The 142328-nt window shown below is 31.7% G+C and overlaps 8 protein-coding genes across 9 annotated transcripts; all 8 read right to left on the bottom strand.

The window, feature by feature from the left end:
- Positions 1-12112: 12112 nt before the first annotated feature.
- Osi5 (Osiris 5) lies at positions 12113-13516 on the bottom strand. Its single transcript, XM_077431569.1, has 3 exons — positions 13075-13516; positions 12878-12990; positions 12113-12316 (listed from the first exon to the last, which is right to left on the bottom strand). Exons 1-3 carry the CDS (start codon positions 13514-13516, stop codon positions 12113-12115), a joined length of 759 nt encoding a protein of 252 aa, XP_077287695.1.
- An 18925-nt stretch (positions 13517-32441) lies between these two features.
- On the bottom strand, positions 32442-35082 carry Osi3 (Osiris 3). The gene is made up of 5 exons (XM_077431568.1): positions 34990-35082; positions 34231-34406; positions 33033-33226; positions 32742-32956; positions 32442-32669 (listed from the first exon to the last, which is right to left on the bottom strand). The coding sequence occupies exons 1-5, from the start codon at positions 35080-35082 to the stop codon at positions 32442-32444; spliced, it is 906 nt and encodes a 301-aa protein (XP_077287694.1).
- A 4649-nt stretch (positions 35083-39731) lies between these two features.
- On the bottom strand, positions 39732-41477 carry Osi2 (DUF1676 domain-containing protein Osi2). Its single transcript, XM_077431567.1, has 6 exons — positions 41328-41477; positions 41072-41241; positions 40845-40991; positions 40327-40460; positions 40104-40247; positions 39732-40030 (listed from the first exon to the last, which is right to left on the bottom strand). Exons 1-6 carry the CDS (start codon positions 41475-41477, stop codon positions 39732-39734), a joined length of 1044 nt encoding a protein of 347 aa, XP_077287693.1.
- Positions 41478-48476: 6999 nt separating this feature from the next.
- Osi24 (Protein) lies at positions 48477-53594 on the bottom strand. The gene is made up of 6 exons (XM_077431566.1): positions 52964-53594; positions 50545-50715; positions 50244-50457; positions 50061-50151; positions 48768-48976; positions 48477-48690 (listed from the first exon to the last, which is right to left on the bottom strand). Exons 1-6 carry the CDS (start codon positions 53592-53594, stop codon positions 48477-48479), a joined length of 1530 nt encoding a protein of 509 aa, XP_077287692.1.
- Positions 53595-79292: 25698 nt separating this feature from the next.
- Positions 79293-83141, bottom strand: Osi1 (Osiris 1). Its single transcript, XM_077431565.1, has 2 exons — positions 82661-83141; positions 79293-79765 (listed from the first exon to the last, which is right to left on the bottom strand). Exons 1-2 carry the CDS (start codon positions 83139-83141, stop codon positions 79293-79295), a joined length of 954 nt encoding a protein of 317 aa, XP_077287691.1.
- A 2831-nt stretch (positions 83142-85972) lies between these two features.
- Positions 85973-87632, bottom strand: LOC143911882 (protein SHQ1 homolog). The gene has a single exon (XM_077430970.1). It carries the CDS (start codon positions 87515-87517, stop codon positions 86078-86080), a length of 1440 nt encoding a protein of 479 aa, XP_077287096.1. The 5' UTR covers positions 87518-87632; the 3' UTR covers positions 85973-86077.
- Positions 87633-89305: 1673 nt separating this feature from the next.
- LOC143912233 (uncharacterized) lies at positions 89306-121738 on the bottom strand. 2 transcript variants are annotated; one of them, XM_077431501.1, is made up of 17 exons: positions 121523-121738; positions 98707-98816; positions 98457-98612; positions 98241-98373; positions 98027-98166; positions 97773-97949; positions 97523-97692; positions 97300-97448; positions 97063-97213; positions 96339-96516; positions 96117-96257; positions 95920-96035; positions 95579-95837; positions 94708-94828; positions 94544-94636; positions 94284-94416; positions 89306-92442 (listed from the first exon to the last, which is right to left on the bottom strand). In XM_077431501.1, exons 1-17 carry the CDS (start codon positions 121626-121628, stop codon positions 89460-89462), a joined length of 5316 nt encoding a protein of 1771 aa, XP_077287627.1. In that variant the 5' UTR covers positions 121629-121738; the 3' UTR covers positions 89306-89459. The 2 variants fall into 2 exon arrangements, with proteins under 2 accessions (XP_077287627.1, XP_077287628.1); XM_077431502.1 differs by having other exon boundaries at positions 98027-98154; positions 121523-121728.
- Positions 121739-124925: 3187 nt separating this feature from the next.
- Positions 124926-140549, bottom strand: osy (ABC transporter oskyddad). The gene is made up of 16 exons (XM_077431460.1): positions 140488-140549; positions 128632-128850; positions 128394-128553; positions 128178-128314; positions 127971-128096; positions 127694-127787; positions 127396-127581; positions 127189-127298; positions 126981-127115; positions 126681-126897; positions 126301-126478; positions 126079-126194; positions 125910-125980; positions 125731-125828; positions 125461-125628; positions 124926-125374 (listed from the first exon to the last, which is right to left on the bottom strand). Exons 2-16 carry the CDS (start codon positions 128820-128822, stop codon positions 125073-125075), a joined length of 2289 nt encoding a protein of 762 aa, XP_077287586.1. The 5' UTR covers positions 128823-128850; positions 140488-140549; the 3' UTR covers positions 124926-125072.
- Positions 140550-142328: the final 1779 nt, after the last annotated feature.

The following is a 142328-nucleotide window of genomic DNA, read 5'->3' as shown; positions in this document are numbered from 1 at the left end:
GAATCCGGTTTTTGAACTGTCTAACAAACCGAAGCATTTTATACGTACCACACATGTTCATTTACAGCTACAACTTTTAATGTGCTTTATTTGCATACACTCACTTCTTTCTAACGTAATTGAAAAACATTCGATATCTATTGAAGGAATTCGACGTGTATTTAATTTCAATAGTGCCAAAAGTCTACTCAAAAAACGTTTACACGAATACAATAATATGAATACTAATGAATAGTAAATAAGGGGACTTCATATCCAATTCTATAATATGTAACTATAGGTATAATGTATCCGGATCAGAAATCGATATGTTGTTTGCTAGACAGATGATGATGAAACTTATATATGTAGGTAATTCATATATTTATAAACCACTTCGTACGTATTTATGTATGTGTATAAATGCATTTAAAAAATGAAATAAACTTTTTTTTTATTTTCAACGACGACATTCGACTACTTTTACTTTTGAGTAATTAAAATAATTTACGATGATTTTCAATTTTAATTTCTATTCTACGGTATTTATAGATTTTATTGGGAGTATTCATTCATTCATACATACATCAGTATTAAAATCGACTTGCCAATATTTACATGTCATCAAATTTTAGTATTTTTTATAGCAATAATTAATTGTCTGCAATTAACCGTACCGTTTCTGAACCGGAATTGGTCTGTTGCCAAGCAAAATTAATTAGAATTTTTATTCTTATATGTACAAGAAGTCTTGAAAACGATACGAATAGTCAAACCTGAAATGAAAACACGAAGAATAATTTTTCAACATATAAATTGACAATTTGATTAACTGATACAACTTTTTTTTAATATACTTTAATTTCCTTTCATACTTAAGTAAGCTATAGATTGAATTTCCTCAATTGATGATGGAAAACGGCATCTATTATTACGTCCCAAACTTATAACGGAAGAGAGTAAAATTCAATTTATAATTACATACATGCCGCTTTTTAAATAAAAAAAAATGAAAATAACTTACTATATAATTAATGTTTGCAGAAAAATTTATCAAGAAAGGGAATAAAAAATTTAATACAAACTAATTTTCTTATTTTTTCATTTAATGTACATATTGTTTTGTTTTTTGGCCACAATTGATTTGTTCGATGTTTAAGAAAATAGGATAAGACCACGTGGGAAGTTAGCCAAATCTCTACAGCGAAAGCTATCGGCAAATTGTGATAGTTATATTGCACTAGTATAATACCTACTATTATACAAATATACTATTTCTACAAATGTATACTATTTCTACAAATATTTTACATACAAAATCTTTGTAGAAATAGTATACATAGTCATAACAAAATTGAAACAAATATCATCAAAACATTATATTATATTATATTGACATATAACCTTTAAATTTAGTTCGTAGTTGGAACTAGTCCAACTCAAAGTTATACTTGATCAATGATAATTAATGCGCTCAAAGTATTGAAACCAACGACATGTAGAAGTGGAGCTCTAATTCGAAAGGTTTTTTCCATGAAAAATACGCTTCCTTTTACATTATTCTGAACACATTATTACCTTCGACAAGTTTCTAAAAGTTAAAATAATTTATTACAGGCCTATTTATAACAATCCCAAAATAACAATTAGTTAGTCGTACTGACAAACTAACCAGGAGATACTTCGACTAGGGGTTCCATTACAATAATCAAATATTCGATATTCGAAAATATTCGCCACCTTTGCATTATTCATAATTTAGAATATTTATACTAATTTGAGAATATTATAATATTGTATTAAAAGTCAAACTTTCAAATCATAAACATTTATCTGTCACTACTAATTATAAAATGAGAACGTGGATCTGTTACATTAAATCAAACGATCTACTTTTCAATTACTTTTTGAAAACAAGACTACAGGATAAAAAAAAAACAATTTTAAGGATAACTACAGTAATCTTTCACAGTAAAGCCAATGTTAATACGTGCTTTACTGTGCTAAAAAAAATCCGCTAGTCACTGTGCTGGACTCCAAGCGTCCGGTTAACCTTTGAACGACGGAGCGTCGAGATTAAACGAGTGTTCCGAACCGGGGTCGAGTAAGACCCAGTATTTTTTAATCAAAATACCGCTTTTCTAAATACAAAAGGGTTCAATATACATATATCTTATTAATCATTTCATACATCAACATAAAAAAGTTTTAGTCATATAGCATGTTTTTGACTATTTTTGTTTTAAAAAATAACAACAAGCATCAACATGCAAACGCACATAGTTAGGTAAGGCCAACAGGCAACTGCATGACTCAATAGCCACAGGCCAAAAGCGACGAAAACAATAACTTAACAGCTTTTCTCAATATATTTTATATATAAACATAAAAAGTTTTAGTCCTATAGCATGTTTTTGACTATACATATTTGCATAAAAAAATAACGACAAGCATCAAAATGCAAACGCACACAGGTAAGGCCAATAGGCGACTGCATGAATCAATAGTCACTCGCCAAAAGCGACGAAAATAGAGCTGTCTCTTTATCTCGCATTGATTCATCGATCATCAAAAATATGCAAACGAACAGTCAAAAACATGTCTTATCGCTACCGCCTTTAAATCATACTTTGGAACGTAGAAATGTGTAAATGTATTTTTTACGATGTACCCCTTTTCTAATTCATACAAAATATATTGATATAAATTTATTTTAGTTCATTCTAGGAATACAAGAAATATAGGGTGTATAGCTTTGAAAACCACATAGTAAATACGAAAAACGTAAAAATTGGGGCATTTGCATACCCCACTTCGGTGAGGGAGGGTTAAATGTGTTTTAAGTGAAAATAATGCAATATTCTACCAAATTCATATTCGATATTAAAATATTTTTTTAAACGAATATTTGGAACCCCCTCTCCGTCTATGACACTTACATACATATAACCTTACTAATAAACTTGTATAGTCTTGATAATTACAACAAGATACCCGTGTCCTTTAGGCATAAATACTATTTGCTTTAGATTTAAATAATATTTAGACTATTAAATATTTAGACCCCTAAATTACTATTACTTGTCGAGTTTTATAGGCTTTTGATCTCTTTTTCTAATGCTTTAAGAACTAATATTAATATTAAGAACTAATGATGTGTAAAATGGATAATAATTACTCGATCAGCGGCCATTAAAACATACTTAAAAATTTATTGTAAATATGTGAACGATCAAAAGATTATTAAAATCACAGTTCATGTTTGTACATATGTTTTCCCTTCTCGAATACGTATTTTAAAATACAACTAGGCAGATTTTCAACGCATATTGGAACTTTATTAGTAGCCAATAATTGTAAATATCCTATATTATAATCGAACCGATCTAGCATGAGACGTACATAAAATGCACACTCGATCCGCGATGGCCAATTACATTTCGTTTCAGTTTTGCAATGCATTTTAGTCAAGAAATACAACATTGTTCGTGCGTATAGCGGTCGGTAGAATTTGCCTTTTATTTTTTGTAAGTTTTGAGTTCGTATTTCGTATTTTGAAATATTCACATTAATAAAATTTTAATATAAAGTCCATGAATTGTTAATATTATTAATCTATTTATGGAATACGTATACATATGTTATATTAATAGTTATTTATATTTTTCAGACGATAAAAGTAATTGTCAACGTCATGTTATGGACAGCAAAACTTACAGTAGTATTATCAAATATGCATTGAATTATAATGTAATAATATTATATAGATAAGAAATAATTAAAACAAAATAAATAAATAATATTACGTCCTTACAATGCACGAATGCGACAGCAGCTTTGTTCTCGTATGTGAAATCATAACCAGTTACAGTGAAATCATAACCAGTTACATTTTAAGGGTTGGTTTTATTAATTTAAGATTAGATTGTTAGGGTTGGTATTATTTAAGGGTTAAGATAGGTTAGGTTAAGTAAGGGTTGGCCCTATTCATTAAAAACGGGGTTGTTAGGGTTAAATTTGTAGAGTTAAACGTTGTAAATTCATTATTTGACATATTTTCACTGCTTGAATTATATTTTCACCAGTAAAGATATATTTTCACTTGAAATATGCTTACACAAGCAACATTTATATATATTGCATACATTTATCACGACTTTTCTAATACGAATTGAGGTATAAAATAAGATAATTTTATTTTTTATTACATTTTATACCAGGTAGGCCTTACAGGTAAACCCCAATCTGCCTTCCTGGCCAATTACAAACAATGCAGCATTTTATATTACACAAATCGCTGAATTACGAGACACTGAAAACTTGCAAACCATCGAGACATCTATGAATTGTACATAAATTTTATTGTACATTAATCATATTCAAACAGTGGTGACCTAGCAGGTAGAAAGGTTTTTAGCCAATTTTAATCGGGAACCATTTCAACAATAAAACCAAAGAAAATTGGCAAATTTTGATAGGAAACGATCGACCTAGAGTCACAAATATCCAGGTCTACACTACAGATATATTTATTTCAATCGAGGTCAACTCATGGGATCGAACCCGGCGCCTCTCGGTGTTAGGCAGAAGCTTAACGACCGAGCTATGCTACTGGCTATATATTATTTTTTTTATTATTATTATTTTTATTTTCATTTTATTTTACAAATATACCAGGAAGGCTTAACAGGTAAACCCCAAATGCGCCTTCCTGGTCCACATAATTATTACATAGATACATGTAAATCTAAATAATATCTGACATCTGTGGTCATTATACATATATTACAAACATCGTATTAATACGATAAATAACGATGAATAACTTTCATGTAACAATACAATTTTATATTCGATAAACAACCACAGAGACATCTATGGTGAGCAATATGGCGAAACCTAAGATATAACAATAACTTAAGTTTCGCAACTGTAAATTGGGAAGGAAACGCCAATTTTACAGGAATCGTTTCAATGAAAATCAAAAAAAATGGCAAATTCTGATAAGAAACGATCGACCTAGACAAATCAAGGTCTGGCCAACAGCGAGACTTAGCGGGGAATCGAACTCGTAACATCAAGTACGAAATATTATTTTGGAACTTTATAAATTCTAAACATAATAACAATTCGAATTTGACAATGATGTTCAATGGTGATGAGTCGTTCTCAGGTTCGAAAGATATCGCTAAGGGTTTTGCTGAGCATTTTAAATCTGCATTTGTAGACTCATTCACTCAATCTTCAAATAATAAGTTTCAAATAAGTCATTCCTTCATTCTGTCAGTATTTGAATTTAATATCAGTGATATGGAGTATGGGTTCCAGAAGCTGAAACCTAATAGATCTTTTGGTCCTGACTTTATTCCCGATTTTGTTTTAAAGGGATGCAAGTCCAGTTTGTTATATCCTTTGCTTCATATCTATAATTTATCACTGAAATCTTCTCTGTTCCCTGACTCTTGGAAATGCACCAAAGTCACTCCAATTCACAAAAATGACGATAAATCTTTTATTAATAATTACAGACCAATAGCCATTGTTTCGGCTCCAGCCAAATTATTCGAAATAATTTTGCAGAGATTACTTTATAACCATTGCAGTCGGTTTATCATAGACCAACAGCATGGTTTTCGTTCAGCACGCTCTACGACTACTAATCTTTTGTCTTTCTCAAACTTCATTACTAAATCGCTAGATGCAGGGCATCAAGTTGATGTGATCTATACCGATTTTGCTAAAGCTTTTGATAAGGTTGATCATTCAATACTTATTAAGAAATTGGCCAATTTTGGTCTATCGGATAATCTTACTGATTTTTTTACTTCTTATTTAAGTAATCGTCGTCAGTTTGTTTGTTTTGATGGCCATTTCTCTGAAGTATACCTCACATCTTCTGGCGTGCCCCAAGGCTCTAATTTGGGACCTTTACTGTTTCTAATATATGTGAATGATATTGGCTCGGTACTTTCAGATTCAAATTTTTTACTATATGCTGATGACCTCAAGTTATTCATGAAAATTGATAGTGTTTCTGACTGTGAGGTCCTTCAGAGTAATTTGAACTCTTTATGGTGCTGGGCGACTAATAATCATTTACCTCTTAGCGTAAGTAAATGCAATATTATGTCTTTTTCTCGGTCTTCTAACCCCACCTTATATCAGTATAATCTTGGTGGAACTCCACTGTGTAGAACATTATCCAAAAAAGACCTTGGCGTTACGTTTGAGAGCAGATGGAAGTTTGGTATCCATATTTCCAATATGTGCAATAAAGCTTCAAAGATGCTGGGTTTCGTTTTACGCAATGCTCACATTTTCAATAATTTAAGAGTTTTGCGTCTTCTTTATAACGCATTGGTCCGAAGCATTTTGGAATCTGATGCCATTATATGGAGTCCCAGTGAATTAACTTACTCTCTAAAAATTGAAAGAGTTCAAAGGAAGTTCCTCCGCTATCTATATATGAGGGAGTTTGGATACTACCCTCAACTGTTTCCTAGTGCTTTTGTACAAGGTTCTGTTGGCTATAGTTCCCTATCTCATCGGCGGGATATGCATCTTGTGTGTCATTTCTTCAAATTATTAAGAGGTGATATTTACAACCCAACTATATTGGAAGAAATGAAATTTTGGGTTCCATCTCGCCTCATTGATTATCGATTGCGTCCATTGTTCCAAACTATTAAAGCAAGAACTAATGTTCTTGCTTTTTCACCAATCGCTCGAGTCTTACGCTGCTTGAATTTGGTCAGCAATCACATTGATATTTTCAATATTTCACCGGATAATCTATCCGTATTTTTACTGTTTTTTACTTTTAATTCAATTTAAACTATTTATATATGTGTTTTTTTTTGTGTATTATTTTCAATTTGTAATTTTTCATTTTTTTATTTTTTTTTAATTTTTGATTTTTCAATTTATTAATTCTCAATTTTTCAATTTTTAATTTTTATGTACAATTTTTTAAATGTTTTATTTTATTTGTTTTTTTATTATTGTTGTTTTATTTTTTCTTATGTATTTGATCTTTTATGTATTGTCTGGCCACAGTGTCATATTGGGGTGACCTGTAAAGACTCTGTGGTATACTTGTATATTAAAATAAATAAATAAATAAATAAATATATATATATATATATATATATATATATATATATATATATATATATATATATATATATATATATATATATATATATATATATATATATATATATATATATATATATATATATATATATATATATATATATATATATATATAGGTACATAAGGCGACTAATACTTTAATTTTTTTTCAAAAATACCCGTTTTAAGATCAACGGGCATTACACTAGTATTAAATATCAAAATAAATTTGATATCGATGAAACATTCACATTCTGATAGGAAACAATCGACTTGGAGTCACAAACATCCAGATCTACACTACAGATATACTCAGAAAAACTCTTTTCAATCGAGGTCAACTCATGGGATCGAACCCGGCGCCTCTCAATGTTAGGCAGAAGCTTAACGACCGAACTATACTGCTGGCTAAAGATAAAAACAATATGAAAATCCACACTTTTCAACTTATACCACCAAATTCAGCATTTTAGTATATTATTTTGAATCGTAGACAGGTTTTTAGAATGGGTGTTTTCTATAGCCCAGTTGGTGAGCAGTTTTCCCAATATTTAAAATACTCTACATGCCAATTACAAACCGCACTTATGTATGTACATACCTACACACATAGTACATACGACAATTCGAATTTAATTCTGGAATGTCGAGTGGGCACACACGTACCGGATGAATTTCGTCGAAAGTCATAAAAATTGGCGCGAATGTTTGTTCGTATGTATGTATGTATGCAGACATGTATGTGTTTGTGTGAATGTGTACCTACATACATAGATTGGTTGTTAACGTTTCACGGTCGTTAACAGTCGGGCATTTTTAACATTTCATTGGCGATTTCGCATCGGAGCCGTTGGAAAGTGACCGTCACCTTGGACTTGAACGGACGCGGAGGGAGCAAGTGGGTTAGTGGGTTCCTCAACAACCCCACTCCTCACTCATCTCACTCCTCACTTCTCACTCACCTCGTTGCCTCTCTCACAACACTCTCGATTGCAACCACATCGCAACAGCTATATAAGTCCGCGGTGGGGTTACGCTCGCGCCGTGTTCAATGTTTTCCAACATCACCTATGTACATGCACTCAATCGGCCGCCATTACTTCCGCCATTTTGACTAAATTTTCAATTTTCACATTCCAAATTTTCAATTTTGATCTGCTGTATTAATTTCCACAGCGTACTAATCAGTTGAGAGGTTATCGGTTCAAATTCCGATCGAAATAAAAAAATCGTCATACGTATCATATGTAAAAAATCGAACAAGAGTAAACTGTCACTTCTGGCTGACAGATGCTCACCAAATTTTATACATAACTTGGTATTAAGCTTAAGCTTCTAGATATGAAATTACAGTTCAATAAGCTAAAAGAATCGTGGTCACAACATTTTTGACTTTTCTAAGAGGAAAAAATCCCACTTCCGGTTTGTTAAATTTAGTGATTTTTTTATTTTTATCATATTAATACAAGAATTATACTTTATTATTTATTTTAAATTTTTTTATTACTCAAAATCACTATAACTATTACACAAATTAAATATCAAGAAAATAAAAATAATTTACAAGGTCAAAATAAAATAATTAAATATTGTTTTAAAAAAAAATACTATTTTTGGTTTACGAATTGTGACTAAAACCTTATCAGCTCTAAGTTAGTACATAAAGAATACAAATATAAATTTTCAGCTTGATATGTTCAGGGGTGTGGAAAGAATCGTGGTCACAACATTTTTGAATTTTCTAAGAGGAAAAAATCCCACTTCCGGTTTGTTAAATTTAGTGATTTTTTTATTTTTATCATATTAATACAAGAATTATACTTGAATGTTTTCGTCAACAGCACACATGTTTAAAGGGTCGAAAAAAATAATGAAAAAAATGGAACAAGAGTAAATTACCACTTCCGGTTGACGGATGCTTACCAAATTTCATACATAACTAAGCATAAGCATAAGCTTCTAGATATGAAATTACAGTTCAATAAGCTAAACGTTTTCTGAGAAAACATAAAAAATCTCGATTCTCTATAGTAAAAGTACTACTTCCGGTTGAGGTAAAAATATTTAAAAAATATTAGGGTATAAAATTTATAATTTATATTACATGTAAACAAATTTCAGTCTGATTCGATTAGCGGTTTGGGAGCTAATTCAATTCAAAAACCTAAAAAAGGGGATACCTATAATGGGAGGTACTATTTCATAGTACTACATTCTGATTAATATAAATGTTTAATATGTTGAAAAAACCACTTCGCCAAAAATAAATAAATAATCAATGTAAATAGTAAATCTATACAGAATCAAACCATTCATTCAAAGTACTATTAAAAATGCTGCGATCGTTTCTTTTTTTTAATTATGTTTGCATCAAATTTATGTTTTATGAATGGGTCGGTTGTGAGTATTGATTGTATGTCATTAACATTTTTCATTTATGGGATTACATTAAAGCCTATTACAAGAGTACGTACTAGATAGTCTTAATGACGATCAAATGTGTTTTATTTTATTCTACATTTAATGTACAACTATTTTAATCGGTGTAATTAAAAAAATATACTGATGATTTGATATGAAAACTAGTTTAAATTGAAATTGAAGCAAATCTAGGTAACTCGACGGTAATCAAAATAAATATTTTATTTGAATTTGAATTTTAAATCAATTGCATGACTGCACGATTTATAAAAGATTTAAGCATTAAACTTTCAGGCATCATCTAGTTTTTATCATTGAAATTTAAAAAGGCTTTAAGCTTTTCATAATAAGAAATGAAAAGAGATAATTTTTTTATTAAACTTATGAATTATTTTCAAAGAAAAAAAAACAAAAGGCTATAATTATTTCATACAAAATAAAAAAAGAATATCAACAATGAGATTTTTTAACAGATTGAATACACTTTTATAATATATACCGAATTGTTATTCTAAATGACATTTGCCAGTCTTGGGTATTGAATTTTGCACTTGGAGAAGTATCATAAAACGTTTTATGCTTGGTATAACGAAGAGAGACAAGCTCTTAAATGGTAAGAGCTAGGAATAAATTAGATGAAATAGTGGAACAAATGAAGAGTTGATAGAGTATATATGTAGTAAAGGGTAGGACATGTGGTTAGAAGATGGAATCAAATTTGGATCAGAGAAGTGTTCAAAGGCATCCGTAAGCAAAGTGTATGAACAAAATAAGACAAATGCGTAATGTTAGATGAATTTCGTTCAGAACGGAGATGAATGGAAGGCTGCAAATGATGATGATGATGTTGATTTAAATAACCATTCATACCGAATAATCGAATTGAACCTGCATCAATGGAACGAGACCACCCAAGAGGCGATTCGAGAGACGCGACGACGCCCACGCCTCTCGCATCTGTTCGAGACACCATTCCAATGCATTCCCACGATATTTTCGAGAACAACCCCCACGGAAAGGGGGATAATTTGAAATGATTTAAAATGATTAAGATGCGTAGGCATTGTCGGTCACAGTGCAAGACGGCGAGCAGCTATGCTCGCCTCTCTCCCTTTTACCGTTCCGAGTTCCGGTTCCGTCACGGCCTCTCGAGTGCCGCTCTCCACTCGCCCGCCCTCATTTCGGACCAATTAACCTGACCCACCTATAACAAAAACACCTCTTCTTGCTCTCCACTTGTGACTGCTTTCCGTTTCGAAATCCTCGCATGAGTTCGCCCCCGTCTGCCTAAGTGCGAACCGTCGCGGCTTATGCAACAGGGCGCTTAGACCAATTCAGAACGCGCCCTCGTAAAATCAATATTTTAACCTTTTGCAAATTGATTTCCAGATATTTTTAAGCATTTAATACAATTTGATGATATATTCATTCAGTTGGATAAAAAATATCACACATTGATCCTTCAAATTGTAGAAGTAAAACGTTCCCGAAAAGTTGCCTTTTACATCAACGCAAGAACGATCAATCCCTATATCGAATTTTTGGTCTAGATTATTAAATATTTATTTAATAAAAGTCAAAACTGAAATAGTATATTGTATAGCATATTTATACGATAATTACAAAAGAAACTTTCCAAATAAGGTGGAAATGACCATCGTTTTTCTGACACGTATCAAATACTATTGGTTTGAAACCGTTTATAAAATATTAGTTACACGTAATATATAAGGAAAAGATAAGTTTTTAAACTAATTTGTAAATCAATACAAATATCAGTTTTTGTATTAAATGCTACAAATATTAAATGCGTCATTGAAAAAAAAAATCATTGCAGAATAGAATTGTAATATGTAATTGTTTCAAAAAAATATTTTTTTTAAAGAATTTCAGTGTATGTATGTGTGTGTGTGTATGTGTTTTAGGAACTTTCAGTATGTATGTATGTATGTACGTATGTAGCAAATATTAACGGGGTTAAATGTCTTTCGAGGGTGAAAGTAATTTTTGAAATATTAAATGAAGCATTAGAAAAAAATCGGCTTAGCTTATAACTTTCATGCTTTTCAATAATAAAGAAAGTAACATTTTTTCCAACACAAAGGAGATCGATATTGTGTTGTCATTGAAGAACTTTTACCATGAATTCACAAATTTACAAAGCAATGTGAAAATTATTGAAAAAAATAGCTCTTGTAAAATAATAACCGTTTTTCAATCGTAAATTTGGGCCAAAGCTTTTGAAATTAGTAGCATTATTTAATTAATAAAATTAACCCCGTCTATATCCATCTATTATTACAATGTATAAGAATTAAAATATAATTAGTAAGAATAAAAAAAGCGGTAAAATGGATTTCTATATATGTATGTAATAAAATAATAAAACATGCATTTCAATGTTAAAATCTATTTAATGTCACGTAATAAATAACATGATAAATAATTTGGCGTTTGTAACAATGCGAAAATGGTAAAATTAGTTGATCAGTCATTAGGTAGGTAGTAAGTTTTGGCAATAATATCAAAAACGCAATAAATAGCTTAATAAATATACTTGAAATGCGTCTGAGCATTTTTATGAGGTGGTGTAGTGGGTCCATCCGCTGTACGGCATTTCAGAATTGTTGGGATCTGCAATCATTCTCCTCCTTCTGTGGTGGTCATGAGCCTGCACATAATGGACCTGATGACCACCATCATGATCTCCACCAGACGAAGCCAATTTCTTCACTCCGATTATAGCCGACAACATCAAAGCTAGAGCTGACACCATCAAAGCCTGAAATATATTCAATTTCATACATGGAAAATTCGCATAAAAATAAATGAATTCATATTTAAAATAACGGTTTAAATTTAATGATGAATTTTTACGACATCTATGACTTAGATCGCGTATTTATTTCTGGAAAAATCTTCACGAGAGTTTTACCATCTTGTCGAAAGAAATCCGTTACAGCAACAATTGCCTCGCCGTTATAACGGCCACAACATGTTATTGCCATTTAATTTTGTATGATAGGTGTAAAACGTGCGCACATTAACAATATGCAAAAAAAATAATCAAAAAATATATGTATTTAAAAAATGATTTAGAATTTTCAGAAAATTTTTCAACCATATATGTATTTTTTTTATTAAATAATAACTAAAATTAAATACTAGGTCTTTAAATTTTGTTTCTAATGTCATTTATAACAGTCGAATATTTATTAAATAATATTTTTAATTAAAAAACCAATCTATACGACAAAAAAAAAATTAAAAAATCATAATGTCATATCTTAATAAAATTCTTAAAAATATTTAGTATTAAAATTCATAGTTCCCAAGTACTTACCTTCATTGTTAAAAGACCAAGACCTCCAAAACCGATGGCGGCTAAAGTTTTAGCCATCATCAAACCCATCAGCATAACACCTCCATCGCCTTTATTCTTCTTCCTTCCAGTTTCTAAAATTAAAAATATATTTATATTACATTGTGATATAAAATCATATAAAAATTGTTGAAGTAAATATAAAAGTTTGAACTCACCCACAAGTGCAGATTGCTTATCGAACGACCTTAGAGTTTCTGAAAAAGCTCCATTAATATCAGCCTTTCCGACTAGATCGGGCAACTTGACGCGAATTTCATGACTCTGAAGATAACCAGCCATCTTTCCAAGAACGGTTCCATCGTTCAAACTCCTGCCGCCTTCAGCCAAGTTTTGGGTTTTGACTAATTCGACTCCATCGATGATCTTCAGGTTTCCTATTCCGTCCGAACTCTTAGCCTTCATCAGTTGTTGGAATACGTTCCTGGCGATTCTGATGCTCTGACAGGATAGGGAAGTGTCCTTATCTTCGCAGTGAGAAAACGAGAAGTTATCGAAACCGGCCTCGTTATCGATAGCATTGGCGCTTCTCTCTTGATCGGCAATACAAGATTGCACTACTACGAGGAGGACACAGAAAATCGCACTCCGCCTTTCCATGATTTGACGATTTTTGATATTAGTAACAAGTGTACGTTGTAATTGTTGCCGTATAACTGAAGCTCTGATTCTGCTCACCGGCACTTTATATACCGAATAAAATAGATGAATCGCAAAAAGCGACGAAAATGTACAAAACGAACTAAGTAGGTGGAGCGACCATGGTCCAATAACCCAGCGACCAAACTAAGAACGTTCCTTTTTGTTTGTTCGCATTTTTATTCTTTTATTTCCCTTCTTGGCTTGCTCTCAAGCTGACTGCACTCTACTTTACTTTAAATTTTGTGTGAAAGTCGGTGAGCACAATCACAATTAACGGACTCGGTGAAGCTGAGGCTTTCAATGTCGCCTCTGAATTCGACTCAATAGTTCACTTTCGTTCTCTGGCCGAAAGTTGTCATTGTTGCCAATGAAATTGCTTACCCAACATTACAAGAAACCTTCCTTTTAAGGTATGTATAGCCAAACCGCATAGTATAGTCCCGGTGACCAAAATTCGAGCTAATCACTATTCATCACAACATACATATGTATATTAAAAAAAAAACTTATTCAGGTTTACAGTGAACGCTCCGATTGTCGTCATCATTAATCTCCGAAATGAGCTCTCACTTCCACGCTTATTACCTTGCTCTTACGTGATTATTATTAGATTAAGTGTCTTAGACATTTATGTACAGCAGTACTTCCAATTATTTGTATCTGAAAAATAAGATATTTCATTGAAGGATTCCTACTAGGGATCCCAAATATTCGTCGACTCCAACTATTCGAATATCGAATAGTAAATCAAGAGCCATTCGAATATTCGAATATATTTGAAAATTTAAAAAAAAATAGTAATTACATATATACTACGCATAAATTACATTATGTTTATATATGTAATATATTACAATTAAAAAAAGCATATAAAACTAAAATACACACACATAAAATATAAGATAGTTTGTAAAATTTGGAAAATTGCAATTAAAAATAAATTTACAAAATATAATACGGAAAAATCTTAATTTAATTTCAGAAAATGATATTTTAGAAATAGCAATGCGTTGAATGTTTCATGGTCGAATCTATTTCTAATTTTTGTTTTCGTCCACCCTGCAGTCGAAAATACTCGTTCACACGCTGTTGATGTCGGCTTTATTGTGAATTTGTAATAATTCCTGTATTTAGGTAAATTAATCATATATATAAAGACGGTAATCTGTGTGTGTGTGTGGGTGTGTGTGTAGGTGTGTGTGTGTGGGTGTGTGTGTGTGGGTGTGTGTGGGTGTGTGTGTGTGTGTGTGTGTGTGTGTCCTAACTCTCGCCGAACATAATGAACGAATCGATAAAAATCGATTAATTCATTTTTCGACGAGACGACTTTGTCGGGACTCGAACTGATCACCCCAAATAGCCTGAATATGGGTCTAAATTGAGCTAATGGTCTCGGACATCACGCCAAATCCAATTTATCATTTCGCCTTTTTTTTTAAACATTAATTGAAATATTCCTTCTCGCCATATAAAAATACGTAATTTTAATAATTTCATTTAGCGAGGTTTTGAACCATTTTTTATGTATTTATTTTCAATTAAATTATAATTATAATTTAAATTATTTATATTTTGACGATATTCGAGAAAAAATTGATTTAATTCACCGCGGGCGCCGGGAATCGAACCTCGGACCCTCCGATCCAAACGCAATGTCCTCATGAGCTCGCGTCGCACGCCATATCATATGTATATGCACGTAATTTGTTATGTGTAATAATAATATTCAACGTTACGAGGTCAATGACCGTTTGTGTATAATCGGAAAATATTACATTTTGTTAACGTTAACTTTAAGAATTGAAAATTATTACAAATAAAGAATTGAAAACTATCTATGAGAGTCTACGAAAATAACGGTTCCGGTTCCGGATTTTTTTTTAGTTTTATACGGGTATATAATAATTTTATACCCATGCGATGATATTTCATCGGGCTATTCACTAGTAATGTTATAACCGTCTTTCATTCATTCTGTTTTCTAAAATTTGTGAAAACTTTTTGGTTGTTTGTGAGAACTTCTTAAATAAAAATTTATAAACTCCTTCTGCCGATATTAAAGATGTAGAGACTATTATTGATTTTCTTCAAACATTTCTGTATTTAATGAATAAAAATTTCTGTTTCCGTTTCTTCAAATGTAGACATTTCTTCTTCTTCATTATCTTCATTTTCATCATAATTATCCCCATTACATATTTCATTTTCTTCATAATCGTCGACTTCTTTGTCATCATTCTTTTCATGTTGATTTTGTGTATTTATTTTATAAAAAAATATATACACGAATAATATTCGAATAGTTGATGAAATATTCGAATAATGAATGGCTGAAAAATCAGACGAATAATTCGAATACTCGAATATTCGAATATTCGATTGGGATCCCTAATCCCTACGTTTGTTCAACAAATCGATCGCACTTGTACTTTTGTTGCATTTCGAGCAATTGACCTACGTTATTCTTACGTTCACGTTTTTTTTTCTCCTTTTACTCTTCACGCTGTATCAAAAAATCTCTCACAGCCTAGCTCAAAGTATGCCAGGTTGTTTGTTATTTCGCCGATAAATAATAATTGGAGCCACTTTCTTACAGGTAAAATATTATGAATGATACTACGTATTATTGTATACTAAAATACTGCTATTTCACCTGCTTAGCGCTTTTTAAAATTAACCTAAAAACTTTATGATTTATTGCGTCAGTTCAATAATAAGTAATGTAATACATATATAATAAATCAGTGTATATATGTATATGTGTGTACACATAATTATACATATGTTTAATTTTAATTGATTAGTAATATATCGTGAATAACATCATTATATGGTAAATAAATAAAAAGTTAGTTCACAAGGCATCTTGTAGTGCTAATTCATGCATATAATCGTTTTGTTCGATGATTGTTCAGATGTTCTCATGTATGTATGTATATTTTTTTTTTTCAAATATTCTAACAGCGATCAATGTATTGACTTTTAATTTATCTTTATTTAAAAATCATCAAAAAATAAATCGCGCATTGGTAAACATTATTAATACACCTGTGATTTTCTGATGAAACTTCTCCATTTTTAAGCCTTTTTTTTTGGTCGTATTATATTTTTCAACGTGGAAGACTTTTGATGTGGGGTCGTTTATTGAATTACTATCAATGGAATGATGAACTTGACCATCACTTCAAACTTGAGCGAGTGAGTAAGTTTCTCTCATAAAAATGTATGCCAGTGTTACGACCAAAGAAAACTATAACGATCTCCAGGTGACCCACAAAATTGGAGCAAAAAAACTTAATCGAAAGCTGGATTGTATTACCTTAGAAGAATTTCTAGGACTGTTCAGCTTAAACGTAATCCAAATCCAATAGGAAGAAATGACTATGCATAATATTTCCCAGTAGACTAACTTCTTAATAAATTATTAATTTTAATTGAAAACCAATTAGTCAGAGTTGTTCACTACTAAATAAAGAGTGCGTTGCTGTAAATCGTTTTTTTTATTGTAATTTTATATAAAATTATTCATTTTTCAAAGTAATAATTAAAAATTTTAGCAGAGGAAATGTAATATATTTCAATAAATTTTAATTTATTGTATAAAACGCATGATTTATTTCAAATCGATAATGCAATTACGAATGATTTTGGGGAGCATATAATTCAATTATGCAAAAACAAATAAAAAATAGCACTCTTTTGGCTTTAATTATAATAGTTATCCCGAAGTATAATATAATCTATTTTAAATTGAACGGAACAGTCCAAATATTTTTTACTTCCTGTTCAAATACTTATCCTATTTACCATTATATCATAAATACCTACATATGTAATGCTCCAAGCCTGATTTTGCAGGTTTATACAAATATATAAATTTAATTTCAGAAGTATATTAAGCTTTAATATTAAAATAAAACACATTATATATGTAAAAACACAATCAGGTCAAAATATGATTTGCTTTTATACATATTAAAATGCAAAAAATCGTTACGGACTGAGTCGCAAATAATATGTGCATAAATACAAATGTGTAATGATGGTGCGTTATTTAAAATTAAAATACATTTAATAATTCGCAATATTGTTTATTAACTGTACTATTAAATAATATTTACAATATTATTAAATAAATAAATAATTTCTATTCTATTTGTACTACAAAATTATCAACATCTAAAGATATATAAATTAACACTATGAAGTATGATTAACTACTGTTTTTGTAATTTTTACCCCAACCCTTCTATTGGGGCTGATTGCAGACTGTTTTTCCAACAAGGAATTTGCTTTAGCAGCCATATCAGCAGCTGCTAAAATCTTCAGTCGATCGTCATTGAGTTTGGTATTGAAATAGAAAACCACATCGTTTCCATTATCAGAGTCTTGAATAACATGCGGGCCAGCTACAATGTTATCGTTAATAGGTTGGTTATTGACGACATCTCCCGAAAAACCGTTTTGGACGGGTACCGGAAGAAAATATCGATTAGCATAATACAAATTTTCCTCCGGATATTGCATATATTTTCCGCTGAAACCTATATTTGGCTGAATCGCATAATTCACAGGGTCGTAGTTATGTCTATTGGGATACATTGTTTGTTCGTTTTTTGTTGTCAGTGCTGCGTATTTCATGGCCAATTGTTGTATATCGTTCAAATCATCTTCGTCCATCATTTTTGGGCCTTTCTTGTGTGATGGAAGCAACGATAGTAACGTTTTTACTCCTAATATTAGCGATATTAAAAGGGAAATTTTGCTTCCGATCAACGATACGGTTCCAATCAATATTGCTGCAATTAGTATCACTGGAATCATCGCAAGTAATTTCAAAAGTCCTCCGATCAACATTGGAACCAATTTAATTGCTTTTATTTTGAACCATCCTGAAAAATAAAAATTCAATGATTAGAAATCAAAAACATAAATTACAAAATAAAAGACATTTTTTTTCTAACTTTTATGAAAATTCAAAATAAATTTAATTATTGTATGTCATATCCAAATAACAACTCTTCAAATCTCGAGATTTCATACTAAATAATTAGAATTTTCGGAATTGAAAAGTCACCGACCAATGTATGTACTAGCAGTAAAATAAACGAAAATCATAAAAAATGAGTGGGTATTTTCAAGAAGCTGTGCGTATTCTACACTTATGAAACATATGGTAGGACAAAAGTAAATTCAATTGTTAGTATCGAGCCTGGTGCATCAACGATCTATTTCGTGTGTGCGTTTTTCATTACGCTCCCATATAAAAATTCTCCAAAGAGAACACCAAAGTATTCTTGACACGGAACAGATATATTTCCATTAAAAAAAGTCTAATATGGATCAGGGCTCGAAAGTTACATTTTTTTGAGATCGAGAACTAGTGAACTCCCAATGTATAATGATATAATTAATTGTTCACTGGCCGCCACTGGCCATCGATATATTTGAAATCATCATCTTATTATATGAGATTATAAATCAATCTTAATTTATTGTTATCAATTATTATATCAATTGTGAAGTATTTTATTATTTAAAAATAATAACTATACTCAAACAAGATTTTTTTTATTTTCCGATAAATCAAAATTTAAAATATAATTGAAAAATACATATGTATGTATGTATGTATGAACTCTATGTGCTCGGCACATATAAGTATAGAACGCTTTATGCTCGGCATAACGAGGAGAGATATGAAACGGAATACGTGGGTGAGAAGTCTGACAAGGGTAGTTAGTGTACATGATGGAGAGAGTAAAGAGATTGAAATGGCAATGAATGGGTAACGCAGCTAAAAGAATAGACGAAATATGGACAAAAGAAGTGTTAGAATGGTACCCGAGGGAATTTAAAAGGGTGAAAAGAAGGCCGCAAAGAAGACAGGTAGACAAAATTTAGAAAATGTGTGAGGTGAAATGGATGAGAATTGCGCAAAACAGAATCGAATGGATGTTAGAGAAGTCTTCATGCAGCAGTGTATGGTGAATGGCTTTAAGTGATGATGATGATGATGATACACTAGTGTTGTGCACTTTGATATTTTAAGCGGGTGGTTTTAGAAAGGAACTATATTCTCTAACCGGAATTAAAATTATTAATACAAAATAAACATTAAGATCGAATAGCAGTATTCTTATGTATTCTTTCTTGGATTTAATTTCAACGAAGTTTTATTATTTATATGGTATTTAATACATATGTACATATATACATATGTAAATATGTGAGTGATAAGCATGCCAAGAATATAGTGGAGATAGTGAAGAGATTGAAATAGCAATGGGGGGGGGTCACGTAGCTATGTAGAAGAATGGACGAAAGGTTGACAAAATAAGTGCTACAATACTACCCGAGAGAATGTAAAGGGGTGAAAAGAAGGTCGCAAGGAAGATGCGTGGACGAAATAGAGTTGGAGAAGCCTTCATCGAGCAGTGGATGGTGAATGGCTGTAAATGATGATACATAGTGGTTTTGGAAAGGAACCACACTCAAAGGCTATTGTCACTAGCGGTTTCAACATGCACAACCCTATCGGTCAATTTAATTACATTAAATTAATTCTAGTTTCTAAAAATCGAGACGGCAAGAGTATTAGAAATTTTAGAAAAGAAAATACTTCAGAATTAATAATTGGTTTTATCGTTCTATCACAGTTAAGCTACTATTATTATTAAAATAAGTTATGTAGTTAATGAAGTTTTACAATTTTTAGTTACAGAAGTTACTTTATCAGTTTATTTATTGAGTTAAAGGGAAACCCGAGAGGGCGAAAAATCTGGATATCTTAGAAAGCTTAGTTAATATCGGTTTAATCACTTTTTTTTATTTCGATGTAAAATGTTCATACATTTCAATGTCATAATTAGCATGAACTGATTATTTTTTAGTTCTTTTGATACGCGTAAACCTAAACTAATTTATTTAATTGCAATGGAAATTGCTACAAATAAAAATGTTTAAAATTAACGCACGTGTAGCTTAGCTAATTTTCACTTGTGCGAATTTAAATAGTTTCCAATTTGGCACAGAAAGAAAGTCACGTGAAAGATTCTATGTAACTCAATAGAAGAAAAAAAATATTGCTTATATTTACTTGCGTCATTTTGTTGTAAATTTTTCGACGAAATCTCATTTATGGTCTGTGTCGTTTTAAATGCAATATTATTGTTATTTTCACTCAACTGCTTCCCATAGCCGAAAGTGAAAAATAGCAATATAGCAACGAGTAAAAGTGTAATTCTTAGCATGTTCACTGCCGTAAGTTTAACAACAGGAGAGACGAGTGATTTGTGGTATTTTAATTTTCACAAATTATAAACACGAAATAAAATTCCCACTTGGATGTGGAATAACGCGTAGATACTTTATCTTCAGCATGCGATGTTCGACTGATTTATTTTCGCGAACTGTGACAATTTTTATCTGAACCTACACAATAACAATGGTACTTAAAGAAGGCTCATCTAATTACTAGAATTAGATATGAGTATTGGAGCATGACTTTAACTCATCTTCAATACGACCTCTTAACCGAAAATCCATAGTTTAATCTAGACGACTAAACCGACGTCAATATATTTATGCACAAAATAATTGGTTATTTCGAGATAAAATACGATTGATAAAATACGATTGAAGTAAAAACGCATTTATATTGTTTAATGTTCTTTTTTATTCTTCTAATTTGTTCCAGTTTTCTTGCGTAGTTATTTACAATACAATTTACACGAGCTGATCAGTGATCACACATCATCGCATGAAATGCTATATCGTGCCGCATGAAAGATTTATTTGATAACCACCATTATTTTCATTTTAAACTTTCTTCCAATTTTTTCCAATTATTTTTCTTGTAATTTCTTTAGAAAAACAATTAAATATTCAATTCGTGCTCCTTTCCTTGTTTAAAAATTAATCATGAGTTCTTTGTTTATGTACATAACTATGGATATACAAAATATGTATGTAGATAATTCTCATTCTACAAATTACAAACAAACATATACATTTTGAAGCAAGTTTACTTGCATATTTTATTTTAGGGGTGGCCAGAATAAATATATAAAATAAAAAAAGTACATCTCAACTCAAAATATATTATATAATTTTTATGCCCAAAAATCCGTCGAAATCTTGAAATCTAATTTTCTCACATTCACTAAACTTCATAAATTGTTACTTTAGATATAAACAATATAAATAAATTATACAATTTTTTTTATAATTATAATGACACTTTCGGTTTAATAACGTAATATTAAAATAAAACAACTACCAGCAAACTGACGGTTATTCTGATATACATACATATCATTGGCGTGTCGTGACTTTAAAACAGAGGATTAGTTATGAACAAAAAAATATATAAGCTCTCAATCAGATTTCTGTTAACTTATGTATATGTAATTGTTCAATCTAAAATATGCTGATCAGCGATAAATATTTACGATCTCAAACTAAAGTTTGAGGTCGCAAATATTTTTTTTTAATTTCCGATATATTTAGTCTGTTATTTGAAAAAAATTAAGTAATTTTTTTTTTAATACTTCTTTTCGGTTTGATTTTGGATCAATTACCCAGTGGCAATGTCAAATTTCGGCTTTTTTAGTTTGATATCGTAAATATTTTCTCACATTTAATTGTTCGTATTTTATTTTATTTTTATTCATTCCTTTACATTATTTTCATGCTTTATTTTAGTTCACATTTTGATATTTAATTATTTTTGTATTTTTTTATTGGCTTTTCATGTATGTACATACATATATGTATATCTACATACATATATATAGCTATAGTGACGTCCTGGAGTATATCTGTAATCTCACTATACATGGATTAACTGTAATAAATATATAAAAAAATATATTTTTATTTTTTGAATCATAATAATCCGTCTTCAAGCGTTGAGTAAAATTTTTCATTTTTGTACTAACAGAAAAGTCGGGGGAAATTAGGGGACTAACCTATGTAGTCCTTCTAATCAAATGGCACGCCACTGGTACGGACGTCACATACGTACATACATATGGTAAATTTAAATTGAAAATATTTATAAATGCAAGCAAACGGAAGGGATATTTTTATTACAAGTATGAAAATTTCAAAAAAAAAAATTTACAATTATCATAAGTTTATATGAATGCAAAAAATCGGTACTTGGATGACTGTACAAGTCGCGAGGATGGAATTAGGGGGCAGTGCATAGATTAAAATAAGGGGTGGATACAAATTTACCACAAGGGTTGTGCATGTTGAAACCGCTAGCGACAATAGCCTCTGAGTGTGGTTCCTTTCAGAAAACACCCACTTAAAATACCAACGTGCAAAATACTAGTGTATCATCACCATCATTTACAGCCATTCAGCATCTACACCTGGATGAAAGCCTCTCCAACGCGCTTCCATTAGTCTCTATTTTGGGAGAATCTATTCATTTTCTAACTTCGTCTCCCCATTTTCCTCGTGGCCTTCCTTTCACCCTTTTACATTCTCTCAGGTAACATTCTAGCACATATTTTGTCCACATTTCGTCCATTCGTCCGCCCGTTACCTTTTCAATATCTTCACTCTCTCCACTATATCCACTACCTTTGTCATACTTCTCACCCACAAATATATGTAAATAATAAAACTTCATTGAAATTAAATTTAAGAAAGAATACATAATAATATTGCTATTGGATCTTTATATGTAATTTGTAATTAAAATTTATATTACGGTTAGAAATTGTGTCCTTATATTGTTCAGGGTATTTGTAGGTAGTTTTTTTTATAGTACCTGACTTTTTAGCCGCATCAATAATCAATTATATAAGTCAGCTTCAATATACATATGTACATATGTACATTTATAATTATGTATACAGAAGCGTATTGACGTGTTGATTTAATCTTTCAAGCCATCATGGTGTAATATGAAACATAAACAAATTCAAATTCATCATACCTACCTTTAAATCCTCTTACTAAGTTGCATATATTTTCAAATTAGCCTACATAACTTACTTAACTTATGAGTAGGAACTTAACATAAAAAGTGCTTGTTTATATGATACTGATACAAACTCGTACATGTCGATTAATTTAAACAATTAGAATTAGAATAATATAATACTATGATTACTAACCAAATTAAATTAAATTGTAAAATAGAAAATGATCAGTAGATCAGTAGCTATTAAAATAGACATAATATGTATTGTGAACATAATTTCGTAATAATAAAAAGCATTTAAAAATCAAAAAAAAAAAAAACAATTGAATAAACATATGTATGTATGTATAAACGACTCGCACATTAAAATTTCTATTTGTTTATAAATATTTTATAGAAATACGCTTCATAATATGTTTTTGTTATGGTTGTCGTTTTAATTGTTTGCATATTTCATACACTTTCGTTTTACGTCAATAATTCAATGCAAAGCACGCTGGAAAAAATAATTATTTAATAGCAATAACATTCAGCGAGCGTTTTCGCATACATACATACATATGTATTAGATCCGTGCAAGTGAAAAAAGATATGTTCGCGTTTAATTCATTATAAAATCGATTATTATTTTCATTATTCAAGCGAATGGTAATAAAAATTTGTAGCCTGAAATTATGCAAAATTATTTATCATTAAAGTTATTAATCGCTCAGCTATGTGCACGTGTGATACGAAATTTGTTGATCAAATCGCATATCAGAGCTTATCAACTCGTTTCATACTTTCATTATATTTTAAGTCACACTTTCTTTGTATATTCTCGATTAGATTTTGAAAAATATTATATATACCTATTAAAGTCAACAGACTTATGTAGTTCAAAGTGTAGGCTTGAATTGACACCTTTTCAAACTGTGAAATAATTCTTGAATGCAATAATTCATTTTTTAAGAGTTCCTGCAAGTCGGAAAACCCTCATTTATTAAGTTTTTTTTAAAAAAAGTTTTGTTAAAATTTTTTTAAAAAATTCTGTCTTAAATTTTTCGATTAAGACAGAATAAAAAGGTTTCGTTTTTGATAAATGAAAAAATTATTAAAAAATATATGTAAATATGATACCACTGCAATTTATAATCAAATGTATATTGATCAGTTCTAATCCAAGATCAAAAGATTGAGGAATTTCGAAAAAAATCTTGTGAAAAAAAAACAAAAATTTAAAGAAATCAAAAACTTTCAAATTGCGTATTTCAAAAATTTTGATTTATTTTAATAAAAAGAATTATTTAGCATATGATATTTTTATATGTACTTCTTCATCTTCTTAAATATATACAAAACCATAATATCTGTATATCGTTTCTGTCTGTATATCGTTTCTGATTGGCTGTATATCGTTTCTTATTGGCTGTCTTCAAAGTCGTTTCTGATTGGCTGGATTTGTCAAATACGTTTGTGATTCGTCAGTCGTTAGATATATATTTTTTCGATTTAAATATCTTATATAAAACCGAAACGGCGTCTGTAATTCGTTTCCGATTGGCTGTCTTCAAAATCGTTTCTGATTGGCTGGCTGAATTGGTCAAAGACGTTTGTGATTCGTCAGTCGATAAATATTTTTTTTTTTTCGATTCAAATATCTTATATATAAAACCGAATGGGCGTCTGTAATTCGTTTCTGATTGGCTGTTTTCAAAGTCGTTTCTTATTGGCTGGATTGGTCAAAGACGTTTGCGATTGGTCGCTCGTCAAATAATATATATTTTTTTTCGATTAAAAAATTTAGTTAAAATACAAATGAAGAGTTTTTCGTGGTTTTCATTTAATTTCCATTTACCTAGCGAAGCCGGGTAGTACCACTAGTATCAAACAAATAGCATATAAATATTAAATATATATTTATATGCTATTTGTTTGATACTTGTTGATACATAAATAAACACCATTGTAAACCAATGTTTGTTTTATTGAATAGAAAGAAGATATATAATTCGACTATCTGTCGTTGTTATAATATAAATTTTCGAATTGAATATCCCTGGTGTACGTGTTTATACACACTACACAATAGCTTGGTCAGGGTTGGTTACCAATGTGTGACAGAGCATAAAAATGCTCTGCATTTTCCTCTAAATCTTCATTCATAATCCATACCCTAAGCAAAGAAGTAGTTGCGATAGCGCGATTGTGACTTGTGATAGATACGATAGTTAAATCAGTGCCACCCACAGCGTATGTTCTCCGAAGAGGACATCATAGCTCTAATAATACTAGAATTGGACTCTACTTTTTCGTTCGTCAACAAACTGTTGAACCTGTTGGTTTGAGATAATCCCACCGTTGAAATGTTCATCACGTGCAAGGGGCTGGTGTTCGGAATTTTGGCGTTTCAAGTGTTGCATCTATCGAGATGCCGATATGTGGAACCACGCAATGTAAACGAGGTGTACCAATTGTCCTGCAGTGATAATGCAACTTGCATCAACGACATGACAGAGGAGCTGATTAGGGGTGTTCGAGAGAATAGGACTGTGAAGGTCTTCGATATGTTCACCGTTGAACCTATGAAGTCTGTTAATGTTGAAGGCAGGTCTAATGAAGGTGGACTTGCCAGATTCTTCAACACCCATTCTTTCAAGTTCGACTTTGGTCGATTTGGAATCAGGGTTGCTAAAGCTGCATCCAAGGATGCATCGCTTGCATTGGAAGTCGTGCATAATTCGCCTCATCAAGAAGAAGGTGAGAGTTTTTTTTTATATGTAAACCTGTAATAACTTTCTACATACATATATCTATAATATATAATTCAAGATTCGTTTTTACATTATGTGCTCAACAATACTATCACATTTTATTGAACTTAATTATTTATTTATCATTTCAAATTGTTTATTCATCATCTCACTCCACATTTTTTATTTTATTTTATCCACTCATATTCTTTGCTGCTTTTCTTTAACCCTTTTACAATATCTCGGGTACCATTTCAGCACATATTCGTCCATTCTTCTAACCACATGACCCATCCATTGCCATTCCAATATTTTCACTCTCCACATATCAACTACTCTTGTTATATTTCTCACCCACATATTCAACTTCCTATCTCTCTTCGTTACGCCAATCATACAGCATTTCATACTTCTTTAAGTACATTAGACTTTGTGTAACTTTTTTAACAAAATACATGATCTCAAAAGTTCCATCTTTAATAATTTTGTGTTTTATGTAGCCAAAAAGAAGGTGTAGATATCTTAAAGACACTGATATAAATTAGTTCTACATATCATATTATATATATTATATATCTTATTAGATGTACAAAACCACAAATAGCAATCCATGATTATTCCAAATGTTTACATTGTCTTTGACCTACCAAATTTCCATACTGTTTCAAATGTACTGTATTTATTTTTTAATTTTACCAAATATATAGGCAAACTGTTCAAAATTGGCTGTTGAATGATCGTATCTATGAGTAATTTAATATCCAATAAAACTCACCAAATCATTATTAAATCATATCTTTACGTAAATGTGCACTTTGAATAAATTATTAACATGCAAGTAGTCATAAACAGAATCTGTTTATGCATAATAAAAATTATAGTACCGTAAAAAGTTTTTTTTTATGAGAGATACAATCGTTTTTCAGCTTGACTTCTTATAAACGTGAATATTTTACTCACCACAAAGAATACATTTAATTACGTAGGGTTTATATATTATTACGTATGCAAATAAAAAAAATCATATAGATCTGACATACACTTGGAAAGTGTAGGTACTGTTTTACCACTCTAAAAAAAATATGATAATTCAAAAATATAATCTGATACGGTAATTAAATATTCTCCTTTGTGAAGATTTCTTCTTAACGTAAACAACCAAATATTTTGCTAGAAAGTATTCACTGTAGTCACTTTAATTCAATTTATATTTTCATTGCATTTACATACATTAAATCAAAGTTCGTTTTGTTTCAACCACGATACATGCACGTACTTGCATACATTAACATCGAAGATCGTAAGCAATTTCTCGTTTATTTATTTCGCTTTTAATTACAATGCGTGTGTATATATTTGTTTGTAAATACTTGCATACATTAATTCAAAGTTCGTTTGCGATTTCTCTAGTATTGCATATTTATTTATTTCGATGTTAATTGTGTACAACGCTCTCCATACATTTAATTGATTCTTAATTGAGTGTTTTTCAAATTTCACAATGAAGACATTCAAATGTGATTTCTCCAGCGAGCCCAGCAAATTATGCAAATTGCAGTTCACTTTAGGCAAATTTCACATTTTAAAAAAATATATATACCTATTATATTTGATGAGCGTCCACATAGTTGGTCTCTACGAATGTGAACCATTACCACAGTTAGTTGGCGATGCTGTTAATGAATTTTCACGGACTATTTATCGACCTCAACAGTTGCAGTAGTTTTCGAATAAACACAACCGGAAATGACCATTAGGGATACATATGTGTATACGCATTATCGTGTCGGCATGTATCGTGCAAACTCCTAAGCACGAGCTTATCAGACTGTGTAAATCGTAGTTTCTCAATGAACACGTAGATTGAAACTCGTCGTGTCGTTGATGATTATTCCATCGTCTGTTGAATATAAAACTTTCATTTGTACTTTTTTGCATTTTTAATTCATGGCGAAACGAAACGATCATCGATGACTTTGATTCCGACTTGCAATAGTACAAGTTTCTAATTTAGATTCAGATCTGATCTGAAAAGTAATGGATTTCAATCAAACAGTAACTAGAAAATGCACATAATAATAGCGTTCGTTCAGATGTGAACATCTTTCGAGATTGCAGATCAATTAAAAATCATTACATTTGTTGTTTTTTTTTTTGTAGGAAGAGGACGTCAAAAAAAGATTATGCAAGTATTTTTACCGTTGTTGTTGGGTGTCAAAGCTGCAAGTACACTGATCGTAGCAATTGCTGCTGTAGCACTTCTTACCTTCAAAGCCTTCGTAGCCAGTAAGCTTGCCCTTATCGTCACCATTGTCATGGTAGTCAAGAAATTCTTAGCTGGTTTCTCAGGGTAAGTAAGATGGAATGAACAATTTTATCAAATAATACGTTAACTTATCATTTTAGAGGTTTAATTTAATTGTAATCTTTAGACATGAAGAAACATTGTGAAAATTCATTATAATCATATATCAATACTTCATATTGGAGCCAATTTTCTACTTGATTACGTATTTTTAAGACGACTGTCACTATGATAATTATACAATTAGTATCTACATTATATTGTTATTCAAGATTGTATCTTTTTTGCAATTGATTTTTTTTAGATTATCTTTATCACATTTGACGCTATGAAATTGAATTAACATATATATGGTTGCAGTTGTTTTAATTTATAACGTGCATAATTCACAGATAAACAAACAACAATGACCATATAAGCTGAATTCTTTTTGAATTGATAGGAAATGTGCAAAAATGATAAATATTAAAATGTATAAAGAAAAGAACATTCACTGTATAATATTTACATATATAACACGCTATAATTTAATTTATTTACAAGAAATGACAATTTAAACATAAATTTATATTTAATAACGCTAAATAATACGGTTATTCATATTAAACTCTGTAATATATACGTACATATTTATGTACTCTGTAAATTGTGTTATACATACATATGTACATATATACAGGCCCGGCCCGAGGGTATATGGCGCCCCTAGGCAGATCGGTATCTACGCCCCCCCCCCCCCCCCCCAATAAATTTCATGAAAGTTTTATGTTGAAGAAAATTATATTAAGAATTAAATTTAAAATTTTTATTCAAAATCAATAAAATAAAATGAAATACGGATAACTAAATAAATTTAATTTGATAATGAAGATTTTAATCAATATTCAACAATAAATTAAAGAATATTCTAGAGTGATATTTCTTTTTTCGAATATGATTGGTTAAGATATTTAATTTCGTGAAGCAAATCCATCCGTGATATATTTGTAAATATACATACATACATATTTTTCAGCGGTATTTTATATAAAATACAATTCCAAATTACCATTTGTACCGACGACAGTTTTCTTTTTTACAAATTTTATTCGCGAGTCGTTGATATTTGACAGTCAACTTCCTACGTTCCTCGTAAATTATAATATTTTACAATCAGTATTGTTACTTCGAGTAGAAAAATTAAGTTGAATATAGAATGTTTTATAAATTCAAAGAATGCCAAATTATTTATTTTTATTTTTTCAATTTACTTATCAATAAAATGGTGGCGCCTCATGGCACCCCTTGTCTATGACGCCCTATGCACGTGCTGCTGCACCTTTGAGCCAGCCCTGCATACATATGTACACATATAAGGTTTCAGATGTTAAATACATATGTCTATTACCCTTAGAGCTGATTGAACTCAATTTTTTCACGACGTATTTTAGTTTTTTGACAAATATAATTGATATAGTAGAGAATGAAAAAATATAAATGGCAATGGGTAGGTCACGTAGCTAGAAGAATGGACGAAACGTGGACAAAATAAGTGTTGTTATGGTACCCGATAGAATGTGAAAGGGTAAATGGAAGGCAGCAACGAAGATTGATAGACGAAACAAGAAAAATATGTAGGGTGAGATGGATGAGAGTTGCCCAAAATAGAGATGAATGGAAACATGTTTGAGAGGCCTTCACCCAGCAGAAGATGATGATGATTAATTTTACACATTATACATATATTATATATCACATTTAAAATGCGAGTTGACTTATTTTCAGATCGGTAGCTCAACACAACCCCTATATGTACTCGCAGTACCCAATAGACTTCCCCTCAGCTGGGGCACATCCGGGCTACTCTATGGGAAATTCCGGTTACGCGATGGGAAATTCCGGCTACGCAGCACCTGAATTATACGGAGTATCCGGTCTATCATCACAAAGTCAAGATCAATCCGCAGGACTGGGACACGCCCAAGATGTAACCGGCCAATATTCACAAAGCATCTCGGAGATCCAAAATCCAAACGCCACATCGAAATTCGTTCCGTCAGCTGGAAAAAGATGGGATGGTACGTATGATGATGATGATTACGATGTATTGATACAGCGCAGAAGTGATGTGTTCGATACGGACGGTGTGTATAATGTCACCGTGTCCGATCTCAATAGCAAAGTGTTCTTGCACATAAGAAAACAGCGAGATGTATCTGAAGATAAAACAGTAAATCAAATTTTGCCATTAAGGGCATCGGGCTCACGCTCGGATGAATCTGAACCTAGATATTTTGAAAAGATAGTCACTATATGGATTGGTGATCTCAGCAAGACGATATATCGCGTGACTTTTGAGTTTCTCTTGAATTTTCTAAAAGTTCTGGATATTAAGAGCAAGATGTTCGAGTCGATCTTGAAACATTTAGGAGTCAAATTAGTGTAAATTTATTTTAGTCCAAGATCGTACTACTATTATTAGTTAATGAAATATGTAATGTTTACTGTAAAATATAAAATGAATTACACGCATTTTTTTATTATTTATTAGTAGTGTTTTGAACTATAAATTGGGAAAAAATCAGTTTTGTATGAATAGAATATTAGATGAACAAATATTCAATTAGATTTTCGTTTAAATCCGTTTAAAACTATACGTATTTCAATTGATTATTCTTGTATTTATTTATTGAATTAAATTTTTAACTATTTTTACTCTTTTTAATAGGTATTAAGAAGAAGCCGATGTACTACGATAACTCAAGATATTCAGGAGGATATCAAGAATATGAACCATAAGACGGAAAACACCTTTAGAAAATTCTTATAATTTTCCATTAGCTTGGACTGATTTTTTTTGATCGTTTATCAAGAATTCTAAAATGTCTGAATTTATATTTTATTTATGTAAATAATTTAAAAGTTGTTTGAAACAATTCTTGATAAATCTTCAAAAATCAATCACATTACAAGCGTCACATGAATATTTATTTTCACCATGGTACCTATTAATTAATTTATTTTTGTAATTTTATAATTTAATAAAAAAAATTAAAACTATGCTTGTTTTTTAGTGATCAATCCATTATTTGATTTTGAATTCATTTTCATTTATTTTTTTAAATATTCAATTGTTTTGCTTTATGTGAAAAAAAAATAATGAAGTTATTAAAAATGTTAACACCAATGACTTAATTTCAACTTGGTTTTATGATGGGCGTATCACTGTATTTCACTTTAAATCATTCACTAATCATAGCTCGTATTTTGCCTCTTATTTTCCAGTAAATAAATTTTACTATCAATTATCCACTTAACTTCCGTATTTTAAATAGAATTGTGATATTGCATTGAATGGGCTTTTATAATTTGAAACATTTCTTATGGGACATTAAGTATTGCATATTAAAAATTGAATTCAGCATTTAGACACCATTTTTAATGCATATATTTAGGTTTACATTAACATGATGAGAATAATTAAATAAATAACATTTCTATATTTCATATATGTACACACAACAGTAGTTCAAAACTTTAACATACATAAATGCTACATTTTGAATATAGGAAACCAATAGTTGCCACGATATATCCAAAAGTAATCAGATTTAACATTATAATGGAAAAAAATAAATAAATAATAAATTAGTTAATAGTTTATGTCACAGGTATCTATCATTGTTACAAAAACATTAAACTAGTGTTTAATAAATTAAATAAATATCTTATATTAATAAAGAAATTCAAGAAATACAACAATATAATATTCAAAAACATTTGAATGAATATTAAATTGGAATTTTTTCTCTGAGTATAAATTCGATTGTTTATATGTACAACACCTTCCATGGAATTTCCAAAAATAAATAATAATTTATATTATTTTACATTCGACTCGATTTACAACGTAAAATGTAAACTTTATTGAGAATTCGTGTCCACGAAAGCTTCTTCCTTTGAAACCTGTTTACTGTTTACTGATTCACCAACTTCAACAGCATCTTGTGGAACGTGTGCTGAATATGCTAATTCTTGAGCATACTGATTATCTGCACCCAATCCTCGTCCCCATCCAGAACTATAGGTGTCATGACCAGAAGCCTCGTGGCCATGATGTGGGTGAGATAGTACCTCGTAAGTCACATGTTTCTGAGAAAAAAATAGTATAAATATTATCCCTTATGCAAATCATTTATTACAGCTTATCAAAACAGTATATACCTGATGAGAGAAGAGCTTTTTCAATCCAATAATTCCAGCAAGTAGTAAAGCTATCTTAGAAACGAGGAGCGCTTTTCCTACAAGCAAAACCAAACCCTTGAAAGCTAATCCTCCCAAAAGACCAATTTTCATAGCAGCAGCCGCCAAAAATGGACCCATGTTCTTCATTTTTCCTCTTCCATTTTCAACAGCCTCGACAGATTTAATTGACATGCCTGAAATAATCCAATTCAATTAATTTCTATTGCGTTATTTCAAAGTTCAAATCAATTCAGTTTTATTCAATATTACCAATATTCATTGATCCATCAGCATCGGGACTATTCTTGACTACTAACTCAGCATCATCGAATATTCTCCATTTTAACGATCTGGTTTTGACAAATGTCCACAATTTATTCAACAAGAGTTGCGTGGCTTGATCATCATCTGAACTTCCATTCCTAGCCAAATCTTCTTCGTTATTATTACTTTCGACATTTGAACTGAAACATGATAATATAAATAAGATAAAGACGAGTTAGACCAATTGATGATTTTGCAAATTTGCACGAAATGTTCACATCAGTATTAAATATACGTCTCCATATTATTGGCACACTTTAAAAATGTTTAAAAAACAAGTTTAAAAGCATTGTATGCAGAAGAAATGGTTTTGCCCCGAACTATTTCAATGATTTTTCATGCAATTTCAATGATTTTTATGCATTTCATTCCAGTCAAATCAATGATTTTTATGGTTAAATTGAATTTCAGTGCTAACTCTTTTATAAACATAATAAAAGTGATCTTGAAAAATAATGCATGCATATTTTTAATCTATTCAATAGTTGCAAGAGCATACATATCTTACTTCATAGCTTCTGAATAATGTAAAATAATATTAGTAACATGGAAAAAAAAGCTCAAGAAGATAAATGATCTTTTTAATTTAACTATTCTTCAAATTTTATATAGAAACTAAAATGAAAACTAAATCTGAAAAATGTTTAGGTATATTTTCCGTAGTAAAGATGCATTCTTCGATCCCACATACATGTATAATATTATATTATATTTTGAATAAAAATAGTGTCTTTTTTTAAGTCAGATCTTTCTAGACATGATCCTGCATAAGAATTGTATCAAAATTTTAAGATTTTATTGTCTACCTTATCATGTACATATGTATATACATACATACATACATATAAGTGCATATCATTAGCATATGACATGTGAAAAAGATACACTCTCAACAGATCGATGTAATTGACAAGACGCACGCTCTATTGACCCAGTTTTCGTGGTTTCATTTCCTGTTTGACATATATGACATTAACTGACCACTTTATTACAACATATTACGTATAAGAAATGAACCGGAAATGCAATTTTAAAATCTGTCCGCCTCACGTCATATTCCGATATTTGACATAAGAAATTTTCTACTTCATACTTCAAAAATATACATACATTGAATCAATTTAATTGCAATTCAATCACTTACGAGTTTTGTGTTATCTCGACATCATCCCCTATTTGTATGGCCGCTTTCTTCAACATCCTATTCATGTAAGTGACTAACTTCAATATCAAACAAGAGCTCACTTCCCTTTGAGAACATTTCACGTTGAGTTTTCTTATCAGAATGTCTTCTAAATTGTTCCCCTCCTGAGCTCGAACCTAAAACGAAAGCGTATAATATACTAAATAATCCCGTTTAACTTAATATAGGCCTGCTAAGTGCATTGACGTACATATGTCATCGTATCTCTGATGCGTAACTAACAATGCACTTTTATTGAATGAGAGCGCAACGTGCCATTTTTATGCACAAATGCAACTAAATTGAACAGAAAATATGGATTCATTTTATATGAAATTCCTTACAAATAGTATATGTATGTATCATTGAATACTTTCTATATATGTATATAAAATAAGCAAAAACAGACAAAATATTCTCACAAAATCATGTATATTTATTATTGATTATTTATGTATAAAAAACTATTACATACAAACTGTTCACACAAAATCAAGTAAATTTTAGTACTATTTATTTATTATAAGCACTCAATACTATATGTTTATGTAATAGTTTAAGAAATACTATAAATGTGTCGTTTTATATTTGATCAAATAATTTTTATCAAAGGAATGTCATCAATTAAAATTCAAAAAATTAAATTTAGTTCATTTATTATTATTATATATTAAAATATTATATTAAATGAATGATATTATATTATATAAAGGTACTCACTATATTTTGAACGTTCTTTCCATTGATTTCTTTGTCTCCTTTGCTCAAACCAACGGCCAAAATTACGAACAAAATTGCGCACACGATCTTCATAATTGCCGAGTGTGTATAATTTCAAGATTTTATCAACGTTTGCGTACAAATTTAAATAGTTAAATTATCACAGAACTGCAGGTGAGGTTTAATTAGTAGCGTTCGTTCGTCGCGGCACATTCAAACACAAAGCAAGTAACGAAATGCACTTCAAGTGCATGGTCGATGCAGTTTATATATGAGCCGGTTAGTTCTAGTCTCATTTCACTGCCGCATCTAACCAAACTATTACTACTCGTTTTGCACCACCATATAGCAAATCTGGTCTGACTGGATGCAGTGAAACGATACACAGTTGCATTTATTAGCAGATGGGCTTCCGAGGACTTCCTACCTAGATACATAGATGCTGATATTTTTTCATTTAGTCTTTTGAACTTAAAGTGTACTTTGTGCTGAAATTTTCTATCGAAACGTGTTTAATGCTATGTGCATAAGACTTTGTTTATATACTTGGATGTATCAGATTTGAATAGCAGTTAAATGTTCAGCTATTTTATCTTATATATATGTACATATGTACATATATGGTAGTCCATTAATCGTTATGACATCGTGTGCGTTTTCGTTCCGATTAATAACTGGTGCTATATTGAATTTAATTAGTTGTATTGTAATGCTATTTTTCTTATAAGAGGATGATTTATTAGCGTTAAGTAAAATTCTATTGTCGTTTTTTTACGTTTTAAAAATTACTTATAATTATATGTATGTAGGTATGCATGCGTACATTTATTTCATTTAATAAATTACTTAAATTAAAATAACATTTATATAACATAAAATTTTTTTTAAATAACAATTATATTTTCCTCATATTTCCTTTGGAAAATGTTCTATTATATAATATAAATTAGGCTAATTAAAAAAATAACAATTAATTAGCCTAATTTATATTATATAATAGCACATTTTCCAAAGGAAATATGAGGAAAATATAATTGTTATTTTAAAAACCATGATACATCTGTCTACTAGGAAACACAAATGATGCACAAAACAATTTAAACATTATGTAAATCAGCTTTAAATAATCTCAATGAAGCAATCAATTATATTCAGATTTATAATGGCAATAATTTAAATGTTTTTTTCAACAAATGGTCAGTAAATTTAATGAAAATATAGTGATAATAGTTACATATAGAGAAAAATTAACTGTCAGTAAACCGCTTACTGTTTTTGAAAAACAAGTTATTGCCAATCAATCAGCGACCGATAACATGACTCTGACCAAATCAAATACATGTAGTTAGTGACCAAATAAATACAGCTCATTTATTATCAGAGTATTTTTGACATCTATTTACTGGCCATCTATTTACTGACCAAATCAAACATAATTAGTGACTAAATAAATACAGGGCATTTATTATTAGAGTATTTTTTGACAAACAACAATAGTCAAGCAGTCAGCGACCGATAATACAGCTTACTGATCATCTATTTACTGACCCAATCAAAAAAGCTAGTGACCTAATAAATATAGGTAATTTATTATCAGAGTATTTTTTGACAAACAGACAATACTCAAGCAATCAGCGACTGATAGTATAGCTAACTGATCATCTATTTACTGACCAAATCAAACATAGTTAGTGACCAAAAAAATACAGGCCTTTTATTATCATAATATGTTTTGACAAACAGACAATACTCGAGCAGTCAGCGACCGATAATATACATAGCTTACTTATCATCTATTTTCTGACCATATCAAACGAAGCTACTGATATAATATGTAAATACAGGCCATTTTTTATCAGGGTATTTGTAGACAAACTGACAATAGTCAAGAAGTTGGCGACCGATAAAATAGCTTACTTATCATCTATTTAATGACCGAATCAAATGAATCTACTGACTATATATTGTTTATTAGTGAGAACTTAATTTAAAACTATTGCGCATTTTTAATTTTTAATTTAAATTAACACCTACTTAAATGTATTTTTCTATCTATTTATTTAGGTATATAATTCTATATGAATAACCGATCACATATTGTACGTATAAACTCATATACCTACTTTAAATTGCACTGTAAATAAACAGCTTAGAAAATTTAGTCGGATCTAACTTTAATTTGGATAAAAACATAATATATCTATTATTTATTTAATATTCTTGATATTATTTTAAATGTGAAAAAATATTCCTATATTAAAATTAGAAGACGTACATATACATATGTACATATATCTTACATTGTATTCGTTTCTAGCGAAACGGTTCATCGTATTATATTTCTCAATTCAGTAGGTTATGGGTTTCATTTTCAGACGTTTAGAAAATCGGATTTCACTATTGTAGGTATCGATGTGTCTGAGCCCTTTCACTTCCAGTTATCCTTTAATCTTTGACCATTTTAGAAAACTTTCAAACTCAAGATATATGTACGTACATACATTATATTGGTGTTTTCTGGTACCGTAAATCCCGGTGCTGAAACTAGTCAGAATACCTGGATTACAGTGCTGGCAGAAATTTCTTTAAAAATATTATTTTTACAAAAATAATATGGAAAAAACATAAAACAACATTATATAATGAACAATGGTGGGATGAGCAATGACATTCATAGTCCATTTGTTTGCTCTAACCCGTTTCGACGCCGGCTTGCCGTTTCCACGTAATGGTATGAACGGCCTGTATTGTGTCGCAGATATTGTGCTCAACCGCAATGATATTTGATGCATATTTTGACTGATTCGAACTCAGAATCAATTACTGATCACGTTTTCATGATCTAGAAAAATGTGTATTGTGTGTCAGTGTATTTTGGGGATTTTTTGAACACCGTTCGTCCAATCGAACTGAAACTTAGTATCGGTTACTAAAATTCTTATCGATACGACGTAAATTTTTTCAAATTTTCAAGTTGACCGGCAATGGTACCTCCCCTTATACAGTAGGTATCCTCTTTTTTAATTTTTTGAATTGAATTATCTCCCAAACCGCTAATCAAATTGGACTGATTTTTTTTACTTGTAATAGAAATTATTAATATTATACGCCTAATATTTTTTGAATATTTTTTTCTTAAGCCTAGAGATTCAAGGTTTTTCATGTTTTTCTCAGAAATCAAAAGTAGAAGTTTTGTCTTGTGTAAGTTTCCCTACATTTGTGTTCAATTTGAATCGAAAATGCTCATAGCCGGTATGTGTGAACGTGTATGTACATACATATGTTTGATTATCGAATTTTGTTTTTTATCCTTCTTTTATTCCTCAAATATATAGATAAAGTCGTGGGTTGGTCACATTTTTTAATAAAGTCAATGTATGTAATTTCAGTTTTTGTTTTAGGTGGATTGTTTCGATGAATAATTACTAGACGGCACAAACTATCGCGATGGAATGAAAGTGATGTTTTTTAATGTATTTATTGTGTTTTATTTAATCTTAGAAATCTATGGATTGCGAACCGAAGATTTAAAGAATTTAGCCAAACTCTCAAAATACGAGCGCCAATATGAGAGTATTTTTTGCGTGAAACATCGGGAGAGTTTACAAAATGCAATTGAACATTTTTGAAATATGAAAACATGCAATTGAACTTTTTTTTATACATTTGATTTCCCGGTGCAAGCACCGGGATTCTGGGATCGGATATTCCCAGCACCGCAATCCCGGTGCTGAAGTAACCTTCCGGGATTGGAAGCACTATATAATACCTATACATCCATCTTATATGTATGTTAGTTTGCTGTAATGCATATGCATTCCATTCAACACCTTAAGTATTGTCAAGAATGCGAAAGTCTCAGTATGATATTTCCACAAAGTAAATAGTAAGAAACGGTCGTCTTGAAATAAATTTATCACATTCCAATTGAATTCTTCGTTCGCATCTTTAACTCAATTCTCCCTTACATACATGAGAGGATTTCCAGTATCACCTATTCTACTAACCGCCTTACAGTCACGTTCCGGTCATCAAAGGAACGACATTCTCAACTTGTTTTTAAAGCTGACAATGTTCTTGGTATTATTATAGCTATATGTGTATTTACAGTGTGAGCATCTCAGTATCAACAATGGTAAGCATTGTGATAAAAATATAATTCTATACATTTTTTCATTTATATAACAAAGAAAATCTATGTGTGTAAGTACCATTTACATAGTTTCAAGTTTATAATGTCTGTTTGTAAATACATTGCTAATTTGCTTAATTGCTATGGCAATATTTTAATTCAAAATAGATAAAAAATGGAACAATATACATATATATATATATATATATATATATATATATATATATATATATATATATATGTACGTATGTATGTGTGTACATCACAAATAAAATATCAACAATCTAATTATTCTTCATTTTTATTAATTTATTATATTATTTTAGTTCTAATATAACCTAACTAATTTTGAAGTTTAAATAATTCATTTGAGTATTGAAACAAAATTTATTCGCAATATTAATTACAAATTTTCTTCACAAAGGATATATTAAAAAATGCAGAAATAAAAAACGAAATTTTTGATATACTTTTATTTATCACAACTTTCATGGAAAGAAGTATATCCTATTTGACTGTACATTCCATCTTATATACAATAAATTATTATGGAAAAATTAAATATGCATAATATAATATAATATACTAAAATTTATTAATAAATATTTGGCTATTGAGCTTCGGCTTCTTTGCCTTTGGAATTCCTATATTCCCAGCCTTGATAGGCCATTTGTTGAGCATAAGTGTTGTCATCTTTGAAGGCTATTCCACCGGATTGTGCTTGCTCTCTGCCATAATAACCGTTGCCAGCATCCCCATAGTGATGTTGATGATACGATCCTCCATAGCTGTTAACTCCAAGACCAGCTGGTGAATATTGTGGTCCATTGCTGTAGTAATTGTTGTGGCCAAAGCCTCCGATTGGTGATGTAAGGTGTGGCTTGCACAATTTGAAATAACCGATGACTCCTAAAATAGTAAATAAAAAATTATTATAAAAGGATTTTATATTTGTTATATGAAAAAATATCAAAATACTCACCGGGTACAATGAGAGCTAAGAATCCTAAAAGTTTTTTGAAACTAGCGAGTCCAAGGATGAGTGGTAAGAAAAGTAAAAGCTTCAACTTGAACAGTTTTAAGATCAAAAGCATGGGAATGAACAGTTTCTTCAACTTATTCCTCTCTGTAAATAAAAATAAAAATGATTAAATAATATTTTATACAATTGCTTAAAATGATTTTATACAATTTGATAAACATACTGAACAATGGAGCCTTTTTATCTTCAAGCACGTCAATTTCTTCTGCTATTTCATTAATGAACCTTGGTGAGTATCGTCCATCTTCACTTACTTCGGTGTTGACATCGACTTCAAATGCTGATGATTTTAAAAACCTGAAAATCATATTAAATTATATATAAATATTTTTACTTTTTTATATTTTTACCATAATTTCGAGCCAAATAATCAAAAACTTGAATTTACAATTGGCTTTTTAAGGACTTCCACATTATATTGCTTAAACATTAGTTTAATTTAAATAAACAAGATGTTGTATTAATTTTAAAATAATTTTATGAAATGCTTACTACTAATAAATATTTTAAAGCCATCTGCTTTATTTTCACACAAATTTTCTTTATAAAGCGACATCTATGTAAATTATATATTAAATAAAATATTTATATCACACATTAAGCTTTGAATTTAAATGGAATAATTATATTTAAATAATATTTTGAAATTAAAATTCATTAAAAACATATTTAATAACCCACCTTTCGACTTTCCTCATAGCAAATTTGACAAGGGCGTCCCATTCGGAATCTTCACCTTTAGCTTCACTTGAATATTCATAAGGTTCATTAACCAAAGATCTCAATTGATTTTCTGGCATCCTCACAATTCGAGCACCATCTGACAGGCTGTATTTAATAGAAAAATAATTCAGAAACATTTTATATATTACTAAATTCAAAATAATTCAGGTCGACCGACAACTTACGTATAAGACTCTTTCGAAAAGAAATCATTGAGCGAACCCAAAGCTTGTGATTTGAAACATTCCGCCAAATCTCCAGTCAAACAAGCCTCGTTAATCCTCGCCAGGTAAGGATCTTGATTAGGTCCAGTTCCTAAACCAATCCAATCCAACAAATTCCTTCCTTGCCTATCCTAAAAATAAAAATACATGATATGAATATAGTCGCTTATTTATTTATTTATTTATTTAAACTCATTTGTTTTAATATAGTACTAACTCCACTTTCAGGTACATGTTGAAGATTGTTCGATTGGATCAAATTCGATGGTGCTTGATCGGGCAACCTGATATTTCCTTGTCCATGGGATTGGATTGCTACCATAGATGCAGCAAGGGCTACCAGCATCCACTTTGCTCCTGACAACATATTGCAAATGTTCCGAAACAACCTATTAACTGAAACAAAATTCACTCACTCAGTATATGTAGGTATGCACAGTGTTATCATTGCACTTTCATTTGATAAAAAATCGACGTGAAATTTCTACGACATTTCTCTTTAGTATCATGCATACATGCTTATACAAAAACGTATCTAAAAACTGAATCAGATCCAAAATCATCCTGTGTGTGTGTGTAAATATATAAATAAATCTCAGTCTAACCTAAATTTTCACCCATTTTTCGCGTTTCTCGCGTTCTTTCGTACTGCTAGAGTCCCGTTTTCTTGCTTCGCGCATCGTCAACGCTATTTTCGGTTTTACTTGTCACTCGATTTCCAAAATTTAAGTTAAATTTGGTGTAATGTGTAGAAAAAAATGGGTTGTGTTCAATAGTGAACCGTTATGTAGTGAGCGCGGCACGTAGACTGAGGTATCTGCAGCCGCTAACTGTACATCGATAATACTACTCACACACACAATCGCCTTTCTAATTAATGTGTATTTTTTATTATAAAAGTTATAATAATAAAACAAAATTTTGATTGTTTTATTGTAAAAATTTATATTAAAAAAAAATTGTCCGTGTCTATGGCTTGAATTCTTATATTAGAGCGTTGACCTCTAACTTGGTTTCAGGGGGTTATTAGAACGTATGTAGAATAGTTCCGAAATTAAAATTCAATTAATTATAATTCTGAGTAATCAAATAGTCGAAAAATTCAGTGTTGTACTTTGTACGGTGATTATTAATTTTATATTATAAATTTGACTATCAAAAGAAGTACTAGTGCTAAAAAAGTATTTGAAAAAAACATGTTTTTATATTTTAAATATGTACGATATAAAATAATAAAATATATTTAAAGTGTCATGGATCTCTTGATAGCATTTAAGTCATTTATAATTTAAAGCATACGTGTTTATACCATATGAAAAAATCTTTGATGATTTCTCTTACGCTATTGGTATGTTGGCTCGAGATTTTAAAACGTGTCATTAAAACAAAAAGTGTAGTAATGAGACGAGCTTTTGCATATTTTTTATAAAAATAATATGATTCGTGTTGAAAGTAGCCTACCATTTTAACTATAGTTTCCATTGTGTTATTTGTATATGTATGTATGTATGTATTTTGTTTGAAAATTTTAGCAAATTTTGTAAAAATGATCAATTTGGGTACGAGCTAAGCATTTTTAATAAATGTAGATATTATATTCCACATAAGTATGTTAGAGTAAAGTTGTTAGTTTAAGTTTGAAATTGTGAAATAATTCATTAGCAATTTTCTATTTAATAAATAATAAAATAAAAAATAAATAAACATATACAGATGTAAACAAAATGATTTATAAAAAAGCAAACAAAACAATAATATATGTATGTATGTATATATACATACATATGCGGTTGTTGCTATTGTTCTCTGATACCAATTTTTATTTGTTTATTTTTTATTTGTACAAAACCAAATGATGAATTTGCCAATAACGAAAAAAACATTTGGAAAATTGTCTAAAATAATGCCCTAAGACTGATCTTTATTTTAATGTGTAGTGTTTATCATACATAAAATAGGTTCAATGTCTGAATTATTGTATTTTGAAGTTATCTTTAGTCAATGTATCAAAGCTGAAAGGTTTAATTTTCCTTATCCAATCCTCAAGTTTTCTCGTAGTTGTTGCTAATAATCCTGATTCGTATTATTAAATCTTTTATTACGAATATTAAAGTTTACTACTCACTTCAGAGGTGTATTTTTTTCTGTAAGCAAAAGCTTTCACTCGTGTCTCCTTCGAAGCACAAATGACAGAAAACACTTTCACTGCTTCTTATTTATATACTCAGATGAGTGAGGCTTTACGACTCCTTTGAAAACCCCTCACAAGAGTCACTCTCTGTTGATGCAATTCGCAATGATTCACATACTCGTTTGTCAAAAACATTTCGAAAAAAATCAATGGCAAAACTAACCGATACACTTTTTACTTTATCTATGTACGTAGCCAGTGATGTTTCCGAAAACCCGTTGTTAAAAGTCAAAACTTTCCGGAAACCCGATATTTAATATAAAAATTCATATAATTTTTGGAACCTCCCCTTATAGGTGTCCTCTTTTTTTACATTTATTACATGTTATAGAAATTATAAATTTTATACCCTAATATTTTTTAAATATTTTTACCTTAGCCAGAAGTTGTACTTTTACTCTAATGAATTGAGGTTTTTCTCAGAAGCCTATTGAACTGAAATTTCATATCTATAAATGTAAGTTATATATCAAATTTGAAGAGAATCCGTCAGCCGGAAGTGGCAGTTTACTCTTGTTCGAATTTTTTCACTATTTCTTTCGACCCCTTAAACATGTGTGTCAGAATTCGTTATAATTTTTAGGTTTTGGTCAGAAGTTATAATTTTTTTTAAAACAATATTTTATTATTATATTTCGATCTTTAAAAATATTTTTATTTCCTTTATAATAAAATAATAAAAATAATTAACAAAATCCGACAGCCAGAAGTAGAACTTTTGTCTTGTAAATATAAGTGTCCCTACGTTTGCGTTCAATTTGTATCGAAAATGTTTAATTATCGAATTATGTTTATGTCCTCATTTTATTCCTCAAATACAAAGATAAAGTCGTAGATTGGTCACATCCGAATTTTTTTGATTTAATTTCAATTATTTAAATCAATTACTTCAATTAATTATGTTCTTTCACAATTAAAAAATAATATGTCGAGTACTTAATTATCAGCGAGTATTAATAAAAAGAAAATATATTTTTGGGTGCTCCTTTCTATGAAGATTTTTTGCGTGAAAAGGATGAATTTACCTTTTAAATATTATGGGTCTACCTCACGGCACCGAAAGTGAAAAGGTCGAAAAAGCAAATATCGGAAGGCAAAGATCGAAAATCGAAAGATCTTAAGTCGAAAGATCAAACAAAAGGGTGCATGGTAAACGGTACTATGTATATACATATAATATATATGAGTGGCATGCGGTGAAATTATCTCTCTTTCTGTCATACAGCCTTGTTTAATGTGCGCGCGCAGGATACCGGAGGAAAAGCCTGTTCCTCTTGTTCCTGTTGTATCCTGATCGCGAAAATTAAGTGAGGATGTACGACGGGGGGAGAGAGACTTTTACCGCACGCCACTGATATATATACATATACTAACCGTTTATATGTATGCATGATAAACGAATATTTTCGACTTTTTCACGGTCACCCATATATAAAATATGTCTCACGTATTCAAGTACGATATTTTCGGCATATATTATATTTTACTTTAAATTTATGATAAACTTATCGGCTCCTTTGAATAGCAGGTCAAAAATAATGTTGAGTGTTGACTCGTTAAATAATTTCAATAACATAAATGAAATTATTTTATTTTAGTACTACCGCTAGTCTATTTTGTACTATCGATAGTACTTAAAATCGAATTTTGACTAAAAACTGGTAGAACTGGATTCGATAGTATCGGTATTGTGTTCCCTATATGAGTCTTTTAATTCGATATGTCACTTCTTTTAATATGATATCACTTATTTTAATTCGATATTTCGTAAAAGCAAAATAAACGTATTACAGGCCACCCGTATTTTTAAATATTGTTAAACGCAAAACATTTTATTTAATGTTTAGCAAAATATCGAAATGAAGAAAAGTGAACATATGCCACTTTCACATGTAACGGCTCATATATACATAGGTACATATGTAATTGCTCTGTTCCATAGTTGTTGCATGTCTAATAGCATTTCAATAGATGATAAAATAATAGAAGTAGTAAATAATTATTTATATTTAGGTCAAATAATAGAAATTTCTGGTAGTAAAGAGATATGTATATACATATAAAATCAGGATGGAGTGCATTTGGACGAATGAAGGTTATTTCTAAATCAAAAATTCGAAGAAAATGATCTTCGATCAATGCGTTTTACCAGTGATGACTAGTCACCGGACCCAGAAGGTGCCATGTATTGTTCAAAGGTTGTAAATGCATTGTTAAAGGTTTGCCGAACCTTTTTTACAAAGGATTTACAACAATGGAACAATGGCTAGCACTGTGACTATCCTACCTCTAGTGATGACGTATGGATGTGAAACTTAAACATTGAATGCTACACAAAGTCAAAATGCACTCAAAGAAGTATGAAACGCTGTACGCTCGGCATAGCGAGAAAACACAGGAAGCGGAACACGTAGGTGAGAAGTATAACAAGGGTATTGGACATAGTGAATAGACTAAAGATATTGAAATGGCAATGTGCGGGTCACGTGGCTAGAAGAATGGACGAAAGGTGGACAAAAGAAGTGCTAGAGTGATACCTGAGAGAATGCAAAAGGGTAAAAAGAAGACCGTAGGGAAGATGAATAGACGAAATTAGGAAATGTGTGGGGTGAGATAGATGAGAATTGCGCAAAACAGAAACGAGTGGAAGCGTATTGGAGAGGCCTTCGTCCATCAGTGGATGGTGAGCGGCTGTAGATAATATGTCATGACGATGTGTGAGAATTTATATCGATTTTTACATACCTCTTAGCTTGCAAACGATTTGGTCGTGTGACAAAGTTTGGATTTTTAAAGTTAAATTCTTTCTCCTTACATTTCTGTATGTATTATATTTTAGTTTTCATCAAAAATAAAAAATTCATAAACTTAATTTAGTTTCCAATTTGAAAAGCATGTGTACATATGCATAACATCCTCCTAATATTTATCTAAAACTATTTTTGCGCAAAAGTGTAGGTTGAGTCAATTCATTCATACACTCTGCTCGGTATATTATGTACTTATTACGACATTCGTTTCGTGCGTAATGCGCAATGAAATGGGAAAATACAGACAAACCGAAACGGATGTGTCAAGTGCTAGTTGCGGTTTTGTTTTGCACCATAAAGTGAAAGTGGAAGGATGTTCAGAATGATCCGGATATATTTTCGATTGCTCCACCAAAAAATTCTCCAACTTTCAATGTGGCAACTTTGGTTCTAAGATGTGATATTTTTACTTGCGCAAAAAATGACACTAACGAATCGTCAACATTAAAATTGATATTTTTAAAATACATATATAATATACTGTAATTTTTATTTTTAAAATAATCGTTAGTTTTCTAAAGCTTTTCTTGTAGCATTCGATAAAAACTATCGACGGGCAATGGTTCGTCATCCTGTCATTAAATATACGAATAGATATATATTTTTTAAATTTCACTTATTATAATAAATTATAAAGGTATACTTATATACATATCTACAGTATATTAATATGCATTGAATCTGTTCATGCCCCGAGAACTTTCACTATCTCTGATGTATTCAGGTATTGCCGATGACTCATGGGGTATTGTTGTGTGGTCATTTAAGAACTTCAAATTTGTTAAATTAAATGTTTAACCGTTTCTATTGTGTTTGTTATTATAAATTTCACGTGTCATTAAACGTTTTATTTTTTTAAAGATCATCGATAAAGTTTCTCTCTTAAAAAAAAATGATATCGTCAACATCTTGTTCAATAAAAAATATCAATATTTTTATTTTATTCTAATTGAGCTTTCCTTTGAGAAGTCATTAGAACGTAAAGAGAAATTTTAATATTTTTCTCACACTTACACAACTGTAAATACACATGCGTTTAGCATTTACACAAATTGCACATCGTATTATTATTGTAAATAAAACAAAGTTTCATTGAATAAGTATATAAATAATTTTATTTAAAATTTATCAACAATTTACAATTTTCAGAGTAATGAAAAAATAACCTTTACAACAATTCAATAAATTAGAATAAATAAAGTACAATAAATTATATACAAAAGTTAAATTATTAAAATTACTATACACATTCTATTATAGCATATTAAAATATAATACAAGAATAACTTTCTACATTTACACGTATACGCAAACTTGCTATTCACATCACAAATTACAGAGCATATATTCATTTTTCATGTGTCCTAACGAGTCAATGATATAAATAATGCATAAATATAGATTTAGACATCAATATATTTTATTTTTTTGGCACATGAACGGAACAACTACAGTATTTTTAAAATAATAATGTATTGTTTATCGATTTAAATTTAATTTGGTAAAATTATCTGACATTTACATTTAAATACATTATCATATATACATACATACATCCATACATGCATATGTGTATAATAAATGACTAAGATCGTACATCATATTACCTTTATATATAATATTAATTTAATTTACCTATAAATATGTATACACATACGAGTATTTTCATAGCTTTACGTGCCAATTATTTAGAAAATTGAAATATATCGATGAAACAAAAACTGAAATATCTCCAAAGAAAAAATATAATCATTAAATATAGTTATTTTTGTGCTTTTTTAAATAATTGGATTTAAATTTTGATAACATCGTTTCACACAAAATATAGATAATTTACCTACTACAAAAATTCAATCATATCATAATTATACCAAAATATAATATCATCGTATGTCATCAACAATTATAATATAACGCCAATTCACCTAATAAGGCTAAAAGTAAAAATAATAAACAAATTCATTCACTAATCTTAGCATAAACTAAATAATTGAGAATTACTTTTATGAACTAAATGACTTTTATATTTACCAAACTATTTCTAACTTATTGAAATACATTTTCAATTATACGGTAATTTGTAGGCGAGTATCCAAGATATTTTGAAAAATATTATTGGAAATTGCTTTATTAATTCTTAGAAAGAAGTGAAAAAATCTTCTTGCATCTTTTCCTCGTTTTCTTCATCAACATACTTAACAAACAGCAAAAAGTTGGTTTGCCCAATAACGATGATATCTTGGATAAGCGCCTGATATTATTTATTTCCTATTATCCACATATTTTTGATATGGAATGCTATTCATGATATATTATAAATACAATGTATTGAGCAAGTCTATTTAAACATGAAATCCTGCAAAAATTAGCGGATCTTCCGGGCAGATACGAGCTTGTTGATATCATTATATGTGGTTACCATAGCTGCTGAACTTCCTTCGGCTGTAACAGAAGGACAACGAGGATGAGCACGGGTGCAGTCCACACCTTCCTGTCCTTCCTTCGCCGCTTTCATATACTTGAAAAATCGCAAAATTTCAGGATTATCTGAAGTTGGCTTTCTCAATTCGTTTAATTCCCTAAAATTTTTAAACGTTTTTTAATAAATCTTAATTTTCCCTCATGGGAGAGTCTTCTCTTCAGGGTAATTAGTTACCTGCTGAGTTGGGCTGATATTAAATTGCTGTAGGGAGCGTATTTTGCTGGTGAGGAATACATCAGACATACTAAACGTTCTCTACAATGTTCCAATCCTACACCATATCCAAGTCTTTGGAACACTGAATCCAGTCTGGATAGTAATGGACTGTAAAATGGATCGTAGTTTGATAGTAATAACGATGATGCCGGTATGTTTCTAAAAACCTGTAAAATAGATTTTGTTTGATTGAACAACAATAAATTAACTTATATAAATTATTAAATAGTTACTTGATCTGTGATTTTTTTCTCAAATAAATAAGATTTAAATTATTAATAATGAAGGTTGTGGCTATTTTCAGGTACTATATCTGTGAATTATTGGCTATTTGTAGGTACTATATCTGCGACAGGCGCAAAACCTTCTGCGCATGCGCGTGAACTGATAATCCGATTATAATTTCTTAACATTTAATGTATGCTTGACTTGTTTAATCAATCGTTCATTATACATGAGGCAAAAAAATTTCGCACGTTATTATAATATATTTATATCATTTAGCTAGTTCGCGGCTTGTACTTGTATGTAGATATTATACGTTGTATATGATAATAATTTTCTAACAATTAATAATATTAACTAATTTGGATTATATTTTTTACTCTACGTCACTTTACGAGTTCGAACTAAATTTTAAGAGGTTTAAATCAAAATTTTAACAGTAAACACGCTGACAGTGACAGTTCACACGCATGCGCAGAAGGCTTTGCGCCTGTCGCAGATATAGTACCTGCAAATAGCCAAAAATTCGCAGATATAGTACCTGCAAATAGTCAATAATTTGCAGATATAGTACCTGCAAATAGCCATAACCAATAATAAATAGTTAACCAAATATCGATTTATACGAATTTATGAGTAAAAGGTTTAAATATTTTAAGATATTCAAATATTTTTATGCAATCAAATCATTAATGGTTAACTATTTTGTATTGCATGTGCAGCTGTCAGTTTGCACATCCCAAATACCAAAGAATAATTACTTATTTATATAAAAATACAAAATCATCTTAAAAAGAGTAATTTAAATTTAAAGCTTATTAATTTCTCTATAGTATTTGATGATAAACACTCAAACAAAATGTGCCTCCTTTTATACAAAAAAAAGCCAAAAGAAGTCAGCATCAACTTCTGATGGTTCCATAGCAGCTGCACATCAATTTAAATGGATGTCCTCCAATATGAAAAGCTATGAATAAAACAATCAAATAAAAGATAAGCAAACTAAAATCGACACAAATTCAAAACCTTGAAATCTTCCTGCTTTTTCTGACCATTTCTGTAGTAATTATCACTCAAACTTGGAATGTAAGTAACTCGTGCACCACCTGGACCAAATCTGAAGTAGAAAAAAATTGGACATTTTAATCACTGTTGTTAAAATAAAATTTTATATGTAATAGAACATTTTATTTTCACTATAATTTATACCTTGACATTGCTATATTTGTCAAATCGTCATTTATATTATTATTATTTCCTCCGTACAAAGCATTGGCTGGTAATGTTCCTAAAGTGTCGGAATTCGGATATGTATAACTGGCTTCTTGTTCTGAAGGATATCCCATGTTGTCTTTGTAATCCCCATCATCCATTTGCACTTGAGGTGCAAGATTTATAGACGAACCAGAAAACTGTGACAAACCTGCAATAATTCAAATGAAATTATTTACAAATAATCCCAAAAATAACAGTATATTATGTATGAATATTTAAGCATTTAAGTACATACCTTTTCCTATGATTTTCCCGATACTGCCGAGGATGCTGGGCAGGAACATGGCTATCAAAACGCTTTTGACTATTTGTGCGCCGAGGAAAATGGGCAACAGGAGCTTCTTGAGGCCGAAAGCTAGAAATCCGAGGCCGAAGCCGGTGAGAAATGATGATTTTCCTTGAGGAACTAAATGAAAACCAAGAAGAATGCGTTGGTGCAGTGCGGTGTTCAAATGCCATAGAACGATCTACATGCTGAATGGATTTACTAGTAATGGTGATGGAGTTATTGCGAACTACTGTGACTATGAGAGAAGCTTAAGCGAGTAAATCTTACTGATTAGAAAAAACGTGGGAATGAAAATAAATGGGATTCGCACACACATGCATACAAAAGCCCCATTAAAAAACCTACATATATAACAAAGTACTTAAAGTAAAAAATCTTTTCTTACAATACAACTAGTGTTATATTTACATAAAACCAATCTAATCTAAGTTCATTGATGTTATATGTATGTATATTAATATATAATATTAAATAGGTAATATATATAAATCATTGAAATTACACCGAACTAACCCATAAAGTTCGGATTCACATTCTACGCAAATTACATTACATTGAGCGGCTATATTTTGTATAAATCTTGATAGATATGACTTCATAAGCACATTATTTGTAATATTACATCAAAATCTATACAAAAAACAAATCAATTGGCATGTATTCTCAACGTAGAAAGTAAATCCAAGCCTATATACGCAAAATATAAATGTAGTTATTGCAAATATTACTCTTTATATCGTTTTGTGAATATAAATATAAAATAAGTACATAATATCTGGGTATTATAAAAAGCTTTTCTGATTAATTTTATTATAATCACATTTTTAAAAGGTTGTGGCTATTTGCAAGTACTATATCTGCGAATTATTGACTATTTGCAATTAAGAGGTTTAAAACAAAATTTTAACAGTAAACACGCTGACAGTGACAGTTCACACGCATGCGCAGAAAGCTTTGCGCCTGTCGCAGATATAGTACCTGCAAATAGCCAATAATTCGCAGAAATAGTACATGCAAATAGCCAATAATTAACAGATATCGTACCTGCAAATAGCCAAAACCTTTTTTATATCATTATATGATTATATAGAACACAATTTCAAATCGAAAAAATAAATGTTAAAAAAAACATATTCTATTTGTTGAAAGAAAGACATACGAATCTAAAATTTTATTTTTCTTTTATTGATATTCTAGTAAAGATATGTTATTTTACAGATCAATAACTGATTCACTCTTTGGAAAAGAGGCTTTCTATTGTATATTTGTTCTATTTATATAATATATTGGGTCAAAGATTTTTCCGACATTATTGTAACGCACGCCGCGGATTAAGCGAATAGAATCCCAGAGACAGTGACCGTTCAAAGATTTTCTGTAACGGATATCTGTTAACGGATTAACTAAATGCATACCGTGCGACTGGTATAAGTGGGTTTTAAGGATTAGCGCCAAGCTAAGTGCATGAAACAATGATTACACTTCTCATACCGTGGGAATACATATCCGAATACGTGACTATACTGTAGGTAAACAGATTAGACGTCCTGAGAGATCTACCCCTTATAAGGCGGTACGTAGGCGATATCAGGTCATTCTGGACTGAACACTGGCAATACGTGTATCTCCAGAATCATCAATAAATGCTGTGAAACGACCAAGTTGGCCTTTTACTTGGATCCTCCACCCACCCGTACGCAACATTATTATATAAAAAAAATCATCCATTAAACAAATAAAATATTCAGAAAAGTAGCCTTATTTTCCATCAGATACATATTACAATTATATGATTTTAGAATTAGATACCGCTATTTAATTTATGTATATTCACAAACCGATATAATACCATTTAACACCGTACACACAATATGTACATACAGGGTCTACGTGACGAGCCAGAATGTTAAATCACAGAAAACACAAATATCGGAAGGCAAAGATCGAAAATCGAAAGATCGTAAGTCGAAAGATAAAAAAAAGAGTGCATGGTAAACGGTACATACTCACTTAATTTGCGCGAGCAGGGTACAACAGGAACAAGAGGAACAGGCTTTTCCTCCCGTATTCTGCGCGCGCACATTAATACGGGAGGAAAAGCCTGTTCCTCTTGTTCCTGTTGTATCCTGCTCGCGCAAATTAAGTGAGTATGTACCGTTTACCATGCACCCTTTTTTTTGATCTTTCGATTTTTGCCTTCCGATATTTGAGTTTTCTGTAATTTAACATTCTGGCTCGTCACGGAGACCGGTACATACAGTATGCTATCTAAAAGTAAAACGTAATACATATTAATATTATTAAATGTATACATTTCTGGATATTTATAAAATATTAAACCATTTGCCGACATATCACAACTTACATTTGAAGGTGAAGAATCTTGCCGCCCGGGGAAGATTCACACTGAGTACGTGACTTCTGGCATATTTGTCGAACTTATTCAACACACGTCGATCGAAATCACCATCACTTTCCTCAACCTCATTATCAATCGCATTTCTGGCAGATCTCGGACTTCCTGTGCTTGCATTGCTTTCGTTTCTTCGAATTATTACAGAAACGGCAGGTTCGATCTTAACACCGTCGAAAAACACGTACGAATCTCTACTGAGAGTCTCGTCGACGTAATTCAACAATTCTTTCTCCAATTCGTTCGTTCTGTCACTTTCTTCTCCTCTCAACGCGCTGATAGCCGTCGCCAATTGCTCTATTCCTATTTGTTTTACATGTTCCTCTTTCTTTCTGTCTATGCTATCCTTTGAGGTGTTTGTCGGTTTTCTCGTGTTTTCAATTTGCGGTGTGTCGTACGACGGCTTTAACATTGGGGCTATGATCGGTGTACTGATTGTTCTTTGTGTCACAACGTTTTTCAATTGTTCTATCGCTGAACTGGCACCGCTTCTTCTGACTTGAGAATAGCTATTTGTTAAATTGACCGTGACGGCAAGAAACGTTAAAGTTATAACGAACAGTCTATTTGAATATCCTTCCATGTTTGCGGACAAACGCCGAGTTTCACTTTTTTTTATCACTCTAGTTATCCACATTTTTAAAACGCATTTATAGGATGCACTTGCGCTTCTCTTCTGGTGTCCTTTTACAAGCAAAAATCGTCATCAAGGATTATCTGAAAACATAATTAAAGAAAATTAAAATTCATACTAAATTATACAAGAAAATAAAATGCATATGTAAGTGCGGGGTGACCGTGAAAAAGTCGAAAATATTCGTTTATCCTGCATACATATGAAAAACGGTTAGTATATACATATATATCAGTGGCGTGCGGTAAAAGTCTTTCTCCCCCCGTCATACATCCTCACTTAATTTGCGCGAGCAGGATACAACAGGAACTAGAGGAACAGGCTTTTCCTCCCGTATTCTGCGCGCGCACATTAATACGGGAGGAAAAGCCTGTTCCTCTTGTTCCTGTTGTATCCTGCTCGCGCAAATTAAGTGAGTATGCACCCTTTTTTATCTTCCGACTGAAGATCTTTCGATTTTCGATCTTTGCCTTCCGATATTTGCGTTTTCTGTAATTTAACATTCTGTCTCGTCACGGAGACCGAACTGTACTCCACCACTGGGGACGGGTGACCGTGAAAAAGTCGAAAATATTCGTTTATCCTGCATACATATGAAAAACGGTTAGTATATATATCAGTGGCGTGCGGTAAAAGTCTCTCTCCCCCCGTCGTACGTCCTCACTTAATTTACGCGAGCAGGATACAACAGGAACAAGAGGAACAGGCTTTTCCTCCGGTATCCTGCCCGCGCACATTAAACAAGGCTGTATGACAGAAAGAGAGATAATTTCACCGCATGCCACTGATATATATTATATATACATACATAGTACCGTTTACCATGCACCCTTTTTTTTTGATCTTTCGACTTAAGATCTTTCGATTTTCGATCTTTGCCTTCCGATATTTGCTTTTTCGACCTTTTCACTTTTGGTTCCGTGAGGTTTGAATTTAAAAATTAATAAAATTAGTTTATTTTAATTTTAATTTTACATAGATATATAGCAGGCAGGCCTAACAGGTAAACCCCAATGCGCCTTCTTAACCAATTATACACATTGCAGCATTTTTTATCACATAAATTAAGCCAGCAGTATGGCTTAACGGTAGCGTGTATGTATATTTAGCACCAAGTGATCAGTGGAGTTCGATCCCCCATGCTGCTGGTTAGATTTGGGAGTATTTGTGACTCCAAATTGATCGTTTCTTATCAGAGTTTGGGCTAATTTTATCTGATCATTGTTGAAACGGTTCCTCAAAATTGGCAAAAATCATCTTTTCTGTTGTCACAAATCTTCTGTATTTATTGTGTGTATAATTTGTAAAAATTATGTACAAAATCTAAATCCATAGATGTCTCAATGGATTCATTCTGTGATTAAATTAGTTAATTGTTATTTCGTGTTCTTCAGCTTCTGGAAATACAGTGATTTATGTAATAATAAAATGCTGCATTGTTTATAATTAATTATTCAGGAAGGCGCATTAGGGTCTTCCTGTCAAGCCGTCCTGGAATATATGTATCTATGTAAAAAAAAAAATCGCTGAAATTCGAGCTGGTCTGATTTGGATATTTGTAACTCCAAGTCAATCGCTTCCTATCAGATTTTTCCAATTTATATGATTTCATTGTTGAAACGGTTCTTCATCAAAATTGGCAAAACCATCCTACCTACTATGTATTTGTCACCACTATTTTTTTATTTTATTTTTCACATAGATATATGCCAGGAAGACCTAACAGGTAAACCCCAATGCACCTTCCTAGCCAATTACAAACATTGCAGCATTTTTTATTACATAACTCGCTGAATTTAGAGACGCTGAAGAACACGGAAATAACTATTAATTAATTGATTAATCAATCCATAGAGACATCTATGGATTTAGACTTGTACATAAATTTTTACATATTGTACATAAATCAAATTCAAATATTGGTGACGTAGTGGGTAGAATGGCTTTTGCCAATTTGATGGGGGAACCGTTTCAACAATGAAATCAGATAAATTGGCAAACTCTGGTAGGAAATCTGGTAGTGTATTTGAGCTTGCTTTGTAGCACCGACTTTTAACTGTCGACGCCGATATTTCGATATCTTTATCTTCGAATCTCAATTTTAAAGCTTGGTCAGATTCATGCAGTATTCCATTGTTTGAGAAATAATTTTGGGGTCGGTCCTTGGGGTAGTTTCCTTATTTCTACCATAATTCTTCCAACGGTTAGTAGTTTCGGAGAGATTATTTTCCATTTTTTTCGAAATTCTCGAAACTGTGTTTACCGAAACACTCTTGTCTGGCAATTTTTCGCATGGAAACCTTCTTCGCTTTCAAATACGCAGCAATCAAAGTTTTTTTTCGGCGGAAATATCCCTGCAGCGACCAATTTCTGAAGAATCGATATTGTTAATTTAAAAATTCAAAATTAAATATTAAATCCATCAATTTTATAAAATAAAAACTATTAAACCCCTAATTACCCTTAGAATAATCATACAGCAAAAGGTCTCAGCTGAGCATGATCTTTTCAATGTTTAAAAGCATTTGACACACAATGAACAAAGGCGTACCCTTAGCAGGTATTTTACGGGTTTTTTGTACCTAAGTCTGTTTTATTTTGCATATATACAAGATAACTGTATTTTGTACATAGTTTAAAAGAATTACGTTTTTTTACCAATATTCAGAAGAAATAACTAAGATAAAGTTACAAATAACAACTAAAGTGATGATTAGAACAAACACGTATGTCGCAAAATTCACAAGCGTTCTGTTTTATGTGATATATTAGAAGCAGGTATGTTAGAAGCAGGAACGTGTTTATTATTTAACTAACATCTTTTATGGTATAAAACTAATGAATGACAACGAGAAGTTTTGACCCATGTGTCAGGTGCTTTGACCTCAATTTATCTCCTTTCATAATACAATATAATCAGAAAGTAATGAATAATTTTTATTCCTAAAATTTGAATGCAAAAACTACACATAATAGAGTGTTAATATGAGCAGTTTTATAATTTTTTAATTCTATTTATTTTAATTCTTTATAAACCATTATAAAGAATTGAAAATTTAAATTATCATGCACAAGACGACTGTTCAGCAATACAATATTGTATTATAATACTCGTACACATACACATATAAGTACATATCTTGCAGAAAAGCATTAAAAATAAAACCTTTAACAAAAGGAATGAGGTCAAAATTTTGTTTACTGTTCAAGTTATTCAGTTCACGGATCAAGGAAATATTATAATTATTGGCGTTATGTTAATTTTTCAATGTATAATGCATATGAAATGAGTTGAAAATTTATATATTATTTTGATACGCTATTTTACTTTTAAAAAATATCAGCTTTCAATTTTATCGAGGTTTTATGCATTTCAGTGTAAATTTTCCCTTTAATACTCTTATTTTAAATCAGAAAACAGGTTTTGTGACCCAGTATTGAACGGAATGCAAATTTTTTCAATAAGGAAAAACATTCCTATCGACTACATTTCCTTTTATTTTCATTTTAAATAGGTAAATGCCGATTTTAAACTCGTCCTGACATGTTAATTACAAGTAAGTGACAGCAATGAGCAGTTGAACGACCGTAAGTAAACCAGGTGAAACGATGTGCATTGATGATACAGTGGTTTCGCTCTGTAACCTGTCTAAGGTCAAGTGCACGTTGCAACTGCACTTTTAATGCGAAAATTCGACCCATTCAATATAAAAATCGCTTTCAAAACTCCTAATACGGTATCAATGAAACGATAACAACTAACAATGGAGACGAACAGACGTTCTTATCGTGCTTTTTTTCAAACGTTCACATGAAAGTGAATGAATTCTTAATTTAACAAAACTCGCGCTTGATCAATCAACTATGAACACACTGTACAGATGTTCTCAAACAATGCACGCTAATACACAATGTACAACTATTTTAGAAATTGACACACAGCGAGATATCGCGACTCATCATGTCATCGGTCAAAGTAACTTTAGTAACTTAAAAAAAAGGAAAATTGACCGCAGACTAGAGAGTTAAATCCGGGTGAAATTGAATAAAAACATTTCCTTATTGGTTTTGAAGATTTCTGACTATAGTCATACTATCATACTAAATCCAAATCAACAGATTCATATCTGAATTTGTCGGATTCCATACACATAAAATGTATACACCCTTCCCAGTACACTTAATTGTATGGAGAACTTTAAAAAACTGTTCATCATGAACTTGAAACAACACTTTATTATGAAGAATAGTTATAAATATATAATAGTCTAGACTTGGCAATATGTATTATATATGTACAATACGTGGAGCGTAAAATCTGATTAAGTAGATTATTAACCGAAGATACATATGTTTTAAAACAACAATTGAAAGCTATTACGTTGTATAATACAAGTTTAAAATAAAATATGTATGTTTTATTTGCATATTCATTGTTTAATCTATAAATTATTGCTACGAACTACTTTTAGTTTCGAAATCATAAAAATGAGAATGCATTGTGAGTCTACGTGCATAAAAAAAGTAAACATAACCCAACTTTACGGGTGCATAATTATTTTATACATTTATTTAGATTAATTACAAATTAGAGGAGAGATTCACAATCCCGCTATCCTGGAGAGAATAAAATTCTGGGCCCCGGAAAATCATAGAGTTTTGCGAAAGCATGATATCTTTTTGCCTAAATTAGGGCTAAATCAAACGTGCTCATGAACTCCCCCTCTCGAAAGCTGTTCGACTCCTTAACTTACTGGCACTTTACTTGGACCTCTTCAATGAAAGTTATGTTGAGTTGGTAGAACACATCCTAAATAGCATGATATAATTTTTCAATCTTATTTCTTTGTTTTTATTTTGTGTATATTTCTTACTTGGTTTTTATTATTTTTTTATGGTGTTTTTTTATGATTTTTATTGCCACATTGACTCTTTGGGTCAATCTGTCAAGTCTCTGTGGTATTGATTTTTTTTAAATAAAATAAAATATATTAAGAAGATAAATTAAAAATCGATTGATAAAAAAGTACATAAACAACTAATAAGGTTTATATGTATTTTCCGCATTTCATACACGATCATTGTAAACCCATAAAAAAACTTGTTTTAAATATAAAGTAATTGCATAGATTTCCTTTTTGACGATAGCTATAATTTTATAACTATGTTCTACTTTCTGCATGCAATTTAAATATGGTATTATTTCGCTATTTCGTTGCCGATCATTTTTCGATGTATTCTGTATGTATGGACATGTGTTTAAATACAGTTACCTTGTAAATCACGAAAAAAATAGTCTAGTGAAAAACTTAAATGATAAAAACAACATATTTATAATTAATACATGTTCTGATACAACAACATGATCTAAAATGGAAGCCGGACCAATAAGAACCACAATCTTCCAGTTTCTTTTACGGTAAAATCTACCCTACATATGTATGTATGTATGTGTATATATTGTCCGACCTTAAATGAAATATAATATTTGAAATACTGACAATTTCATTCCGTATTTATTTATGTACAATATTCATTTACAGTGCATTTTAAATTCATTTTAATTAAAGTTCACATTTTGCAATGCGGTTAATGTAGTCCATAATTTAATTTAATACTGACAAGTGCATTCACCAATGATGACGTGAAATGACGTTTCTAAATTGATTGACCAAGCAATGCAGAGTTATCCAAGCTGTGAAGCAATGGATTAGAAATATAGCACATGCTTTAATATTATTTTTGTCAATAATCTTACTTCTATGCTTCGATTATATCCTTCCAATCGTACCCTAACTTTCACACTTTATATTATCATTTATCTGTCTAATGTGTATATACATAGGCTCCCGGAAAAATGCACTAAATTGCACTGAATAGTGGCGCAGTTTCGAGAAGTCCTAATTTCCAAAGGCGCTCAAAAATAACTTACGCAATAGAATTCCACAAAAAACGGTTAGCACCCTCGAATAACATACGAGATAACCCTTTGACGTTTTTTTGTGGAATTCCATTGCGTTAGTTCTCCTTGAGCATCTTTGAAAGTTTGGATGTCTCGAGAGTACAACTATCTCGAGTGCATTTTTCCGGTCACCGTCTACATATTATGTACATATGTATGTACTTCCTTACTACATTTTAAAATTCTTTCTTTTAAAACTAAATCCCATTTCCGATTCAGAATTTTAATTCCATTGCATAATCCAATTTACTGTAAATAGAATATTCATTCAATCCACAATCTTTCCATAATTTACAGAATTTTAAATAACATTTTTATAAATACATATGTAGATCATTATCAGCGAAAAAAAAAATTGAATATAAAAAAAATCTTTCTTAAATAAAGCATGATATTGAATTTGACAAAAAAATTACCACAAATGTACAGTCAAAATATATTCTACACACATTCAAATATACTCAAAGAAATATGGGACGCTGTATGCCCGGCACAACGAGGAAAGATATGAAGCGGAATACGTGAGTGAAAAGTATCATTATTAAAATGGCAATTGGCGGGTCACGTAACCAGAAGAATGGACGAAAGGTGGGCAAAAGAAGTGCTAGAATAGCACCCGAGAGATTGTTAAAGGGTAAAAAGAAGACCGCAAGGAAGATAGGTAGACGAAATTAGGAAAACGTGTGAGGTGAATGGATGAGAGATGCGTACAACAGAGACGAGTGGAAGCGTGTTGGAGAGGCCTTCATCCAGCAGTGGATGGTGAATGACTGTAAATGATGATAATGACATGTAGTTGTATGAACTGTATACTGCCTGAACATTAGAGTAAAGAGCGGATTTTGGATTTGGAAAAAGCTTATTTTGTAAAAGACATTCAGTATCTTAAATAACCCTTAAAATTAATAATATAAAAATTTGTACCATTTTCCATTTAAGTTTGTAAAAATCGTAAGTTTTATCAATTTTCGAAGATTTTCTTTTAAATTTAGGCACCGTTTTATTAATTGATATTTTTTATTCACTTCATCATATAAATGGAATAATTTTAAATTTAAAAAACCTCACATGGGATGTTTCTTTACATTGCTAAGGTATGAAAAAAAATCTGAAACTTTGTCGCGAGTACCTCAAAAGCCGTATTGGCGCATCTCTGGTCCATTATCAACAAGCCTTAAACATCGTTTTTTACGTCTAATATTTACTAAATAAAATATGACAAGTTGTTTTACCCGGCTTCGCTCAGTATTTGTAATATAAACAGCTTAAACATGACGAATCTAATAGTAAATACTGATTTGTTTGAAAAAGTCGCAGTTGATTTCATAGCAGTTAAAGAGAAAATACATTTTTCGAAATATATGTATGTATGTATATAAATTGTAAAAAATTTGAGAACCGGTTGTTCCAAAATTAGGGTGGCACCACTGCATATAGCCAACAGTATGTCTCGGTGGCTGCGTTTATGTTTAGCACCGAGAGATTACTGGGTTCGATCCCGTGCTAATCTGTAATACTGCTGGTTAGACTTGGATATGTATGACTCCAAGTCGATCTTTTCTTATCGGAGTTTGCCAATTTATATAATTTTCAATGTTGAAACGTTCCTCAAATTGGCAAAAATCATCCTACTCGCTGTCACAAATATCTGAATTTGATTTGTGTAGCTGAATCCGGCATGCAATCCCACATTAACGCGTGCAATTCCCGTTCCCGTTCCCATTTGTCGGAAAAACGCAGACAGCGAACACATTTGAAATGATTGCGTTGCAATGACACTCATTCCCGTTTTTGGGCGTTTTTTTTTTCACAGTAATCTTCCCGGACATACATACAACAAATCCTGAAAGTTTCATCGTAATCGGTTCAGTGGCTTAGCAGTCTATACGAGACACACATTCAATTGTCTGTCTGTGTGTTTTCAATTTTACATACATACATATATAGACAGAGAAATGTAATATTAATAGAAGGGCCCTTACGAATAAATAATTGTTGTCAATTTTACGCGGCACGTCTTTATAAATACGCTACAACGCACGGAATACAATCGGATCAATTTACTTATAAAAATGAATCCCATCTTGTTTATTGTGTGTTTTTGAATGCATTGCGCAATTTTTACCGATGCTTGCCCATCTTACGAGTAATATAAACAAACAGAGAAGTTTTTATCGGACATACGTCGAGCACCAAACATCAAATACGACTGATGCTAAAATTATTTAAGATTGTCTGTGGACAATCGTCACTTGACAACAATATGACGCCTATAGCCACTTCTATTAATATATCATTTCTCTGGGTTTAGGAGCCTATTCGGGGCACACAGACAGACATTCAATTATATATATATATATATATATATATATATATATATATATATATATATATATATATATATATATATATATATATATATATATATATATTTTTTTTTTTTTTTATCTGCTATCACTAAGCCAGCAGTTTGGCTTAATGATAGCGTATATATTTAGCATCACTGAGGTCATAGGTTCGTGTCCTCGCCACTGCTGGTTAGATTTGGGGGTTTTGTGAATCCAAATCGATCGTTTCTCTATCAGAGTTTGCCAATTTTATCTGATCATTGCTGAAACGGTTCCTGAAAATTGGTATTAAATCTAATCCTGTTGTCACAAAAATCTGCCTGTGTATAATTTGTATTAATTATACACAGTAATCTGAAATCCATAGATGTCACTATGATTATTATTTCTGATTAATTGTTATATTCTATATATTCTGATTGTATATGTATGTATTACTGTATTTCTGATTTCTGATTGTTTATGTATTTCATTAACGTACACCCGTCGCATTGGAGCAAATCTGTAATGGTGAGTGTGTATTGATTTGTGACAATAAAATTAAATAAATAAATAAAATAATATATGTATATATATATATATATATATATATATATATATATATATATATATATATATGTAATAAATATATATATGTAATAAATATATATAGATACTAGCTGAACCCGGCATGCGTTGTAATGCCAAAATAACGCATACAATTCCAGATCCCGTTCCCGTTCCCGTTCCTTTTCTCATTCCCGTTCCCATTTGTCGGAAAAACACATATAGCGAAAGCATTTGAAATCATTGCGTTGCAATGACACTCATTCAAGTTTTTCCCGTTTCCGTTCCCGTTTTTGGGCGTTTTTTTTTTCACAGTAATTTTCCCGGACATACATACAACAAATCCTGAAAGTTCAATCGCGATCGGTTCAGTGATTTAGGACACACAGATTTAATTTTATATATGTATATAGATGGGTCTACGTGACGAGACAGAATGTTAAACGACAGAAAACGCAAATATCGGAAGGCAAAGATCGAAAATCGAAAGATCTTGAGTCGAAAGATAAAAAAGGGTGCATGGTAAACGGTACATACTCACTTAATTTGCGCGAGCAGGATACAACAGGAACAAGAGGAGCATGCTTTTCCTCCCGTATTCTGCGCGTGCACATTAATACGGGAGGAAAAGCCCGTTCCTCTTGTTCCTGTTGTATCCTGCTCGCGCAAATTAAGTGAGTATGTACCGTTTACCATGCACCATTTTTTTTTGATATTTTGACTTAAGATCTTTCGATTTTCGATCTTTGCCTTCCGATATTCTGTCTCGTCACGGAGACCGATATAGATATGTAAAAAAATATGTTTCTGGCAAAGAGGCAACTTTGAATTCTCGCCAATCAGTCAAAACTAATCATAATCGACACCCAATAAACTGTCATATGACTGAAAACCTTACTAACAACCGTTGAAAATTTTCTTAAAACCAAAAAGCCCAATCAAATACCTGAAATCCACAAGCGCAGATCCTCGAATCCATGGAATCCGACGCTCGCGCTGCATCTCTAAGTCAAGGACCGAGATGCACTGAGTTGCAGTGCAGCACGCGGTTGCATAGTCTAGATGGGATACATATTGCCGCCATTGACCCAACAGGGGCGGTCAAGTTCAATGGCTGCAGAGGCGCTGAAGCGCGGTCCGCGGCCGGTTTTCGGCGGGTTTAGTGACCCAACCGGAACCCAGTGACACACATGTCGCGATGCACCACTTCACACAACCAGTACCACGTTCTTGCGCCCACATCACACGAGCACACTTTTTCTACGACAAATATTTATCTGCATAATACACATGTGTATTATTTTCTAACGAGAGTGCTCTAATGCTCTATTACAACAGGCCAGGCCGCCGTGGTCGATGAAACGTAAGCCTTTCGATATTCGGAACATTTGCGTTGCCGGGTCAATGCTTCGCGAAACTTTTCCAGTTCGCGACACACATATTTTCGATTTAATTTATACTGGAATAAAGTGCTCGTTACGTGTGACTGCACATATCCTCGATACTTAATTGATTGGTGATTAGATTTAACTTGACTTTTATTTATACAAAATTACATCTATGAAGTGGTGTAGTGCTAAATAAAAAAAGTACCAGGACGGTGTTTTTTACGACCTTCCCACCCCCCGCTTTTTTCGTTACTTAAAAAATATGTATCCTAATATTGGTAGTACAAATATTTATAAAAAGAATCAAATAATAATTAACTTGAAAAGTCAATCAAAATGGTCAATCAAAGGCTTATTATTTTTTGCAATATAATATACAGTTCTGAAAATTTTGTTAGATGATTCGAATTCGGCATTATTCAAAGTGTCTATAATTTTTTCAATGGGTTGTTGTTGGGTTGAAATTTTTAATTTTTTTCTGCACTCAAATGGGCATTTGAGTGAAGATACGGATGCAGTCACCAAATATTAAAACGAGAGTCTGATCACAATATTTGATATTGTTACGTACGCCGCGGATTAAGCGAATAGAATCCCAGAGACTATGTGACCGTTCAAGGATTATCTGTTATCGGATTAACTAAGTGTTTGCACTTACTTCCAGGATTATATCTGGACTCTAAGTGCATTTATGCTAAACAATGACCGTTATTAGGCTTTTCTCAGAATCGGTACGGGGAGACCCAATGTCGTGGAAATACATATCCGAATACGTGACTATACAACAGGTAAACAGACGTCCTGAGAGATCGACCCTTTATAAGGCGGTACGTAGGCGATATCATGTGATAGAAGGTAATAAATGGGTTGGCAGGAAAAAGTTGTCTTGTTTTCGAAACATGCGCATTTGGACCGATATGAGCGCCGAAGAACTGTTCCGAGCCGCTGAAGACCGATGTGCATATCTTCAAATAATCGACGAGGTGGTCGCCAACATCCGAATGTGGACAGGGCATTGAGAAGAAGAAGAAGCCAATGTTTCCTCTAGGCTAATAGACGGCGCTAAGTCTAAACTCCGGTAATTTTTTGTTGTTGCTCAGTGTTAAATAAACCTTAAATGCGACAAACTATTAAATGTTAAATGTTAAACCTTAAATGCGACAAACTATATATGTATAATCATATATATAATATCGCTATTCTGTCTGTGTGTCTGTGTGTATGTTTGTCTGAGATAACGCTCGTCGTACTATAATAGTCGTTTTGATTCGACAAATGTACATATGTAAATCACTGCTAAAACGTATAAGAAGATATTATAACAAAAGAAAAAAATCTATATACATATACTAAGCGATGCCAATCTTTCCGCTTGACTGAGAATTTACCGCTATGTATTGCAAATTTATTTAATTGATTAATTAATTAATTATTTTTTTCTATTGGTGTTTTATATTGTTTACATATATGTAGGTAGGTAGGTAGTTTTTACCATTTTTTTTTTCATATTAACTAAAACACTAGTGTGTGTATAATATTAACGTTTTATTCCTGAGAATTTGCTTTAGATAATTGACTTTCAAGCGTCACTAATAACCATACTAATAAACTTGTGAAGAGTTTCGGTGATCAAAACAGGATGTATATTAGATTTTAGCCGCGGGCAGTTTGTTCTCTTCTCCTGTGGCACGTACCAATTTGATGACTTCGTCACATGTCGCAAGGGGCATCAAAATCCTCCGCCAAATTTCTGTTAGCTCGGAATTGTTTAATCAAAAATACGCCGATGTGGTTGAGGGATTGTTTAATTTAAGATCGTAAATGTGGTCTATATTGTATTTGTTTTGAATATTGATTTGTTTGTTTCAAAGTTTAGCTTTATTATTGTTTCTTATCTTATATCGTTTTTGCATACATATTTATTATTGTATCCTTTTTTTGCTTAGCTATAGTGATGACTTGGGGCAATTATGTATGTAATGCACATATGTATTACAAAATTGTAAAAAATGAAAAATAAAATATATAATAAATTAAAATACCCTTCAGGTATATACATTATTTATTTTAGATTGTCGACTTTAAAGAGTTAAAAATTATATAATTAATGAGCTTTTGATTTTTTTTTCTTATAATACCTTAAAAATTAAAATAATGTGTAAAAAAATGGCAGAGTTTTAAAGCGATCGGAAGAATTGTAGGACATATTATCTGACAGATTAGCGAAGTAAACCTAATATAAACCCTATAAAAAGATAATGATAGCTGAATCAGTAGCTATTAAAATTGACTAAAGATGTGTTGTAAACATAATATAAGAAGAATAAAAAGAACAATAATTGATATTAAATAACAATAAAAAATCGTGATCTGAACCTATCCTAATATGTAATTCCGAGTTTGATTTTTGATCGCATATCAATTAGAAAACAACTATTATATATTTAGAAGCCTTAGTGTTAGTATCACCACATATTGTGTCATCTGTGAAGCATTTTTAGAAGATAAATTTTCACTTATAATGTATACAATAATGGTAAATTTTAAATCATTATGAGAATTTCTTACGAAAATTCTACAATTATTTTAATGTATGAAGTAGAAACAAGCTGGTTGAAGATGGCGTGGAAGGAACAAGTTGATTTTTGATTCACTGAATAAATCAAATTATTTTTTTGTAATTAAAAAAGAATTCGATATTGTTTACTAAATGAAAACTGAATAAATCACATGGCATTTAAATGTTTCATGATACCTGTTGAATCATATATGTAATACAAAGATTTTTGGAAATTTCATTTCAGTAGATTTAACTCAAAAGTTTTAAAAATATTTTTCTTAAATACACAAACTATGTGTATAAATGATTTGCTACACATTGTATGTATATATAAATGATATGGTATTTCACAAGAACATAAAACCATCTAAGATTGCAATATACGATGTCATTACTCCGCCAATTACGACAGCATCTCTGTCTTGAAATTGATGACAAATTGTAGCGCAAGTAATAAAAGAGCTTACCATCATCTAATGATGTGAATTCACTGTTATAAAATGTAATCGGTAATGTAACAACACGTACGTATGTATGTAATATATGTCCAATGCCACTTTAACACTCCCTCGCCGAAATGGGGTATGCAAGTGCCCCAATGTTTACGTTTTTTATAATAACTATGTGGTTTTCAAAGCTATACACCCTATATTTATTGTATTCCTAGACTGAACTACAATTAATTTATTTTAATAGAATTTGTATAATTTAGAATAAGGGTACATCGTAAAAAAATACATTTATAAATTTCTACGTTCCAAAGTATGATTTAAAGACGGTAGCGATAAGTAATGTTTTTTAATGTTCACTTGCGTATTCTTGTTGATCGATGAATCAATGCGAGAAATTATCGTAAGCTATTGTTTTGTCGCTTTTGGCACGTGGCTATTGAGTCATGCAGTCGCCTGTTGGCCTAACCTATGTGCGTTTGCGTTTTGATGCTTGTCGTCATTTTTTAATACAAACATAGTCAAAAACATGCTATAGGACTAAAACATTTTTATGTTGATGTATAAAATGAATAATAAAATATATGTTGAACCCATTTATATTGAGAAAAGTTGTATTTTGATTAAAAAATAGTGGGGTCTTACTCGACCCCGTTCGGGAATCTCAATGCTCAGTCCTTTAAAGGCTAACTGGACGCTTGGAGTCCAGCATAGTGACTAGCGGATTTGTTTTAGCACAGTAAAGCACGTATTAACATTTGCCTTACTGTGAAAGACCACCGTAGTTATCCTTACAATTGTTCATTTTTTTATCATGTAGTGTTGTTTTCAACAAGTAATTGAAAAGAAGATGGCTTTATGTAATGTAACAAATCCACGTTCTCAATTTAGGGACACTCGTTCGATCTCGACGCTCAAAGCTTCAAAGGTTAAAACACAACAAATTAAGCGTCTTTGAGATATTATTAAAAAGCAGCACGAATGATTCATCGTTATCAAAGCGTAAAATTAGTCTGAAAATTGATAGTTTTGAAAACGGTCTTCTATTACACTTTATTACTATATTTACTCAGCGATGATTTTAAACGGCTTATGTAAAAGCGCTCGATTCCGAATGTCGAGATGACTTCCTGTTGTTCTGAATTTTTGACGCGTCAATTAAGACAAATTCAAAAGAATCCGCTTTGCAAAGTCTCGTCACGACGAAATACGAAAGTGTAAGAGACGGTGTCGTCACAAGAAAGCAGCCATTACCGTTACGCATTTTTGAGTACTTATTTGAAATTGATACGATAGACTCGTGCTGGCCACTTGTGAACTTTAATCTCCCATCGGACCGCAAAATACCTCAAAGATTGGTAGGGTCAAGTTTGATAGACCCACGAAAAATCGATGGAAACAACCATTTTGCCTCAAAAAGGGCCAGCAGGTGGTTTAAAGATTATTTTATATCGACGTGTAAAAACATATCACATATCAGACATGTAGTAATCTATGTAAGACAAATTTTGTTTATCTTCTAGAACAGGACAACACTCATAGAATGCAGTTTTACCAAATTTTATTACATATGTGGCAGGGTGGTTGCGTTTATGTGTAGCACCGAGAGATTACTGGGCTCAATCCCGTGCTAATCTTTAATACTGCTGGTCAGACTTCGATATTTGGGACTCCACTATAGGAGTATCGCTGTGTCATTAACTATGCTCAAGTGGTTGACCACATGTATTTTAAAGTTAAACATCATAACATCACCGAGTATCTTTGTACCTTCAATGGTGTTCCTATTCACTATTAATAGATAGCAATATTAATATATTGTTGATAAACGGCAATATATTATTTTAATTTAAATGACAAACGACTAGTCTTCTCTCAATTGATCACTTTACAAACAATTTAAAAGTTGGGAAAATTGAGTATTTGAAGGGACACAAACTTCTAACCGATTGCTGTTTATACAGCCAGCAGTATGACTCGATGCTTAGCACCGAGAGGTTACCAGGTTCGATCCCGTGCCAATCTATAATACTGCTGGTTACACTTGGATATTTGTGACTCCAAGTCGGTTTTTTCTTGTCAGGGTTTGCTAATTTATCTGATTTTCATTGTTGAAACGGTTCCTCAAATTGGCAAAAATCTTTCTACCCGCTGTCACAAATATTTGAATTTGATTTATGTAAAATATGTAAAAAAATATGTAAATCCATAAATATAAATCCATAGATGTCTCAATGGGTGTACGAAATTTCACGTATCGAAATACAGTGATTTATGTAATAAAAACGCATTGGAGTGTACCTGGCAGGCCTTCCTGGTGTACATATATATACATATGTAAAAAAATAAAAATATAGTATAAAAGAATGTTCAGAATCTTGAAACGTATGAAAGTGTTGAAAATATGTCAAAGCCAATTAAAATATACATAGCATATCTACAATGAAAAAACTATGAGCGTGTTTCAACTAATAAAATAACAATAGACGAAGTTTTCACTTTTTACAATAAAACTCATTAGATTTTTACTATTATAATTCACAGTTACTTATGTACATACATTCTTAGCACGAATATGAAAATGACCTTTATTTATTTTATGAGATTTCTGGAATATAAAATGGCCGAATTTTGAACTTATATTTTTTAGTATTATATTTTAGCATACATATGTATTTATATTTTTTACCTCAAAATTTAGTATATAAACAGAATATTCAACAAGTATGAAATTAAATAGACATTTTTTTTTAAAAAAACCTTAGAACGATTAAAAAAACCCTATAGAAAAATCGGAACTGAACTAGTACTACTCTCCATTTATAAGATCATCCAAAATTGCTAACCTCTTTGGAAAGGACTATGGCAACATTTAAATACCTTTCATTATCATTTCTGTGATAAATTTAATTTTGAAGCCTATAAAGGGATTTATTTTTAGATGTGAAATGATTTATTTTACAATCTATGATTTATATTAAATTTATCTATGATTTATTTTACAATTTTGCCATAGTCACATTACAGAGTAGTTCCAAGTCGTCAAAAAAAGAAAAATAATAAGAAGAATACAACTCAAAACAAAGTCACGATCTCAAATTAAACAATCTCTCAAAAAGATCAGCATATTTTAAATTAAACAAATCCAAGTTCACAGCAATCTGGTTGAGAAGCTTGATGCCTTTTGCAATAGGCAACGAAACCATCAAATTGGTACGTGCCACAGGAGAAGAGAACAAATTACTTGTAATGTACCTGAGTTGGCTGGGAACATTTAAGATCAATTCTGATATAATTTGAGGATTTCTCACCAAACCAACCAATAGCTTAAAGATTTTCCTTATTTTATTTCATAGAACATCAACACTCGCCTTCACAGATCACTCCAAAGCGACGAGTGCACTTATACAGATACAATACAATACATAAGCATTTTATACAATTCTAATTCATACAAACATCCACAGTAACATCAATGGAGAAATTTTTTGCAGCATTTTATAATCAAATTGTAGAACCTCAAGACGCTGAATTACTTGATATTAGCAAGAGAGATAAAAAAGAAGATGCCAATTTTACCGCTTGAACCGTTTCAATGAAAATCATAAAAATTGGCAAACTCTGATAAGAAACGATCGACCTGGAATCACAAACCAAGGTCAGGCCAACAGCGGGACTCTAGTGGGACTCGAACCCGTGACCACTCTGCTCGAAAGGTTGGCTGGTTTATTTATTTATATGAAGGGGATTGAAATGAATTGCAGTAAATAAACAATTAAAGGATATTTAGAGTGAGTATTTTATAAAGAACCACTAAAAAATGATAGTCGAATAAATGCGGCAACTGTAAGCTTTATCGCGGAGAGCGTATTGTTCCAGCGCCGCGGCGCATTGTTTCCGAGGAACCTCGAAAGCACAATATGCTAACCACCACTATTCCACTAGAATTAATTGCTTATACGTGACCTAAATCTATAAAAACAATTACAAAAAATTTGATATTGAAAATTCAAAAAGAAAAAATGTCAATTCATAGGTAGCCCTATCGATAGCCATAAAGGATAGATACACTTTCTAGCGGTGTCGAAGGGCAAACAACCTTAATATATGTAATGTGAGACACACGTGCATAAAATATAAATTTAAATAAAGAAATGCAATGACCGAGTAAAGACGTTAACAGCCGACATTGGCCCACTTGGACAACGCGCTCAGTATTCCGTACCCAAACACTCTCGAACTTTCACATTCGCCCAAATCTGACCGTTTCCAATTCCACTTGATTACGTTTAAAAACAATCCTCATTCCGAAGCAGATCTCAACCCATCAATATCACTGAAAGTGTTTCAAATCTACTAATTCGACTAGATTAGATCGCTGAAAAACGAAAAGTTCACATGGAACTCGAGAGAGTGTTGCGAATGGAAGAATAGTCGACCTTGTGACTTTGGCCTAATTGTGTAACTTGTAGTGGCAATTTATTAAAAAAAAATCACGTACTCGTTAATTTTCGCTGTATGTGATTTGACACTGTTAAAGATGTCAATCTTCATTTTAAATGGCATAATTTATTTCAAAAGTTTCCTCTTCATTTTTTTCAACCAACATAACAAACACTCTTGGTGAAGTAACTCGTAAAAGAGACACTCAAATATATGGCTTGTTAAGATGAAGAAGGTGTTGTGTTCTAATGACAACTATGAAGTCTATAAAAATGTATATAATATTGATGTTAAAGATCAAAACATGAACTTACATTTCATAACTAATACTGAGTTGAATTACATTTTAATGTGTTGCATAATGGTCAATTTGTAGAAAGCGTTCTTAATTTTGGTCCCAAAGTTAATGTCAATTGTTGGAAGAAGTTACAGTTTTCGTTCCATAAATCACGATGGTCTCTTGTCACATTGGACTTTAAAATAGACGAAAAAAGAAAGTAGAACTCATTCCATTCATCCAATCTACAATCCTAACTGTTTCTTGTATAATATAATAATGCATATGTATGTATAATACTAATATACGAGTTTTTGGACGCACTTGAGTGTCATCCGAAATGCGTCATTTGATTTGCCTACTTTTGGTATGTCGATTTGAATGGAGAATGTATGTAAACAATGAGTTATTGGATAGAAAATGGAACGATTTTTAATAACGTTTCTATTTCAAGTTAAATGAAATTTTATCTCAATATATCAAATCGTTGATACAAAATATATTTACATTCGATTTCCATTATGAATTTCACATTTGTGGTTTTCATCGTCTAACAGTTTTTATGTTATACATAAATATACTCTTGACGTATAGTATTTTCTTACTTGTATAAATAAACTAAGTACGTAATTACATAAAAATGCGCTGCATGTGAAAACTTTGGGTTAGAAACTATTAGAAAAAGTCTAAATAATTTTTTTTAACATCCAAAGGACTATCACCGTTCGTTATAATATGTAATAGTTGGCAAGCACTGATTATGTATGCATGTCAATAAAGTTTCAATTATGTTGATGGTATTATTGAAATATTTTATCATATATACATATTTTTATTTTATTAAAGAATCATAATGAGAAATTCATAAATTTGAATGCGAGCTTCATGGAAATATTTATTTGTAAAATTAATTAAAACAATCAAACATTTCATCTAAATTGATGGTGCAATATATTGGCGTAATATTTTCGTAATATTTATATCCTTTTTAAACTAAGATATGCGCATTATGCAATTAAATTGATAAGAATCACATCTATTATCATTTCATTTAAAAGTAATATTATCATTTTTGTATAATATGTTTACTTGAGGTGTGCGTGCATTCGCACGGCACATTTCAGGTATTATTTCCTAACGTATGCGCGCTTTATGTGTTCATACGTTGTTGTTTATTTTGTACTTGGTTATGTACAGTGTGGTTTTTTTATTAGAACAGTGATGTGCGGTTGTTCTTGTGCGATATTCATGTACAACCGTCTCGTTCTCCGACGAAATAGGTCTCTTAGACTGTATTCGTTGGGGGGGGTGGTGGCCTCATGTTGAGGGCTTTAAGGGTCAAATTCCTTGGCCTTTATAGTGGGCCTAGATTTTATTAAAGAATCATAATGAGAAATTCATAAATTTGAATGCGAGCTTCATGGAAATATTTATTTGTAAAATTAATTAAAAAAAAAAACAAACATTTCATCTAAATTGATGGTGCAATTTATTAGCGTAATATTTTCGTAATATTTATATCCTTTTTAAACTAAGATATGCGCATTATGCAATTAAATTGATAAGAATCACATCTATTATCATTTCATTTAAAAGTAATATTATCATTTTTGTATAATTTGGCTTTCTTTTACTAGAATTTCATTTAATAGCAGGATACAATTATCAAATTATATATTTAACCGATTATTCAATTGAACTGTAATAATCAACTCCTGATTAGCATCAAAAGGAAATCAGGAAACTAAATATATAATATAAAAGTATGTAGTTTCTATCAACCGAAAAGTATCAAAATTATATAATATATAAAATATATATAAAATAATTATATAAAAGAAACATACGTTTCAGCCCTTCATTACACTAATATAAATAATCAAGAATACATAGAAATTATTAGAATATGACATACAAAATAATTAGAATTAGTAAACTCAATAAAATTAACAATTAATCTAATCCATTATCACCAACTTTCAACCAATAAATCCTCAGCGCATGTTTGCTAATTAAACAGTAATATAAAACCACAGTCAGTATTAAACGGAGAAATGCACTTAAACAATGATTAATTCACAATAATCCGGGTTATTAGTCAATAGTGGAGCATTGAGGTTATCCAAGATTCTTGCAATACCTGTCTTCTAGTTCAATATAGTTTTAAGATTATCATCTAACCACTGATATTATGTATTAGCATATTCATATTTGGCCGGATGCGGCACGGATTTGATTCAGCTTTGATGAAGACGAGATGGGATACATTTTTAGTTGATGGTCAATGTTAAATTGTGTACTTACCAATGACAGGAACGGCAATGAAAACAGCTGGCGAGCGCGAGCAACACTCGATGACTGTTGAAGAGAAAGCGTTCAACACTAGACTCCGGTGGGGGATCGTTCGCCGACTTTTGGCAGAACCTTGTCTTCTTTCAGAGCTTCTCCAACTGATTCATGAATCAGGGTTAATCAACTTTAAATTTTAGAACACCTAATTCTTACTGCCGTCTTCTCAATTCATATATTTCAGCTCACACTATGTACATATGTGGATAATCTATTTGAAAATATTGACTGTTGACAATTGACATAGTTTCAATATGGATATAGAATAACTTCTTTTAATTCAGATTTTCATCTTTATTTTACTTCTAATCAAAAATGTATATGTTTTTGTAACATATTTTAATAATGCTACATTTAAATTTAAATTAAATAATTTTTCTTTTAATAATCTATTGTTTTGTTTGAATACATAAATCAAATATAATTGAATTAATACCTACATATATGCGATAATTCTTAATGGTTTTTCTTAAAATAATTATGTTTTTTTATCAATTTATGTAATTTAATAAACTGTTAATTTTCCAAACAAAATAAATAAATAAATAAAAATATTTTCAATGGTAATTTTAGTCATCATACATATATATAATAGCGCTATTCTGTGTGTTTGCTGCGATAACGCTCGCCGTAGTATAATAGTTGTTTCGATTCGACATATGTTCGTCACAGTCAAAACACTGCCAATAAAATGTACGAATATAACGAATCAAGAAAATACCTGTATATATGTATGTATGTACATACGGGTTTGGTGCAAGCGCTCGACAATCACCAGACAGATAAACTGGATGGCAGCTTTAAACGCAATTCTCGTCTTCTCGAATGATAGATGGCACATCGGATGACGAGTAACCTTTCGATGTGCACAGATGCAATTATTGAAAAATTGAATTGAATTTTTTTATGGAAAAAATCTCTTTACAGGCGTGTGCTTTATTTAGGTGTTTTACTTTACTACTTTTAGCCACGATAAAAAAATTCAAATACAGGAATCTAATTTGGCATTATTATGTTTTTTTTTATAATTCCTATTTTATATTAAACCAAGGCAAAATTAACGTCAAAAAGTTTTTTTTTTCGTGAGTTCTAGTTAAATGTCTATACCTATCTTACGTAGGGACAGTTCTGGGTCACATGAATAATTATTGCTCTCGCATCCTTGTTAGACACAAAAAACTTCAACTTCAATAGAACCCCTCCATAATTTAAGCACACACATACCTACGTGGAGTGGAGTTGGGCGTGGGAATCTGAAAGACCCAACTTAACACCTAGGTGGGCCCTAGAGGCGGCTTTGCGGTAGCCAAGCCCACTCCGCCTGGAGACATTACCATTTAAACACTTAAAAATGTATACATATATTATATTATATCTATAAATAATTTTAATCAAATTTTGCTTACACTACTGCATTTAATCCAAATCGAAACCATGAATCTCTTTAGTTTTCTTCACATTAAGATTACCAGTGATAGACCCGATGAAAATTTCATAGGGTATATTATAAGTAAAAACTACCTACCTGCCTTCATAAACAATATAAAACACCAATAGAAAAATTAATTTTCAGTAGATGGCACTAAATATATATATATATATATATATATATATATATATATATATATATATATATATATATATATATATATATATATATATATATATATATATATATATATATATATATATATATATTTATATATATATATATATAAATATATATATATATATATATATATATATATATATATATATATATATATATATATATATATATATTATAGGGCTTTTTTCTTGATTTTACCATCCAAACCTTACATAGTTACATACATAAAAAGTCTCTTTCGAAATTGGTGGCACGACAAATCAGCGCAAACCAACTCAGCGAGACAACTCAGCAATTAATTTCATAAATGTGAATAAATTTATTTGACACTCTTTGTGCCTTTGTGCCCGGTTTAGAAACCCTGCTTAAAAAAAAGTTTTGCTGCCTTAGTTGAGAAACCCTGCTTGCGTAATATTTCAAGGCACAAAGAGTATCAAATAAATTTATTCGCATTTATGAAATTTTCATGTAGATATGACCGACAATTTCAATACAGTAATTATTTTTGAAAACGCATTTGAAACTTATTGAAAAAATTGATTTTGCGCTGAATAGTCCATGCGCTGAATTGTCATCCGCTGAGTTGTCTGCGCTAAAAAGGTAGATTTATTTTATTTTATTTTAAAGAGACTTTTTATGTAAATTGTCGTTGCGCTGAGTTGTCTGCGCTGAAAGGTCGGCGCTAAGTTGGTTTGCGCTGATTTGTCGTGCCACCAATTTCGAAAGAGACTTTTTATGTAGATTTATTTTATTTTATTTCAAAGAGACTTTTTATGTAAATTGTCGTTGCGCTGAGTTGTCTGCGCCGAAAGGTCGGCGCTAAGTTGGTTTGCGCTGAGATGTCGGTGCGCCAAAAAGTCTCTTTCGAAATTATATATTAGATAGAAATATTGGTTTGGTGGTAGAGTGATTTTCTCCAAGGTTTTATAGGATTTCGTCAAAAAAAAATTGAATTTCATTTATATTGTACAACAACATATAAAAAATAATTACTTTTTAATACTTGTGCAAGCTTATAAAATCAAATTTAAATTATAGTAATATAAAATAGAAGATAATACTTTTAACATTTCGTTACCTTACTTTGAAAAGGTTCTAACTAACAGTTAGAAAGGGTAAAGTTATAACCCTTCCAAAATAAGGTAACTAAAAATGCTATATTCTCAAATTCCGGAAATTGTTTTTATAAATATAAACCTCAATAAGTAAAAATACAAATGATTCGAAACCTCTGGCATAAGCTGTCGCAGCAAATCCGTTGTAATGACAGCGTGCAAGTTAATCGTGTACCTTCAGTTGTTATCGAATTATCTAACCGCTTAATAGTGCAATATGACCACAACATTTTTTTTTATCTCAATTACATATGTTATACAATAAAATTGGCTTCTGGTAAAAAAATATATATATGAATGAACTTACATTGAAATCGAAATTCATGAGTAAAATACCAAAAAACACTATCAATTGACACTAAATTGAACTCTCGAATTTTGATCAGCACTTTCAAATGACAACTGACTTCCTTAAAAAAATTTAAAAACTAAAATGAAATTTATAAATTCAGTACTATTTATGCATTTTCTCTGAACGTGGGGCGATACAATGATTGATTTGAATAATGATATAAAAATTACACGTTAGGATTGTTAAAATTCAAGTGACACAAATATAGTGCGTACTTAAATATTTAAATTGCTAACATTAGTGAGTTACTAGGCCGACCTTATTTGTTGTCAAAAACAACAGTTAAGCCATCACATAGACGAGTGCGTATTCCCAACTCATTAAATATGATAATGATAGTTTATACTAAACGATCAATCCATGCCGTTTTTAAAATCTGTGCTAATGCTAAGTTTTAAAGACTTATGTAATTGGCATGGGTGGGTCCATTGGCTATGCCGCCTCTGCCAAATATTCTTAAATAAATAAAATATGCATAATTGATTGATCACACCTAAGCCAGTGTGCTAAAATATAGCTTTGCATAATAGTGAATAGATTTATTAGAAATTTTAGTATGCTGTTTAGATATGTAATAACTTTATTTTTTTTTTTTTTTTTTTTGTGAAGTCTTTATATTAAATCTACCTCATAAAAATATATGAATATGTATTCAAGATTATTGAAAATAATATTTAGTGTTATATTTGTCATATGTATTTAAATTTAAAATACTATATGTATATGTATATATGTCAAGATGCTACACAAAGTCCAATGCACTCAAAGAAAAATGGAACGCTAGGTATAACGAAGAAAAAAAAAAAGCGGAATACGTGCGTTTTTAAGAATGACAAGGGACATAGTGGATAGAGTAAAGAGATTAAAATGACAATGGGCGGGCAACGCCCACGTAGCTTAAAGATTGGACGAGAGGTGGACAAAAGAAGTGCTAGAATGGTACCCGAGAGAATACAAAAGGTTAAAGGAAGACCGCAAGGAAGATGGGTAGATGAAATTAGGAAAATGTGTGGGGTGAGATGGATGAGATTTGCGCAAAACAGAGATGAGATGAAGTGTGTTGGAGAGGCCTTCATCCAGCAGTGGATGGTGGCTGGCTGTATTTGAGAATATAGCTTTTTTAGTGGAGTCAGTGATTTTATTATATACATATGTTAAATGTATTAACTTATATTTCATATTGATGATGATATATGTATTATGTAAATACATTTTATATGCACCTATTTGAATAGATTTTTAATCAATCCGCGAATCAAATATATGACTTATATAAATAATAAATAATTTAAAACGGTGAAAATTACAATTTGTTAATGCATATTTTCTACATTGATAGCACTATTCGACAAATGACGACTTTTTTTTTGGTTCAGAGACGAGATATGACATTCCTTATAGATCCCACTGAACACGAATCTGGTAATAAAAATGTTGATTGGCTCGTGTGACCAGAACACTATCCCAATAAACATGTTTCAATAGAAAATACTCAATATAAAATAGTATTAACAGTGGTAAAAAATCCCAAGTGAAAATACGTACTTTTGACTTTTGATTTGAACTGGATGACTACTCAGAGAGATTTGAAAGCTGAAAAGTACAACAAATGAATGATAAAATACCCGACTATAGATTACAATAACCATTTTGAACAGAAAATTGACAAATTTTGAGACATCGACCGAACAACACCAAGATATACATAGAAAAATCGCGAGATTTTGAAAATAACATATATCTCCGAATCTCGAGCCAATCAACATGTTTTATTACCAGATTCGTATTTACTGGGCATAGATCTATAAGAAAAGTCATATCTCGTCTCTGAACCATTTTTCGTGTCGAACATTATAGTTAGCTTAACTATAAAACCATCTCAAATTATATTTCTGTTGTCATGTAAAATCTTTTTGTTTTTAATAATCAATTATAACAAAACAAAATATTTTATTTATATTCAAAATACATACATATTTTCAACATCAAATTGAAGTAGAATTTCCTAACATATTGTAAATAAATGCTAATTGAACACAAATCAATACATCAACTCTCTATTTGCGAGACCAACAAAGACCGTTCAATATCACAAAATATCTCTCGGAACATCACCAGTTTACATTAATTCAAACTTAATTAGCTAATAATAAAATTGATTAGCATTGCTATGTATATAATTTATATTGTACTTGAATTTTATAATAAATAATTAATAATACTTGTTTAGATCTACACATTTAATTAGTCTACATGCGTGCTGCCCCACTATTGGGATACGGTATATTTGGATTTGAAGGCACACCATATGATGATGAAACATCATTCACAGTCTTATAATTTTCTTGTTTGTTATTGTACAATTCTTTATAGGCTCCATAAGCCCTACTTGCACCCCAATCTTTGGAGTGTGCCCCATTAGCAACACCATAGCCTGCATATCCACCATAACTGGCATAGTCTGAGGCCACTTCGCCAGCACTCCATTGATTGTGGGCTGGAGCTTGGGGTACTTTGCAAACTTTCAAAGTTGATAAAATCGTTGGCAGGAACAATGCAGCCAGAATCAGTAGTTTTTTAACAAACAACACAGTTAGAAGTATGGGAACTAATAACAGTTTTACTTTGAATAGTGAAAACAGCGATAGTAAAGGCAGCAGAATTGCCAACTTTTTTTTCTTGCCCCTGGCTTCTGGGTCTAGTTCGGACGATCGACCAACATCTGTAAATAGAATTATATTAAATTAAGCTATGAATATTGTTTTATATTTACCAATGAGTTCAATTTTATACATACATATGATAGGATGTAAATATTTTTAAGCTAAAAAATATATTTGAAAGAGTCTTACAGATCAACTCCAAAATGAAAGAAGTGGTGTTCCAGAATTAAACCCCGAAAATCACGTTACAAAATTGGAGAAAGATATAGGTTTTTCATTTGAAGTTGACCCTTTTTCATTTAAAGTTGACCCTTATTCAATTGAAATTGACCCTTTTTAATTTCAAATTAAACCTTTTACATTTCAAATAGACCCCTTTTCAATGTCAAATGAAAAAGGTTTAATTTGAAATGAAAAAATTTGGAATGAAAAACCTGTATGACCTGTGATCGCATGGCTAACACCCAAATTTTGATTTTTTGGGTAGCAGAAAAATGAGAAGACATTCCTATTATAAATATTATATAAGAATTCAATGAAAAAAATCAAGTACTCGATCATTATTCGAATCGAAAATTGAAAAATAATTAAAGTCGAACATTGAAATATGTATATAATTGGATTGTGGCTGCAAACAATCAAATTTTTTTATTCAATTTAAGATAAGTTAGTATGAGTACATGTACACATATACATTTTTTAATTGAATAAAATATGTGGTTAGAAAGCCTAATGTTTCGTGATGCTATGCCTTTTATTTCTTAATTGTAATTAATTTTATATTAGGTCGAAAATAAGTCGTGCTCAAAACCTTCTATCGTCTTTTTACAATTAGACCTATCATCAGGTGAAAATTTCTAGAGCAAAATTGTTAGCCATTTTTTTTATCCCCGAAATCCGTGCGTGTGCGCGACATACATTAATCAACAATAAAAGAACTATTTACATCTTAAAAATACAAGCAAATCAACAATGATACATATATATTTATTTGGAAAAAAAAATCAATGTATGTATGATATATTTTCTTACATTTCTGAATATTGTTAGAAATTATGTATTTTATATATGAAATTATCATGTTGACTGATAATTGAATAATAATACGAAACGACGATGGATTGAAAGTATTCAACCGCAATTTTTATATTTGCTTTTTTGCAGTCCATTGCAGTAGTTTGTTTTTTTGATTGCGTGTCACACGCACCATTAAGCGTACGAAAAATAGGCTAGAAATCAATTCGTTCATCTTCCAAATCGAAGCTAATATCGGTTGTGGATATTTTCTTGTACTATGTGATTGCGGTTTCCATTCAGGAAATAAACATTTATACAACTTGACACTGTTGGACGACAAAACCGCATCTAGATCAAACGGAAAACTTTAAAAGACAACTGGTATTCGAGAGAAGCGCTTCTATTTGATATAATATTCGCGCTATCAATTACTTGCATTCTTGCGAAGTATGTGGGATTGTCGTCGTCTTGAATGGTGTTCATTATAATTTAAAATCATATTTATCAAATTTGGTCTACATTTCGCTGTATTGTCGTATTCAGATTTACATTCACTTTCCGCATTAATATATCACACTAAAATCATTTACATAGCATTAATGAAAATGAAATTAATTGCGGTGAAAGCCGTTTTTAGTGCTCGTACTGAGATTTTCGGTAATTTTTACAAACCTCCTTTACGTTTCACTTACTATTACAATTAAGACGACTTTTTTATATTTCTTATCTCTTATTATGTTGTAAATATTTCAAAGAATTAAGGCAACTATTTTTTTTTATCTATTTTAATACGGTTATAAGATGATCTTTTAAAACTTCAGAGAAGACCATTTCCTTTAGATAAAAAATCGTTAGAAAAATCATGAAACAATTTTCAATTGGGAAAATCGCTTAAAATGGTTTAATTTCCTGAATATAAAATCCCAATCAAAAATGAATAAAATTCAAATTAAAATTGATTATAACTCCTCAATAATTATAAACTGAAGCAACTAAGAAGTAAACGTATAATAAAAAGAAGAAATTTTGGATTATTAACAGAATAGTACAAAATTAAAGTAAAGACATTACTTAAATAACACTAAGCAACAAAAAATCATGTTTTTGAGTTACCAGAGCGGAGACTAACCAATCTTTACTAAGTTTGACCTACTGAATTCGAATATGATATTGATTTTTGTTGGTGGGTGATCGTTTACGAGATATGAGCGTTTAAAAAAATCCGCGATTTTTACAGTTTTTTGGCTTTTGCGGTCTTTAACTCAAAATTTAGGATTGTTACGCCCAAAGTGAGTATTGGAATCAATAGTCAGATATTTTTCTTATTAATTGTTATATTTCCCGTATGCGTATAACAGAAGCGTTTGTGCAAGTAAAAAAAATCCATAAAAAAAATATATTTTTGACTTTTAAAATTCGCTAGACAATTAATTAGAAGTATTTTAAAGCAATGAAATATAAAAATTAATAGGAAAAATATCTGACTATTGATTCCAATACTCACTTTGAGCGTAACAATCCTAAATTTTGAGTTAAAGACCGCAAAAGCTAAAAAACTGTAAAAATCACGGATTTTTTTAAACGCTCATATCTCGTAAACTATCACCCACCAACAAAAATCAATATCATATTCGAATTCAGTGGGTCAAACTTAGTAAAGATTGGCTAGTCTCCGCTCTGGTATTTTTTTTTTTGTTGCTTAGTGTAATTGACGATGAGTTTCCTGGATTAAGAAAAAAGTTAAAATAAATGTATGTAAACTAATATATATGTACATATGTAGAAAAGGAAGGAGAATAGTATGTTCTATTACAAAATCTAGAAACTCATTATGAAAAAAAGTAAGAATGTGTAGGTACTTTAAAGGGAGCACAAAATTTACTCAAAAGACTATGTTTGACAAATTTAACTTTAAGATAAAAATAAACTGTACTCACCATTAGTAGAAGGCACATACTCTTGAGGAATGGCAACAGCACCATCAGGTAAACCCACGCTGAGTCCGTAACTCTTCAGGAACAATTCAATCTGCCTCTTTCCAAATTTGACGAACTTCTCAAGCTCGGAGTCCTCCTGCAGCTGCCTGGTCTCTTCGAAAAATGTATTCGTTTCGGGTTTCGCACCCCATTTGGCGTATTCCTTCATGCGAACCAATTTTATAGGCCGATTCGTGAAGGAATCATCTTCTGTATAGTTTTTCGCCGTCCAGGTGTCATCTCCTACTACGGTGGCGATATATCTCAGAGAACGAAACTTAAAACAGGAGTAAGTGTCCTGAGTTTTGTAACAAGAAGCACGAACATCATTCAAATAATCGTCCTGGTAAGCTTCACATAGAATGCACGTCATAGCCAACAAGAAGAACAATATTGAACTGGAGATGTTGACTCTGTGGCAAGAATCTTTTAAGATGAACATTGTCAAAAATCTGAAATGTGATAGATGTAGTAATTTTGGCTCTTTATTATAACTATTTTAAATAAAAGAATGCTTAAAATTTGTAATTTTAGACTGTTTCTGATTTGTTTGTTCAAAGCAAATTTTTCTCACACAATTAATGTTCCACTGTTGTTATATGTAGATCAGTATCACAAAACGAATCGATCAGATGAAATTGATATGTTCGTCGAAGCGGCGCACGTCTCTCACTGAACGACAAGCAGTAAATAATGCGATCTGATTTTAAGTGTTCCCTTATATAGTGACATTGAAAATCGTTCGTTTTGCTATAACAGTTGTATAGTGAAATCACATCTCACGCACATCCAATTTGCACGGCGAGATTGATTTTCGTCCTACGGATCTGGTTTCTGTCAAGAAAATCATGTATTCAGATCGGTTTTCCAGAGAAATCGGAATTCACTCAGTCAACCACGGCATTTGTCAATTATTACTCTAATGATTCATATTACAATGAATAAACTATAATTTATTATACGTGCTTACAACTTCTGTTGCACTGTTTTTATTATATAGAGTTTAAAATGCGTATACATACCAATAAAAAGCTCATAGAATATTTTTAAAAGATTACACTTACGTTTCATAAACTCAAATGACGTTTTCATAGATGTAAAAAACCTATACAATATTATTTTTAGATCTTCTGAAATATTGCCCTTTTTGATTTTGATTTTTAAATGCTTTTTATTATAACGAAATTATGTTCACAATACATCTTATATCTATTTTAATAGCTACTGATCTACTGATCATTTTCTATTTTACAATTTAATTTAATTTGGTTAGTAATCATAGTATTATATTATTATAATGTTAATATGTACAGCGTAATAGGAAAAAGAGCTCAAAAACCTATTTACAATCCTTATAAATGCTCATAATACATCTAATACATAATATTAATTAAAAACTCTCTTAAGTCGATGACCTAAAGCAGATTGTGTTTAGGTAATCTGTGTTTATACCTGAAGGGTATAGACATTTTGTTGTAAACACCGAGACTCTTCACAAGTTATTGCCCTTAATATTGTCTTGTTCGTTTGTTTTATTCTCTTTTTATTACCAGGTTTGTATTAGTTTTTTACAACCAAATAGGTTAATTGTTCTTATTATAAACCTGTCTGATATATTTACGCAAACTCGCAATATTACACTTCGACATTCCTTCATACCTTCCACTACTTTGTTTGAGCAAAAAGAATCAAAATTCAACTTATTATTGGATCTATCCTTTTTAACAAATAGATAGGAAGGATAGATCCAAAAGTTTAGAGACATGTCAAAGATTATCCTTCATAAATCTAAAAGGCCTTCAGCTAGATCAGTAGATTTTTGCACCTTTTGATGAGAGACCTTTTTACTTTATATATGTATGTATACAGGGTACTCTCGATTATCCGGGTGTGAATTATCCGTTCTTGAAATATATGTACATATGTATATATTTTTTTAATTTCAACGAAAACGCTTGCATCTTCAAATGAAAAGTCTACTCACAAATACCCATAAATCATTTAAAGAGAGCATCACAATCATGCGTTGCGGAAATGCATCAGGAACTAATAAAATTAAACTTTTAGAAATCGGAAAAACAAAAAGCCTGGATCATTAAGGAGACTGAAATAAAAAATCTTCCAGTTGATTATAACCAAAAAGAAACGTGGGTGGATACAGAGATATTCGATGATTGGTTCAATAGATGGTTTTTAAAAAGTAAAGGCTTGCCACAGAAAACAATATTGTTAATGGATGATGCTGCTTCTCATCCGAATGAATCTGTAACATGTGAATTAAAAATGAAACGACGATCTTATGCCTAATGTTACAAATCCAATTCTAATGCTAATGTCACAAAATCAATTCAATTGATGGACCAAAGTGTAATATCATCAATGTAACGGCTTTACTGTGCCAAATTCTCAAGTCTTGCCGAGGAAGATGATGACTTTATAAATTTCTGGAAAAAAAAATGAGTTTATTGAATGCTTTATACAGAATAGCAAAATCATGGTCGAAAGTAAAACCAATAACACTGGTTCGATGATGTTGAAAAATTATTCCTAATATGGAAATAGATTTATCGGATTGTATCGAAGAGATTGAGGCAATAAAATATATAGATTAATAGAAAATTTGAATTGCTTTGATTATGTTAATCAGGAAAACATCGAGTGGTTTGATTCAAATGATACCAATTTTCAATGTATGAGTAATGCGGATGTTATTTCTATATCAAAAATTGATAGTCCGGATTATCTGTTTTTTTAATTATCCATGTCCGTACTCCCCAGCATTAACCTGGATAATCGAGAGTACACTATATGAATAGATGATTTTTTGATTAGACATTTGTATGTACATATTAAGCTTACGAATATAAAGATAAACCTATTATTCAAAGATCACCTTAGTATTTAAATGTTAGATGAAAAAATGTTGCAAGTAATCTTACTCCATTCATAATATACAACTGATCAGTATGATGCTTTGATATTGTAAAGAAATATGTACGTACAATGTTTATTTCCACAAATAAAATGAGTAAAAGGTGCTTCGAGCACTTTGTGGTTTTGTGTAACGAGGGCACAGTATCGAGTTTTCCCACAATACCTTTTTCCACATATAAAAAAATCTATTTTATTTTTACAGTTATCAAATTTGATCTTCTTTTGATCAATACAACCAATAATATCAATTAAGAACATGTCGTCTGCTACCCAAATAATTCATTTCCACAAACATGTATTAAATATTGTTAATAAGGTGTCAAAACAAAAACATAATTACACGACATTAAACATTTATTCATCACATTTCAATACATATATTTGGAATAAAAATATACAAGTAGATTATATTACATAGATTAAAACGAATATTATTGAGCTGACTTAATCACTTTCATCATCAGAATCCAATTCACTTGAAGTACTGGAAGAGCTGCTAGATGTGGAAACGGATGAAGAATTACTATAATCGTCAGAATCTGCTTCAGAGCCGGTATTTTTATTAATTTCAGATTTAGATATATCGTCTACAAGTTTCATTGAAGCCACTTTCAAAGCAATTGTATTCTCGAGAATTTGAGCTTCTTCTACTTGTACCATTTTCCCCGCATCTTCATACTCTTCCAAATCGAGATTCAACGACGATTTTGATATAGTCATTGTAGAGATATCTTCATATATAGTTTTGTACGCATCTTCGCTACATTTTTGGGAAAAAATTAAGAAGTCTTTCATATACAATTGATTGAGAATATATCGAGCGTCTTGGCTCAAATTGAATAACTGATAAATTTCAATGAGACATTTTACAATATATTTACGGCCAAGTTTGAATATAGTTTCAACATCATTACAAACTTTAGTTGATAGTTTAAAATTACGATAAATCGGATATATTAATGATCTTCTGTAGCATGAAATTAATGTTTCGGTTATACTAGAAAACACTGCAAACCAGCTAAGCGTGCCGGATATTCTGTTAATAGTCCAACTAGATTCAATAGTATTTTCATTGCAGGTAACCCTCTTTTCGAAGCAGTAAGCATATATAATATCAACTAAACTATATGTCACATTGTCAAATTCTTCTTTAGTTAATAAATATTCTTTATTAGGCAAGTCTTTCAAAATTTCCAACTCATCGTCTGTAAATTTGATTTCATTTGAAGAATCAATATCTTCCCATGATGCTTTGTAAGCAAGTATCGGGCTTATCAATTCCTCGTCAAAATAGTCTGCCAAATAGTGATCCGATGAGAATTTTGTATTTTCATATTCTTGCATTAACTTCTTGCGGTCTCCGAACGATATCTCTTCAGGTGTTTTCAGTTCAAATATATTTGGGAATTCGCCGCTCAAATTTCTAAAACTTCCACTCGTCTTATTTGCAAAACCATACGCAAATTGATGATTCGTAAAAGAGATGTCTGCATTGGGCAAGCGAGAAGGCTCGACCGATTCGACAATACCCGATTCTTCGGGTCCACTATTGATTATCTCTATCAGATCACGTGTGACATCTGTCATTTCTTTTGGGGCCAACAAACTCGTAACCATGTCTAGGTCTTTGAAAAATTCTCCCTCGTTCACTTTGTCGAATGTGAATGTGTAGTAGCCACTGTCGCAGTCATATTTGCCGACTGACACGTCGTTTTCTACAATATCTCCGGGCAAATTGAGGCGAAGGTGGTAAGGGGTGGAGGAAAATATGAACTCGTTCTTCTCCACGTACACCTCAGCATCTTCAATATTTGAATATGGGGAATGGATTTTAACTGTCACCGTTTGATCTGTTTGATCCAATTTGAATTTGGGAACCAACATGTTCCTAGATTTATCTTTACACGGCTGGTATTCGGAACGACAACGCAATTACTCTAACCTCAAATAAATGACAGCTCGCGAACATCAACTTTAACACACTTTTACTCGACCATTACTTAGTAAGGCACTATTGACAAATTTTCTTTATCAAAAATATTTTATAAAAACTGAACATCAAAAGAAAATGCTTTATTAAATAACGCTTCTGTACTTAAATTAGATTTTAGTATTGAAAATAGTAAAAATTATTATCAAATACCTTTTTGTTTTATGGAGACGGTCGCCGCTTGGGTTTACAAAACAAAAAAAACCGTCGTATTTGCCTATAAGCATAGAAGTAGAATGCACAGAATCGCTCTCAGCCTCCAAAAATTTTGACACAAAAACTCTGCGCGGCAGAGTTTGTCAGCTGTTTGCTCCAGTGGCGTAGCCAGGATTTTGTCAAGGGGGGGTTTTGACAGGAAAAAAGGCAAGATAATTTATATTTAATTAATATAAAATCACAACATATAAACATAAAGTAAAGCTAACTGCTAACTGAAGTGTATGATGCAATCAACCGATCAATTGCAACAGGAGTGGGATATTTTGCCGCCGACTGCGCTCCGCCAAGGGGGGGGGTCCAGACCCCCCGGACCCCCCCCCCTTCGCTACGCCACTGGTTTGCTCAGTTGTTTCTCTCTTCTCGTCTCTAAGTTATTTCGCCGTTTCTCTCAGCCGTCTCTCTCTCCGATGGCTCGCTTTTAGACGATACTTTTGTTAGCAATGACCATTCTATGCATTCTACTTCTATGCCTATAAGCCTATTCATAGCCTGTTTTTTTTTAGAATCAAATTGTTATCTATCATTCTTTTCGGAATATCTTAAAAAATCTCAACGTACATATGTATGTAGGTGCAACATACGTACTACATATTTTATTTTATTTTACATAGATAAATATATACCAGGAAGGCCTAACAGGTAAACCCCAATGCGCCTTCCTAGACAATTAATTAATTAATTAATTAATCCATAGATATCTATGGATTTAGACTTGTAAATTGTACAAAATTTTTACACATTGTACATAAATCAAATTCAGATATTTGTGACAGCGGGTAGGATGATTTTTGACAATTTCATGGAGGAACCGTTTCAACAATGAAATCAGATAAACTCTGATACGAAACAATCGACTTGGAGCATAAATATCCAAGTCTGACCAACATTATTTAAGATTAGCACGGGATCGAACCTGGTAACCTCTCGGTAACCTGCTAAACATCGAGTCATACTGCTGGCTGTATAAACAGCAATCGGTTAGAAGTTTGTGTCCCTTCAAATACACTATCTTCCATGTATTAAAGAATATTCATTTTGAAGATCGAAGATTCATTGAAATTTCGTGTAAAAGGTCTGACTCAATTTTCCCAACTTTTAAGTTGTTTGTAAAGTGATCAATTGAGAGAACACTAGTCGTTTGTCATTTAAATTGAAATAATATATTGCTGTTTATCAACGATAAATTAATATTGCTATCTATTAATAGTGAATAGGAACACCATTGAAGGTACAAAGATACTCGGTGATGTTATGACGTTACTTTTAACTTAAAAATACAGGTGGTCAACCACTTGAGCATAGTCAATGACACAGCGGTACTCCTATATGCATATATAAAGGTTAAGAGCTTTTCCAATGAATGTTTAAGTGTGATCAGTATTGATTTTTATTTATTTTTGTCACATTTAAAAAAATGGAGATAATGTAATGGGTGAAGCAATTAAAATACATTCAAGTCTTTTCGCAAATATGTATGTTAAAAATATCTATTTGTACACATTTACATATAATAAATACATTATCCTAAATATATTATATACAACTTAAAAACAGCAACAAGGCTTAAAATTTAAAATAGAGAAATATATCACAACGATTTTGGGGAGAAATGTAAAATTAAGTTTTCTTGAGTGATGGCGTTGCTTTAGCATTACTCTTGGAACTCTCAAATTTTTGCTGTAAATTGGCAACATTAGATACTTTAGAATTTATGCTAGATTTTGCATTTATATTGTTAGAAATTTTATTGGACACTTCATCACCCCGTTTGGTGGGAATACTTTTCAACTGTTTTTGCCTATCGACGACACTGTTTGTTTTATTGATATTATTTTCAACAGCATTCGCTTTATTGACATTGAGACTATTGTTTGTGATTTGATTTTTTTGACTAGCTACGTTATTTTGAAGCACTTTTGGTAAACTTGGTCTAGGAGGTGTTGTTTTTTTCTTATCAATAATATATGTGTTCACTGGGGGCGTAGGAGCACTTCTTAATGTAGACTTTGAAGAGTCAAATCCATTTGTTAAAGTTTTCTGCGGATCTTTCTTTGTCAAAATATTAGATGGTTTTTGAAAAGTAGTAACTGACGGTTTGGCACTGGTTTGCAGTGCTGGTTTCAATATTACTCCTTGATCAAAACTAGTACTTTTGGGAGTGTTAGATACACTCGATTGACTACTATTGGTATTGACAATATCCGGAGATTTGTAACTTTGGGCGGATGCACAACTGGACACCAAATCTGGACTATTCATTTCCGCTTTAGGGATAGGTGTCTTGAGAGACGGTTTCACAAAACTTGTGCTTTTAAAAGTTGTTGGAATGTTTAACGAACCATTCTTATTCTTCGGTTGGCCAATATTTATTGACGGTGGAGATATCTTCCTTGGGTTTTTGCTATCAATTTCTTGGGAAATGTTTTGATCTTTTTGGTTGAGAGATGCATTCAAATCGACAGATTTATTCTTATTGTAAATGGCAGCAAAAGGCCCTGCAGCTCTATTTAAAGTTGATACATATGGTACTGTTTCATTTTTCTCTTTTTCTTCAAATTTTGAAAATTTATTTTCTAGTTTATTTGATACAGCTTCCGGTAAGGAAACTTCTTTATTTCCTTTGTCTACTACATTCGGTTTGAATCGTATTAGACCAACTGGAACATTTACAGCAGAGGGACTCAAATAGCCACTACTGGTAGTTGAAGCAGCACTTGACATAGATTTCGCTGTATGTAAATTACTATATTCATTGTCGCTTGGTTTATATTGGGATAGACTATCATAATTACTCAAATTCTCCTCAAAATCATTCTCCGTATCTGAAAAATTTATTCCCATTTCCTTCTCTTTCTTTTTTCTTGCTAACGTAGAAGACGAATATATTGATTCTAAATTTCTATTCTGTATTTCAGAAACTATTTCTCCTAAAAGACCCACATTTTCAGAATTCGAAGCTACTTTCCCCTGCGACATAGAAGCATTAGTTTGCGGGAACGTGTTCACTTTCGATGGTAAGTTTGGTAGGGGTTTATTATTAAATGTTTTATTAGCACTATTAGGCGGAGGACTTTCTTCTATAATAGCATATATATTGTCGGAAGAATTTTCCTCGTTGATATTCGCCAAATGAGTGTGCGTTTCGGATACACAATCATCATATTCAGGCGTTTTAGCATCAAATGCTCTTTTACTATTAAATGTAATTCGTTTTTGATCTTGGAGTAAATTTTTCGTTTTATTCGATTCATCATGATTTAATGGCATGTTAGGCCTGGGAGGAGGTGGTGACGTCGGTCTATTACTTACAGGTATTGATGTTGGTCTCTTTACACCCGATGCCTGCCTCATTGAACCAAATGCTGGTATATTTGGTTTTTGCGGCGATACTGGTCCTCTCATACTTTGCGCACGCATTATAGATTTGTTAGGATCTGAATCTTCAGAATCCGACCCAATCACAACTGCACTACTAGGCAGGTCAATGTCATTCAATGGAATCGGATTGGAAATGGGTAATGTTCTCAATTCATTTTTATCCAAATTTTTAAACGCTTTAATCTGGTTATGTTGATTTTTTGGAAGAGAGTGACTCCTCTCTACAGGATTTCTAGATTTATCCTTATCATTTTTCTCTTGTTTCAAAAATGAAGCAATCCGATTCAGTGTAATGCCGTCTTTAGATTTTTTGGTAGGTTGTTCTTCTTGCAAATTAATAATGGCATTGGTTACAGAATTTGGACTGCTCAAAGGCCTTTTACTTGATTCAGCAGGAATAGTTGGAGCCGCTCTTAGTGGAACGACATTTGTTATAGTGCCGCCACTATTCTTTAATGGTGATATAAGTTCCTTTGCTGTGCAGGTTGAAGCTTCTAAAATTGGATTAGAAATGACTGGACGTGTGTTTGTTGCAACAGGATTCGCCGGAGGCAATGCTGGAACCATTGAAGCAGTGTTCGAGCTTTCGACGCCTGCTACGATTGATTTATTTTTATCAGAAGCACCAAACTTGTTTATAGTAGCGGTCACTTTGTTTGTATTTGGATTATGTAAATTTGATTTATTACTAGTTGGCATTTTTATAGATATAGAAGGCACACTAGGTATAGGGGGTGCTGATCTCTGTGGCAATTTATGGACAGGAGAACGTGGAATGGTTGAAACATTCGTGGAATTCCCTGAATTACTGTTGCCAATATTCGGTTGATCAGAGTTCTTGGAATTTAATGCACTAACAACACTTCTCACATTATTTTGATTGGATTTGTCTGATTTTGCCGAAAAGCTAGATACAGACTTGTTCGTGTTTTCATTTTCAATGCCGAAATTTTGATTGGAAACTCCAAATTGTTTTTCTTGTTTCTGGAGAGGGGTCAAAGAAAATCCTTTGAAATTTCCGAAAAAATTGATATGCTGTGATTGTTCGTTCAATTGAGAATTATGAGTCGGTAGAAGGCTGGAATTCATGTCATCTGGAGAAAGATGTGGTGTAGTGGGCGATACGGTAGTTGGAATGGAGTTTGAAGGACTACATAATTCAAGGCAACTGGCTCCACGAGATGTACGACGTTGTAGATTGCCTTTGTTTGAAGATTTCAACCTATAAAAAAGGAAAATTATGTAATTTAAGTAGTTTTATAGAGTAGTAAAAGTAATAGACTCTTACCGGCAGAATTCAGATTAAATGCTCAAGGCATATGAAAGTCCAATACTATACAACTTTTGTGACAATACAATTTGTAAATACAAAGATTATATTACATTTTACTATATTTAAAATTTTAATAAAAATCTAAAAATAATTTTTAATTTACTTATAAATATAAACACTACTGTATTGGAGATTTTTACTTTGAAATATTATGAGACAAATTAATTATATTCATTAATTCTATTAAATTTTCGAGAAATAATCATTCTTTTATATAATATTTCCATAATATGAAAATAAAAAAATAAAAATTAACTAAACTTAATCATTTTTGAAACATGCAAAATTCAACATTACAGAAAAAAAAAAAAAAAAAATATATATATATATATATATATATATATATATATATATATATATATATATATATATATATATATAAACATTTATTATAAATCCAAAAATAAAAACATAACATGCAATAGAATACAATTATTTAACAGCCAAAATATAATATTCAAATTTACAAAGCACTGTGCATACAGAGTGAAAACTAAAATCACAATTTAAAAGTATTAAAAGAAAAGAAGAAGAAAAACACAAATATAATATATGTAGGTATATTAGTAAACCAATAATTGAAATATTAAAAAAGCAAAGTAAAAAAATAAGATATTACATGCATTTTGAGTGCAAATTGTGAACAACCAACACCAATTTTCTAACTACACAAAAAATACATTATAACATATTCAGAAACGAAGAACAAGATTTCTATATCATATTTTTAAATTACATGGCACTATGTATATAATTTGTACACATATTTGAATGACCATTTATCAGGACCCTTCATAAACACAGTTTTATCAAATATTTATATTCCCCATTTCTGAATTAGCCCCATCTCAAATTAGTTCACAGAAATGAAATATTTTCACTTTGAAAGAAAACTGTTTCAAATTGAAAATCGTTGTATTCATTGAATCAAAAGTTATTATTTTAAAATAATTTCTTTCATAGTGAAAAAACCTTAAATTGATATGATAAAAATGAATGTTAGAAAAATAAATTAAATTATTTAATACATATAATTAAAAGAAATCATAGTCTACAGTTAACTACAAAATAATACTATAAATCAAACCTTTGGAAACATAGGATTGATTTTAATATTGGTTTTAACATATACTCTATTTTGAGGATTATTTTTATCAGCATTCATAAACAATTGATCTCTTAATGCTCTTACAGATACAGGATTTTGTGGAATATCATCAGTGTCATCGTCAAAAGATTCAGAGCTCGAACAAAATGTTGAAGAAGGAGATAAAATATTATCTTTTGACTTTACTAAGGAAGTATTAAGTACAAGATGTTTTATGTTTGCATTCGAAATTTTATTGCCATGAACAGGGATTTTCACTGTATCAGGAGGATTAATTAACAAATCTTTTTTTTGCAGCTGTCTTTCATCCTTACTATTAAATAAACTGCTGCGTCTTATGCTAAGAACTCTCGATTTATACGATGAAAAATTATTCTGAACATGTTCGTTAGTCGTCGATATCAAATTAGCCTTCTTTATTTCATGTTTTTCCAATTTTTTATGACTCGGATCAAGATTTTCATGCACTTCGCTACTGATATTTTTACTGTTATCTATATTGTTAGAATCTGATTTGCAACATAAGCAATTTTTACCACTACAAGAATAAAAGCGACCAAAGCCACAAGTGAAGAATGAAGAACACTTTGCACAAAAACCAGAATTATTTTTTTGTACATACGACATAGTCTTTGGTTCCTTCCAACATATAATAGCATTATGTTGCGAGTAATATGAAAGGAGAGCCAAAAGTAGCACTGTTGTTATTATTCCGGATAATCCTATACATATGAGCATCACAATTTCTTTGGGAGCTGAAAAAAAAATGGAAAAATTAAAAAAATAACCAAAGAATCTTTATTTTCATACTAATTTATGAAATGGGTGATATATCATAAAAGGATTTCTTAAAATAATTCGTATATAAAAAATGCTTCTTACGATTTGGACTGGCAGGACCCGAATCCAAACTGCCGCCAGGACCAGGATATTCGCATAGAGGTGGTGCATATCCTTTATCACAGTGACAATGACCTACAGACCGGATAATTCAAATTAGAAAACAATGAAAAAATCAAAATAAAATAATCTATTTATTTTATTACCTAATGAATTGCAAACACCACGACCATTACAATCGAAAGGACAAATCAAGCTTTGATCAGATTTCGACTTCACTTCCAATCTTAATGAATCAACTGCTAAGCATCTCTGATTCACACACATCTAAAAAAAAACATTTATTCATATTTTGATAGTTTTTTTTTCATAGATAAAAAAGTCATCATAAAAAGTGCAATCTGCATTCGCTTGTCAAACTTCCTTTTTACGCTCACAACTGCTCACAACCGTTAATTCACAAACATGTCATTGACAGACAGTTCATTAACCGTTATTTCGTTCACAGATGTTCATTCACAAATATAAAATAACTCGTTCGTAAGTGAACGGTGCAGGGTCAGTTTTCACTTACCAAAATCAATAAAATTATTTATTCAATTCACATACGAGCTCCGCAAACGAGTTATTTTATATTTGTGAATGAAAATCTGTGAACAAAGCATATATGTATAAACGAAATATCACAAACTAACAGTCGTGAACGAACAGTCATAAATGAACTGTCCGTGAACGAATCATCATTGAGCAAGTTATCGGTTAACAAGTATCTGTGAACGAACTTTCGGCGAGCGAACGGTCGTGAGCGAGTTGTCGGTGAACGAAATTTCCATGAGTCTTGTTGTGACACCGTATATATCAAAATTCGACAAGTGAAAGCTGACTGTTTACTTCACAAAATTAGATAAATAGCACAAATAATCTTGTTCCAATTATTTTCAATTAGAGATATATGTATGTATGTTAATTAAGCATACGAAAAATGTATTTGTGTCATTTCCCAAAATGCAGTAAAATCTGGTACACATTAAAATCTCTAAATATTTTATTTAAAATACTATTTTCGAATAACTATACTTTTCCTTCACCGCATTTTGCACCGTCGGGAACTAGGCCAGGATCGACTTGATTCAGCCCCAAATCCACCATTGCCGATCGACATGGAATAATCGAACCTTTATTATTGATAAACGAATGCGATAAAATCGCAACATTTTCCATTCCAAATTCCAAACGCTCATTCAAATGACGGCAATGAAGCATGCCACATAAAAGATTTTCATCTTGACATTTGGAAAAATTTTGTTTGAGGCGATTATAACCACAGTTACCATGCCTGCAATCAATGTTTTATAAAATAAATATCAAAACATTCATTAGTATTAAAAATATATTATAAATAATTAGATAATATATACCGTGTTCCTTTTCTATTCATTTCATAACATTTATCATCGCTAGTTTCACCAGACGGTCCCCAAAGCAATCGGCATTGATCTGTTCTAGTTCTGCAAGAACCTTGATAGCAAAATGCCTACAAAACGAAATATGAACATACACATGTAAATACAATAAATTTATCGTTTAAAAAATAGTAAACAGTAAAATATCTTACATGTCCCCCCTCACACGTTTCAGTATCCATTTTAAATACATCGTCAGGGCAAAATTCAGACTGACCAGTGCAAAATTCTGGTAGATCACATTCATGTTCAGCACTCCTACACATGGTTCCAGCATCCGATGGACGGCAAGTCTACACAAAAGGCGTTGAATTAGTACACCTTCAAACTTAAACTACACGAACTTGAAGCAAAGAATTAAAATGTAACATTACCTTCAGATCACAGCACTCGCCTGTGGCACACGTTGCATTCTGGAACAGCATACAAGTTGCAGGATTACAACAAAAATTTCCATCACACGATTTAGATAAACCGCAGTCGCATTCTTCTCCTAATTCAACAAAGCCGTTTCCACAAATCGGGGAGTCAAATAGTTTCTTAGGTTTATTTCTGTGATGGAATGAAAATTTTGTATTAAATCGCAAATGTAATTATTACACTGTTCGACAAATGACGACTTTTTTTTTGGTTCAGAGACGAGATATGACTTTTCTTATGCCCATTAAACACGAATCTGGTAATAAAAAATGTTGATTGGCTCGAGATTTGGAGATATGTATGTGTTTTTTAAATCGCGCGATTTTTCTATATCTTGGTGTTGTTCGGTCGATGTCTCAAAATTTGTCAATTTCCTGTTGAAAATGAATATTGGAATCTATAGTCGGGAATTTTATCTTTTATTGGTAGTACTTTTCAGCTTTTAAATCTCTCTAAGTAGTCGTCCAGTTCAAATCAAAAGCCAAAACTACGTATTTTCACTTGGGATTTTTTCCCACTGTTAATACTATTTTATATTGAGTATTTTCTATTGAAAGATGTTTATGTTCTGGCCACACTATTTTTTGTTAGATTTATAAGAAAAGTCATATCTCGCCTCTGAACCATTTTTCGTGTCGAACAGTGTTATTAAATAGAAACAAAACTTGTTTAATTTACCTCAGGCAATAGTCCATTCCATGTTCAAATGCTAGTGCCAAATATTCTAAACTGCAAGAAGACCAATGAGTGGGACTTTGAGAATTACTAGACGGACTCATTATACATCTATCATCGGGACATTTACAACTCTCTGTATCGTGTTCCATTCCTATAAAAATATAAATATGTATTTGTATTAAAATTGCAACTATACATGCACCGAATTTGAAATCGTATATGAAACTGAAATCGTACCAAAATTATGTCCCATTTCATGAGCTACGGTAGTAGCCACAAGTCCTACTACATTAGAATGATCCATTGCAACACCGCCAGAGAATTCGTACGTACAAATTGGTCCTTTCAAAGCTTTTCCTACAACTCCTCCTGCAAACTGTTCTCGTCTGAAATTAAATAAAAATTATCAAAAAATTTTCCTTCAATTGGCATTTAAAAATGTTTTGATCATTAATCTTACGTCAGAAGTTGAGCATTATCATTCGGATGATCTTTAACGAGTCTTTCTCTTCTGTAATGCAAGAAGTTAGTCAACGTAGTATCTCCATTATCTGATAGTTTTATTTCATCATATTCTGTCCACACAACTACACCCACTAGTGCAATAAATATATTTAGAGGCGCATATAACTGAAAATAACATTCACTTCATCAAAATGTCTGTATATAAAATAAGCACACACGTACAATTTATCGAAAATAAAACTCACCGAATTAATTATATTTGCTATGTCTTTGCAATGATGGTACACATTACTAAGATTTTCGCCCAATTCTTTATATTCCTTATTATCGACTACTAATACTAATTCGACGTAACGCGATTTTTTGTTCGCATTATACGGCCCTCTTACCGAGGTTTCAGTCGGCGATGCAGACCTTTTATACTGGAAACAAATTTTAGCCAAACGTTATTTTGCATCGATAACACAAGATTATCTTACAATTAAAAAATAGCACTCACTCGTAGAATCCGGTTAAATTCATGGTTCACAGAATTTAAAGATTCGGTTTCATTATGACCTCCTCCCACATATCCGCATTTATGATTTGTAACTAAATCTTCATGTTTATATAGAAAGTGCGATTCACCTAAAGAATTTTCTGAAACAAAAGAACTTACATAAAAATAAAAAATATTGATTGAAAATTCCAATAGGAAGGGCTTTTGTTTATACCTTTTCCGGCTTGAAGATAATGCATAGTCTTTCCATCGTACACTACTCCTCTCAATCCCTTGCAAGTTGATACAGCAACCCAAGAATCCTCAACACCTCGGATTTTTCCCACATACTGACATAAATTAACGTCCTAAATTCAAAACAAAAGTCATTAGCCACCAAAAATTAGTCGAAATTTCATTTATATGTGGAAGTTAGACAAAATTTGCATACCCTTTCAGTTGCATTTTTAATAATATGTTGACCCTGAAGTTGATGACGTACAAAAAAATTTGACGGTATCAATTCCCTATTTAGACGAAGATCTAATAAATACTGTTCACCGTCTATATCGTAACTAATTGTGAGATCGTGTATATGGAGACCCTCCTAAAACAAAACGAAATATCATATATGAAAATGGTTATAAATTTAACATCAAATTGAGAGCTATTTATTTTATTAAAAAATAAATATTAATTACCTGTTCTAACGTTGTTGAAATTTGTCTTTTTTCTCTTCCATGAAATATTTTTGGTTTTATTATTGTGTGTCTACTAAAATCTACGGAAGGATGTCCTACATTTTCAATCACTGCAAAAAATAATATTTTATTTATAGGTAATTAATTTATATTTTTCCATGACGCCAACACGGGTTGCCCCTGAGCGACATCTATGGTATTAAATTTGTAGATACATACATCAATTTATAGATTATAAGTTTGAAATCATATTAAAATAGTGGTGACAAATAATAGTTTTTGTTGAGGAACTTGTTTCAAAAATGAAATCAGATAAATTGGCAAACACAAATATCCAAGTATGACCAGCAGTACTACAGAAATACTCGGAAAAAATTATTTTCAATCCAAGGTCAACCCAGGGCTCAGACTCGGGAACCTCCCGGTGGTTAGTATTAACGCAACTACCGTGCTATACTGCTGGCTATTAGATTGTTTAAAAAAAACTATATGTTTAGCATAAAATGAATGAACTGCGTGTTTTTTGGGTCTACGTGACGAGCCAGAATGTTAAATTACAGAAAACACAAATATCGGAAGGCAAAGATCGAAAATCGAAAGATCTTAAATCGAAAGATAAAAAAAGGGTGCATGGTAAACGGTACATACTCACTTAATTTGCGCGAGCTGGGTACAACAGGAACAAGAGGAACGGGCGCTTCTTATTATTCTGCGTGCGCACATTAATACGGGAGGAAAAGCCCGTTCCTCTTGTTCCTGTTGTACCCAGCTCGCGCAAATTAAGTGAGTATGTACCGTTTACCATGCACCCTTTTTTTTTGATCTTTCGACTTAAGATCTTTCGATTTTCGATCTTTGCCTTCCGATATTTGTGTTTTCTGTAATTTAACATTCCGGCTCGTCACGGAGACCGGTGTTTTTTATATAATAGAGCTACTTTTAAATGGTCATTATAACGAAACTAACCGTAGAAAATTTAAATGGGCATCAAGACATTCTAAAGCAATTGGACAATAATAATAATCGATTTAAAAAAGTTCTACAAATCAAAAGAGCAAGATAAAAATAAACAAATACATACATATAATGTTCATTTCGAGCAATTTTTATTCACAACCGTCAATAACAAAGTCCTTATCTAAATTAATCTTTCAAATAGTCGCATTAAAAACGAAATAATAACGTCCGCAAACACTACATACTAATATATATGGAACATGCATACATATGTGTATACTTTGAAATGATAATTACATATAATGGTTCGCAAAGTATGTATGTAGAACCTAAATTGTATTTATACGCTTTGCAAAAAGTAGATACCACACGTAAATATTGCCGAAAATAATCCCAAAGACAGCATATACGTACATATGTACATACATACATATATGCATCAACACGTCAAATGTATTCCAAACCGCATATCTTTTTCTACGTACCCCACACAAAGCTGACCAACGCATTCTACTTTCTGGCAAAATGGCTATATTGATAGATCACGTCATACCCTAGACAAGACCAAGAGACCATCTGTTTTCATGTCTCGACATTACCGGAACTCAAGTCACCCATACCACATTAAAAATAAGTTTTAACTTGCATAAGCACGGTGACATTTTTTAACGACCCTTTCACCTTCCTCGTTATTACATTTTTTCCGAAAAAAAAAAAAAACACTGAATTTGAAACGCCAGCAATCAAGGCATACATAAGAGCAAATACCGTGACGAGTCATGGAATCTGTTGGCTTTTGTTTACTGTCGAAATGTCACAAAAACAAACAAAACAATGACTATTTCGTTTTGCAGTTCACACAGTATTACTATTCTCGGAGTAAGTGTATTAAAAAAACAACATATGGCACATATTTCTATGCAGAAATGTACACAACTACACTACTAAGTGCTATATGGAAGTCATTATCTGTCAAATTTATGATCATATGGTTTCGAGAGGCTATATGACCGCCCACTTCATATACACTCCTCACTTAATATGTAATTCTCAGCTAATATATGTAACTTATTATCAACTATTGGAAACAAAAATATCTCAACCATGTTGTAAGCCCATGAAAATCTTTTTTTTTATTTTTACCAGGAAGACCTAACAGGTAAACCCAATACGGTTTCCTAAACAATTAAAAATATCGAAGAACAATTATATTTATACAGTATCGTATGTACCTATATACTATATAGGAAAATTCGATAATACTAATATTTCGAGAAATACATTGATTTTACAGAGTGGGTGCTATAAACTCGAATTTGCGAGAGACATGATAGGTTGCCAATTTTCGTGGAACCGTTTCAGCAATGAAAACAGATAAATTGGAAAACTCAGATAGGAAAATATCGATCTGGGGCCACAAACATATATCCAAAGTCTGGCCAGCAACACCAAGCCAGGGAATGAACCCATGACTCCTCAGTTGGAAGTTAACACGTTAACCACTGAGCCATGGCGGTTTCTACATTAAGACGTGTCTAACATTGCGAAGGTTTCATTTTTCAGGAATGTAGTCAAGTTGTAAAAAATCTCGCAAATTTTTAGGGCACGACTTTTTTTTATTTAAAAGGACCCTACATTTTTTTTAAATCTTTTTAAAAAAAACATTAAATTCTGACAAAAGGGAAACACGGTCGTTGGATTAAAATGATACAATAACGCCAATTGACGGTAAATTAATGTATTGCTGACAGCTAGTAGTTAACAAGGGTTCGGTGATTACTAGTCAAATGTGAACCGGTCACAGGACAACCGGTCGTTCTAGATCGGTCACACGTGATCACCCGTCACACCAAAACTGGTCACACCCTAAAGCTGTTCACACCCAAAAATTGGTCACACCCAAAAATTCGACCAATTTTTAATTTTTGGGTGTGACCAGTTTTTTCGTGACCAATTTTCGGGTGTGACTAGTTTTAGGGTGTGACCGATCTAGAGCGACCGGTTGTCCTGTGACTGGTTCACATATGACTAGTAGTCCGTTTACCGTTAACAAGAGCACCTTTATACCGGGTTGACACGATGCAAGTAGCTTGGACGTCCAAAACATTCAAAAACGGTTGGATCACCTGTTGCTAAGCTGCGAGTAACGTCAAAGCTACTCGCATCGTGTCAACCGGTATTAAGAGCACAAAAGGCAAAATGTAAGTTGCCAGTAGTTAAAAGGATAATTAAAAACCATATAAAAAATCCAATACATTTTTGACGAGCCTCGGATCTGTTTGCGAGCATTCGCTTTATTGATTAGTGGTTTGGAATACATATTTTGTCCATATCCTTGGTCGTGTTCAATAGATGTCTCGACAAAACATTAAAAATGGCGGTGCATGTTCTACAGAGCATAACGGCGACGACAGTGAGAGCGAGAGTGTGTTGGGTTCAGTAGCCGAGTGCAGCTGGTGCAGTGACTGCACTATAAATAAAACCAGGGATGAACGACACCGACACAGACAGCACCATATGCAACTGAACGAAGGAGAAACACTCGAAAAACAAAAACTATCAGACACTCTCATAATAACCCAAAAGAAAGCCAAAACCTTCATGGAAACGGATACAATGTAAGAGCTGGAAGTGAAATAAAAACAATTAACAAAAACGTCCGAAATGTATCAGTGCGTGAAAACATAAGGAGAAGGATAAGAACTGGTTCCAAGCTATATATAGAAACTTGTAATAGGGAAAACGGAATAAGGTAATGGGTTATTCCTGCTAATAATACAGGCCACAGTTTGAATCAGATATGCACTCCGTTTATAAATAGTACGAAAGTAGCAGAGAAGAATTTATTGTAACTCGTCCGAGATATGAACCAGCTGAGAGGCGTGAATTACAGAAAAGATCACTGTTGGAGTGAAATAAGGTTAATTTCAATCGTTAATAACTAGAAAGTTTAATCAAAGCAAAAATGGTATGTAACTAAATTTTCACGTCAAATGTATAAAAGACAGATTGAGTGCAAGAAAACGAAAAAATCATACAGATATTCATTGGATAATTAATTTTCCACTTCTACCAAAAAATCACAATTGGAGCATCCGCTTGTTTATTAAGACAAATCAATGTGGAAACATCTCGGCTAGAGAGGATCCAAGACACATTCTCACAAGGAGAAATACCAAAACAGTAATATAACCGAATACAGAACCTACATTTACTTTATATAACTTCATTATTTTGACCCTGATGCGTCTCATTATACCTGAAGACTGTAAAACGGGGCTTGAAAGCTATAGCCCAAGATTTAACCAAACGGCTTCAAGAGTTGTGACCTCATTAACCAGAATGTACATACATATATGTTACAGTCCAAGTGTTCTCTCCGGTTCGTTCATGAACATACTAGTTCGTCCATACACGAACCTTTGGTTTTAGTGTAATTGCTAGTCAAAATCTACCTTTAAATAGACTTACCAGGTGTCACACGAAAATGTAGCTGTCAAAACTTTAAAAGCCTCTGAGATGTTAAAATGGCAAGCATTTAAAAGAAAAATCCTATGGAAACCACATTGCAACGTTGCTATATTTCCTGTTGCCGCTAATATTAAAAATATTGCATACATACATAAAGTATGGTGCAGTCGCGATCTTCCTAGAACTCCCCACCAAAAGTATTTTCGGTGAGATTTTATCATCGTAATGACATAGTGATCGATATTTGAAGAAAGTAGGAGAAACTTGTCGAAATAATAAGATCGTAACAATGATATGATGAAACGCTCTTCCCAGCTGGAAACCGCGAGTATTTCCATACCGTACGAGTGTGTTTACGTCTTATAACTAATATTCGGCTACAAGCGGATACTTTTGCAAATAACAATAGACCACTCCATTAGTTTTCAAAGCAAGAGAGCAAATAAGCATGGTTTTTCTAAGAAATTGACAACAGTGAACCATTTTGTATGCGAAAATCAACTGCGCTAGCCAGATTGGTTTGTGTATAAACATACTAGTACGTTCATGAACGAACGAAGTGTACATTTGGACATATGCATATATACAAGCAGTGAAAAACAAGTAATAAACCTAATCTTATATTTGATTTAAATTGAATAAACAAAAAAAAAGCTGCAGATATTTTTTAATAAACGAGTTATATATTTCTTTAAAAAAAAAACATTTTATTAAATAATAACCTATTAGTGAAGTAATATATATACATATATATGTATATATGAGAAGCCACTGTGATATATATACGTATCGCTAATTCGATATTGAGATAGGATTCTTGTAACTCCGATCTATCTATTATGCATACATAGTATATTTAAAATATCAATGTGATACATTCTCCTGGGGTCTTTACCCTCGTAAAAAGTTTGTAACTGATGTTTTAAACATGTTCATTTAGAAATCGATCACAATCTATTTATTTCCAACTATTTTTGAGAATGTGATATTCCTTGATTTATTAAATTTTGTTCAGTAAAGTCAATAAACCCTCACCAGTTAAAAATACTATATGTATAAAAATACAAATGGATATTTCAAAAACACATCGAATTAATCTCAAATTTTATGTTTTATTAAAAAAGTAGGCGAGGGGCGCCTCAGGCGCCCTTCACATCGAACGCCCTTGGCACTCGCACATTTGCCATAGCCTCGCTACGGCACTGCTTGTAATAAAAAGGAAGCAGCTGCAACATATGAGGTTTTCCTTATTATGCAAATATTTATACTAAGTTGTGGACCAATTAATCGAAATCAATTGCATTTAGCAGTAACTAGCTTATTAAATCTATCATATTAATCTTATGCGAGCAAAACTTATTTCATAATAAACAAAAAAATGCACTCTACGTGAACTTTTTTTTATAAATATGGTGATTTTTAAGCATGTGATTTTATTTTTCGATAAAAACTAAAAAAAAAAGAAGCAGCTGCAACACTTTCGGCCGCATCCTCCTGTCTTAAATAAATATTATATACAGATTGTACATATGTATATAAAAAACAAAATAAACAGCAATCTGAAGTGCCTACTATTATTTGTTATCGTAGATAAGTATATCATACTCGGAACGATTATTTTCGATAAAATCATCACGCGAAATTAATCATCGACTTCCCGTCTTTTTAAAGTGTACACACGGAAGATTTTACAGGTCACAGAATTTTCTTAAAGAAAAACAGAACTTGCACGAGCGTATAATAAATGCAAGCGAACGCGACAAAGTGCAGTTAGCGAAACCGCAAGTACAGTTAGTTTCAGCGACAACACTTGCCATAAGAACACAATCGTGAATCATCACCTTGTGACTTTCACGCTGCTTGATTTCAATACAGACGATTCGGTTAAATGACGGAAAAATGCTATCGAATGTCATACATATGTACAGCATCCTAATTATTATCTATATGACAGTAGAAGCAAGGTCGTCACCGAACGTACGACAGACGACAGAACCGTCAAATAGATAAAAATAAAATATTCAAATCAATACGACACATAAATTTCATTATTAAAAGTCTCATGAAATATTCAAGGCAGGAAATTGCCTCGAATGAGCCGAAGATTTTCCATAGACGTGGCGTGGGGTCGATTCAAAGATAATATTTTATTAATATTATATTCAAATGGTAAAAATTGCAAGTCGATAGGTAATGAGAGGGTTTCGCGGCAATCGTACGATATGAAACAGGTCAAGTATTGATTTCGCATAATCAACCAGAGAAACGTTTGGTTTAAACAATGCGAAATAAAAGCGGGCAATTTGGACCGTTGCGAGGCGTAGGAATTCAGCGAAAAATAAAATATTCGCATGCAGCAATTCGAGAATGCGGAGGATGTGCGATAGCCAAGTAAATTTTGGAACAGAATGCTGTTTTTTTTTTTTATTCTCACACAAATCAAATATATACATGAAATCTATGCAATCTACTTACGCTAGAAAGCTTTCAAAATAACAAAACCAATCGTTCCATTACATATTATGTATATTGTATTATATAGTTTGTCGCATTAAAGGTTAATAAACTGAGCAACAACAAAAAATTTCCGGAGCGGAGACTAATCAATCTTTACTAAGTTTGATCCACTGAATTCTAATATGATAATGATTTTGATTGGTTTTCTCTAGATTATAAGATAGCAAGTTTTACAGATTTTTGACTTTTGCAGTATTTAACTCAAAATCTAGTATTCGTTGTGCCAAAAGTGAGTATTGGAATCAATAGTCGGATGTTTTTCTATTGATTGCGATTTTTTTATTTCTTGAAAATACGTATAATTAATTATCTAGCGAATTATAAGTCGAAACGTTGAAAAAAATGTTTTTAGTATGTACAAATAAAAAAATATTAAGATCGAAAACCAATCCTTGTAAACGTAGTAAAATATAAAACTCGCCTAATGTATTAGGCGAGTTTTATAGAAAAAAAAATATATTTTTGACTTTTAAAGTAATAAAATTATTATAAAGCAATAAAAAATTAAGATCAAGAGGGAAAACAAAAGTCAGTAATTCAGTATTATTATAATAGTAAACTTTTATTAAAAAAAAAAATTGTTACCACTAAAAGTGAGTTGTGAAAAGGCGGTAGAAAACCGCGTTTGTATAGCTAGCTGTCATCGCTTCGAACTGATATATTAACTGATCAAATAAATAAGCCATAAAAATCGCTTCTTGTTTCAAAGCGATGACAATTAAACGTGCCCATTATGAGTAGCTGCCAAATTAAAAATCAAAAGTACAAAACTCCAAAATAAATCTACCATATGGTAACCGAAGACGGCCATATATAAACTTAGATTGATTATTCAGCATGATTTCAATACAAATATGTATATATAAACTTAGATTGATTATTCACCATGATTTCAATATTTTATTATCATACAGTAAATTGACTCATTTGTTTTATCTATTTATATTACAGGTTGCCACTGAGCGATACCGAAGCATTTCCCAAAAGATTAAAATAAATAGTGATGACAAGTAGGCGGTAAGTAGCCTTATCGTTGAGGAACCGTTTCAACAACGAAATCGTGTAAATTGGCGAACTCTGATAGGAAACGATCGACTTACAAATATTCAAGTCAGACCAGCAGCACTACAGATCATACTCGGAATAAATTCTTTCAATCGAGTCAACCCAGGGTTTGAACCGGAAACCTATCGGTGGTTAGCATTAACGCAAACACCAAACTATGCTGCTAGCTATTTTAAAAACAAATCTTACTATATTAAAAATATATTTTCCTTGAACATGCGACATTTTGTAAACAAGTACATAATTGCAAGAATCAAATCGAGTACTGTATGTATATACACAATGGAAAATTACCTCGTATTTTCCAATTGCATTATATTATAGTTCAATGACGTCAAATAAAAAAAAATGACTCAGTGATAACAATAGTAAATAAAATCAAGCGGTTAGATTAAATGTCAACAAGAAATACGCAAAGCTTACTATCAACCTCAAACAAAATTGCACCGTTTTTTTAACTACTACATACGTACTTGTTTACATATAATATTAGCAGAATTCTTTATAATTTATGAATCATTGGTTCTGCAAAATTGATTCACACCGTTTCGAAACAACGTTTCGGAAAAGCATACTTGAGATTTTAAAATTTTGAAGTGACTAACAAACACCTTGAAGCGTTTCGCTTGATTCGTATGCGATTAACGATAGATAGTCATGCAAGTTTTGACTAATGGTCCAACGTGCACGTGAGTAAGGATGGCATAGTAAGCATGTGTAACTGTCAGAAGGGAACCATATAATGACTAAGCCGGATATCAAACAACGTATGCACGTGTGTATGTATATAGACATGTGCCCAAGCACAATAATGGAAAATTTGCATACTTTTTTTTCCACTGGGTGTATGTCCGGTGTCTGCAGACAGTTTCCGCTTCCAATTTAAATAAATTTAACCAAAATCAATTAAACTTTGAACATACCAATGTTAAATTAATGCAATTGAAGTAAATCAAATTATTTCAAAAGTCAACAATATGCATTTTTTAAGGGATATTTTTTGCACGGCTGTAAAATAAATTACACGACATATAATGTCAAATTAACATCTCTAAAATAGCTCGCGCGACCCAATCGGGGTCCGCCCGGCAAATCAAACGTCAAATTGGTTGCCAGTAACAAAAATAAAATGTACAGAAAATTTAGCCAACACTTATTTCTTTAAGTTACGTTAGGTTAGGTTAAGTTAGGTTAGGTTAAGTTAGGGTTGGTTTTATTAATTAAAAAAATTGTTGCGTGTGCCAAATAGAATGACCCGATGTAATGAGCTCCTTTACATACCTAATATTTTTCTAATTATGGAAGAAGCTCATTCATCTGGCGTGCAAGCTCCACCGTCAACAAACTACTTTCTTCAATTTCTATGTTTGACTTATTTAATATTAATGCTATACAAGCTAGAGTGATTATTGCAAATTTGTTTTTCGATGATTAATTTTATTGAAAATTTACGATTGTGATTATGAATTTTTATTTTTATGTATTTATTTTGTCTTTTTGTTTATTGTTATATATTATTTTATTTTTATTATTTCATAATTTTTATCATATTATTATCGTTTTGTTATTCTTATTATTTTGATATTTTTATTATACTGTTATTTCTATTTTTTCTTTTTGTTTTCTCTAATTATCTTACTCTATTATTATTTTTGTTTCTTATTTTAAATGTTTAAGCTTTTCTTTTTTACCTATTTGCGAAAATTATTAATGGTTTACTTAAAATAATTATATTTTTTTTACTATCAATCTATGTAACATAATAAACTGTAAATTTTCCAAATAAATAATAAATACATAAATTGGGAGTTGTGACTAGTCGCTTGCGACCCACCGCGGGAAATTACATATTAGCGTAATCCCGTAATTATTTGCAAATTACATAAAATGTCATAAATTTCACAGTATTTAACATATTTTGATCATTTTTTCAATATCAAAATTGCCAAATCCCGAAGCAGCTGAACATCAAGATCCAACTAACTTAACAAAAAAAAAGAGTATTCATACTTTACCCGACGATAACCACCGGGCTATGTAATCGGTTAAAATACCCTTCCCGCAATTATCTATCAGTCGGCGTAAAGGGTATTAATACCCGTCCGGCATTGAATGTGTTATTTTTAAGTTGTTAGGGATGGTATTATTTTATTTTAATGTAACAAAGCAGTTTACATTGTAATCAATGTTTATTTTTTATAATAAATTCACCGTCAAATTTTATTTTTGTTACTGGCAACCCATTTGACGTTTGATTTGCCGGGCGGACCCCGATTGGGTCGTGCGAGACATTTTTGAGAGGTGCACTCTTTGCGAGAGGCGGTGAAAGAGATATTTTTACCAAGGACGAAAACACACTGAGTGGTACGTGTTTTTTTTTAGATACTTTTAAACACGCGAAAAAACCGCAGCACCCCTAGCCTATGGTACATGGTACACAGCCCCAAAAATCACCCCTGGTGTTTTCGGTGATATTTTATCTTTGCTTTGCTTTTATCCCATATTTGATGAAATAAAGGAGACACTAAGCACTCTGCGCGTGCAACTAAACCCGAATTCGGTTTTAGGAACACCCACTGTTACAGCGTGGAGCCAAGGACGTGGGGTTTGGTGCATCCGCTCTAAAATCGCCAGATTAACAGAACGGCAGCTTTAAACGTAATTCTCGTTTTCTCGAATGATAGATTGCACATCAGATGACGAGTAACCTTTCTATGTGCACAGATGCAATTATTAAAATTGAGTTGGATCTTTCTGGCGAGTTTAATAAGGCAAGATTCGGAACTTATCGAACTTAAGACGAGAATTGCATTTAAAGCAGCCGTCCGTTAATCTGTCGTTCAATTTGTCTGGCGATTTTACAGCGGATGCACCGCATCCAAGGACGTGACGTTCCATACCACTCAGTGTATTTTCGCCCCAAGTGTATCTTCCTACAGCGGACCAAGTATATTTAAAACTTAATATTTTAATCCGATGATATGATTAAAATTGATAGCTCTCATAAAATGATTGCAGTCCGTGTCATAACTCATATGTTACTTAACTGTCCCCTTGGCGTTATGATAAGTTGAGAGATGAGTCAATATTAGCAATAAGCGCCAATGGCACACGTGCCGTAGTATCGTCATCGTTGATCTACCGCACAAAAAATATGCAAACTATTGGATTTAGATAATAATTTTACGGCGGAAGTACCCATTTTTTCCGGAAGGATCAAGGACCAGAAGGAAGTACCCATTTATGGCGGAAGGATCAATTATTCGTTTCTAAGACACAATTGTGTTTCACATTCAAAATATTTCTATTGAAATAGTCTCGGTGTGTTCAAAAATACATGATTCACTAAGCATGTTTTTTTTTGTCTTTGAGGAGCATACGAAGGTTTATAAAAAAAAAAGGCATATAGATAAATTACCTCGAAATTTATCTCGCCACTCTCCCTCGAGAGCATAGAAGGGATGAGTCTCCTCACACCCTAAATACATATGCATACATATGTATATAAAGAAATATGTACATATGTAGAGCATATGTGAACATCTACTAGTGTGCATAGACCGCAATGGTAAAAGTAAGCAAAGGAAGAATTCTCAGACTGGTATTTTTTTATCAACTCATCCATATGTATTTACTCTCGATGATTTCTTGATTACTCAGGTGAAATGCTGCCAATGAAGTAGTTTTATTGAAACAGTTTTAGCACAGACCCACATATGTGTAATTTCTGCGTATTTCTAATTGGTTTCAATTAAAACACTAGCCATAAATTAAGTTGCTTAGTAAAGATGTAAAAAATCTTCAATTAAAAACGTCAGTCTTAAACATCCACCATTGTCTTGAAAAATGACAAACGCTGAAAATTCATCTGTATTATATATGTACGTGGCGACACTAGAGCCAGTGATTCTCACACTAATATATCATATACATATATGGAATACCTTTCAAATTTGTACCGAGAACGTTTTATTCCATATTTAACCATAAGGTGCCTTAAGGCTTTTCAGTAGCCGTATATTTTCTGCATTAAAGACATTCTCTTGGACCGCCATCTTGTTCCATACAATATTATCAAATAGTAAATTAAAGATACGATCTGATGTATCATTGAGGCGATTTCGAGAATCATTAGTCACCATATGGTCAATATTCATTTGAAAGCTCGATTTATCAATCTAAACAAGAGAAGGCAAGATGTTTGTTTTTAAGAAACGTAGATTTGCCTAAAATTTTATCAACTGAACACCGAATGTAATGAACACAAAACCAGCCAGTAGCATGGCTCGGTGGTTGCGGTAATGGTAACCACTGAGAGGTGCCGGTTTCAAGCCCTGGTTTGAAAATGATTTGTTCAGAGTATTTCAGCGGTGCTGCTGGTCAGACTTGGATATGTGTGACTCCAAGTCGAGCGTTTCCTATCAGAGTTTGTCAATTTATCTGATTTCATTGTTGTAACAGTTCCTCACCAAATTGGCCAAATATCGCCTATTTTTCACCACTTTTATTCCCATGACGCCGTATTCTGAGCGAATTCTATAGTGCTAATCTGGTACATATATAAATCTCGAATACGCTACTAAAATCTTGAACACGGAATATCTGGCACTCGAAAATTCCACCCACCGAGAGTCATTCAAGCGAACTATCACAATAACGAGAATTTGAGCGTCAAATAATCCATATTCGCAATTTTCGGTTTACTATAAAAATTTATAGATTATAATTTTTTGAAATCATATTCAAATAGTGGTGACACAGTGTGTAGGATGGTTTTTCGCTAATTTGATGAGGAACTATTTCAAAAATGAAATCAGATAAATTGGCAATCTCTGATAGGAAAGATCGACTTGGAGTCACAAATATCTGAGCATAACTAGCAGCACTACAGATAATATTCGTAATAAATTCTTTACAACCCAGGTCAACCATCGCGATTGAACCGGGCAACTTATCGGTGGTTAGCATTAATGCAGCTATGCTGCTGGCTAAAAATATAAAAAAATAATTAAAGTTTTTCACCGTTCTTATATTCTATTTTTTTATTTTTATTTCATAGAACACGAGCACTCGCCTTTACAAATCGCTCCAAAGCGACGAGTGCACTTATAAAAATGCAATACAATCAATATATATACATAAGCATTTTATACAATGCGAATTCATACTAACATCCACAGTGATATCGACGGAGAAATTTTTGCCGCATTTTACAATCAAATTAGCGAACCTCAAGACGCAGAATAACTTAAGATTAGCAAGAGAGATAGGGAAGGAGATGCCAATTTTTACAGGAACCGTTTCAACGAAAATCAGAAAAAATGGCAAACTCTGATACGAAATGATCGACTTGGAGTCACAAACCAAGGTCTGGCCAGCAGCGAGACTCTAGTGGGACTCAAACCAGTGACCACTCTGCTCGAAAGCATAGTACATATACTAACCACTAGTCCACGCCGCTGGTTTATTAGTTTTATATGGAGGGCATTGAAATGAATTGCAGGAAAGAAACAATTAAAAGGTATTTTATAAAGAACCACTAAACAAAGATAGTCAAATAAATGCGGCAACTGTAAGTTTTATCGCCGAGGGCGTATTGTTCCAGCGCCGCGGCGCATTGTTTCCGAGCAACCATACAAACACGACATCAAATAAAAAAAAAGAAAAGCAAGCAAAAACAAAATATATACGCAATTATAAAATTAAACCAACTTCGAATTTATCAGAGCTTGAAAAGAAACACACGTAGCAATTTTACACACGTCCATAACTTTTACGAACGAGTGCTAAGGAAGACCACTTCCGTTTTTCTATTTTCGCATTATTGGCGTTAAGTAACACGCGCAAGTATGCAAGTACGTGATGAATGGCATCAATTCAGTCAAGGTTGAATTTATAATAGCAAAACACACACATACATACATATGAACCACCAAAACAACGATATCGAGGAAACGGAATTGAGAAAAAGTCTACCCCTGCTGAAAACTAATCAGACATGACTCACTGCGGCATCGATCTGGGTACGGCGAATCTCGCCAGGGGTCGTCAACCTCGCACGTAGCGGACCGTGGCAACAAAATTGCAAAAGCAAACGACAATGGCAACGCAGCTCCGATCGAACCCACTCTAAAAGTGCAATTTTCAAATATTGAAACAAAAACCCAACAAAAAAAAAACTGATGTTTTTGTCAGAATTGCGTCAAATTATGTACTGTTGTGAATTTATGTTACATGTACATACACACACACATACAACGGGAAGTAAAATAGATTTATGTAGTAGTTGCATTGAGCGCATATGGTTGCACCGGAACCAATAAATCATCGTTCATGCGCCAGCGAGCTCACCTATAGTTTGACCTGACATGGTTTCTATTAGTCGATGCACATATTGTGCATACGTTATAAAAATGTAAATATTTCAATTGGAATAACATCAGATGTCTTAACAACAACGAATGCTACTATCTAATCTTTTTTAAGATTGGATAAAATGCAACATCATACATACATACTCAGTACAAAGAAAAGGCACAAAGGTTGATTAAAATAGTAAAGGCATTGAAATGATTATGAGAGAGATGGTACCCAAAAGATTGTACATATGTAGAAAAATGGTCGAGGTACTTGGGGCAGCTGCAAAGACTCAGATTTGCAAGAAATCTCTGTCGATTCAACATTGTTTTGAAGCATATTGAAAATATTTCCAGTATTCCGATAAAGATCGGTGTAACGAGAAGACAAAGATGAGAAGGGTGATAGGTATATACTAAAGCGGCCGAAGAAGTGGAAGATTAAGAGGCTGAAATAGCAATATGGTTGAAAGATAGGATGGTTGACGGACGAGGGGGATACTCAAAGTGGATATTGAGCAAAAAATTGGGACAAATTTATTTTGGTAAAAGAATTTTAACTAAAACAGATGGCACCCAATTTTCAGAATATCCTGCAAAAGAGTCCGTTGCCAAAATTTAAGATGATTTTTTTTTCTCAAATGCTTTATCTCGAGTGAAGTTGATTTATAATACAATGTAAATATTATGTACGGTGCAGTGAAGTGCTCTTAAAAAAATTTCAAGTAACCTCAAAAGTCTTCTGAAAAGAACAGATTAAAATGTCAAAAAACATAATGATTTGATCATTAGGATGGATACTTTCCAATTTAATATAAAACACTATCAATGTCAGATAAAATCAGCAAACAGAAAACCATATTAACTCCGTATGAGCTCCAGCACGTTTTTTCAAGTCATCGACCTGAGATAGAACCCAAAGTCTACTATGTACATCACTATCCACGTTCTTCCGGCCATGAAAAAGGATTCCACGACGAAATATCCACGGACAAAGCGTTTAACGATACAACGTCCACAACGAAATGATTCCGCGACATAATTTTCGTCACTTAACGTTGTATTGAATTCTTGTACGTTTTTTTTCGTTAAAAATATAATGTTTTATGTATTTTGGTTTGTTTTTTAAATGCTTTTTTAGTATTACTAAATTATATTCACAATACATCTTATATCTGTTTTAATAACTACTGATCTAATGATCATTTTCTATTTTACAATTTTTTTAATATAATATACAGCAAAATAGGAAAAATAGCTCAAAAACATATTTTAAAGTCTTATAAATGCTCATAATACATTTTATACATAATATTAACGAAAGACTCTTTAAAGTCGATGATCTAAAGCAGATTGTGCTTAGGTAATCTGTGTTAATATTTTATGTATGAACATTATGTCGCGGAATCATTTTATCGTTGCGTTGCGTCGACAAACGTTTTGTCCTTAGGGCCGGGCCGCACCGTGCGACTTGCGAGCGACTTGGTTGAGGACGACCAGACCAATGCATGCAGGTAGATGGGAGATGCTACACCCGTCAACTTGTTTGTCGCACACATTTCCATACATTTTTTCGTGTCGCGCAACTAGTCGGCCGACAAAGTTGCACGGTGCGGCCCGGCCCTTACCACGTTTCGTCGTGACACCATGAAAAATAAACCTTTCAATTCATAAACATAATTTTACATCAACAAGCTAAAAAAAAGCGTGTCCCCATTAAGAAAAATACAACATTTAAAAATACACTAATAAGAAAAATTGATAAGACACTTGGCAGTTTCAAAATTGGCCCAATTGATCAAAAATTCCACAATTAAATCGACACTGATGTCATCGCACTCTACAAAGTCAACGTTTAAAATGGCGCAATTTTGTGCACTCGCCATTCGAGAACGAACACACAAAAAGCACCAATACACACATATAACTTAATTCGCTTCACAATTAAGTTCAAACACCATGAAAACAGATTAACTTATTTATTACTTTTTGTGCATACAATTCGAAACGTTGCAGACTGTGAAGGGCACAGCCGGTTCTTGGTTAACATCTGTGTTGAAGTTATGCGAAACCATACGAATGGCGGAAGTGTTCCATACAACAGGCTGCTATATAGCATTACGGCAAGGCTACATGCGAATTATTCACACTGGTGAATTAGCACTGTCCCCATTTGTGCTGAAAAATAAACACAGACGTGTAGGTATAGACCACAGAGTGTTGTAGTTGAGGGCGGTGGCCACTTTGGCTGATTGAATAAATGTTCGCGTGCGAAAACTTAGTCACGTATTCGTCTCGTCACCACCACACCGAGGAAACCGTAAAAAATCAATTCGCTTATTTTTTTCCGTTAGTCCAAATCCAATTCTTCGGAAACAGAGTGTACAACATTGCTGTTGTAACCGAAACTGGCGAGATGATTAAATCTGATACCTGAGAGTAAAATTTTTTTGTTAGATGATCGATCCTGTCAGTTTGGCGCCATTTTTTATACCGCCTCTAATTAGACTGGATTCAAATTTGACCTGTAGGTTAATATACGTCTGAATGATTCGCAAGAATCCATAGTTTATTTTTTAACTACAGATCTCACGTAGTTCGAATACAATCTCGAGTGGTACCCAAAAAATTACTTAGTCGTAAAGCTACGAAGCGTTTAATCTGATTAATTGTATCAAAAAATTAACGATTGCAGATTAAATCAATGAAGCGGATGAGAGCAAGCAATGCACGTAAGTTCGGCGCCATTTTTTTATGCAACTTCTAATTATGCTGGCTCAAATTTGATCTATTGGTTTATAGAAGACTGGACGATTCACGAGAATCTTTAATTTGTTTTACTACACATCTCATATAGTTCGAATAAGAGAAAAACAAGCGAGTGGTACCCAAGAATTTACAAAAGAGAACAAAGTAAGGTATTTTAGTTAAAGTTATTTCAGCAGTGGATGACTCATATTTAAAGTGATTAATTAAATCGAAAAGACCAAACAATGCCTGTAAGTCTAGCGCCATATTTGTATGCAACTTCTAAATCCACTGGGCTCAAGTTTAAACTACTAATTAATAGAAGTACATTTGAACGATTCACAAGAATCCTTAAAGCTAACTTTAACTAAAAATCTCATATATTTCGAATAAGAGATAAACAAGCAATACTCGAGTGGTACCCGAGAGGTTACAAAAGAAGACAGATTAAGTTATTTTTGTTAAATTTATTTCAGCAGTAGATTGTTAATGTTTTAAATGATTAATTGAACCAAAAACTGAGAACTACGGATGTCTTAAATCAATGTATCGGATGAGAGCAAGCAATGTTTGTCAGTTTGGCGCAATTTTTAATGCAATTTCTGAAATTTAGCCTATAGATTAACAGAAATCTGATCGATTCGCAATAATCATTAATGTTTATTGTTTAACTAAAAATCGGAGATAATAGGAGATAAACAAGCAAGAATGTTACCCAAGAGATTACAAAAGAAAACAAAGTACATACAAGATACTTAGTGGATGACTAATGATTAAAATGATTTTTTAAAACAATGAAACGGATGAGAACAAGCAATGCTTGACAAATGCACACGACAATGTCATCCAGTACGCACAGTAAAGTTTTAAAACATCCGTAAGTACTTGTTTAATATGAAACATCCAACTGAAATTGGAGACGAACAGTTAATTCAAAAGGAGATTAGAGATTCTATACAATGAAAGCTGATCTATGTATAATAGATAACGATTTCAAAGTCTCTATGCTCAACAGTGAGATAAGATACATAAAGATAGATTAAAAAAAATACCATGTAAAAGTAATTATAGATTAAGAATTGCACAAAATTTCTATGAAACTTCGTATCATATGCCAAATATAGGGCAAGCTTTCAATCAAAATTCCTCTGTAAATAACATACAATACAGACATTCAACGACCTAATTTCAGAAAAGCCTCTCGCAATTATTATATAAAGTAAAAAGGTTGACGACCAGTGACATTAGCGTGACTCAACCGGTTATTTCACCCCCATTCACGCAATAAAGTAGGGTGGCCATAAGACTAGCTCTCCCAGACAACATTCACAAACCAATTTGACATATCATATATATGTAATATATATTTCGAAATACGGCAATATGTAAAATACACACACACACACACATACAAATATACGCAGAGCACAAAAATAATGAACTTCGAGCGTATCACATGTAATGTCATGTGTTAAGAGCACGTCTTATCATTACCATAAAATGGCAGGATGTGGACATTATAACGGTCATGCTAAATTATTGTTGTATTATAAACAAGTCGAAAAAAACTTACATATATACAGAGGAAAGTGTTGCATTGCATCGACAATGGGTGCAGTCCCCTATTAGATGAGCCAATAGAAATGCAAAATACATTCGATGACTGCATCGTGTCGCTGCAATAATTGAATCAAATTTATTGAATTACTAGAATTGCAGCGAGATGAGACGACATTTTAAGCGGTGAAGGATGCAAAGAAAGACACGATTAAAAAATGAAACGGCTATTTCAACTCAGACTCGTACTGTGTAATAAGAGCAGAGTAACAGCCAACCGACCACACTCCCGGTTGGAAGATCCTGGTTCTTACCACAGAAATAGACCGTTAAGATTTTCACATCCTCGACGTTGAGCCGTTGAAAACGTCAAAAAAGAATATGTATCTGAACAGCTACCGTATACATATGCGGTAGATGTGGCGCATCTTCAAAGATCTCAAGCAATTAACTCCATAGCTGTGAGAATAGACGAAGCCAAACCAGTACAAATTATTTTTTAGATTCAAGTGTGTATTTCTACAATGCAGTGAGAGTGTATTATTATAATGACTTGAATTAGAAGTTGCATACAATGTATGTACTATTAAGAGGGCTGGAGAGCAGCGCCTTGTCCATACAAACGTACTATACTTCTCCCTTCCTCAATTATGGCACTAGAGAAATTATTTTTTAATATGCTATGGATATCCACCATTGGAGTGCATCTGTCGTTTTACTTTTTTGATTAATTATTTTTTATAGGAGCTAGGAGTCGCCAAACATCTATAAAATCGCCTCTTTTTTCCACCCACTAAACGAGTCCAGCGTGCTTATTTAACGGTCGATTTTAAAAAAAATACGCCGATAGATGCACAGAAAGTATCTTTCTCATGCCGATGATGAAATTTTTTTAAAAATTGGTCCAGTTTTGGAGGAGAAAATAGTAGAATACGAAACCTCGATTTTGTCAATTTAAAATACGTTTTATCTGGTCGAAGCGCAACTGTCGCATTCACTCAATATATATATTGTCGCATTCACTCAATATATACATACACTCAATATATATATCGAAGAAAGGAACGGTAACAAAATTAAGGTTTCGGGTGTACAGCCCTCTTAAGAGCCCACATTAAAAATAAAGGATATGTATTGAAAAGGTTCAAAAGTTCAAATGACTTTCATACGATATGAGATTCAAAAGAATGAATCTCTCCATATTGGAGACGAGAAGCATTGAGAGATGATCTAATTGAAATTTTATAAAATGATATGTACGTATGCATATAACCATTACAATTGTCCTATGAATAATCTCCTAACCTTTAACAAAAACACTCATCCCAGAGGTCATTCTCTCAGACTTCGAAAAGATATTTCATATGAAAAAATTAGAGATTTCATTCTTTTCTCAAATAGAATGGTTAAAATTTGGAATAGTCTTCCGAATTAATTAGTAACTTGTAGTTAACTAAATCTCTTTAAAGACAAACTTGACCATTTCCTAAAAAATAATTGGTTTTGGTCTATTCTCATTATATTTTCTTATGCGTTATTCCCTCTGGTTTTAGTTGCTTTTGCTTCATTTTAATTCTTGTTTTATCTTATTTTTTTCCTTGTTATTATCATTAACAGACTACAGACATTAACAGTTTATCGTATATGCCTCATTTCCCAAAGAATTTTCAAATAAATAATGCAACCGTACATGCGGTCCAAAGTTACGCATTTATATGGATTTGAAGAACGAATGCATTTATAATGATTCCATTTACGATCCTAATAAAAAGCACATTCTAAAGTTTCGTCGACTTTCGATATGTGAAACGTATAAAAGCTAATACATACGTATTATTACACTGGATTATATTTACGAAAACACTAAACAAAAATATATTACTATACACGCAAGATTCAAAGAGAAACAGCTTTAATAATATTGAATAATTTGTTTTTCTACCCGATGAATACCCGATGTTTACTTTTAACAACTTCCATTATACTAAGACGCAGACGCGTCAGACAATGAACTAAAGTTTTTTTTTTTTATCGTATGTTGTGTTCATAAAAAAAGGGTCGTTATTGAAGCGTTGAACCAATGACGTTATGTGTAGTAAATTAAATTGAGAGTAGGAATTGTCAAATATTTACAAACATAAATCTATTATACAACGCAGGCTACTGCTATGTAAATACTAGTGTTGTACCCGATGAAATATCATCGCATGGGTGTTGGCATTTTAAGTTATTAAATAAAATAAAAAAATAAAAGAAATGTGTCAGTCCTGTGTTCGATCCGCACGCGGTCGAATTTTTTTCAAGTACCTTTTAAATATATTTAATTAAATTTTTATTTTTAAATGTTTAATATGAAAAAAAAAATGGTAAAAACTACCTACCTACCTACATATAAACAATGGTAATTGGATTATAACGCACATTTCGATCGCCCAAATACAATTTTTTCCATGAATACGGAATATTTAGCACTCGAGTTTTCGCTAATATGATAGTTGTCGTTAGTATGATGGACTTTTCTGCCGCCAGATGTTCCGTTATAGAGATTTTAGTGACTTTTGAGCGAGTGCTTTGTGGGCAATAATCACCGAACATAAAACACCAATAGAAAAAATAAATTAATTGATTAAGTAATTAAATAAATTTTCGATAGATGGCGCTAAATGTTCAGGGACTTCTATTAGCCGAGAGGAAACATTGGTAGCAAATAGTATATAAAGAAGTTTTTTTGCTTTTGTTATTATATTCATGCTTTTTTTTTGCAGTGTTTTAGCTGTACTATTATAGCGTACTATTCGACTATTGTAGCGTACTATTCGACTATCATAGCGTACTATTCGACTATTGTAGCGTACTATTCAACTATTATAGCGTACTATTCGACTATTATAGCGTACTATTCGACTATAATAGTCGAATGGAAACGACTATTAAAGTACAGCGAGTGTTATCTTACACAGACACACAGAATAGCGATATTATATATACATATGTATATATATATATATATATATATATATATATATATATATATATATATATATATATATATATATATAAAATTATATGTATGATGATATAAGTTTCTAGTAAGAAAAATGTCATACAAGAAAACAAAACGGATAATTAACAATATCTTATCACTATCGTAGGTGTAATTAAAAGTAAATTGATAAGTTTATCTTTACCTATTTTCGTCTATAGTGGATTATCTGTATGTTACATTACTTTCGATTCTATTATGGAATATTACACAAACAACGTCTATGAAAAGCGTAATCCGGTGAGATTCTCCAACGAGCATTTAAAAGCCTATTAACAACAATCAATACGAGAGAATCGTTCGTTTTGAACGTGGGAAACAAAGTGTGGGAATCCTCAGACGGAGCAGTCAACAGACCGAGAAAAAGACATACCAGACTACCCGTTGCTCATCAACCGGACAAATAACACCATTGACAGTGGAATACGCACTTGCATTGAAATCATTTAACATATTTTATACAATCTTTTGCAAAACAGGTTTTACACCAACAAAATTAAAATAGAAATAAACACCGGCTCGATAATATAATCGGATACATAATTATTAGCTTTGTTCATTGGTCCATTGGTGCTTTATTATTCTCATATATATATTTATTTATAAACATATTTTCTGCTACCAGTACTTAATATGATTCAAATATGTGAAAGAATATACACTGCAATTGAAAATGATAACTAATTTATCTTTTTTTCATATCTCAGATATAAATAAAACAATGCATAAAAAAATTACTAATATATATGTAGTATTTACAAATATTTTGAATGAAAAAGTACATGAAATTAATTTTTTAATTTCATATTGATCTAACTATGAAGATACAAATAATTCAAAGGATTAGTTTCTTCGTGTATGGAATTTTTTGAATGTCCTGAAAAAAATCTAAATGATTTTCCTGCTTTATTATACATATACACTTTTATTTTATGAAGCACAAATGATTCATAATATCCTTGATAATATGTATAACCAGATGAGAATTGAGCAATTTTAGCATGCAAAATATATTGAATGAAATGTTATTAACAAAGGACCTTCTGAGAAGTGTGGTGTGTTTGAGTGTGCGGGTGTATGAGTGGTAGTGGACATAACTCACATGCAGATTGTTCTGAGGCTGCTGCTGGAGGGCAGAGCGCCCCCACCAGAGCCAACGCCGCCAGAAAGGCCACCCCGAGAGGGGGCGTCTCACCCCCACGCGTCATCACACCCTAAGCGCCCCCCGGGGGCTCTGCTCACCCCTAAACGCTCCACTTCTCACGAGCGACCCGCACGACCGACCAGCGACAAGCCCACTATTTCACTAAAACAGAATGACACGCCCAGCGTTGCCATTGTTCAAAAGCTTAGTGTGTACACCATTAAAAAATCGCAACACAAATACCGGGCGATTTTCATTTTTATTTTATTTTCGGTTGCTTTATGTCACAGCGTAGCGTAATTGCTTACTAAATTGTGAGGAATATAAAACATAGCATGAGTACGTCTATCTAAATGATTTATAAATACAGGCGAGTCGTTTTCTGTTAGAGTTTGGAAATTTATCTAACTTAATTGTTGTGACGCATCAAATAAAATCGGCAACCAGTGGCGGCTCGTAAGAATTCATAAAGGGGGGGCTGCAGAGATTAATCGGGTTTTAGTAGCTCGTTGACCATACCGGTGATCAAATGCAGACAAAAATAGCATGAATATGTACTATACTGGGAGGCTGCAGCCCTGCTGCCCATATGGACGGCAAAAACAGCATGCATTTGTACTATAATGGGAGGGCTGTAGCCCTTCAGCTCATATAGACGAGCCGCCACTGTCGGCATCCCCCTTCATTTTGTGAATTTAGTTGGTTTAGATATGTTGATTGTTGCAAGTATACATATGCTTGCGGATTGTAATTAATATCTGTATATCCAACACGTCCGTAGTCAGGAGTGGGCTACGGGGGCACCAGGCCCCCCCTTAATTTTAAAAAATGGCACATTTTGAAAAAAAAAAACATAAATCAAATTTACAAATTTTTATTTAAATTCAACGCCTCTGGTGACAGTTTTTTTAAATAAATAAATACCTAAAGAAGTATGAAAACGTTAGCTTATTTTTTATAATCCACAATATGATTCATAAGCCGTATTAAAGCACCGCAGACGGTTTTTTTCGAAAAAATAGCATTATGGGGATGAAAGGAAGTAAAGTGATAGCCACCAACATGGTCGAATCGCTCCCAACTCACAATATGGCAACGCAAACTCGACCGTGTCGTAGAGCCCCTACAGAATGAAAGGTAGGAATTAATTTGATAATGTGGTCCAAAAAAGTTATAATAATAACGAAGAATCTTTTTATCTATTCAACTTCATATTCTAGTCGTATGAATTCACTGAATTATTATTTCTCTTAAATGTACCTAATTTCCTGCCAAGTAACGAAAAAAAGCTTATAAAAAGTTTCTCAATGTTTATAAAAACAAATAAATATATTAAAACATTTCCATTAAATCACATTCAAACAACTTTAAGTTTAACTCAAGCAATTAACTGATTCAACGTGCGTGATAAAACAGGGTTCACATTCGTCCCGGATTTTCCGGGACAATACCAGATTCCAGCTCTGCGTCCCGGATTTAACAATTTATCAAAATAAATTTAGTTTCTATAATAATGACGAAATCAGTTATTGATTCAAATAACAAATAATTTGATAGGATATTGTGCAGATAATACAAATTCTAATTTTGGAGGTGTTAATACAAAAGGAACAAACAATGTATTTTCGCGATTAAATAATCAACTAAATCAGAGGTCCCCAACCTTTTTGGGAAATGGGCCGGTTCAGAATTTTAAAATGTATGTAGGGCCAGATGAAATTTTTTTTATTGGAATCCAGTTGCATATATTTTTTGCAAATTTGCATATATTTTTTATATATGTACATAAACTTCAGAATTTTTTTATAGACCCGCATGAAATTCGAAAAGAGCGGAAAGTTGCTTTTTGAATTTCATTTGAGTCTTATTTACCTGGAAACTATACCCCAATAGAAAGCTATACCCAAGGAATTTGACCTTTTTTCTTGTATAAAATATCACGATGAGTTATAAAATTTGAATTGCAATTGGAAGAGTTTTAGAATTATTTAAGTCATATTTTCTTTCAATTGATAACTGTTCAATAGTTTTAAGAAATTTATTTTCAAATGAACAGGCCGAACTTTAGCTTCAATTCCTTCAAACACAAGCATCAGTATTTCATAATTCGGTAAAAAAAAATGGAAGGAGAAAAGAGTACAATCGTTGAAATTTTAGAAGAAATTACTGATCTCACTTTTTAATTTAAAGATAGAATCAATTCTACATTTATACCACCATGTTTAAAGACTATTTAATCAATCTAATTCAAAATGGAAATATAGAAAAAAATGATTTATTGAACAAATTATAAATTTTAATTCGAATATTGTTTCTTATCTAGTTATGGGGTATACAATTTAAGGAAATTATTAATTTTAAATGGATTACTTTGAAAAGTCAAGTAGATTGGAACAACGTAGAAGAAACAATAGTTTTCATAAATAAATATTTGCCTGAAAACGAATAAAACTAGTACTGGAGAATGAATTATTTGACGAAATTTCATATTTGAAAAGATACATAAACGTTTAATAATGACTACCAAACGTCACCGAGATTAAAAATTTTCGGACTTGAAAAGCTTCTTAAACGATATTTTATCTCTATCGTAATGGCGGAGGACCCATTTACTTATATTGATGACCAAAATGAGCAATATGGCAAATTATGAAAACGATCGGATAAGAGGCAAACTTTTTCCTGAATTGTAATCGTAAGTGAAACGTAAAGGAGGTATGTAATAATAAAAACTGCACCAATGGAGTAATGAAAAATCACCCATCGATAAGCGTTGGATTCAAATTTTCAATCATTTTAACGAAAATTATATTCCTTGTGTTCATCTCACAAAAGTTGTTGAATTCGCATTTTGTTTATCTGGTACCAATGCGACTATCGAACTAGTGTTTTCGATTATCAATAATTTGTGGACAGCAGATAAGTCGCAGATGAATATTGATACCGTAAAAGCAATAGTTATAACAGAGTTCAATTTAGAGTATAATATGTACTTGCGAAGACTCTAAGCAAAAAATAGGAAATTGCGATGAACTTAAAAATGTACATACCATTGCAAAATATTCTTAATTTAAATATATTTTTATTGTATTTATATTTGTTTCATTAAGCGTTTTTTTTATTTTACAAAAATATCCCGGATTTTACCGCAGAAAAAATGGTAACCCTATGCTAAAACCAAAAAAAGTGCATGTTTTAGTTAGCCTTAAATAAACCTAAGAGTCAAATTGAGTGACATTTTTCTTTTCTACCATGCTATTACACATGTTTGAATCAAACCCAAAAAAGCAAGTGGTTAATAATTCTAAACAATAAAATCTGTAACGATACTGGTATAAGATGAAAATAAACAATTTTTTTTCATTAGAAAATTAAGTACAAAAAACATTTATTTCATAAAAAGTTTGTACAATTTTATGAAAATATTAACATATTCTAAATATACATTCTTATTAATCTAACTTAAACATCACAGCATTAATGTTTTTATTTGAAACACAGTAATTATTTATCCCTTCTTAAATTTAATTAATAATATACTAGTAGTCAAATAAATAATGATCCATATAAAGGTTGAAACAAAACCTAAATATACATCAGGTACTGACATGCCCCATCCCCTTTGAAGAATTGAACGTAGACTTTCTGTAGATTTAGTCAGCGGTAGTAAGTAACTGATATACTGAAGAATATGATTCATTCCTTCGATCGGCCAAATAATGCCACACAACATAATCATTGGCAGAAAACTACCCATGGCGAGAAATGTAGCCGTTCTCTCCGTATCACAAATACACGAGACCACAAATCCTGAATTAAAACAGAAAAGAAAAAAGTCAAAAATCATGTGTAAGATAGTATTTACATATATGTAAGATTCATTATGAATAATATACCGAAAGTCATTCCACATAATCCAGTAATCAGAGTCAGAACCACTACCCAAAACATATCACCGCGACATGTTAATCCAAAAACAGCAAAAGCAAATAATAGCACCAGTAAAGTTTGGACACACATTACAATGAATTGTGTTATGACATGAGAAAATAAGATTTCAGTTCCTGAAAATATAAACATGCATGTAGATATAAATATTTTATTTGATTCTAATTGATCTAATTGTTTGTGTTTATTATAAAAATAAGTCTATTTAACTTTCAAACCTGTAATTCCAGATACAAGTGATCTTTCCAATACTCCTTCATTCCTTTCGATTAACATCGCTACAGATGTCAACGCAACAGCCAAGAAAAATATGACCCTAAAAATATAGAAAAAAATCATTTTAAAAATAATGCTATTATTAAATCATATTTACCACAGAACAAATATTTTCGCATACGTTAAAATTACTCCAGGACCAGCAAAATCAGTGAAATCAGACACTCTTTCTCCGTATATTGGGTCGTTGAACTAAAAAAAAAGTTTATCAAGTAAAATAAGAGCTTTCCTTTTTAAAAGCTTTTATTAAGTTTTTTAAGCAATTTTTAGATTATAAATCCTCAAAATACCCTGACGGGCACATCATATGCCTTTTCTGAATATCCACATGATACTGCCAAGGCTTTGGCGAAATTGGAAAAGGATTGTGTGAAATCTCTCAGCAAAAGGAATTCTATTTGCTTATCTGAAAATATTTTTAATCAAAAATACTTTCCACAATATCTCATTATGTATATATGTACATATGTTACGAAATATGTGTAATTGTGAAATAAAATTTGAATGTGTACTTGATACATCCATGTGAACTTCTACTATGGAAGCATCAATAACGTCTTCTTCAGCATCTCTTAGTAATTCTAAACGAGATTCTAAGGCCCGTGAAAAGTTGTGAGGGAAAACTACCACGGCCCAAGTATTTCCTTTTCTCGCTGCGGTCATAGCCTCCTCTCTAGATAAATATGGTACCTAAAAATATATACCATATTATGTATTCAATTCAGCATATTCAACTTCAATCTACATACTCTCATTTCAATCTACCCAATTCACAATATCAAATGTACCATTTCATTTTCAATTCACAACATGCAATGTACCATACTTTTCTGAATTTATTCAGCAATTTTATTTTTGATATATAAATAAACTGATTAAAAAGTATACGCACCAAATTTCCTTTCCGTTCATCCAAGAAGTTTAAATATTTACAACTCCATAAAGTACTGGTGCAGTCGGTTATATTCAATTTACAAGGTTTTAACATTTCGCTTGGAGGTAATTCATAATTTACTATTGCAATATTCAATCCAATGGGATCATGACCAATCGTTACACAAAAAAGTACAATTTGGGAGACCGGAAGCCCAATAATAAACAGCATTATTCTGAAAAAAAAAAAAAAATTTCTTGTAACTAAATTAAATTAATTTTTTTTTCATATTTATCAATGTAATCAAACTTTTCTTACCCAACATTTCGCAGGATTGCCAGCAAATTTTTCCAAACAAGAGCCTTCATATGATTCATTTGCATGGGCTTATAACGATCCATACAACCGCCAGGAGGTTCCTCTTCAGGTGGCACAGCTTCAGTTGGAGGAACCCTTAAGTAGGTATATGAATTATAGTGTTAGGAACGTTCAGATTGAAATTAATTGTTTAATTATTTATACATACAGCTCTGGTGTAACTACAACTCTTCCTTTACTGCTCATTGATACATTGTCGCCAAATTCTCCAGATATTTCACCTATTTCTGCCTCTTCCAAATCAATTGCAGCTGGGTCCTTAAAATCAAATGTATTATGTATATTTATCATTGGAATCGTTTAGATTGTCACACGTAGTTACGAAATTATATTTCATTATAACCATATTATGTACCGTGATAGCTGGAACTTGAATGCTCTCGCTTATTTCCTGCACTATACTTGACCGCCTTCTTTTGCCTTTATTTTGCATCACTGCTAGTTTTAAGAAAACTTCTTCCAAGCTCTCTGCTGCATACCTTTCCATTAAACTGTTTGGAGATTCCTCTGCTAAGAAGCGTCCTCCTCTCATAAGACCGATCTAATATTTTGGAAAATTAAATAAATATCACTTAGCTTCATTTGATACAGATGTAAAAAAAACATTTATTTTGAATATTTATAATAAAATAATAATATTATATAACAATTACCAAGTGTGCTTGTCTAGTTTCATCAATATAGTGAGTTGTTATTATAACAGTCGTTTTGCCTTCTTTGGTGATATCTACCAAATGATCCCAAATACTAGAACATTACAATTATTATACACATCAGTTAAATCGTAACATTTCTCTTAAAATACTTCTATTCTATCTATAATAATAGTTCCTGATCACTAAATAGGTCATGAAATATCAAGAATGTAATTTTCCAAACATCTATTTTTAGAAATCATAATTTTTCAGTTCACTTTATGTCAATTCTTACCATTGCCTCAAAATTGGATCCACACCAACAGTAGGTTCATCTAAAATGAGCAATTCTGGACTATGAACAAGCGCTGCTGCCAAAGACACTCTGCGTGCTTGACCACCGGATAAATTCTTGACATTTCTAATAGAAAAAACAATAATGATAAGCATAATTTAATATTTAAGTCTTTAAACACAAATCCTTGTCAAAACTTTTCCATACCTGCTGGCTGAAGGAAGTTGAAGTAACTTTATCAGAAAGTCAATTTTTTCATTAACCTGTTCCGTTGTCATGCCTGATACCCAACCGAAATAGATCAAAGTTTCTCTTATGGTGAACTCGGAGAACAAAGCTACTTCCTATGATAAATTTTCACTGTTACCATTATTATTATCAATTAATTAATACCAATGATTTAAATAAGACAATATAATTTACTTGTGGCATGTATCCTATTCTAGGTCCAGGCACTCCACTTCCTCTTGAGCCAGGTGTTCCTCCTAATACCCATATTTCACCAGAATTTAATCTTCTTCTTCCGACAATGCATGACAGTAATGTTGTTTTTCCACATCCTGACGCTCCAAGAAGTCCATATCTGAAATAAAGTTATGAATGTTTAACTTTCATTCAATTCAAAATCATCGAATGATTAAAAAGTAATTTATATACTAACATACTGCCTTTCGGCACAGTCATGTTAAGTCCATCCAAAATGACATTTGGATTTTTTTTGGGACCGTAATTTTTATGAGCTCTTCTTACACATACAGCTTGCCGTTTTCTAGATGCGATTGTTGATTTTTGTGTCATTAATATCCTCCTTCTTGCTTCTGCCGGAGCCTCAGATGAAATTTCTGGCTCCATCTTTCTGCGTTTTGATTAGTCGAGATATCTACATATAAAAGAACACTATATTTATAAATTATAACAAAAAATGTATAAAATTTTCAAAACTAAACGTTGAAATTGAAATTGATAAAAAATCTAAATAAATGTGCTAAGACCGGTACAAACGAATATACATATCTACATATGTATTGTCAAAAGAACACATTTTCTTTTTGTGGCAAGTATTGAATCACTGCCCATTTATTTTATTCCATAAATGCAGCTAAACTTTGTCCTTTGGTGAAAAAATAAGACATTAGATTAATAGTTTTTCTTCGAATTATAATTATAGCAAAAACAGTATTCGTTTAACGTCACAATTTTTTTTTTCGCATTAAATATTCATTATTTGTAATATTCATGTACATAAAAATCGTTTTAAAGTATATATTTGATGTTTTATACTATATTAATGTTTTTATTTGTAACAAGAAGAATTGTAAATAGGTTTTTGAACTCTTTTTCCTATTACGCTGTACATATTAACATTATAATAATATAATACTATGATTACTAACAAAATTAATTTAAAATTGTAAAATAGAAAATGATCATTATATCAGTGGCTATTAAAATAGATATAAGATGTATTGTGAACATAATTTAGTAACAATAAAAAGCATTTAAAAATCAAAAAAAATTTGTAACAAGTATTACGTGAAAAATAAAAGTAACAACCTTGATTATAAAAATTATTCGAGTATATGTGAACACTCAACAGAAAAAAGAAAATATATGTACATATATTTCCTGTTATCTGTAATCATTTTATTATTGCTAAATCATGCAATTTCATATATAAGCTGATCTATTGAAGCAACATCATGAGAAATAACAATAAATTGCTATTTTGAATCCAACAAACCACGTACAAACATACGTACTTGACATTTAAATAATCTCATCACAATACGCTTTTCAATGGATAATGATACATCGAATCGGTATTGTGATTGAAAATAATTAAGGCCATTGTGTTTTACAATATATTTACAAAATATTTATATATTATTATAGTAGATTCTTGATTTTTACACGCAACTACATATACATACATATATAAAAACTTTGAATGAATCGAATAAATAGAATTTCCTGACCGAACGGAGATATGTGTGGCTCAAAATGTTCTAAATATCAATTCTTAAAGGCTTTGCACTTAGTTTCCAAACATCCTGTATATGTACATACATATATTCAAATATTTTTACTTTATCTATGTTTTTATGATATTTTAAGCCCCTTTTCATTTTATACAAAAAAGGGATTATTTTTACATTCGCCATATACATAATTATGGTAAATGGCACAATTTAGCAACTCAATAACAATATTTTGTATATATAATTTAATATATGTATTACTTTTTTCTAAGTAAAATTTCATAATTATTTCCCTAGCAAGAAGACGTCAAAGCAAAATTATTTGGAAATACATACATATACCTGAAATTTGATAAATTAATATATGTTGAAACATAAAACCGGTCCATATCTAAAATTTGGACATATTTTATAATTATCACATATTTTATAATAGCTAGATTACAATTTCATTCCAAGTATACGACCCAAGTGAACAAAATTGGTCAGTGTCGTGCAAAATTTTTAGCGTTTTATACTCCTGCGTAGTGTTTTGAAGTTCTTGAACCCACGTAGTCAGTTGTGGCAATGACACAGTGGTCATTCTGGCTGCTTCCATCTCTCAAGATGAAATATCTAACGGCCTCAAAGACCCAGCCTAAGGGCCTCGTCCACGCAACAAGGTGAACGCCTTGTTGCAAACGACTTGCATAACAGCGTCGTCTGTCCCGCAATAACTAGTTTAAGATATAGTAAACTTGACACAGAAAATTATTTTCTAAAACCCGACGTAAAAGAATGACTTTCATATAAACCATAAATTAATAAGTCGCTCTTTTTATTGGCAACCAAAAATTTAATATTTGATCTGAGTAAATGTCAAATCTCATTTTGAAGGATATCGCTGTGAATAATGAGATTAGTGAATGAGGTGACCTCGAATGAATTTCAATAATCATTATTCAAATGCGAAAAAAATTCAATTGGTATGTTTGAAGTTGGTCTAAAACTTTTTTCTTTTATATAACAGATCACTTTTTGCACTGTGTAGGTACAAAAAATGTATGACAGTACAACGATTGGCCAGTCTAACATATAATAGTTGACAACTTGACTTTAAAGTAATAGACATACATACATACATCTATCCTTCGATTTTCGCAGACTTTTCAACGAAAAATTATTTTAAATTCATTCATATGATGATCATTTTTGGATAAAATAACAGAAAATTATGACTTGCAGTCCCAAAATAAAATAAAACTGCGGTTTTACATTGTGCAATGTCTCCCGAAATGCCAAGTATTGTTAGGATGGGTGAAAATTAATAAATAAAATGGAACTTTTCTAGTCTACAATCAGTTAGGGCGAAATCACACAGGAAAGAACGGCACGTCATGTGCTTGACTCCCCGCTGTGGGGGTTCTTCTACATTTCTTCAAATATAGGATACACCGTTATCGATCACTGTCAAGCAAGGATAAATACAAGGATACAATTTTACCGAAAACACTCCAGGGGGTGATTTTGGGACGGTGTGTGCTAGCTGTAACATGCCACATTTTTTTCGCATGTTTAAAAGTATCTAAAAAAACCCATATGCCGCGTTTCTTGCTGTATGTTTTCGCCCTTAAAGAACATCATATGTCATGGTTCTCAATTGAATGGGTTTGGTGCAAACGATCGACAGGCGCCGGACAGACTGAACAACAGATTAACTGGATGGCTGCCTAAACGCAATTCTCGACTTCACGAATGATAGATTGCACATCAGATGACGAGTAACCTTTCGATGTGCACAGATGCAATTATTACAATGGTAATTATTAAAATTGAGTTGGATCTTTCTGGTGAGTTTAATAAGGCAAAATTCGGAACTAAAGTATCAGAAGCACAAAACGTATACAGGGTAGGTATGTCGGGACTTCGAGTAGATTTCGCTTAGTGTAAGTGCGAGCAGTGCGCACGCATAAGGTATGCGTGTCGTTAATCGGTGGTTCAGTCTGTCTGGCGCTTGTCGATCGTTTGCACCGCATCGGAATATTCTATATTAAAAACAAATTTGAGTGAAAACGATTTTTGCCCTATCATACATAGTAAAAATACTTATGATACTTATGAAGAATCCACGAACCATAAGTTAAAACTCCCTGAACTATGTAACCGTCTGTTATATTTTACTTTAAATATCATAACATCACGGCGTATGAATCACTCATTGAAATGCACAAATGTAAAACAGTTTAGAAACACCACGAGGGTATAGCAATAAGTTTCCATTGTACTTTTCATAATAACTGGTGTTGTTGAATCATTGAATCGCGACACGAGAAAAAGACACGCGATTATGAACCCATAGACATTTGATTGCCATAAACACGGCCTTGTTTTCCATGAAAAACAAAAAAAAAGATAGATATATATTATATATTTAATGAACGCGTTCTCTCTCTTCGAGGCCAACACATTTTCCTTCACAATTATTTCTTACGCAAAAAGTGATTCATGGAAAAATTTCGACACAAAACTCAGAAAGATGTTAAAACAGCACCGTAGATTCCCAAGAAAAACCATACGTTCAAAATAAACATGGTCAAATGTGCATAAACACATCGAAACCGCACAGATCATCACAATTTTTCTGATACAGTTCCGCATGATATGATATTTTTTCGTACATGTTAAAACCAGCAAAAAAAAACTAATTTCCGTGTACTTTGTTTTTGTATTATATCACAAAAACAAAGTTTCCAGTTTTTGCTTCTTTAATAAAACTCGTTTCTTTGGGTACCTACAGTGTAATACTTGGCCGCGCACAATAAGCTTACTAAGTCACTACGTCATGGGAATGCATTATATTATATTATAGGTTTATATATTTAAATATTATTCGCATTTGCTGGTAATCACCTTGACCTTGCGAATTGTATCGCAAAAGAGAAGGCGGCCATTTTGCTTATACATATATCCAATCAAACTTCGCGATGTTCCATTATATTGAGACATCATCGTGATACGTCATTGAAAGTGTATCATTATCAAAATCAAGAAGCGTTAAACTCGATGATACAAGTGAAAAATCGCAGTGAAAGTCTATACCAATCGTTTCCGTAACATTTTGTTCCATAAGACGAGCTTCTAGCTTGCCAGCTGTCGATATAGCGAATTAGCAATTAGACTGCAGATTAACATGACTGCGTATTTACTCGGTGGTAAATTTACAGCACGCCATTCAACAATGGCCTGTATGGTTTAATGTGAAATTAAAAGATTTGCGCTGCTTTGTTATGTTTGATTGGTGGACTTTAATGTCAATATCAGCTGCGATCGGAAAAAGTTTGTCATACATTGTACATATGTTATGCAAAACAAAGGAATTAATAAAATATAACAATTCAAAAGGTTATACAGATAATGCTTATCGTATATAATAATTGTCTAATGCGTGTAAGGGCGAAATCACACAGGGAAGAACGGCACGTCGTGTACTTGGCTCCCCGCTGTGGGGGTTCTCCTAAATTTTTTCAAATATGGGATACACCGTTATCAATCAATGTCAAGCAAGAATAAATACAAGGATACAATTTTGCCGAAAACACTCCAGGGCGTGTGTGCTGGGCGTGCCATGGATATGTGCTGGGTGGGTCTACGTAACGAGCCAGAATGTTAAATTACATAAAACACAAATATCGGAAGGCAAAGATCGAAAATCGAAAGATCTTAAGTCGAAAGATCAAAAAAAGGGTGCATGGTAAACGGTACATACTCACTTAATTTGCGCGAGCAGGGTACAACAGGAACAAGAGGAACAGGCTTTTCCTCCCTTATTCTGCGCGCGCACATTAATACGGGAGGAAAAACCTGTTCCTCTTGATCCTGTTGTATCCTGCTCGCGCAAATTAAGTGAGTATGTACCGTTTACTATGCATCCTTTTTTTTTATCTTTCGACTTTCGATCTTTGCCTTCCGATATTTGTGTTTTCTGTAATTTAACATTATGGCTCTTCACGGAGACCGGTGCTGGGCATGCCACATTTTTCGCATGTTTAAAAGTATCTAAAATAAACCATGTGCCACGTTCCTTGCTATGTGCTTCCACCCTAAAGTGTGTGTGAATGTCGTTAACATGCTCCATCTCTCTTTCTCCCCTTGGAATCACATATCGTGGAAAGATACGGAGCATCCTGAGTGTGTAAAAAGTACTCACTCATCATGCTTCGTCTCTCTTTCTCCCCTTGGAATCGTATATCGTGGAAAAAGACGCGGCATAGTGTGAACAAATTGAAAATAAGTGAATTTACAAGTATGTGCACATAGGTCACTAGTTAAATAAAAGATATTAATATATTACATGTCACTTATTGAAATATTAAATATATGTAATCTTTTCATTATATAAAGTATCAATAGATGAAGTTTTGTGATCGTGGGAAAATTCGACCTTGAGATTTTGACTGATTTTTACTCAGTATCAATCACTGATCTGATTTATAGAAAATAAGTGTCCCATTCACACCGTTATTTGTTATTTCATATTGATGTAAATGAGCTCTATTGGTGATACATATGTACATATATTTCAACGAGGTGAGCTGCATATAATAGCTTAGTGGTTAGCGCATAATAATTTCAACTGAGGAGCCATGGGTTCAATTCCTGACCCGGTGCTACTGGCCAGACCTTGGATATATGCGACTTCAAATCGATCGCTTCATATCAGAGTTTGCCAATTTATATTATTTCATTGTTGAAACGGTAAATAAATGATTTTCTAGCATCTCAGATTTATTGATTATTATAAATATGCTACCCACCTACATATTATACATATTTTAAAGCGAATGTATTTTTCCAAAAAGAATTTTCCACCAAATTCTTTAATTAAAAATGTTGAATTCATTAAAAGTTTTCACTTATTTCACAACTTCAAAATCATTTCATAGCTAGCAGCATGGCTCGGTGGTTGGGCTTTTGCATAGCACGGAGAGGCGCCGGGTTCAATCCCGTGAGTTCACCTCGATTGAAAAGAATTTATTTTGAGTATATCTGTAATGCTGCTGGTCAGACTTGGATATTTGTGACTCCAGGTCGATCGTTTCCTATCAGAGTTTGCCATTTTTTCTGATTTCATTGGCGAAAATCCATTCTACCTAATATGTCATCACTATTTGAGTGTGATTAATGTACAATAAAATTTATGTACAAGTTAGAATTTATAAATGTCTCGTTAATTTCGAGTTTTCGTGTTTCAGTGTAATTTAACGACTTTTGTAATAAAAAATGCTTTAGTGGTACGTCTTCTTAATCGTCTTCACTTTTTAGTCTTAACATTTTTTTTATTTCCAAAATCGACAAATAATTAAGCTGAAACAAGGCGAGTTTCATAAAAAAATAAATATTTATAAATTTCAACCGACAATAATACTTTTAGTATTTAGTTTCAAAGTTTTTTGTTTTTTAATCGTTCAGTATATCGAACTGAAACATCAGATCTATACATTTCTGCTTAATCTTACATATATATATAAATAATATTGCATTTTAAGAAGATCCAAGTAGAGTGAATTTTCAGAATGTTTTTGCAACTTTTTGACAACTAATTGGTAAATTAAATACTATTAATTTTTAATTACATTTAAAGTCTTCATTTTTCATATTCATATTCATTTTGAAGCGATGAAGCAACTTTTTTTTAGAATTATTGAACTTTATACTTCTTCAAATGCGAATCTTATTTAAAATTACATATCATCATGCAAATTTTCAAACAAAAAAGTTTCGAATAAATTGTGGACAGAAATCTTTATCAAAGTTTTATTTCATATTATTATACTTTACAGAAATTTCACATTGAAATAGAAGTGTCCTTTAAGTCTAAGGCAATATATTACATACATAAGCTATTAATGTAATTAATTATGACTTTGCTATGAGGTCATAAAATTACTACTGTTGCATATTAAATCATTCAATAAATCCAAAGATAATAAAGTCAAAGAAAATGTGCTATATGTATGTAAATTACGGGAAAATTAAATGACTAATATGACCTTCAGAATATTCCGTTTTCCACACGGACAATAACGTAAAACTATTTCGCTCATTTATTTCAACAACCCCTCTAATATAATGATATGCAGTGTTCAAATTTTCATTATGTTCAATATAAGCATTCCTTTGAGAGTCACGAAAGAGAATCGTGGACACAAAGACACAGCCATTCTCTTTCTAACCTTTTCCTACATGCCAAAAATCAGAAGGAGTTGCTCGAGACTGTTTTCCCCTTATTTCATAATATAATGGCAACTCATAAAATTCATTCACCATCAGAATAGACTAGTGGTTAGCATATAATAGAGTTCAAATCCCACTGGTTTCTACTGGCCAGACCTTGGATTTGTGACTCTAGGTCGATCATCTGCTATCAGAGTTTGCCAATTTATCTGATTTTCATTGAAAAACTTCCAACAAATTGGCAACCTTACCCATTTTCTCGCAAAATCTCGAGTTTTCAGCAATCTCGAATTTCGCTGAATTGTGTAAAATTTTGCAAATTTACAAATTTGACCATAAATGCCTCTGTGGATATTAATTGATACAGTTTTTACACTTCAAATTCATCATTTTACAAATCAAATTCGTCGTTTTAGAGACCAAATTCGACGTTTTACAAATCAAATTCGTCATTTTAAAAATCAAATTCGTCATTTTACAAATCAAATTCGCCGTTTTACAAATGAAATTCGTCATGTTGCAAATCAAATTAAACAATTGAATGTATTTTATATTAAAAAAAATGAGAATTCGTTTTTAATCAGACCTTTATACTTTAATTAATACCATTATTAATTTCATACTTAATTATGAAATTATATTATTTATTATTTAATACTTAATTATATTATTTCATATTTAATAAAAGTATGAAATTAATAATTAATTATTTAATAAATGAAAAGTCTGAAATTGACTGCAGCTGCAGAAAATGAACCTTTATAAATTATAAATAATACATTCTGTATGTATAATATATTCTCTATACACACATATTGTATTAAATATTCTCTTTTTCTCTATAATATTCTCTATGAAGTTTCCTATGTATAATAAAATGAATATTAAAAAAATACAGCCAATTGTTTAATTTGATTTGCAACATGACGAATTTGATTTGTAAAACGACGAATTTGATTTGTAAAATGATGAATTTGAAGTGTAAAATGGCGAATTTGATTTGTAAAATGACGAATTTGATTTTAAAAATGACGAATCTGATTTGTAAAACGACGAATTTGATTTGTAAAATGACGAATTTGAAGTGTTAAAACTGTATGTATTTATGTACATTGTTTAATACTAATAATATTTGTATCAAAAGTACAATGTTTCTGGCTAGGAAGGCGCATTGGGTTTACCTGTAAGGCCTTCCTGGTGTAAATTAAAAATAAAATAAAATTTCAGGCATATTTCACATAAGATTCGAACCTTCATATGAAATTATCCTATAATAGAAACACCGTTTCTTTATTATCAAAAGATGCTTATCTACCTCATTATTCAAGTTTCCAATACGGATCATGGTTGCGGATGCTACAATCTCATCCTTCTGAGTATTATTCACATCCACCGGTATTTTTAATGACTGAGCACGGTTGGTAATGAAGTACGACTCAACAATGAATGCACAACCTCAAAGTCACTATTTAATTACTATAATAAATGGACTTGGTTGTCTTTGCTTTGATGAACCCTGGCTATATACAGACATAAGTGGGAATAAACTTCAGCAAAAAAGTTTAACACTTCTATGCTAGTAACACACTAGACAGGTTCAAAGTCACAAACTGTATTTGATAGAAATAAACGAGGAAAAGTTTTCCATATCGTTTTGTTAGTCTTTTATGAATACATATGTACATACATACATACGTCAATTGCTCGAACGTACTTGAGCTTTGCCTGGTAATATTTTGAATGCAAACGATTCCGCGAAAGAGAGGACAAAGTATACTATACTTCTGAATTTCCCGACCAATATTAGCATATTTAATTATATAACAAAAACGATGAGGGACAAATTGAGTCACGTAAATACACACAAGGATCGGCAAATACGTCGTTTCCTTGACATATTAAATTCCACAAAACCAGTGCCCACCTGTGTATCATTGATCGAAGTTTAGAATACAACTATGAGAAGCGGTTGAACATTGCATCCGAATTCGTGTTGGAATCAACTTCACAGCGGATGATTATATGGAACGACCACATTGTTGAAACAACCTGACGTTGGATCATCGACGATAAAACGAGTTCTTGAACAGTCAACGGTTCATTTTTACTTTTTTCTAAATCTATCTGTTTTTTTAAAGTCATTTTAACTTTAATACTACAAAAAATATATCGAATTAATTCAGGTGTAATCGTCGAAGTGTTGGAATTCTCATACAAAGGTCGGCTCATACAAATGACTGGCTTAAAAGTCGCGAGAGGGTCAACAGCCTTAATTTGCAATATTCAAGGGTTCGGTTGAAGCATTCAAATGCATATTATCAACAGATATACAGTACATATGTATGTATGTGCATTTTATACCGGAAAACCCAATGCCCAAGTCGTTAATAGAAACGTGGTATCAAATGAAATATTAAGTTTGATAGAAAATTGTCATATACAAAGGTCAGATCTCATGAAACTAATTAAAAACAAACTTTTATTTACTATTCGATGAAAGCACTGATTTTATATACATATACTTCTCTACATATATTCAAAGTATTGTTTACATGAGAAATTTCGATCTAAACATATTGACTGATATATTGCATGTATGTATGTCTCGTTTCTATCTCTGGTCACGTTTTTGCGCATTTTCGAAAACGTGTGTTTGTTTATGTGTATTTTTAAAAAATAATTAATAAACCGTTAATCCAACAATATTGAAATTGCGTACTAGTAAGTGTATTGTTAAGTTGTATATTTTTTCTACCTCACATTATACATATATATTTAGGTCTCTACTTTTCAAGTTTTCTTTAGATTTTTCTCTCCTAATCACTCAAACTAAATTTAACTCAAACTTTTAGACTACTGATAGGATCGAAATGAAACTTTATTTATATTATACTATACATGCTGTACATACAGTAGATACATACAATGAAATTCACATATTTTAAATAATGTTTCCTAATCGAGGAAGTATTTTTAATCTTGCGTTTCAAAGTTTTTCACCAAAATCATTTAGTGTATTGGTTGAATTAAAAATTCATATCTATGATATTTAAGATAAGTAGTAGAATAAATTTGATAAAGATTCACCAACTGAATGTGGAGGATTATTTTAATCACATTTCCTTCAGATTTTCTACGATCTTCACGATAAAATTTAACTATTTTCCTTATATCATCATTAAAAAAATTGGAAAAATAAACAAATGTTGTTACCATACGAATTCTATGAAACAACTTGACATATTGAGCTTAAAATACATATTTGTATTCGTCATGCATCATCGAATTTATGTTAACCGTAAGTGGTAGTTTTGTCCCGACCAATAATGCTTGAAATTATCCATCAAAATAACACTTCAAATAAAAAACGAATTCAAATAAAAAAAAAACGTGTGCCACAAAAACGTGTTTTCTAACAAATACACAAAGTGCAGTCATCGATTTTTGGAATTTATACCCCATTTATTAAACTTGGATTTGATTAACTTTTTTCAGAATCAGAATTCAATCAAAATGTACTATCAATATACTCTTGAAAACTGAAAACTACAAATTCAACTCGAAATTCACTACTATTATCTAATATTAATCATAAATACCTACACACGTAGTATTTCATACAAGATGATATAACCTAGTTTATGAAAGCATCACTAATTGACTGTTAACAATTACTTAGATAGAATTAATTACTCATGTACCGAGTATTACTGAATCCGTTCTCTTTTTTTTACAACTATGTGTAATATTTTATAATAATAGGCGTTCAAAAGTAAACGGAATAAAATTTATTCGGATTAGATGTAGATTGCGATCAAATTTATTACGAAAAGTGTACATACCTTAATAATAAATATACAGAATTAAACACACACAGATGTAAATGTATGTATCCGTAATTTGTTTCATTATTTTGTATTTCGCAATTAGCTTATATCATATTTATGTTAAACGGCACAATAATTGCGTACGAGATTAGGAAACAACTGAATCTAAACGCAAAGTTCCGACACTTACGATTTCCGTTCACAAATTTTCACTGTAGATGTTAATTTACTTATTTCGGTCACAATGTATATTATTAGAATAAATAAAAGTATAATTTAATGTACAAATAACGGCATTTTAAGTGCATCCATTAAGATAATGTCAACACTTCAAAGTGACTCAACTGATATTTAATAAAAATTTAGTAATATTCTTGCACAGGTGAAGCAAACTGAACTTTGTTTTAAATAAATATGAGGAAATAGTCGTCTCCAAGTCGAATAAACAGTCATTCGAATTCGGACACCAAAATTCTTCATATGTGACCTCGTACTTACAGAGAGTTCGCCAATTTTGGTGTTGCGACGCGTGCAAACGAGGTAAACTGTTTTCAAAGACTGGCCAGGTGTAGGCGAGCATTGGACCTGCAAACGTACCACCTCCTCTCAAACTGTGTGGAAAATTGAATTAGTAAACCGAAGCTTTTCTTCAAATACTTTGAGTATATATGCATTTGATTGATTCGTATAAAATGTGTTTATTTTACCAATTGTTAAAAGTAAAAGTAAGAGTAAAAATACATATAGGTTTTTCCCGTTGAAAATAGCTGTTACGTCAATCAGCTTTTAGAATAAAAATAAAATCTTCCCCAAAATTATACGATAGGCAGATACAAAGAAAAATAGGGGTTTGGTGCATCCGCTCTAAAATCGCCAGATTAACAGAACGGCAGCTTTAAACGTAATTCTCGTTTTCTCGAATGATAGATTGCACATCACATGACGAGTAACCTTTCGATGTGCACAGATGCAATTATTAAAATTGAGTTGGATCTTTCTGGCGAGTTTAATAAGGCTAGATTCGGAACTTATCGAATCTTGCCTTATTAAACTCGCCTGAAAGATCCAACTCAATTTTAATAATAACCATTTTAATAATTGCATCTGTGCACATCGAAAGGTTACCCGTCATCTGATGTGCAATCTATCATTCGAGAAGATGAGAATTGCATTTAAAGCAGCCGTCCGTCAATCTGTCGTTCAATTCGTCTGACGATTTTAGAGCGGATGCACCGCATCCGAAAAATAGATAAGAGAAGATCCTCGCTGGCTCATAATTTCAATCCCAAAGGATATATATATGTACCCAGTGGGGTCTACCTCACGGGACCGAAAGTGAAATGGTCAAAAAAGCAAATATCGGAAGGCAAAGATCGAAAATCGAAAGATCTTAAGTCGAAAGATCAAAAAAAAAGGGTAAATGGTACTATGTATATATAATATATATCAGTGGCGTGCGGTGAAATTATCTCTCTTTTGTCATACAGCCTTGTTTAATGTGCGCGCGCAGGATACGGGAGGAAAAGCCTGTTCCTCTTGTTCCTGTTGTATCCTGCTCGCGTAAATTAAGTGAGGATGTACGACGGGGGGAGAGACCGCACGCCACTGATATATGTATATACTAACCGTTTTTCATATGTATGCATGATAAATGAATATTTTCGACTTTTTCACGGTCACCCGTCCCCAGTGGTGTAGTACTAAATAAAAAAGGCGCCTTTGGTGCTTTGATCTAAAATTTTGTAGGGCCTTTGGCGCTCTAATTTTATTTTTAAACCGCTTTTGGTGCATCGAGCGGCGCCCCAACTTATTTGCCCCCCCCCCCCCCCCCTCCTACAACCAGCACTGGGTCGACCTGAGACAGAAATTTCCGAAATTCTCGGAATCTTATCTCGAATCCCGGAAAAATATTTCAATCAAAACGTTCTTTAAATGATATATTGAAACTATTACAAAACAAATGTTTTTTATTTGAAATGACGTTTCCACGGTTTAAGAAACTACTTTAGATTCCGAAGATAATTGTGTTTGACGATTATCGAGTCATCAAAGATTAATTTAAAAAATATCTTTAAAAAAATAGCCCCAACTTTAAAAAGTAAATTAAATAAACATACTGACAGGAGAAAAAAACAGATAATTTCAAAAAAATATTTTTCGTTATTTTTATCTTTAAAACTAACTTCGACCAAAACTGAAAGCTTTTATTCCATTACTGGAAATATTAGTTCCAAAACGAGAAACAGGCTATTGGATTCTAATTTAAATATTTTAGTATTCTTAAGAAGCTATTTCAAATAAAAATACTTATTTTCAGTTAATATAAATGTTGCATTAAA

The sequence above is a fragment of the Arctopsyche grandis genome, chromosome 5, assembly GCF_051622035.1.
Source record: "Arctopsyche grandis isolate Sample6627 chromosome 5, ASM5162203v2, whole genome shotgun sequence".
Taxonomy (NCBI): Eukaryota; Metazoa; Arthropoda; class Insecta; order Trichoptera; family Hydropsychidae; genus Arctopsyche; species Arctopsyche grandis.
The sequence above is the reverse complement of the archived record's forward strand: the minus strand, read 5'-3'. Positions and strand labels throughout refer to the sequence as shown.

Excerpts from the sequence above, each read along its gene's own strand:
- Osi5 (XM_077431569.1), bottom strand. The coding sequence starts at position 13,516 with ATGGAAAGGCGGAGTGCGATTTTCTGTGTCCTCCTCGTAGTAGTGCAA. Across the intron at positions 12,991-13,074 it reads TAAGCAATCTGCACTTGTGG|AAACTGGAAGGAAGAAGAAT; the intron begins GTGAGTTCAAAC and ends TTTTAATTTTAG. Across the intron at positions 12,317-12,877 it reads TTGGTCTTTTAACAATGAAG|GCTTTGATGGTGTCAGCTCT; the intron begins GTAAGTACTTGG and ends AATATATTTCAG.
- Osi3 (XM_077431568.1), bottom strand. The coding sequence starts at position 35,082 with ATGAAGATCGTGTGCGCAATTTTGTTCGTAATTTTGGCCGTTGGTTTG. Across the intron at positions 34,407-34,989 it reads GAAAGAACGTTCAAAATATA|GTTCGAGCTCAGGAGGGGAA; the intron begins GTGAGTACCTTT and ends CTTTCGTTTTAG. Across the intron at positions 32,670-32,741 it reads AAAAGCTCTTCTCTCATCAG|AAACATGTGACTTACGAGGT; the intron begins GTATATACTGTT and ends TTTTTTTCTCAG.
- Osi2 (XM_077431567.1), bottom strand. The coding sequence starts at position 41,477 with ATGTTGTCAGGAGCAAAGTGGATGCTGGTAGCCCTTGCTGCATCTATG. Across the intron at positions 41,242-41,327 it reads AACATGTACCTGAAAGTGGA|GATAGGCAAGGAAGGAATTT; the intron begins GTTAGTACTATA and ends TTTTATTTTTAG. Across the intron at positions 40,248-40,326 it reads TAAAAAGGCTCCATTGTTCA|AGAGGAATAAGTTGAAGAAA; the intron begins GTATGTTTATCA and ends TTTTATTTACAG.
- Osi24 (XM_077431566.1), bottom strand. The coding sequence starts at position 53,594 with ATGGAAGGATATTCAAATAGACTGTTCGTTATAACTTTAACGTTTCTT. Across the intron at positions 50,716-52,963 it reads AAGATTCTTCACCTTCAAAT|TTCCTCAAGGAAAATCATCA; the intron begins GTAAGTTGTGAT and ends GTTTTCATTTAG. Across the intron at positions 48,977-50,060 it reads AAAAGCAGGAAGATTTCAAG|GTTTTTAGAAACATACCGGC; the intron begins GTTTTGAATTTG and ends TCTATTTTACAG.
- Osi1 (XM_077431565.1), bottom strand. The coding sequence starts at position 83,141 with ATGTTCATCTTAAAAGATTCTTGCCACAGAGTCAACATCTCCAGTTCA. Across the intron at positions 79,766-82,660 it reads GTATGTGCCTTCTACTAATG|ATGTTGGTCGATCGTCCGAA; the intron begins GTGAGTACAGTT and ends TTCTATTTACAG.
- LOC143911882 (XM_077430970.1), bottom strand. The coding sequence starts at position 87,517 with ATGTTGGTTCCCAAATTCAAATTGGATCAAACAGATCAAACGGTGACA.
- LOC143912233 (XM_077431501.1), bottom strand. The coding sequence starts at position 121,628 with ATGACGCGTGGGGGTGAGACGCCCCCTCTCGGGGTGGCCTTTCTGGCG. Across the intron at positions 96,258-96,338 it reads GCGAGTGCTGTGATCTGAAG|ACTTGCCGTCCATCGGATGC; the intron begins GTAATGTTACAT and ends CCTTTTGTGTAG. Across the intron at positions 94,829-95,578 it reads CAAAATGCGGTGAAGGAAAA|ATGTGTGTGAATCAGAGATG; the intron begins GTATAGTTATTC and ends GTTTTTTTTTAG.
- osy (XM_077431460.1), bottom strand. The coding sequence starts at position 128,822 with ATGGAGCCAGAAATTTCATCTGAGGCTCCGGCAGAAGCAAGAAGGAGG. Across the intron at positions 126,195-126,300 it reads AGTTCACATGGATGTATCAA|ATAAGCAAATAGAATTCCTT; the intron begins GTACACATTCAA and ends AAATATTTTCAG. Across the intron at positions 125,981-126,078 it reads CATATGATGTGCCCGTCAGG|TTCAACGACCCAATATACGG; the intron begins GTATTTTGAGGA and ends CTTTTTTTTTAG.